Genomic DNA, 128,241 nt, shown 5'->3' with positions numbered 1-128,241 from the left:
GATGCTGAGATAAGACCTGTGGGCATGATCTATGTGGCTTTATGTGTATGCTATCTGATTCCGGCCTGTGAATCAGTTACTCCTGATATTTGTCAGTCTAGTTGGATATGGCTGAATAGGGATGAGGACACAGCCCTTTGAGGAGGGCGAGTGTTAGGATGGATTTGGCAGCTGAGATACAGCTGCATGACATATATAGTACTTGATCTATAGCATATCAGGTTTTAATTAAGCTGGGGAGGAAACAGGGAAACTCAAGGGAACATGACAGGCACACTGAATTCATCACCAGGAATCTGATGATCTGTGTGGGTTAGGAGACTGTGTTCTGTTCCTGTGATAAAACAGCCCTAAAAATAATTGCAACACAACAACAGCGTGCATTGCATCATAGTTTAGTCTCCATTTGATTTCAAGATTCAGTGTCTTTTTTGTTTCTTTTCATCTTGCAGGGATTGTATCCAGAATCTCATGGTATTATTGATAACTCCATGTATGATGTAAACTTGAACAAGCATTTCTCACTGTCGGGGACAGAAATGTCCAATCCTTCATGGTGGAAGGGACAGCCAGTAGGTTTATTTCTCATCGTGGTATTCTTTTATGTCTAGAGTGGTTCATGGGCTAAATTATAAGACAAAACAAGATAATAAAATGCAAATCTGTGTCATATATTTGCAGTACAAGCTAAATATCCTGTAGGCTTTGTGTTATAGACTGCCTACAAAACAGTTCACTTACTATAAAAGTAGAAGACCTCCTAAAATGTTAATTCTGAGAATTAAAAATTTCACTTAATGTGACAGTTAGTAAAAAAGACTTAAATAATTTGCCTGGGATTGGAATAGATCTCTTGCCACTGGAAGCCACAGTAAAATTTTGATATGGTTTTATGGTCAGATTTGTTTGTTTTTCGACAACTAGCTACAAAATGAAATCTAAAAATCTACTTCCAAATTGTATCCATTTACAAATACACTTACAAAGTCCAGGTATGTAAAAACAAGAAAGAGAATGGCAAAGAGCTTAATTTCCAGCAAAATGAACACTTATGTATAAGTCATGGCACATTTCATAAAACATCCCATGGTGTACCTATGGTTATGATTAATATTATTAAGTTACTAGAAATACAAGCTGTAATAACAGTACAAAAATATAAAAAACCCCACGTAGAATTAGCATGTCTACTTAATATATATTTATATATTTATTTATATATTTATTTACAGAATAGAATAGAATAGTTGGAAGGGACCTACTATTAGGGATATTGTCCAAATGTCTTCTGAACACTGACAGGCTTCCAGTGTTCAACCACCCTCTCGGTAAAGAAAAGCCTCCTAATGTCAAACCCGAACATCCTTGATGCAGCTTTGAACCATTCTTGCATCTTCATGATCCATTCCACTGGTGTTTAACACAGGAAAAAAGGTCACTACCTGTTACCAACTACGGAAATACCTGTATGATATTTTTCTATGTGAATACCCAAGAAATGACAACATTCTGGCAACTGTGTGATGTGTGAAAGAATAAAGAGAAATGCATGCTTGCAGCCCATATTTCTAATCCAATTATGTATCTTTATTTGGGTGATCTGAGGTGCTCCAGTGGTGTAAATGCCATGAAATCATTTGTTTGTATCTTTACCCATAGGTCTGGCTGACAGCAATGTACCAAAATTTGAAAGCAGGCACCTTGTTTTGGCCAGGCTCTGATGTTCCAATTAATGGAACATACCCCACCTTGTATGAATTATACAACGGGTAAGTTTTTCTGGGGCTCGTAGTAAATTCCTGTAAATTACTCCAGAAATCCAAATTGCCGTATGAAATTTGAAGGAAATGGTTTTTAAACTACAAGATTTTTAAACAACAGTCTGAGAGATAAGCGCCATGTCACATTCTCCTGGTTTTGCCATGCAGCTACCAGTAATAGTTGAAATTTTCAAAACCATTTAGGGTATTCACAATGAGAAAGTCAAAGGGTACTGTATATTCTCCTCTTCTAGACAGTTTTGAAAGTTTCGGCCAACTGCAAACCACTGCCCTCCCACCAGGAAAGCGTCCTGTAACTGGTTAGTAGTCACTGCTACACTATACCAAAGATTACCATATTTCCACCCATAAAATCTCCACACACTATATAGCCCTTTAAAAGTACTTGTATAATAACCTTTCAGATAACTTATAACCTAACATAATGAACACAAACTTGGAAGCCTTGGGAAGAGGCTATAGAAGGCAGAAAGTAAGTGAAGAAAGGATTCTGGATAGGGAAGCTACTGAAGGAAGAGGTGCTCTAGATTAATTCCTTCTTGTCTTGCTTGTATGATAATGTGCACGGTGCTGCTGAATCACAGTTCTGTATGTTTTGTCTAGTTAATTCACACGTTATACAGGTGAAAATGTAGCAATTATCTTAATTGTGTTTTTTTCTTTTTTTCTTTTTTTCTTTTTTCTTTCTTATGGAAGCCATTGATAACAGTAAATTATTTCTAAATTTCTGTAATTTCAGTAAGTCTCCCATGATTCTTCATATTTACAAAGATAATCTAAAGCAAGTATATAACTGCAAGTCTCTATAGATAACAAAGGTTTTGCAGTGATGTGTAGGATTGGTACTCAGAAGATACCTGAGTACTGTAGGTAGCTAACATAAAGCTTGTGCATAATGTCGGGGAAAGCAAAGCTGTTAATGGGTGAATTCCTTCATAGGAGAGAAAGCATGACCTCACAAAGATTTTGCTGGGGACATTACTTGCTTTTAAAATATGAAAGTTTGAGGTTTATTTACGATGGAAAGAATAAAAGTTATTCTGACTTGTACTTCAGGTTTATGTTCTGAATGTGAAATCTCTGCTTTGCATGTATTTAATTATAAATATATGAGTAGTCCACCAACATCTTGTGTTTCTGTTTGAAAAATCAGGATCTGTCTAATTTACTGTTAAAAGTGAGTTACATTCAATCAAAAATGAGAATAATAAAACTGATAACTAGGACCTTGTTAAGACAAATTATTCTTGATATCTAAATCTGTGACTTTACTATATGATTAGAGGTTAGACACTTTCTCTGTATCTTAGAATTAGAAGGGCTTATCAGAAAAGCCTTGTTAACATCTTATGTTTTTTTTCAGCTCAATGCCCTATGAAGAGAGGATTTCAAAAGTATTGAAATGGCTTGATAATACAAAATCTGAGAGGTAACAGTAATATCTAGCTGGTTTGTGAGAATATAGCTTAGAAAGGTTTTAATGCTTAGCAGTTGAAATTTCTATTGGTGTTTGTGAAACCTGGAATCCTTCTCCCCATCTCAAATGATAATTTGTTTAACTTAAGCCTATTCTGGAAGTATAGATAATTTTCAGGGTAAGATAATAGATACAGAAGATTTAAAAGTACACACATATATAAATGGGATGTACTGTTGTATAAGTTTTCTTCTATTGCTGTGTCTTTTTCCATGGTGCATGACCTAGAGGAAACATGGAACATTCAGTTTCTAGTCTAACTGTATGGAGGAACAATTTTATGTGAAAGTTATTGCACAAGAAAAGTTAAATACTGAAAGTAACTGCAGGCAGTAATACAAAATGAAAAGTAGGTGTCAGTACTGACTGTGGTGCTCAACTTTGTGACATATAAGCAAGCAAAACCTTTTGATATGATAATTTGTTAACAAGTTTCTAATATATTTGCAGTTAGGAGATGCTCTCTAGAGCCTCACTGCTTAATCAGGAAGAGAACCTTTAGATGGTAGTTCCACTTATATCTCAAAAAGGAACAGCTCGCTCTGCTGTCTGATATCTTGAAGTTTTTCAGATGGATTTCTGGGTACCAACTAAAGGTGTTGGATACTGTTTCTGAAATTGTAACTTCAATGAGTCCATGTTGGTTAATTAAAAACCTCAGAGGAAGCTGAGTTATTTCATTTGATGTATGTACTTTTATTAAGGTTTAAATAAGTTATTTCTATTTCTGTTTTAAGGTTTATTTGGTTTTTTTTGTTTGTTTGTTTATTTGTGAGGTTTTTTGTGTGTTTTTTTTAAATGAAAATGTTATTTTGAAATGCTTTTTCCAAATTTTCGTAATATTCCATTCTTATTTATTTCTAACTCAAGACCTGATTTCTACACTTTATACATTGAAGAACCAGATTCTTCTGGACATTCATTTGGACCAGTTAGTGGTGGTGTAAGTAGTTTTTGTGTTTTTCTTAGACTAAATCACACTAGAAATGGTGCTGTACTAGGAACTTGACCAACTTACAAACTTGGAAAGGACAGTAGCTCAACAATTATTGTGACTGTTTTATGATTTTTTATTAAGAACTCTGGCATGTGGTTGAGCCCACTGTTATGATTCCAACACTGTGTGTGAATTGAAAGAGCTGTAAACCAAGAAGTCTGGCAGAAAATCATTTCAGCTCATGCTGTTAGAAGTAATTTTAATGGTTGTATTTAGACGAAACTTTAATTTTATTGCCAAGTGATATTTGGAAAAATATGGCCTGGAAAATTCTCAGAACTGTCTTTTATTTATTCTTAACACTGTAATATAATGGTTGTTAATTTGTAACCCAAAATTTTGCATGCACGCAAAAAGTTCAGTCTTTAAGGAGCTTAGGACTTAACACTTATCCTAGAATGGTCTTGTTTAATATATTTGAAAATGGTCTTCAGCAAAAGGCCATGCTGTAGTGGACAGGGACAGAAAAACTCTATGTAGGATAGTTTTAGGCTGCCTAACTAGAAACTCCATTTCTCTTTGTACATAAAGGGCTTGAGACCCCATTACTATATGTGTAATTGTGCATGTGTAATTGTATTTGTGTATGTTGCCTGTGCACACAAGACATTCAAGAGAGTGCGGCAGAGTTAGGGGAACAAGAAGGGTGCAAGTGCTCAGATGTGGAGCCGTCACAGTCAGATGTTGTCCATACTGTAGGACTTACAGGAAGACTGTAAGTTAGCAGCACCAAGTGGGGAAGAACCAACCTCTGGGAATGGCTGCAGGGTGGCTTGTGCTGTATTTCTGCCATATTACTTCAGTGGTGGTCGATGGCTTTCTGTAGGAAGCTTAAAGTGACTGTACAGATGAGAGGACACGGTGCCTTCTTGGGTGCTACGCTGGTCCTATAGATAATACATATGTGTAAATATTTTTGAAATGCTGCTTATTGTAGATACAATGACATGTTCATACTACAACAAAAATTGTATTTAATGTTATAAATCTGATATTTTAGATACATTTTAGAGTAAGAAACAAATTTGATCTGAATGTGTTATTTTTTTTCTTTCAATAAACATATTTTAAGGTTCAATTTTTCTGAGGTAGTAGAAAAAAGTGAGTCTTTTTTAAAGTCACATATTCTGCAGTACAGAAGCAGAATTCTGCACGTCTGTACTCTAGTAGTGATGGAAAAAGAAAAGAAGCTGCAATATTAAGAACCTGAAAACTGGCAGAAAAGTTAACTTTTCAGACTTCAATGATTACATTTAAGTGAGAACTTGAAATCAGAAAGAAAAATTCTAATGAAGCTGGTTTATCTCACAGGTAATCAAAGCCTTACAGCTTGCAGATCAAGCACTGGGGATGCTAATGGAAGGACTTAAACAAAGAAACCTGCACAAATGTGTAAACCTCATTGTTTTAGCTGATCATGGTAATGTATATAGTTCTTTTTCAATGTAAATTTTACTGAGTCATTATTTTCTTCCTCCAAGTAATATGTGTACTGAATAGTTTCAATCTATTTTAAAGTTCACTTTAGATTCTTTGCTATACATTGTATATAAAAAATAACTTTTTCTATATTGTTCTTTAGGGATGGACATGACCTACTGCAAACAATTAGAATATATGACTAATTACTTCAAACAGATTGATTTCTATATGTATGCTGGGCCTGCAGCTCGCATTCGAGCAAGGAATGTTCCAGATGACTATTTTACCTGTAAGTGTGGACTAATCCTGGGATTTCACAGCCAATATAGCAGGAAATAAATAAATAAATAGGAAAAATGGATAATCAGTAGTAATCAGCAGAGTAACCGGCCTTCTGTTTCACTTAACCTGGCTTAAACATCCATGGAAGTTTGTTGTGTTTTGGTTTTGTTTTTTGCAAGAGCGATGCCTTTAGATGAAATTGAAGGTTAGAAAAGCTTGTTGCAGACTCTGATTTGCATTTTCTTGGCATGTGGAAAGATCAAGTAAAGATAGTTTTATTGTTTTGAAGTGGAACTTCAGGTGTTTCGTAAGCGCATTGCTCTTCACTGAGTTCTTGTGCAACATTGGCAGAGTCAGCTTTTTTGAAGCAGTGACTATTTATTTCTAACTGTGTCTACAAAGTTATGGAATCTGAATCTTATTACAGTGGGATTTAAGCCTCAGTTGAGCCCTTTAGCTAGTATCACAAAAGAACACAAAATTGAAACCATGCAAGCTGACTCTGACTTGGAATAGATACTGTGGTACCAGAGAGAAAACCAACAAACAAGAAAATAAAAAACCTAAAGCTTTCCATATTGAGGAAACAAATCGAGAGAGGTAAAACCATGCAAGTGCTCTGTTTAGTGAGTTTATAGAATTAATAAAAGTATTCCAAAAGTCATAATTCTGCAGATCTCAAGAGCTGGGATACCATTGTATTTTTTATTTATCTTTTTTATTTGTACTTATACTTGTAGGCACAATATGGAGCAGATTTATATTTGTAGATTTACAGATTTATATTTGTAGGCACAACATAAAGCAGACTTTCCTTGGTTCAAGTAGAATACAGTCTAAGTCAGATAGGAGCAGAGTAATAAGCAGAGGAGAGGAGAATGATGTCTTGTACATGTCTTAATCTCAATATAGTTGTTGTCTCATTTCCTCTAATGGTCTTACTTTTTCTGAAGGAATTTTCCTTCTGTAAAGTGCTCAGATTTATTTTTAGAAAGCTAATGTCAAAAGGTTAATGTCACTCTTTAAAGAAAGTGAAAGTACCAAGACAGACTGGATTTTTCTCTGTGACTGCTGCTGGAAGTGGAATACAAGACATGTGCTCCAGGTCCGCTTCAATGTAAAAAAGGTTATACCTCAAACAGAGGTTAGGTGGGAGAAGAAAATTTGGTTCTGATGAGATGTCAGCTTTAGGTGTAGGCAGTCATCCCTACAGCAGTTTTCTACAGTCTGTCTTGATGTACCCAAAGTAGCTTTGGAAACATAAAATTCCTACCCATGGAAGGTTATGGTTACCATAATCTTCCCAGGCTATTGAAGGAATTCAATTTTATAGACAAAAAACATGTTGAAATTTTTCTCATGAGGCTTTGGACCTTCAACTGTTTGAATGTATGTTAATTCATATTTTCTTTTTTTAACAGTTGACTCAGAAGGAATTGTTAAAAACCTCACAGTGAGTAAATATTTTCATAGTTTTTCCTCATAGTTCCTCTTATATAAGAGTCTGATCAAAAAGCACAGCTCATGAAAGACTGAGACTACAGTGCCAGTTTAAATAGTGTGCTGACTCTGGTGTACCATGGGAGGCAGTCCTGCAAGTTGTTGAAAGATGATACATAAAGGTTTGCCATGAGTGATCTCTGTTCAGAGCAAAAGAATTTTCTGAACTTCACTTTGAATGAGAAGTGGCTGACTTCATGAGGAGAAAATAGGGTATACCTTCACTATATAATGTAATACAGCACATGTTTCCATGCAACAGATAATGGTATTGTAGAGCATATTGACACTGTGTGCTGCAGAGGCTGGAAATATAAATGGAAAGGGAGCATTTTAGACAAACTAATGGAGGATAGCTCTGTAAGGGCTATTAAACGTGATCCGCAAGCAAGCTCTAACTTAAGAAATCCCTGAGGCCTAGAGTAGACTGAGCAGGTACAAGAAAGAAGGTTCATTCAATACTTGACTTGTTTTTCCACACTTGCTCTAAGTATCTGATTCTGAACATTTTGAAGATCTGATTGGAAACAGAGTACTAGGCAAGATGGGTCTTTGACATGAGGCAGTATGACTCTTTTAGGATTTTTTATGATGTATTACTTAAGCGCTTGCAGTGCTATTAGGTATGCTGCACTACCTCTGGGCCCCATCCTGATAGTTCTGCTGGGGTGTCTGCCATACTGGGTGGATGTAGCACTTCAGGGCAGGTCCAAGCTTGTCTGTGTCTCCCACGTAGACCATTAATCCTTGTGGGTACACTCCTGACAATTGAGTTCTAAAGCGGGTGCAAACAAAGGAGTGCAGAACAGAATGCAAAGCTAGGAAGACCAAGCTTTTTTTTTTTTTTTTTCCTAGTTTGAGATATGCTTTAATACATGTCGGATTAATGTAGTGGACAAGCTAAAATGCTTGTAGGAGAGTTGTCTACTTGTATTCCTATGCATTTATAATTTACAGTGAGTTAAACATTTAAACTGCTTGCTTTTTATGTATTGTCATAATTTTCCATTCTTTCCTTCACTGCCAGTTTGTTTTGTATTCTGTGATGAGTCCTAGGCCAAGCAATAGACAGGTATTCTGATACTTTTAGAATAAATGCTCTCAGTTTAGCAATATGCTGGGCTGTCTCAGCTAGGTATATTTCTCATAAATCACCACTAGAGGTCTTCCTTTAACCTGTTGAACAACTTAGTTGCGCAATATGACACGTCGCTTTTGCCTGCCACTGAAGTCTAAAGGGCAGTGAACATTCCTGATTTTTCTTGATTCTGAATACCTAAGAACATGTCCTTGATTCCCCAGCATCCAAAGTAGGTGTGGTTAAGAGTAGCAGAAGGAGTTTTTTCAGTGCTACATCCCCTACTCCATCGTATGATGTGGAGCCTGTCATATCAAAGAACATTAGTATGAGAGGAATAGCACAATTCGCAAGTTCTCAACCCCAGCTGCAGCTGCTAATAGTTACAGACCTTACAGTAATAGCGTGGTGTCAGGACACTTCCTCTTTTCTATTAATGAATACTTAGAGCTTCTGTATTTTGTCCCTTACAAGTTCTTAGAACTAGGGGTTTGGGCAAAGAAGAGAGTTGTGTGTTGTATATTAATTGCTATTTAATATACATAGAGTCACATTATATGTTGATTTCCTGTATTTTCCCCTTCAATCAGACTACCCTTTGTAGAATGACCTCCTCTCCTTGGCTCGAAAACCCATTGAATCCTTCTTTTTCACGTTCATGGATTCCACTATGCTTCTTTCATGAATATCCAGGCACTCTCATTTCACATGGTCATGTCATCCTGTGCAGAGTATATGACTCTAGTACTTGGAGGTGAAGATGTCAGAGCAGACTCCAAGCATGCTATAGTTTGTACAACCTGTGTGGTAAAAGAGATACACTTCTCTGGCTTACCCAGCTTCTGAGCAGCTCTTCCCTCAGCAGTTTAGAAGTTATATGTTGTCCCAATGCTGGATTCCTGATCAGGAGCAACACTTCTGAAACATTGCCATGCTTGCAGCCAGCTGGAATGGCTCCTGATGGCCATAGGTAGTTAAAACTCTGCCACATGTCATGTGGTTGTCATTAGGCTCTCAATGCTAAACTCGCTCATGGCATGCCTGCTAACACAACAGTTATATTAACACATTAAATGTGGATGTAAAAGCTAAAGGCTTTATCTAACAGCTGAGCATTGAACATTTACATGGCATGAGAGTATATGTTCAGTCTTGCAACTGGAAGCCTAGACTGTGCCACGTTATTTCTACTTGGTTTTCTTAGTTATTTATTGAATGGTGAAATAATAGAAGATGGCAGAAATAAACTGCCAGGGAACCTTCTCTTGTATACTATAATCTTACATACTAGATGCCAGTTACATTAGTATGGACATATAGACTAAACATGACTGCTAAATGTCTTTGATCCTTAGGAGTACTTTTACCACAGTATTTGTGAACTTGCTATACACATTATAATAGTGTATTTTCAAACAATTCCAAAAAAAGCTGCTTTTCCTTTCATTGCTTCTTGGGCCAAAAATTACATCTGCAGGTTATCTGAGAAGCTATCTGTGAATAACGTGATTTGTGCTTACATTCCTTTCACTAAGATGTTTGTGATAATTTTGAATGATGGGTTTATTTTTGACACTGAGCAAAACTCATGACTGGGCTGTTTCCTCTTGCACAGTGCAAAAGATCTCCTCAGCACTTCAAGCCTTATCTGACGCCTGACTTGCCAAAACGATTCCACTATGCTAACAACATTCGTATTGATAAAGTTCATCTTTTGGTGGATCAACAGTGGCTGGCTGTGAGGTAATGTAATTTTTGTGTCTGTTATCTTTGTGAGTGTTATATTATGTTTTTCACCCCATTCTCATCCTTTTAATTTCCCTCACAGCTGCCTAATTTCCTGTTTTGCTTTAGACTTGTTCCATTTCTGTTTGCTACATTTAAAGTCTCACTGTGTGTAAAAAGGGAAAATGGCTTATATATAAAGCCTAGAATGTATTATTAGTATGATTCGAATCTTAACAGTCTAATAAAAGAATCATCATTACTCCAGATCAAATTTTTACAGAAAAAAAAAGGAAGAAAAATGAAAATAAAGAAGTGAATACTACTACATAGAAAAAGTTTCTAAAATAATGCAGTTAAAATTGTTATACAGAGCCTTCTTAGTATCCAGCCCCTTTCCTGGTGTTACGGTCACCTCTCCACCACCCTTCTGCCTCCTAAGGTCGATGGCTTCATTCTGGTGCATGTGTGGGTATGGCCAGTAATCAGCATCATGTGTCCTTCATCAGGAGGAATATGATGTCTATGTTTCTTCTTCCTCACTCTGTGATTCGAATGGAGTCCTTCCTATATGTATGCTAACACTACAGCTAGCTCATTCTTCACTGGCCTGCAAGTTAACATGACATCTCAGTTCACTAGATATGGTGCATTCTACATGTGTCAGATATTTGTTCTTTTTTTCTCTTTCTTACCTCTAAGTCTGGCTTTGCTCAGTTCCAGATCTGCGTTTCTTTAATTGTCCATCGGTGAGTTGTTTCTGGCCTTGGGGTCTCCATTCTACACAGAATAACTGGTGGTTGCTGCTGTTTATATAAAAACTACATCTTTGCCATGCAGAGATATGCTGATAAGATAACAAATTAGACATAACCACCTTGTCATTACAGAAAATTGCTGTAAGAGCTAAACAACAAAAATATAGCTCTGAGCAAGTCAAGAGCAGTTCAAACAAGCCTTAATCCTGAGGCTTTGAAAACTCCATACAAAAGCTGTGGTGTTAGTAGAAATACTGTGTCTACTGAGCTACAGTGTTGCAGTAGAAGCATGAGCCAACATGGAATTTCAAGACCCTTGAAACAGTAGGAAATGCCTGAGCCATATATAACTTCATTGCTTGTTTTGATGCAACCAAATAATTGTCCTGGACATATAAAAAGAAATGTGCACTGAAAAGTCTCATATTCATCCTCTTTTAAACTGTGCTCAAACGTTATTGCACCTCTGAAAACAGGATACATGTGCTTGACAGCTGTGCATTGAATCAGTATGGGATGACTGTCTCTTTATCTTTCCATGTTTCTCAGCAACGGGTAAATTAAAACAAGTGTTAGTCATTATAACTCAGACTATTCTGACAAGTTATTAATTCTGTAAACCCCCAACGCATCCACATCTCTTCTTTATCCTTTAGAATCCATGGTGAAAATGTAAGACAAAATCCCTTGCAGTCTTATTTATATTGTTCCACAGAGGCTAACAACAGTGTTCTCCCATTATAAGTTCTTTATTAAAATGCAGATACCACAGAATATAACTGATGAATTCTTCCTAAGTAAATTGGACTTGTTCTGAAACTAGTATCTAGGTGAATGCCTCAGTTCAAAAATACCTATTTTTTTCAATTAATTTTGAATCCACTATACACTCAGTAAAGACCTAGGATACTTTATTTTTGTCTATAGCAATCTCTGTTACAGGAGAAAGAGATCTTCATAGAAGTGAACACTGGATGAGCAAAAAGTACTACAATATTATGTCGGAGTCAGTTCTTAAGACATGATCCAGGGTCCAGTGATTCAGGATGACTGTTGTCAACTGGTTCTATTTGTGGCATTTTTATTTACACTATGTGATGGTTTTTCCTTAGGGATGGAACTTACACAAATTGTGATAGGGGTAACCATGGCTATAACAATGAATTTAAAAGTATGGAGGTAAGATGATCTCTGTTCAAGTCTTGCACCTTATATAGAAAACCATTATGTGCCAGGTGAACCACCAGAATGTAGAATTTATTAGGTTTTTGCAGTGTGCTTTTTCTTCCACGTTACCCAGACATGTAAACAGTGAACATATACGGGGTCCATATATTTGTATTGCCTTTCATTGATCTTTACAAGGTCTGCTTCCTTGGGATCCTGTAGCAGAACTTGTATGGGCTCACCTTAACTCCATAGAGCCAGATAGACTACAGTAAAACAAGGATTTTATGTTTATCTATGGGACACTGAATTCTTTCATTCTTGCGTTCCTTTGCTGAAGCGATGACTGAAAAATCTCCCTAGGCTCTGGGAGTTCAGTTGATGATCTGAAAGCCTGTGTGACCAAATAAACTCAATCTCATTGTCTCTGCTTATCTTACAGGACTTAATCATATCATCAGAGCAAAAAAGTAATTTGTATAACCTGTATGTTAGTATAGCTTGTATTGCAGTTTTGTCTCATTTTTATTTCCAGTTATAGTGAAAATATTTTGAGGTCTTGAGCTTTTAGTTTTTCACAAACTTTCTGTGAAGTAAACTTTTATGTAAGGTCGGCCATGCCACTACTAGTCCCATGGTTTGTACCTAAGAATCAGATTCTTCCAGATCTTTATATTAAAACCATATGTCAATATACCGATCAGAATGGTGTTGAATATTTGTATGGAAAGAAAAAGTAAATTCTGGTTAACGTGGAAACCTTAATCATAGATCACCTTATGCTGATGTCACAATGACTAACAAAATTTTTTGGCTTTAGAAAGGAGCAAAATGTCTTAATGTTGTCTTTTAAAAGCAAATTTAAAAAATCCTTTTCTACTATAGGAACATAAGAATATTATTTCAGAACAAATCATTGTCCTGTTTAGTCATGTGTCCTGTATCTTACGGCAGGCAGCTCAGGAGGCTTATGAAGTAGTATAATAGAAATGAGGGTGAGACTGTAAGGAGTATCAGTGTTCTACAACAGTCCCAGTCCCTGGCAAGGGCTGCCCAGCACTACATTGTACCATCAGTGGCACTGACGTAGGACTCTGCTGAGCTTGGAATGGGTTTCCCCAGTTTCCTGCTCCTTGGCCATGGCTATAGGTTCTGAAGTGACCCAAACACTTTTGAGAAAGAAAGAAAGAAAGAAAGACAGGAAGAGAAAGAAAAGAAAAGAAAAGAAAAGAAAAGAAAAGAAAAGAAAAGAAAAGAAAAGAAAAGAAAAGAAAAGAAAAGAAAAGAAAAGAAAAGAAAAGAAAAGAAAAGAAAAGAAAAGAAAAGAAAAGAAAAGAAAAGAAAAGAAAAGAAAAGAAAAGAGAGAAAAGAAACCCCAAGCCCCCATTGCTTGTATTTCTAGCTCAATATTAGCCTTTAGATAGGATCTGTGAGTGTCATAACTGCATTTGTTGAAATGTCATTGTTACTGACTGTCACATAAAAAGGTGTGAATTTGAAACATAGCAAATAATATTTTTTGTAAGTATGCATCAAAATATTAAAGAGCAACTCTGCCTCTCCCAATTAATGATATAGTTTAAAGTATCCTGAAAAATGAATTTTTATGTTTTGCATTTTTCTTCAAATTATACGCAATGGGCAAAATTTGCCTTCTTTACCAGAACAATCCAATATTTTAATTTTTGTGACTCTGAAAAGACTGCATTTTGTTCCAATGTCCCTGTTTCCATAAAATGCAACTGTATTGTTTTTTAATTTGGATTCCTTTAGATATCAACTTTTGTTTTATTACAATCTAGGCTATATTCTTAGCATATGGCCCAAGCTTTAAAGAGCAAACAGAAGTGGATGCTTTTGAAAACATCGAGGTTTATAACCTTATGTGTGGTGAGTAGAACCAGTCCAGTACTTTAGATGATAAAACAAGGGCGTTTTCAAATACCAGTGTTTTAAGACCTAAAAGAAGAGTAATTAAAAATTCAGTTAACTCATTCAGAAGCTAGGTTTTTCACACAAAACACTAAAGCCATGCTCTGTTGCCTTCTGCACAGAGCAGAAGCTGCCAGAAATTTTTCTGCTTTGAAGGTTGTTTCTGATTGCAGAAGGAGTCCACTGAAGACTCAGAGATAAGCTCTACTGTCACATGGGCTTGCTGTTGAAATGGTGCCTGCGGAATAATTTTGGAATAACAATCTTGTAGAGAGTTACTGAGAGATAGACCAAAGCGGTACCAGCAGTGAGCAGTTAGGAAGAATGTGCCTTAGAAAATATGGATTAAGGCATCACACAAAACTGCAATAGGCTAGTATGCTTCATGATGTGATCTGTTTGCAATCAGATTTGTAGTCTGCATTAAATTATCTAATTTTATAAATGTTATGGCGATGTATAAAACTGTATCAACAGTGCTCAAATACATAATTATCAATTCTTTATGCAGTGACAGATAGAAACGAACCTTCCCATCTAGAAAATTGCAAGTTACCATAATAGTTGAGATAACTGAATAAGCCAGTTCTTCTGTATTTAGAGTGAATGTGTAGGAAGTGCATAGAATTGGAAATATAGCTTTTGAAAATGCTATTTTAGTCTTAAAATAGCTTTAAAGTATATTTACAAATTCCAAATGTTTCAACAGATTTGCTTCATATTACACCGGCACCAAACAACGGAACACATGGAAGCTTGAATCACCTCTTAAAAACACCATTTTACAATCCTTCACATGCAAATGAAGACTCATCTCCTTCTTTATGTCCAGTTTCTTACCTGACTCCCACAGATGATCTGGGGTGCACATGTGTGAATGTAAGTAGGGGCTTCTGGGATCTTCTGGGATCTTTTAATCATTTTTGTCAAGTGTGTTCTCTTTTTTTTTATTTTTTTTTTTTTCTTAACTATGGGTTTATTCTGAATGATTGTCTTATATTTTACAGATATCGGATGTTTCAGTACTAAATGAGAGGTTAAATCTCACTACAGAAGACAGTAAGTAGCAAGAAATGAAAAGAATGGCAATATTTTTAAATTTATGCCTAGTTTAGATTTTGTATTTTTGGTTTCAGTGAGAGGTTTTGCATAATTATTTACAATTTAAAGTGAAGTAGGAAGCATAACTTTTTCTTTGCATTACTTTAAAAATGCTAATTGATGCTGTTATAGCAACAATTATGCATAGGAACAAGATCTGAATCCCATTAAAATCCTGGGAAAAAACATAAAGGTTTTAGTGATCTTTGGAGAAAGCCTGAGAAGTTCCAGGCTATTTGCCATAACTGTTGTTCCCCACCTTGTAACCATAATTTTGCCTTTCTCTGGTCAAAAAATCCCATAGATATTCTTGTGTGTTTTTTCGTGGTGTTTCTGGAAATTTTAGGAAACATTATAATGCTTCCTATCCTAGTCAAAAAAGATGTAAATTGCACTCCACTGGCAAGATAGGTTCACAAGATTTATATTGGTATGAAATTGTGAAGAAACAAGAATTTGCAAATCTGATATATTACACTGACTTCTATATGTTAAACATAACATGAAAACTATTTTCTACTCTTTGTATTCCACTCAGAAGCTAAGAGCTTAAAGAAACACATGCCCATGCTTTCTGTTGGTTTTATTTGTATTTATTAATGTTTTAATTTACATTTTTCTCTGCTCTCTTAAACCGTTGTACCATCCAAGATGTTATAGAAAAATGAATCAATAATTATTGTTTAAATTTTAGTAAATAAAGCAAACTCAAATCATTTGCCATATGGGAGACCAAGAGTTCTTCAAAAGCAAAATCTCTACTGCATCCTTTCACATCATCAGTATGTGAGTGGATACAGCTATGACATCTGGATGCCACTGTGGACTGCATACACCGTGAATAAGCCTGTAAGTTATCCAATATCTGTACTATTCTTAAATGTGTAATCTAACAGTGTGAAAATGTGGTTCATTCATCGGAAATCCTGGTTAAGGACTGGTGGATATCATGTGATTAAGACCCTTATGTCTGAAAAATTGTCTTTGATATCTTTTAAGTTTCAACTATCTTAAAATAGTGTTTAAAAAAGAGGGAGTGGCCATCTGTTAGGGACACAAAAGATACAGAAGAGTAGAACTGCTAGTAAACTGGTTCCATTAAGCCTGTTCTATAAAAGGAACAGGCTGTTGAGTCAATGCTCCAACTTGCCTGTCTTGAGGAAAAGCAGGGTGTGATTTCCCAAACCAGAAGCTTATCAGCTTTCCTGTGAATATCATTATCTTTTTCCTACTAACAAACCTTTGTACAACTCTGTAAGACAGTTGTACTAATGCATATTTCTGTATGTTCTGTTTATTTGCTCTCTGTTACGTTATTTCAGAAAATTCTAATTATAGCTGAATGAACCTCTGAGAGTTCAAGGGTACGTGGCTCTGGAATAAATTGTTTGAGTTTTCAGGGTCAGTAAACTAGTGGACATCCATGTGCTTAATCCCCCCTATAATTTGACTCTTTTTCTAAGTTGCCCTGAAGAAATAACTTTTCCAGTTATTTTTCTGTCTGAAGAGAACTGTTACTGATGTCTACATGATTTCTTATTTTATCAGCACAAATACAGGGAAATTATTTTAATAAAATATATGCTGCCAGAGTGTTACTATTTCAGAAAGTTTTACTACACGCTTTCTACTGATTTTTCACAATCCGGGTGAAGGATGACAAATCCAGCTCTAAGAAGGCTTAAAGTCTAGTGATGCAAATGTCAGTTTCAGCAAAGATTATTTTTACTTCATCCTATTTGAACAACTGCTCTTATAGCTTAGTATGAAAGTGCATTGCCCTAATGAAAACCAGTTAATTGTGGGAAGATTTTTTTCTGATTTGCTTTAAAAAGATTTAAAAGTCCCACCAGAGCAGCTGAAATTAGTGAAGCTAGCCAGTAAAATGTGGTGAAGTTACTATGAATTCATGTAGCTTTAACTTTTAGCAGCACAGACTCTTATTATGGACATCCTCAGATGCTAAGATGAGGTGATAGTGTCATCTTTATATACTAGCTCATTTCTGGGAGGATGTGACATCAAGTTTGTGTTTCCAGAAATATAAGTGATGAATGAGCCAAACTTGTCACCCATTTTTGCATAAGGTATAACCTTGTTTTGATACTACAGTTTTACATGCTGCATAAGGATTTCCCTGAATCATCTAAAAACAGAAGTAGAGGAAAAACACTAGGCAGAAGACATCACTGTCCATTACTTGCATTGACCTGATTCACTATGAAAATAGGAGAAGATTCAATGAAGTCCATTCTAGAAAGTTAAAATCATACAAAGCCACAGCTGTGGGTGTAATACTTTTTTTCCCTTCTTTTCACAGGAAAACACATCTGCTCTTCCTCCCACTGTTTCAGACTGTCTGCGGGCTGATGTTAGAATCCCTGTTGCTCGGAGCCAAAATTGTTCCAATTACCCAGAAGGGCTGAACTTCACCCGCAGTTTCCTCTATCCTCCCAGTGAGCACGGTGCTTTTTATAGCTAGAACTTAGAAAGTCTTAATCAGCTGGATGTGGGTTTATGTTTAAACATATACCCAAACACCAAAACAAACTTCTTCGGGTCAGCATGTTGGGCAGAAAAAGGTTTCCAGTGTTTGCAGACTGACCAAAAGCAGGACAACTGCTACTTGTATCTAAATATTTTCAGTTTAGAAGACTTAAATTTTTCTTCAAAAAATTGAACATCTTGAATGTGATGAAAACTGGTTGGAAAGATATAAAGGGTTGGAGTAAAGGACTGGACTGTCCCTCTTCCTCTGTATGCATATTCATTTCCTGTTCTCAAATTTGAAAATTACTTTATTGAATAGATTGTACAAACAAATTTAGAGATACTTTTGTAGTAGTATCATACACTCATGCTCAAATATCAATTTAATTTACAAACAGTTAGGAAACAGTCCTGGCACAGAGCTTTTTTCAGCATACCTCAAAGGTGACACACAACTTGATGTATTTCAGAAGGTACTTTCTGTTTGGGGGACTCCATAGGGAGAGGAAATCAAAAGAAAACACATCTCATGAAAGCTGAATAGCCTGGAAACATTAGGTGATTAACAGTGTGATGTTATGGTCTAATGGTTCCTCTATAGCCTGCTGTATCAGCAAATACAGTAAAATTCCTATCTAAAATGTTACATGTGAAAAAATGTTGTTTATCCTTCATTAGTATTTGCCATAATTATGAAGGAAGCTTTCCATCCAGCATAATATACTGCAGACATAAATGTCTTTGTATAATATGTGGCTGCATATGTTGCATTTTCTCTTCTGTAGGCTAGCAGGAAATTTAAATGTTAAATGTAAATTGATTTAACATAAAATGTAATTTAATTACGTCTACTTGCTATTAATAGTGATATATGATTCAAATTTGTCTTTGTATAGTATTTCATTAATGCATACACTGTTATTTTATATAGACTTCAGTTCACCTGCTATTGAACAGTATGATGCCTTACTCACCAGCAATATTGCTCCCATGTATAGAGCTTTCAGAGGTATGTTGCAAAGTTTTGATAAATTTTCTGTAATTATGATTCTGAATTTGATATAGCTATGATAAGGACTGAAAAACATTAATGTAATGCCTGCAGTGTATCCAGATCTTGTGCAAATATCCCTAAAACTTTTTAAAAGTAGATGTGTGAAATTGTAAAATGCACTTATGTAAGTTAAGGGTTTTTTCTGTGTACAGTCCTGTCTGACCTCTGCTTAGGTGTATCTGTTCACTTTTGAACTTTCTCTTCCTCTCCTATGTGCTCTCCTAACATGGAAAGCTAGCTATGAAAACATGCCCCTGGGAAAATGCTCAAAGCAAATGAAAATGGCACTTTTTCTTTCCTTTTGCAAGGTCTCAAGAGAAGACAGGATAAAGTTTGGAAGCAATGCCCTGATATAGTTCCTGTTTCATAAAGCAGAAACTCAAACCAGACAATATTAACCTTGGAATATTTATCTCAGGCAGATGTTTCTATTATACAAGTGCAGTAAGCTACATTAACTCTTTCCATCCAGCCCAACTCACATTCGTTTGTAATCATTGATAAGACATTTTCCAGAGCTGCACATCATCCTGTCTTACTCTTGGGCCTAGGCTCATTTTCCTGGAAAAATGATAGAAAGAGGAATTCTGGAAGGAAAAAACGCAAGGAAAAGCAACGGTGTAACTACCTTTTTAATGCATTCAGACCTCTTTCATTAATTCACTCACTCATGTCATATAAAAAACAAAGATCCAGAAAACCTAAGTGGCTTTAATCTTCCAAGTAAATCAGAGAAATTAAGAAAAATCCGATTTTCCAGGAAAAACTCTGCAAAAGATTCAAACTTACCAGAAGTTACTCTAGACCATAAGCATGAGGTAAATCAGTAGGGGATGCCCTCAACCTCCAAAACCCATCTGCTTTTTTTACCATGATATCTCTAAATATTTGAATAGTCACACTAGCTTATATCCTACAAACTGATTTTCTCAAATAACATCTGTGAAGAAAGCTAAATTGCCTAGTGATATTTGACATAAGTTCAAATTAACTCTCAGATGGCAAATATTCCTCTTACAAAGCCACTATCTCAGTTTCTAGTAACTGGCACAATTGTGGGTACTAGCAGATAGGTCAAAAATGAATGACGTCTCAGCTCTAGAACTGTAGCTTTAGCTTCAGATCGAATGCACTGTCTCCAGTAGTGCAGTGGACCCTGCAGAGCTATAATAACATTTACCTTGCAGGTAGTTGAATTAAGAACTTTTTATTATTTATCTATAGTGGAAAAGGAAATATGTTCCTTTTCTTTAGTAGAGAAATAATTTCAAATTTACGTTAAATATACTTATGTTTTCTTTTAATGACAGACATATGGGACTATTTCCATAATGTGCTTCTTCAGGAATATGCTAGAGAAAGGAATGGAGTAAATGTTGTCAGTGGACCAGTATTTGATTACAATTACGATGGCCATTTTGATACTCTTGATGAAATTAAGCAGTAAGTACATGAAAAAGCCTGAAGTCAAACTCCATATTATTTCCCAGTGTATTTCCACACAAATAAACGTCTTATCAAAAAGAACAAGAAACAAATATCATGGAGAAAGGAGTATTTCCTTTATAATTTTCCTTCATAGTACATTCACTGTTACTCATAAAACAGCAAATGCTCTTGCAAACAGATACGGTATTGTTGAAGTTCTAGTAAAGAGAAAAATGCTTTGCAGTTACATGTCTATCACATGCACAGATACAGACCAGTGAATTCCCAAGCTTATGCCTAGATTTTTGGGCCTCTGAAACAGAAATATTGGGAGAATATAGGACATCTAAATATGCAGAAGATGTGTTTAAGCATAATTTTCTCACTTTCATGTTGTTCTCACTCACCTGTTAGTTGTTTCTCCCTGTGGTCTCAAACCGAAGTGGTTTATTAAAGATCAGATTTCTGTGTTTGCCTTCACTTAATCATGCAACTGGGAACATAACATGTAACATTCCTGAGTGGTACCTTTGTGTAGCTATGGCTTAAACAGGTCACTTGAAGATGTGACAGGTCCTAAGTACATCTTAGTGAGCTTTGGTAGCATAACAAAATACATTTAAAAATGTATCTGTGTCTAGAAACAGGAATAAGACAAGACTTACATTAAAATATTTTAGAAAGAGAAATATAAAAGATGAAGACCAATTATTTCTGTTAATGAATGAGGACAGAAGGAGGGAAAAACAGAATAAGAACAAACAACTTCAGTTGTTCCAAATATAGGGGAAATGCGTGGTGACAGTAAGAATGTATGTAGCAGAAAAGTGCTGGGAAATACGCACAGCTTAATCTGTCACTGTAGATGTTTTATTCAAGGCTAGACTTAATACCACATCTGTCAAAAATGGTTTGAGAATGGGAAAATCAGCTCTGCCACAAAGTACGAGGGTGGAAGGGAGGAGAGACTAGAACTTCCTTCCAGGCAGAATGCTGTAATACCCAGTCAACCACATGAAGTCTAGAGTTTGGAATAATCATGTTTTATTCGGCACAGTCAGTCTTACGAAGCAGTATAATGATTTAAGTGACAGTGTTTTGTTGGATACGGAAGATGTACAGCAAATTTGAGAAGTATTTGCCTCCTCTTAAGTTTATACACAAAAATGACCCTCTTCACGGAATAGCCAGAAAAGTGAGGCAAAGACATTTTCATTCAGGTATCCTAAGCAGGTTTCTGTAGCACATAGCCACAAGTCATCATTCTGGCATTTTTTGCTGGCAAGGAACCAGAAGGTATTTTTCTTGTTACTCTTCTCCAATTCAGTTTCATGTGGTCGAAATTCTTAACATAACAAAGGGCAAATACAACGCTCTATCTTGCCTCTTCCAGATGTAGAGATCTCTGGCTTCGGCAAAATAGAATGTGGACCACATAAGCAATTTTGTTGATTTCAGTGAGACTGCTTGTAGGAAAAGGACTAATTAATGAATGTTTAGCCATTCATGAAACAGATAGTGAGGCTCTCTATCCCATCAGGTTATTTATTTCAATTATAAAATAAATAAAGGTCATACAGTAGTGAAAGATCTATGCTAAGTTCTATATGGCATCATGGTTTTAATGGCATCAAGGGTTTTAATAATTGATTTCTAGATAAATTCCTTAATTAATGTTTGTTTTGTAGGCATGTAAGCAATACAGAAATCCCTGTCCCAACACATTACTTCGTGGTTCTGACCAGCTGCAAGGACAAGTCCTATACACCACTGAACTGTTCAGGCTCCTTGGATGCTTCGTCTTTTATCATTCCTCATCGACCTGACAACTCCGAAAGCTGTGCTGTAAGTATACTTCCATGCTCCTGTGTGCCAGTGAGCTTTGTGAACTGATTCCCAGTCGGATCCAGTCATCTGGTGAATCTTTAGAAGTCTGAGTGTTTAATTAATTCATTCCTCATGAGCTGAGGGCTAAAGCGATGACTAGGATAGCAAGAAGCTCCAGGAGAGGTAGCGGGAAACTAATGAGCTGATAGGAAGCAAGGAAGAAGAAAGGAGGGTTTGACAGGAGGACTTGGAAATGCTGTGACCTGAGAGTAGCTGAAAACAGCAGCACAGCTACCAGGGTGATGAGATAGCTTTATGGAAGGCTGCAGGATAAACTTACTCCAGAGGTATCAGAGAGTGTTACTTCTTTCAGTGTAGCTAGAAAGATTCCTTCAATCCTTTGTTCCACCTTTATCAGCAATTAGACAGTAGCATTTAGATGGATGGTTCTGCAGTTGAAATCTGTACTTGAATTAAATAAAATCTGTGCTTACCATAACAGTGTAGAGCTCATGTTTTGTAGCAAACAGAATAAATTAGGTGAGTGTATTATGTATCGTTGAGCCAGCTGAGTGTGTGTTCCATAAATTCTGGGATGAAGAAGGCTCCCTAGCTCACTCTGTGTATTACAGAATCTCCCTGCACACAAGTATAGCTGCACAGACTTGAACTGGCCCTCAAAGCAATATAATTGTGTTTATTTGGTTTATTTATAACTTTGAACTCATAACTCAGAAAGGTGCAGTCTTGTGCTGCTTAGAAACAAGTTGGGTGTCTCCCCATTTGTGGTGTGGATAATCCACAACTGCCCAGTAATTGTTTTGGTAGTTGAGAGTTGACTAAATAGGCTAAATAAATAATATGAATGAATTCGTCTTTATACTTTAGAAATTAACATCTGTTATTTCTAAACTTTAGCAACAAATCCCAAATATCATTGCACTTTATATTAATTATATCTTGCAGTGACGTAAATTTAGTGAACCATTTGTCTCAAAAGCAGATATCGGTAACGGAAAAGCAAATTACCGTCTGTTTGTAAAAAAAACTTTGTAGTAAAAGAATTGAACAACAACATTTTTGATTGATTAGTGCTTACATTTCCATTGTTTTCCTCGTTTATCTAGCAATTACTATTGTTATTATTATTGTTATTGTTTTCCTCGTTTATCTAGCAATTATTATTGCTGTCCAACAAACAAGACTGAGCTGCTGTAAGGACTTTGTTCAGGTTGTCAGGTGCCTGTTATTTGGCTAGCCTGAGCACTGGGACTAGTTTATACTCTAACTAAAACTATCCTTACATGTGTGTTTAAAACGTGACAACTGTACTTTGTAGTTAGAAGTTACTCTTGCTATTTCAGCTTAATTTTGCTTCTCTGTCACTTTGAAGGTGGAGAGAGGGGACATCCATTTGAGTATGTTTAAATGAGATCCCTAAATGCCAGGCTGTAAAGGTGTCTAGGAAAACATGAAAGAAGGTTTACCAACTGGAAGCCTTTAGTCTGTCAAACCAGTTCAAGCACTGGTTGTTGTCTAACACCACTACCAAACAACAGAGTGCATTTTGTGTGCTTGAACATTGTTCTCATTTGTTTTGGCAGGAAAATAAGACACTTTCCGAATGGGTTGAAGAAAGAATTCAGGCTCACTCTGCACGTGTTCGGGATGTGGAGCTGCTAACTGGACTTGACTTTTACCAGGAAAGAAATGAACCCATCTCAGATATCTTACAGCTAAAAACATTTTTGCCAATATTTGAAACTGAAATTAACTGAGTATATATTAAAAAATTGTCAGTGCTTGGAAGAAAGCAAATTTAAGTGATTTAACATTTTTCCTTGCTAAGTGTGTAGGAAACATGACTACATCTCTTCTATAGGAAAACACACTTAGAGGAGCTAAATTGTTTTTTTCAGATTTGTAGTCTTTGGTCAAGAGTTTTGTACCAACTGAATAAAAATTGCTCAAGTAAATTAAATCATCATTGCTGAGCCAGGCTTTCAAAATGGAGAATATTATATTAGTAGTGGTTTAAAAAAAATCTGCAAAAGGAATGTGTTTCATAGAGAGATACCAGAATTGTAAACTGCTTAGAAAATATTCCTGTAATGGAGTGGGTAAGTGAAACAGTTTGAGAGGAGTGTGTATGTTTTTTTCCCTTGTGTTTATCAGAGAGGTTACAGTTATTTAATACTAGTATGTTCTGAAATGTTCTGAATTTCTCTTTCTCCACATATTAATTTACATGGAAACTGCTATATATTTAAAAAACATATTCAGGCTCCCCAAAAGTTAGTGTAGAGTGGAAGTGTCTTCTACAATCATTCCATGTGTTTTCAACTTGGGTTAATTCATTATGCTAGTAACAAGTGAAGTGAAGTTAGAGTAATTGAGCTATATTCTGTACCCTTCAGACATCTTGAAGTGTTCTGAGCATGACAAGGTAAAAGAAACACTCCAGCCAGAATAATTTTGTCTGGATATTTACCTGTATTTGCAATGATTTCCAAATGCCTGGCAATACCTAAATGTTAGTGTCTATTTGTAAGTAGTTAAACCTGAGATCAGAGCAGAAAATTAGTGGTGACATCTGAAAAATAGTCAGTGTTCCTTTCTGTAGTGACTTTATACACAGAGATTCTCTGACTCGCTCTGTGCCATACGCAAATTACTATTGAGGTTTGGTAAGTGGGACAAGCCAGTGGAAATTCCCCAATTCTCCTATTACAGAAATGTCATGTGTTAATTGAGTGTTAAGCTGATTTTCTCCACTGAAAACAGTGCTAAGTGCAGGTATGAATAACAGCACACAATTGACCTTTTGTCTGATTTATAGGCACAGTGGGGGAGTTTTAAAGAAACATGTCAAATAGTTTTTCAGTCTGTAACTAACTGTGGACTGAAGGAGATATATCTGTTTAAAAAAGGAAACTTTAAAAGCCTATACAAAACAAACAAACAAAACCACTACAGGACATTTTTTCCCCATGTCTTAGATGTTCAGTGTATGTACATATACTCTAAACACAGCTCAGCAATATTTATCTTACATCAAGATGTGGGACCAGCTTGACATCAAGATTTGTAGCTTTGATTAAACTATTACACCAAATACTTGAACATGGAATTGTATTTCACCCTGCAACACTGTGGGATCTAAGTCTGTCCATCTAAAATGGAGACTTCTGCTAAACTGCCTCAATTAAGACTACAACCGATTTTTAACTGAGTAGTATATCATACCCAAACTCAGTCAATGAATCTACATAACATGTAATAGCTTAGGCATATAAATTGACTAGTCTAGAATCATAGAATTAATTTCAGAGATAAGAAGAAACAAACAGTTTCTTTAGAGTATAATATTTGGTATGTCTGCATTAGCAATTTAAAGTACAACCACCTTGACTGATGTGGTGTTCTTGTGAAATGATATATTTAAATTTGAATAAACCCCTGTTTCACCAACCATGGCAGCAATACAAGCTTCAGGCCAATACTCTACTTCAATTGCAAAAGAAAATTTCTAGTGATAGGTATGCGTTTGTGAACAGTTACACACAGGTTTGAATTATGTATATCTTTGGGTTCCTGCATGATGAAATAATGTCTTTGAGATTTACCCAGACTTGATTTTATTCATACTCTCATACATGACAGGTACTAGACTTAAATAGCAGCAAAATTAATTCACAGTCCTCCTTCACAAGATTCTTTAATATTCTTCTTTATCAAAATGTCTTACTTCTCCCCCCACAAAAAAGCACCCCACCCTGCTGATAAACATTGGCACCTTCTGCATAAAGATCCCTGCCTTATCAGGCTGATAAAAACTGTATTTTTAATTCAGTATTTGTATAGTATCCAACACTAGAGGATCTTGATCACGTAGTTGGGTTTTACACAAACTTTTGTGGTAATGGAGTCTGACATTGCAGTTACTCTAAGAAAGCAAATATGAATGTGGTTTTGCTGTAGTCATGTTTATTTCCCCTCCTATTTGTTCAGCTGTCATAATATCTAGCATTCAAAAGTGTAGTGGGTCATTTACAGATAAAGGTATGGAGATCGCATAGGAGTAACTAACTGAAAATTTTCTGTGAGTGAAGGACTTAGTTTTTAGCCTTTTATTCTTCCTTCAGCAGTGATGCCTGTGTTCGTTGCAGAGTCTCCAGCTTTCCAAGTGCCAATTCTCTATGCACTATCATACACCTTCTGTCACACCCCATGACAAACTCTGCTATAAACTGCTGCTGGCAGCATTGTGTTCCCTCTTCTCCCCAGAGGCTGTAAAGTCCATTAGTTGACCTTTTGGTTTCACAGGCCTCCTTAAACCTGTTGCATTGTTTGTTACTTACAGGAACAACCACTGGAAGTTTTCTTTCCTCCAACACTAACAAGTTCAAACAGGGAGCCTAGTCATTGACTGCTTTGAAACACATCTGGATTTCTGACTGATTTGGTGGAAAACTGTGCGCTGTTTTCTTGCTTTCCCTTCCCTATTTACAGGAGCCAGGGCCTGCATTGGAGATTGGGAGAAATAGCCATGAAGTTGATGGAATGATGATAAGAGAGAGATTTGTTTCTGTGTACCACCCTTGTATCACATAACTAAAACTGCACATGGTAGGAAGTGCAGTTCTCAAACCCTGGAAATTTATGCAAAGGAAATTAATTGATGTTTGGGCTTTAGTGACCTTATCTAAAATTTTGACAGGTTCGCAGGCTTGTACAGGTATTTTTGTTTAAATTTGAAAATAAATGTACTGCTATCCTTTTATAAAAATAAAAAAATTAAAAAGTCTTGAGAGTTTGTAAGAAAATAAACAATACTGGGTACATATGGTTGCATTAACAGTAGAGATAAAGCTGAAACTTATGCAGTTCCCTAAGACATTTTCACGGATCTTTTCCTTTTTGAAATAGAGTAACTTCTGCAATTTGCATGAAGGTGGAAGAGAAGAGCTGCCTCAAACAGAATTCATGTGCCACCAAAGCTACAAACTACAGCACAGTCATTCCGAGAATCTAAAAAATTCATTTTATTCAAATAACATTGACCTGGAACATTTTAGCCACATGTGTTTCAAGACTGTTAATTGGTTGCTTTTTTTTTCATTTCAAAAGCAAAGAATACTTATTCTTCATTCAAGTTATCCAATATATAAAATTTCTGGCATGTAGAGGAGAGTAGAAGGGGAATAATTTCTATCTTGCAGTTCAAAGGCATTGAAACCCTATGTGACATTGGAAGAAGTCTACCTGGGACACTTTCCTTACCATAGGAAATCAGGACAAAGGAAGAGTTGATTAAATGTATAATATAACATTGATTGTTTTTTTTTTTTTTTTACTCAGAAATGCTGAGAAATTCAGAAGTGAAAAGAAAGAAACAGTAAAAGTAACAACAAATAGACAACACATAGTAAAACCAGCATATGGAAAATATTTAATTTAAAAACATACTCCTCCTTTGATAACCGCTCTGCTTTGTTCTGAGAACTAAGAAATAACACTGTTTCTGAAAGTTTCAAACTTCTGTTTCCTAGGGGATGTGGATATAATTCCCCAAAATGGCAAGCCCTTTGTTTCCATGTTTTTTTATCCAGTTTTGGGACCGTAAGTGTCAAGCTGGATGTGGCAGATGCACTCAACCCCCACACATACTGTACTATCAATCTGCTGACTGTAGAAGCACATGTCCCAGCTCTCATAACCACCTTATGTGTGAGAATGAAAACTAAATTCCGTAAAACACGATTTTCCACAGACCACTGTTGAAGCTGAGAAACTGAGCACTCCTGTAGTCATTGAAAATCTGAACTCAGGAAGATCTGGCTGTTTCCCTCTTCATGCTTCGTTGGGGTTTTTTTTGAGTTTTAGAGTATTAGAATTAAACCCGTAAGCAAATATGGAAATTTGGCACTACCTATAGCTATTCTTGTCTCTGTAGCAAAGCAGAGTAACAAGGAAAGAGCAGGCAAGGGAAACACAGCCTACCCACTGCTCCAGAAAACCTAACAGCCAGAGCAAGGAAAAGCTTTTTTTTAGCAGGTGCTACTGTTTCCCTAACACCATGCCTTGGCTTTGTGAGGCTGTCACCATATAAAGCAAACTCTTTTTTTTTTTTAAATCTTAATATTTATTAGTGACCGCTGGCTTTTTGTCAGTACCTCACTGAAGGCTACCTCAAAGTTGAGTGAAGACATTTAAATAGCACAGAATACAATTGACCCCTACCTTGAACATTCTTCCTTAAGGAAAATAGTATTAATGGGTATAGAAAGGGATGGTTTTTTTCAGATTAACTCCCCCACTGGTCCTGCAATGTTCGTACACAGGATGATGGGATTTTTCTTACGCAAAATGTGCAAACGTGTTTATAAGTACAGATTTTTTTTTTTCCTACGCTAACTGTGCTATTTCCGTGCAGTGTGGGGAGTTCCTGCCTTTGGGTGAAGAACTGTCAATAAGGAGGCATACAAACCTGTCATGCCTCTGGACCTGATGTCTTGGTGAAAGTCAAGGTTCAGAGGTGTCCTCTTAATCAAGCAGCACTTCCCTGACCCATCACGTTTCCCCTGAGGAAGGGGAAACAAAGACTTCCCGTAGTCTGGAAGTAACAGGAAATTTGAATTCTTCCCAGTCCCTGGAGCAGGAACCAAAGAACAGGAGTGTCCTCAGAAGGATGAAAAATTGTAGGTGGAACATGATTTGGCATCAGCCAGTGTTAGGGCTTAGAACAGCTTTGGGTTTGAGATCAACCAGACATGAAGCAGTAGGAGTCTTTTGTGAAGGACCCAAATTGCTTTCAAGTATATTAAGGAGACTTGGTGACTGATGTGGCATTATAAGCCAAACTGCCCACTGTCCAGGAAGCTCAGCCACAGCCTGGTTTGCCTGTAGTGGCTGGAAGTTGGAAGGAGAGAAAGTGCTTCCCAAGACTGGCTGCAACAAGGGGGAGATCTCCAAGTCTTACTCCATGTGAAAGAAAAGTGGCTAGGGAGGACTCTGGTTTTCCAGAGGCCCTCCAAGGAAAGGCAAACTTGTAGAATTGTGGTTGCTGTCTAGCTTGCCTCTTAGTGCTGAGTCAGATTGCTGCCTAATGGATGGAACATCTCACTAAATGCATGTGTGCTTTTGCACAAGACGAGGGACTGTAAAGAGTGGTGTTACAAGCTAAGAGGCAGGGTGGTCTCAACTGGGCTGATAGTGAACACAGTCTTTCTTTCCTACTGAAGAAGAGGCTCAAGTGATATGATATTTGGCAGTAAGGAAGCCATTTCTCTGGCGGTTTGTTCCTCAACATCTGATGTTCACAATTACAATGACAGCAGGGGATGATTTAGAAACCACCCTCTTAAGAGAGCCATGTCTGGACAACTGGATTTTGACCACATTGTGACTTCAGCAATATTAACTATTCACAAACTGATATGGCAACCATGCCAACTCCAGCTGTGTTTGCAAGGCATACAAAAAGGGCAACTGAGGGCTTTTTAATAAGTGGCGTAACTGTAGTGCCATGTAGCTGAAAGAGAAATGAGCTATTGGTTAGGCTCCACCCTTTGATGGGGGCATGATAAGCTGAAGTTAAATTCTTTCGTTTCCTTAAAACCAAAACCCTTGGCTTTTTTTTTTTTTTTTTCCCCATAATTCTTCCCTTTAGCAACCTGCATTTTTCTAAGCAGTCTTCATAGTAATTCAGGAGGATCTCCGTGTGCCTACAAGGAGCACTTATAGGAGGGGTGTCAGACTCATTTTCACTGGGGGCCACATCAGGAGTAGTTACATTTATACAGTCCTAAAATTACTTTCGGCCCTTTGAAGGCAACCGCGAGGCTGATGTGGCCCCCGGTGAAAATGAGTCTGACACCCCTGACTTAGAGTAAAATGGAAGAAAACCCTGAAAAGATATGGAACTTGCAGGTTAGTCTAGATGCATTTTTTAGATCCTTGTGTACATATTGGATCTTAATACACCAAAGAAGTTTTTTATGTTTAAGCTGAATTTCCTGTGTTTCAGTTTGTGCCCATTTGCCCATTGTCTCTTGTCCTGTCCCTGGGCACCACTGAAAAGAGCCTGGCTTCATCCTCTTTGTACCCTCCCTGCAGGTATTTATACACGTTGTTAAGATTCCCCTAAGCCTTCTCTTCATCAGGCTGAAAAGTCCCAGCTCTCTCAGCCTTTTCTTGTAAAAGAGATGCTCCAGTCCCTTGATCTCTGTAGTAGCCCTTCCCTGGATTTTCTCCAGCATGTCTGTGTCTTTCTTGTACTGAAGGGCACAGAATGGGACCGAGCACTCCAAGTGTAGCCTCAGCAGTGCTGAGCAGAGGGGAAGGATCACCTCACTCCATCTGCTGGCAATACTCCTAGTGCAGCCCAGGATAACATTGAGCTGCTTTGTCACAAGGGCACACTTGTGGCTCACGTTTAACCTGATGTCCAGCAGGACCCCTGAGTCCTTTTCTGCCAAGCTGCATTGCAGCTTCCCAGTTTGGTGTCAGCAGCAAACCTGCTGAGGGTACACTCTACCCCAACATCTAGGTGATTAATAAAGTTGTTGAACACTGTTGGCCCAGTATATATCACTACTGACTACTCAGCAATGGGAATGCCTCAAAGGTTCAAAGGCTAATTATTGGGTTTTTTTTAAATAATGGTTTTTGAAGCAAGTAGTTTTATTTATTGCTATGAAATTATCTTAGTGGCAGAATACAAGCCTGTTATTCTGTAGGCAGGATAAAAGACTTTTCTCAGAAGTCCTCCACTTCAGATATGCCAGACTTTTTTTGTATGAGCATCTTAACACTCATCGGCACAGATGGACACTGTATCAGTAAGCTGTAGATATGAAACACTCAGTTTGATCAACCAAAAAAACTTTTTCATAATGACTATGGGAACTAGCAATCTTTCTTCCTTCTCTTACTATGGTATACAGGACATGCCACAGAATTGTCTCTTGAATCTCAGGAGTAATGAACTCTCCAGGGTAAGAAAGACGACTGATAAGGAATGGCTGAGAAAAAGTATTTTGGAAAGGAATGCTCTTTTTGCTTTGCAAGCAAGCCAGTGAATGTAATTTCCATCTATTCAGTTGTTCTGGTTTGGATTATTTTTCCCCATTGCTATTTGTTTTCAAGAGAAAAGCGATAAATTTGTGTCTAAATACCAAAACAACAGCTGTGAATACCATTTCTATAATTTCTAGAACATTTGACGGATATTCCCATCAGCCAAGAATGCAAAACATGCTTCAGAAATGATAGTTGATTTTATTCACTCCTTATGAATTTCTCCTCCATTTTAGGCAAAAGGATGCCTTTTTTGTACCTGGGAGCACCTTTTACTGCAGCAAAAGATTCCAAAGAGATTAGTTTTCAGCTCTCCTTTCCATTCTTCCCTAAGGGGCATTGTCTGCATATTTTCATCTCACCAGTTTACATTCTTCTAAATTTTTTTGTTAGATTACAGATGCTGGACATCTCCCTAGCACCGTTAAGCATTTCAGATCAGTCTTCAGTTACAAGAAGGAAGAAGGGCATAAAAAACCCACTGTTTGAATGCACTCAAAAGTAGAATATTCAAGTTTTTGCTCCTTGGCATTTTTAAAAGCTTAACTGCAGACCCATGGGAAAGGTGAGTTCAAACTGTTGCTTATTCTAATTCTTTCCACAGAATGAGAAATCTTGCCTCATTTCCTTTCCTCAGTTGTGAGTTAGATCATATTTTATGTGGTATGTGACTTAATTTTGGTTTTGGAGACAGTCTAGCTGCATAGGTTTAGGAAATGCACATCATATGATCTCATATTTGTTTTAGTAAATTTTTATTTATGAACATTGCCAACAGCTTTCAGGCTCTGTTTGTCATATTGAACATGCTTCTGGTGGTTTGGCAGCAAATAATTCCCTACAATTCTGGTTCCTAAAAGGGTTGTCAGATGGAGTGGCAGCAAACAGGACACTGTCTTGTGGGAAAGTGGAGGAATGAGAAAATAGAAGGAGATAGCAGTGAGGCATGTTTCAAAAAGGACTGGTAACATTTCTCTAGAATACTGTGGGTTGTGGAGAGCACAAGGACTGTCCAGTGACCCCACTCTGTAGTTCACCCACAACACTGGGTATTAGCAGCAATCACATCAGTGCATAATTTTTGTGCCGTGTGTCACTGGCTGTATCTGCTGTCCAACATCTTCTCTTCCCGTAGTTCCTACTTATCGTTTCGCTTACTCCACTGTGGGTCTTCTTTTCTTCGTAGCATGTCATGTTTCTCCCCTGCACCATTGGCTCAATGTGATCTTTGGCTTCTCCAGCTGTTCCCACTTGCAATGAAAAGGGTCCCCATTCCTTTCTTCAACTAGGCCTTTAGCATTTGGCCCAACGGTGCATATTCCCTAAACAATTAATTGGGAATAAAACCAGTAAACTAGCTCACTGCTCTGTCTTTTGGACTGTGATCACTGCCACCTGTGCTTTCTCAGACCAGGAATCATGCTCCTTCTGCAACATAGGACCTTCAGAAATCTTAGTGTAAAAGTGATGAATTTAGTAATTAAAATCATATGGCTTCTTCCAAAGGAATAGGGTGAGCTATGAGAAGTCCAGAAATAAGCATTTTCAATAGCAAAAGACTAAGATCTTATTATAACATGTACATAGTTATAACTGTCCTCTGAGGTACCAATTTCTTTTAGTGTATTGGTGTAAGCACCCTTGGATAGAAAATTTCAGTTGGTCTGAATGACTTGCGCATGGGAAGTTACAAGCAGACATAATTGTATGAGAAATGCTGTAAAACTGTATGGATTACAGAAGTATATCTAGTCTTTCTTTCAAAATCTTCCTCACATGTAAAAAGTTTAAGAGCAAAAATCCAGTGGAAATGTTGTCAGGGGTACTAGCAAAAATTCTAGTTATTAAAAGCTACCAAATGTTCAAAAATGTGTATAAAAACAATGTGGAAGCTTTCTAGAAATAGAAATAAAAGGAGAAAAAAAGTTTTTTGTATTTCACACAAAGACAAGCAGTGTATAGTTCAAAGTAAGAGGCTGAACTTGTTGTCTGCTGTGAGTGCAGTTATGGAAAGCTCCCTCCTTTACCATTGTGAACAACCTAATATGACCATGGGCAGGTTTGTGTGATATTGCTTGACAAGTTTCCTGACTGATTGCTCTAAGAAACTGGTCCTGGTGAAACACAGTTGATGAATGATATGAAGTCAAAAGGGAAGTTGCCTGACTGATTTCTGGAACTTTATGAAACCTGCTGTAACAGACTATATTTCTCATAAGGATTGTTTTTCTATTTTCTACGGTATGTTTCTATACTGTGATTAATGCAGAATAACTGCAGAGAAAAATGGCACTCACGAACTTTGTATGTTCTGGCCAAAGCTTCTGCTTTATGAATCACTGAATCCACAGTCTACTTGTCCAACAAAACTGCACAGCATTCTGGACAGCTATGGCATGGGATAATGACGTATGGGACATGACACGCCAGTGTGTTGTTCATGCTCAGGGATTTTTCCATGTGACATGTGGGTTTTTTACAGAGGTTTGAGGTTAAACTGAAGAAAACAATTATTTCCTCCTGGTCTCTGATAATCCATCTGTTTTTTTAAGTACTTGGTGTCATTTGTGAACTGCTGTCAACTTCTACATATCACTTCGAACAAAAAGGAGGTGTTCCACATGTATTGGTGTTTATATAGCCATGTAGGTTTGGTTGGACTGAGCGACAACTGCAATGATGCCCTCATAGCCAAGTAAAGAAGAAGAAACAAAGAATTGTGTAGTTTCTTACTTAGATACAAATTCTGAGTGGTTTCACATATAGCTGCTTACAGGTTTGGCCAGCTCAGACTAGATGATACAAGGATTAACTTGTATACCCGAAGTGACCATCACTGGCAGTAAACTTCCAGAAAAGTGGTCTTAGTCATCCTGAATCCTGCAGAGAGTACACCCAGAGCTGCAGCAGCCTCTTGCCTAACCAAAAGCTTTTTTCAAAGTGAAAAACTGTATGACTGTCACTGGAGGCACCTCCCCACCTTGGATTGCTGGTTGTCAGTAGCTAAGCAGCTTGTTAAATCCATGGTCTCCAATAGTGGTAGTTGTAGGTAGAGACAGAGTAGAGCTGAGGTAAGGCTGGCTAATGCACATTGATACATTTTTGTTGCTGTTTAGTACATGAAGAGGACTTTGAACTCTAAGGGAACATTGTAATTCCAGTTACTGAAGAGGTGATTTCAGCTGGGAGCAGGAGAAAAGGAAGGCTCCTGCTATGATACGGAAAATGAAGTGCCTATATTCTTACCTACTTTAGACTGACTCTTCTCAAACAATAAGAGATTTTGAAAGTTTGTCTTGTTTACTGAAGCAAATCCAGAACCTGAGAGGAGATAAACCACTCTTTCTAGCTGTATTGCTAGGAGTGATAGTAATGATTAACAGCAGAGAAATTTTAAAAGGGCTATCTGTGGTATAGAACAATGTTGGCACCAAATAATTGTAAGTGTATATAAATTTGCTAGCAGTATATTCCAGCTGGGAATCAGGAGACGAATTGTCACCAGTAAGCTTCTGGAACAGCTACTCAAGGGAAATTGCAGGGGATAAACAAAAATACTTTTAAGAAAGACCTTGGTCAACCGACGAATCAGCCTGAATTACACAGTTAGCCATGATAACAGGGAACTGCCTCAGTGACTCAACTGGATCTGTATTCTTTGCCTCAATGAATAATGATTAAATGGGGAAAAAAAAAAAAAATCATTTTTACCATAGAAAGGTAATGCAAGATCTGTTTGATTAAGACAGTGCTCAAGGATACTTAATGGAGATTAACACCAAAAGTCCTCATGGCCAGAAACTTGGACAACTTACCTGGGTTTATTGCAATTTAAACACAAAGTATGTGTGTTGCCAGGATTTGTATGAGCACTGCTCATACTGCCTTTTCAGCAGTCTTAGCTCCCGCTCTGCTTTCACTGCCAGTGAATCATCTGCCTGAAGACAGGAAAACTCTTTCCTACTTGCTTTACTTCCAGCTGTGTTTGTGAGGCTGGGACGTACGCGTGTGGATGACTGAAGGAAAAGGTGGTGCAGAGATGGAGGAGTCCTTTATTCTGAGGGTGGAGTTGTAATGCAACTCATCAATACCTCCTTCCTGTATTGTCTTAATTGACTGTTTTGCACAGCATCTGCAAGAATGTGCAAGAGAAAGCCTCTCTGAAATGTAACAACAGGAGGTGTCATGCTGAGCCAGAAAATTTCTGTACAAAGTGCCTTTGACTAGGTAGGGAAAATAGGGCATGGACAGAGTTGGTCAGAAAAAGCTTAATAAAACTTAGTTGGGGTTTGGGTATTTTTTTGGTATGAATTAGTCAGCTCACTGAAATGAAATAGTTTTGCAGAATCTGAATTTGCTTTCAGTGGTGTCCCAACACAACTTTGTCAGCCAAACAATTTTTAGAACAAGGTTAGATGCCAAGATATCATGTCCATGATTTTTTTTCAGGTTTCTCCTGAGCTGACAAACAACCTGAACTCATTAAGTCCTGGCTGACAGCCATGTTGCTCCATTGACAGCTAAGTTGACAAAATCCACAGTTGGAGCAGCTTGCAGGCATGAGCCTGATGTTGGATTTTGTACAACCTGAGTGTCTTAACAACCAACCTGCTACTTGTTTTGTTGCCTTTCTGTCTGAATGCTCTCCCCATCTGAAGGGTGGCTATGACCTGGTGCAGAATGTGAGAGTTTCTGAAGTCCCCAAAATTCCCCAAGGACAGGAGATATTTTCCAGCACAGCATTTCTGCCATGACTCTCCTCTCCAGCACATCCCAAACTCATGCTGTTCTTCCTTTCTTTGCCAAAATCCTATTCCAACTCCTCATAAGAAAAAGATATGTGAATTTTAGTTGGAACATATACAGAGACTGGGGCAAGGCAGCCTGGCTAAAAAGAGCCCAGACACATGACCAAGAATGTGGTAGTTACTGGATCTGCTCAGAAGCTTTCATTGCAGAGAAGCTGCCTTGCAGGTCATTCCCATTTATATCCACTGAAAGCAGTCAGGCAGAAGATGGAGAAGAAATGCAGGAGGCCAAAGGCAATAAAATATATTAAATCCTCTAGATGTGAGAGTTGATTTAGTGAGTGACTATTGTTTTGGATACGGGATGCAGCTATTGATCACTATTCATCAGTATCATTTTTTTGGTTAGTGACAGAAGACTACTCAGCTGTTCTCCTAGGAGGCTGGACAGTGGACAGTTTTATAGTTTGCAGGCTTCCAGAGTAGTTGAAAAAAAATTATTCTACCTTTCTGCTCACCTTTCAGTTATCTAGAGGACACACAATGTATAAGATAAACACCAATGGCTGAGAAATAACTTCAGAAAGAAGATCAGAGGGAAATCTGTTTATATGCTTGAGCTGATGCGTGAGCTAAAACTGATAGGCTGGGGCTCTGGATTTTTATACCATAAAGGGCAAGAATGAGCAGATTTACTGCCTTGTAGCTTTTATAAAAAGTTTATTCCAAATACTTCTCATGTAAGCTTTGTAAGAATTCAGTATTTATGTAGTTTATAGGGTACAATTAATGCTTACTTATCTCCGCTCTTCACATAAAACTTCTAAAAGGATAGATGTCTGGCATGTACTTTGAGACTTTAAGCTCACACACAGAAAGGAGTACAGTTACATTTTCCTTGCATGCTTAAAACCCATTCCATTAATCTTCCAATATTCGGTGGAGAAACTAAATGATAATATTTGCTAACATGTTGGGTTTTGTTTATAAACAAAGTACAGACTGAATGCAGTACAAGGGCAGTGGCACTGTTGAGACTTGCCATCAGTGTTTGGGATTCATCCCACCTTATTACTTGGTGCCAATTGACTAGTTCATTTTTGGGACTGGTGGTTCTGGTGAGAGACCAGGCTACGACAGGAGCCTCACATGTCGATCCTGTGCAAGTAGGCCTTCTTATCAGGTCAGTCTTCCTTATCAATCTCAGAGTTGTTGATTTGGATTTCCTCATGTTAGCGAGATGCACGTCATGGAAAGAGACAGGCTTGGGGCTCCTGTACTATAAATTGTGCTAGTAAAGAGCACTGTGACAAAAGCCAGAGGAAATGTCTCTGTGAGGCATCAGGAGAAGAAACTATGGTTTGTCTACATGGGTAAATAGTCTGTGTTGTTTCTGTAGAAAACCTAATCTGCATTTATAGAATCCTCTTAGACACTCCCATTGCTCTCTAAGAATGCCAAGAAGAACATGGAGCCATGCCCAAAGTTTTCCTTGTTTCATAATTTCTTGTACGTGCTCTGAAGGCCCATGGGGCATTGTGGATTGCTAAACCAGAAAAATACGGGCAATGACTTCTGATTGTCAGTTAAATCACATAATTATTTCATCTTCAGGAATTTCTTGCCCTACCCCTCTCCTCCATGGAGAGTAATTAAAAGTAAACTCTTGACCTTTTTCTAAAAGGCTATATTAAAAACATGATTTTAGTTTCAAAATATAAGATCTTATGTAGCTGTTTGATTAACAGTTCTAACCATGTGTCACAGGGCATTGCTATGAGTCAACTTGCTGTCAATAAATATTAGTACGATTATTAACACTTAACAAGTCTAAAGGTGCAACTATCAAAGAAGTGCCTTAGCACAAATGCTTTACCATCGTCAAAATGTCAGCTATCACTATTGTTCAGATGTTTTCTCTGCAAATTATGCTGCAATTAAGAAGATAAGAGTTACTAAGTACAACAACCCCTGGAGAGTTAACACCGTGAAAGTGTTATAAGAAGATACCTTCCAAAGATAAGCAGTTCTTCAGAAGCTTAAATGGCCAGTCTGAGACAAAGTGATCTACCAATAACTTGTAAACTATGTGGCTAAGATATCTGGTACATAGAGCTCTTGGAACTTTCCATGAAAAAGGAACCCAAGGCAAAAATAAACAGTCACTAAAAATACACCATATTTCTTTCTGGGGTGAGGGTAAGATGTCTTTTAGACACCACTAACACCCTGGTTGAGTCAATTCAACCTCCCTCAAAGTACATAATTGGCTTTCCTTGAACATTTAGTTTTTAAATGGTGACAGTCTAAAGAAATATCCCTACAAGAGCTGATGAGAAAAATGAGGTTTTTTCTTCATATCTTCTTACAAAAAGACAAATGAATAGAAAAATTAATAGAAGAAAAGAACTTTTAAGCTTTACTCTGAAGAAACACCTTGTCAGGCAAATTTCATACACCTGTCTTTTGAGCTATTTTCCTTTTTTCCAGTTTCTTAATCCTAGCAGGAAGAGCTCATACGAAAAGGCAACACTTACACAGAGGTTGCACATTACATATCCTACAGTCAGTGATGTTTAGCCAAGATTTGCTGGGTAATACAGACTTTCTCATAAGTGATGAACTGCTGAGAAACTGGTGACAAACAAGTTTAGGCAAAAGAAGCCAATACGGAATGAGCAAATCTGTCTCTGACATCTGAAGATAATCTGGTTGTGGCCTGTCCATATGAAGGTATTGCTGATTTATTTTAATGTAGACATCAGCAACAAAAAAAAAAACAGTTTGTCAACAGACTTGACATAAACTGAGAGTTTTATAAAAGATGCTTAACTCTGCTCCTCAGAAGATTCATTTGCAAATTAAGCTGGAACAAAGAGTGGATTGAGTAATGAACAGGCTTAGAGCCTGCTGCCTGAAATACCTCATGCAGGCTTGGAGTCAGCAGAGAAGTGGATGCTCTGTTTCTAAAGGACCTGCTTTTTGATATTCTATTTCCTGAATGGATTCAAGAGTATTGCCTTCCAGTTCTTTTACCAGACACAGGAAGTTGTGAAAGGAGAACAGCAGAGACTGGAAGACTTAAGTTTTTAGTATTCCTTTTATACTGATTGTGGAGCCAGTATTGACTAACTTACTGTGTGTCCCTTTAGGACTGGTTTAGTACGTGTTCCCTAGATGGGGTCTGTCAGCCTCGCCTTCAGACTTCCGTCATCTCTTTGCCCACCAACAACATAATGACTCATAACAACATACTCAAATTCTGCTCTAAAAGTAGGGGAGTGGGTTGAGCTTGAATGGCAAGATATTCTGTGTGATCTTCTGGACTCCAGAAGATCATTCCTAGGGCACCTTGAATCAAACTTGGAAGAATGCACTTCCTGGTAGTCAGACTGCAGTCTGAATTAGCTATTGTTCTGGATGCCTAGCTCTGGTGAATCTCTGAACAGTCTTTTAAAGATGCCTGGATCTAGATCTGGTCATAAAGTGGCAGGGATTCAGTAGTAGTCACCCTGCTAGAGACTTCATGTTGGTTCTCAGAAAAATGGGTAGGTGCAACACCTACTGTATTCTTGAGAGGTCATCCTGAAAGATTTTTGTTTTTTTTTTTTTTTACAATTATTTGAACATATATTGTTTCCATTTCCTAGTGGACTTCTTGCCTGGGTCATGTCCCGGAAAACGGTTTCATTTCATCACTCTGAAGCAGTTTTAACAGAAGCAATATTGTGCGTCCTCTTGTACTTTTATAAATATTTCTAAAGATCTGTTTTCATAAAAGCAGAGCATGGAGCTCAAAAATAATAATACTAAAATGTTCTCCTGGAAATTCTCCAAGTAGTTTTTTGTTGTGGGACTCTAAGAGGAAGTGTTCTGGGTTAGCTGGGTGTCAGGGCAGAGCTGAAGACTCTGGAGTTGAAGGAGGATTGGGGTGAGCTCAGATGGTCACATCCATTCAAACTGTTTGGAGATGAGAGTGTGGGCATTTCCTACCAGAAGACGGGACTTCCCTGCTTGGTGAATTTTTCTGTATGTGTGTGCTCACATCAAGCCAGAAGAAGCATAGGAGCAGAATGAGTGAGCAGGAGATGTGCCCAGCGAGGAACTCGGGCATCAGCTGACGTGGCAGTGCAAGGACAGGCATTTATTCCTGACAACAGTAACATGCAAAACTCTAATGTGAGATAGTTGTTTCCATTGGAAAAAAGTTAAAGTCCTCCTGAGAAAACATTATTCTAGTCAGCTTACTCAGAGATTATTAGAGAACTCTCAAATTCATGGTTGATTAAAATTCATATACAGATACTGTTCTTTAATAGTGTTTAAGCTTTCAAAAGTGTTTGCACACAGACCTCTCAGGATTGCAAAACCAGATGTCCAGTGAAGACTGTGATGGTCAAGACTCCAGAAACATGGGAGTATTTGTTGTTGTTGTTACTCTCAAACACAGAAGTGCTACAGCTATTCAAATTACCTAGAGGCTTTATGGACATCCTTTTATGGAGAGGAAATTTGATCCATAGAGCAAAGCATTTTTAATATGTGTTTTGCTCTATGGAATCTTGATTCTCTCCTAAACTTAAAATGCTTGCATACACAGCACTGAAATTCAGATGAATGAGAAACAGCATCTGCAGCATTAAACCCCAAAGATACAATTTCCCCGTTCTTTCCCCACAGGTGCTCCTCTCCCTCCCTTCTGGAGATCTTTGAGTTTTAGCTGTTGAGTCTTCCAGTTGATCTTAATGTTATATTTGTAAAGTATAATGTTAATGTTAGTGATGTTAAATGTTTAAATTCCTGTTTTATACCTTCATTTGCTTTTTTCCTAAAGGAACAGCAAAGGGCACTTCTCTCATTATTTGTGCACATAGTATTTTATTTTTTGTGGATTTTATTTGGTAATATCATATTTTACAATACCAGATGTTTCCTTAAATGTGCAACAAGTTCCTGGATCATTTGTGGTCTGTTAAAACACTGGAAGAAACAAAACAACTTGCATTGTGAAAACCGCAACAATTTTTTTTTTCCAAGATAATTCAGTGCAAACAGACTTAAAGCATCATTCTGGGTACTTTTCAAAAGTAAAGATATTTTCCAGGATCTTGTTTTGATGACATTTGAGTATGTTCGTATGAAATAGGCGTTGTTGCAGCAGTGAAATACAAACTTGGCATTCCATGCAGGTAGTGAATGTCAATGCCTGTAGCTGCTAAAAAGGAGACATGCAGCATCTGAATGGTAATGCCACTATACAGGGCATTTTCTCAAATTACATTGACCTACATATTTTACATTATGACAATAAATACTAAAATCCAAAGAGGTATTTCTTCAGGCACCAAGATTTAAACCACAAAACTTCCTACTGTATGCTGGGGTAGATGCTAAAAGTGTCTATGTGTTCAAAAAGTGATTAAACACGATGAAAAATTATTTCAAACAGTATTTAGCAAAACACCTCCCCTCCGGCTCAAAAATCTTCTCAGCTGCAGATCTCTGACTGCTGTTTAACATGATCTAATACACCAGATGTTGTACTCTTAGGCATGAAATAAAGGTAGATTTCAAAACTATTTACACAATTTACTTAATTTAGGAATACAAAACTGTCTGGAGATGCAGGATGTGTATTCCTAAATTCTTTAGGCATTTTTCAAATATCTGCCCCCAGTTGACCATTTATTTTGAAAGACTTCCCCCTCCTCCATCACTGTTTGCATTGAAACTTGATCACTCTGAGTTGTTAAAAACCAGTGAGTTGTAAGGGGATTTCTCATTGTGATCTAGGGAGGTGAGGCTGGGCCCTAGGAATATATCTAACAGATTCAGAGGAGAGTTAGTTGATATAATTTCACAGAGGTCTTTCTATATAGGTCACCTTCTGGATCACCAGCTTTTTAGATACGTCTTAGAAGAAATTTGTTTTAAGGCAGGAAGTGACAGAGGAGTTGGTTGTAGCATGTCTATATTGTGCAGAGACCAACATGGATGAGAACACAAGTATGCCTTCTGTTTATTTATCTAGGTTAAATTGTAACACAGTATTTAACCTGTGAAAGAATGTTTTATCTTCTTTAAATCACCAGCTAGCTGCAGTGGATGTTACATTGCCTACATTATTGCTTTATTCTGGACTCCTTTCAAATTGGTAAGCGCTGCTTTTAATCTCACTAGAAGCAGCACTGAATGAACTCTTCAGGTCTTCAAGAAACCACTGGATTAGTGTTGTGGTTTAACTCTAGCTGGCAACTAAGCCCCACGCAGCCGCTCACTTACTTTCCCTTGGTGGGATGGGGGGAGGAGTCAGAAGAATAAAATGAGAAAACTTGTGGATTGAGATAAAGTCCATTTGATAGGCAAAGCAAAAGCTGTGCACAGAAGCAAAGAAAAAGAAAGAATTAATTCACTACTGCCCATGGGCAGGCAGGTGTTCAGGCATCTCCAGGACAGCCAGGCTCCACCAACTGTAATGGTTACTGGGGAAGACAAATACTGTAACTCTAAATGTCCTCCGCTTCCTTCTTCTTCCCCAGCTTTTATACTGAGCGTGACACTAATGGTAGGGAATACACCTTTGGCCAGCCTGGATGTCAATCTAGGTGCTGTCCTGTTATGCTCCCTCCCATATTCTATGTGCACTGGCAGCTGAAAGTTGAAAAATGTCTTGGTCTCCTTGGCAACAGCAAAAATATCAGTGAGTTATCAACATTATTCTCATTCCAAATCCAAAACACAGCACCACACCAGTTACTAGGAAGAAAATTAGCTCTATTACAGCTGAAACCAGAACAACTGGAGCAAAATTAACAGATTATAGAATGAGCTGTTATAAAGCCACTCTAAGTTTTTTCCTGACAAAGAGACATCTTGATGGAAAGTTCAGAATCCAAGCCTTGCAATGTGTGTCTTGAAACTTTACCTTGCTCTTGTGTCTTGGATCTTTGCTCAGCTATGTACTATCCCTTGATGCTGGTTTTACAGATATAAATCTAAAAAACACAGTTCACTCTACATGGTTTATGTGCCCATAAATGCCATGGGATTTTTGACTTCATTTTAGGCATTCCTGTCAGACACAATAAAACAGTTTCAGACATACCTCCAGTTTCACTTGTCCGTTTTACTAAGGACTTCTTCCATTTTTGTAAAGTTTTAGACATACTTTGCTAAACAAAACTCCTTATATGGATATCTAAAAAACTAAGGTAATTGCTAATTTTCCATTGATTTTTAGAAGAGTTTACAATGCAGCTCTCATGCAACAATTCCAGAGAAGTCCTCACAGGAGGAGCCAAGAGACAGAGCTTCATTAGCTCCCTTGAGGTGAAGAGTCCAGTGTTACACTAAGCAGCAATGTTCCTTAACAAGCAGCTTCAGGCTTTTAGTCTGGAGCTTCTGGCCTTTTTTTATGGCTACAGAAATTTTGCTGAGCATTAGAGACAATGCAACATGAAATAGTTGCCACAACCACCAACCACTGAGAGAAGATTTATGCTGCAATTGAAGGGTCAAGACCCAGCCAGCCTGGAGTGGATTATCACAGGCAGCCTCGCAGGATGGTGCTCCTCTGCCTGTAAACTCAGCCTGTCTCCCTGCTGCAAGAGCAGCAAGGGGCTCCACACTGGCTGGAGTGAGTGGACAGTCCACTCATGCAACAAGGTGCAGCTGACACCCTCTGTCGCTAGCCCATAGCTCCTATTGGTGCCATAGCCACCTGACAAACTGGGGTCAGATGAGGGTTATGCATGTACTTGGTGTTTGCTCTGGTCTTTCTAAGAAACAGACATTTGGTGGAGATTTTATTGAGATAAAAAAATGTAAGTCACAAGTGCCACAAGCTCTGAGATGCAGCAGTGTGGAAAACTCCATATGTTTAGCTTTCTCTCCTACTATATAATTTATGTTCATTTGTCTTCCCTGAATCCACGATCAGCTGAACGAGAAATTAAAATTTATAACCTCTGATGACTCTCTTTACAGATAAGGTCTGGAAACACAGCTGGTGTTCATGCTGTTGTCCCTTGACAGTTGGTGAGACAGCTTGTTTCAGTCACAGCTGGAGCTGGCAGCAGCCCTGGCTTCCTCAGAGGCTTCCTGGTCTCTGTTGAAATAGCCACAGCCAACCCTTTGGAATTTGGATTTGCAAACTCAGTAACCCATGCACTTAACTCATTGCAAAATGATTGCTTTTGTCACGGATTTGTTAAAATGGTATCGACTGCTATTTAACAATTTCCTCCCAAAGAGATCAAGCAGCTGTAGATTTCTGAAGGTTTAACATTGGAAATGTTTAATCTCTTCTTGCAGTATTCGACAGAAAAGACTTTTAATCTGATTTCTTCAGCATAAAATCTTAGTCCTTTCTCGTTTTCCATTCTCCTCTTGTCTAGAGTAGCTTGACACCCTGTCAGTCAGCTGAAATGAGTGTACTTCTCACTGGTAGCCTTATTATTTTCCACACTGGTTAATTATTATCCACACTTAGCCTGAAGCACCTTAACTGTTTGTATTGACACAGAAAGAAATGATAAAATTGAAGGTGTTTCATGACTACTTGCACATAGGAAAGTAACTGTTAGTGAATAGTTACTGAACAAACAACTCAGAAGTTAGTTCCAGCTGCAGAATATCCTTTCTTTCTATGGAAAAAGAGATACATTTTTGTCTGCAATGTAGTTATTAATAATTTCCATTGAATCATCAGTACATAGCATGTACTATTCAAACTTTTGACTGGATGACTTACACAAGGAAGGTAATTAATTTTAAGAATAAGTCAAGTAGAAATCAGAAAACATATTTCTACATATGAAAACATGAACATGAAAAATTAAGTTTTCATTATTTGTAAAACCAAACCAAACCAAATCAAACACCTGAAAGCTTTTAATTTTCTCTGATCTTTTTCTTTTGGGGGGCAGAAGGCATTTTCTTTTCTGCCAGTGTGACTGAAAACAGAAAGACAGGTAATATTTTAACTTAAAACCACGTGATTGCACTGCCTTTTCATTTTTGGGGAAAAAAAAAGTGAGGTTGTTACTGCCCCTTGTTGTGTTGGTTATTAAAACCACATTAACTAAAACCAACCAAACAAAGCAAAAAACCCCAAAACCAAAACATCATCAAAACCAATTTGGCTATGTCAGTTTTTATGAGCGTTCTAAAATTATCAGGCAATCAGTGTTCAATTTACAGTTTTGTAATAGTTCAAAGGTCAAAATCCTTGAACATATAATAAGTTGGCTGCTCAGCTGGACAGTTGTTTGAAATGCCGCATTAATGGAATAAACGAGGCTCTTACTGTAGGCTTAAGAGCTTAGTTCTCACAGTCTCTTGCCTTTTTATTTTCTTTGCACTCAAGTGAAATATTAGTGTAGAACTTCTCAAGACTGCATCTATGGAACTTCATCAGATGACAGCAGGGATATGCAGGCAGCTCTGCAGTAACCTTCAACATGCTGTGAGCTGCAGCAGCACTACAGACCAGCAGTTATAGAAATGCTGTATGTTTACAATTATTTTTAAAGGAAAATTGCAGTGGCAGCTTGACTGTGCAAGTCAGCTGAAATAGAAAACAGAGCAACCACATTTTGACAGGGATCAAAATCACTTCCAAAGGAAATTTTCATTTCACTGTAGCTATATTACAGAAAATACAGATTTTGCCAGAAACTATGGAAGTGCCACTCTTTTCTGAGTACATTGACAGCTAAAATAAATCTGCCATAGACTCCTCAAACCCGAGGAAATAAAAATCATTGTCACCTTAGAACTAAAAGTCTAATGTCAATATACATCTTATAACAATTTAAGAGATAATGGAAAATTAGATTATTTTAGGAAGTTTAAGCATACTTCGTAAGTCTCAATGCTACTGAACACTCTTACATCTCTCAGAGAAACGGTGAGTAACACATTCCCTGGAGCTAGCAGGTGTAAGGTACACTCAGGCCCCACAGTAACATCTGTACCACACACACTGACCCAAGTGGCTTTCCCCACGAGCAGACAGAGTCGGTAAAAATGCCAACAGCGCTCCTCATCCTTGCCAAAGAGTGGGGCTGCATTTAGTGAGAATAAGCACGAGGCGATAAAGTGGAGCAACATGGTGTCTAAATACAAGACCCAGAAGGGTACCCAACTACGAATTTCATCCTTGTGCCACTACACCCCCTGAGCACGGTCTGGAGGCAGGGAGCCCAAAGTCACCCCAAACGACGAGAAATGTCCCCTAGAAGTGCACTGAAGCCTCCGGCTGAGCTCCTGCTCCGGTTGTGCGGGTACCGGGCTGGCCCGATGCCCCGTGTGCGGGTTTCCGTGGGCGTGAGGGGTGAAGCCTGGCAGGCGCGGAGAGAAGCACCTTCAGCCTGCGGAGGAGCCCGGCAGCCGGCAAGCCCAGCTGCGGTGAGCAGAGCTGGGGTTGCAGACACGCACCAGGGGCTGGCAGCGTGCGGCCGGCGGCACCGGCACCTCCCTCCTCCGCGAACACCTGTGCCGCCGCCGGGGCCGCCGGGCGCCTTCGGGGAAGGCCGCGCCACCGCCTCCGCCCGCTTCCCGCGGCGGGGGTCGGGCAGCGGAAAGTTTCTCCGCGCTCCCTGGTAAACACGGCCCGGCGCCCTCCCCCGGCCGCTATTTTGGAGCGGCGTGATGTCACGGCGAGCTGCCGCCGCACCTCCGCTGGCCCCGGGCCCCGCGTCTCTGGCCCGCAGGCAGGGGTGGCCGCGGCCCGCCCTCACCTGCAGGAAGGGGGCGGGAGGTGGGAGGCAGACGAACGGGCAGGCAGGGAAGGAGGGAGGGAGTGTGTGGGAGAACAGCGCGCTCCCTCTGCTTGGCCGCGGCCAGCGGGGGTGCCAGCGGGGGGAGCGGGGGCCGCCGGCGGCCGCACTCCCGGGAGGGGCGGGGTCGGGCTGCCACGCTATTAATAGCCGCGGCGGCGGGCGGAGAGCAGAGCTGTGGGGACCATGCAGGGCAACGGGCAGCAAGCGGCGGGGAAGGGCCATGAGGACTGTGTCGATGGGATAGGGGCGGCCGACGGCGGGCAGCAGGCTGCGGCCGTGCCCATGCTGCCGGCCATGGAGGTGGCTGAGGAGCCGGAGAAAGCTCCGGGAAGCAAGAGCAAGGACCCCAACACCTACAAAGTACTCTCCCTGGTAAGGGCTGGCAGCTTTCCCCGGGGCTCCCCTCGCCGGCGAGTGTGGGAGGGAGCGGTGCGGCTGTGGGCAGGTGTTTCGCCCCGCAGGGCTGAGGACAAGTGTCTCCTCGGCCTCTTAGGGACAAGAGAGTAGCCCATGGCGGGGCCTCCAGACCCTCCTGGGGAGTCTGTCCCGCCGGTCTGGAGCGGCATCGGGAGGGAGAAGCCGCCCTCGGCACCAGCGGCTCCTCGGGAAGCCAGGGGCAGTGGTGCTGGGGACGCCTCCTGTCCATCCTGCCACGAGAGTTGGCTTTGGACAGAAGTGTGGTGCTTTCGCTTACATTATTGCTCATAGACAGCGACCTGCCTCAAGACGGGGGTTGTAATTTTTCCGTTTGTTTTACTCTTTTGGCAGCACTCAGGATTGAATCGTCTCAATTATTTTGTAGTGTTAATGATTGTCCCATTTTCTATCATGTGGTTTTAACTGTTTGGCATGGGGGCACATTGGGGAAGACAAAACCGGGTTAAAACAGGAAGCTATGTCTGGAAAAGCTAAAAAGAGCTCAAGAGCTGAAAGGATGTCAGCAGTGTAAAAACATGCATGTCACTGAATTTGAAGCACTGTGGATTCAAAGTTTGTCTCCAAGTGCTACTTGGAGCCCCTTTCGGTCCTGGTGTGAAGGCCTTGGTGGCCAAAGCCATTGTTAGCAGGTAGGTCACTTTCCAGTTTTAGCCATTCTGCTGTATTGTAATTATCCTTCCTGTAGAGATGTGAAAATAAGAACTTCTAGACTGCCTAGAGTGATCATTGTGAGGCTAAAATCATTATTAAGGTAAAAGAACGGCAGCATTCTTGGAAGGAAGCTTCAGTGGAGCTGCAGCAGACTTTATATATATATAATCAAGATGCCTTTCCAAATTTACCTATAGCTTTGCCATCTGGTTACTGTTTCAAACAAGCCATCTACTGTATCATAGTGACTACATGTTGGATGTACTTTCTGGCATGATGTGTGTTAAGTTGTATGTCAAAGTTTGTCAGAACATTATAAGAAAAATACCAAAATTCATGAGGGTCTATGGTAGTTGTCATGTAGGAGACTATTTGCAACTATTTTGATGAAAAATCCTCTTAAATAAAGATAGTGGTTTGTAGCTTGTGTCATTACTTTATCTTCTGGGGAGCTGAGGTTGTGCCATAAAAACCATCACAGTTGGATGGTGAAAACAGCTCAGCTTTTTTTTCAGGCTTAGAAATAGGTAGTAATAGTGGAAAATAATTACATGCTATTCAAAACCTATTGTTGCTTGGAGCTTTTTAGGCTCTAATGCCACATAATTATTAGAGATGCATAGCCACTTAAAGACTGGAGTTCAGCATGAGTTAAGAGGTTTGCAGTTACTTATTCCTCTGAATTAAGTCCTTATTTTCCAAACCATTGCTCTTCCTTGAGAATTGGCAAAACCTTCATCCTGTGCTGACTGACGTGTCAGAGTGAAATATACGTCAACTATACAGAAATAATTTTAAACTTCTAAATATAAACAACCATGCAATACTGTTTTTGGCTGTTGCAGACACTGAGATAATTTATAACATTCAGTGAGAACTTGAAAAACTTTGTAAATACTGCAGGTGATATTGGATTGAGTAGAACAAGAATATGTTAGAAAGTGGAAAACCAGAGACAAAAATGTAAGTTTGTTGTTTCTCATAAGCCAGTGCATTTATAATGCATTGATGATATTGTCCCTGTGCTTAGTGTTTTGGGTTGGGCAATGTGAAACCATAAGTGACTAGCCATAAGTAAACTCTCTTTGCCTGCATTTACCTTAGTTGTATGCACTGTTGCTTTCTTTATTTGGGTAGATAAATTTACCCCAAACCAGTTTTTCTTCTATGTTGAATTTTTTGTAAAAACTGACGAGTGCATTTCTGGTGATCAGAGAATACTTGAATTACTTTTTTCATTTTCCTGGAAAGCACAGACTGGTTTGCATTCCCCTCTTCCCTATCCGTGTGGTCGCCACTCATAGATGTTTGCACAATTCATGAACACAACCTAGATGTTCCCAGCTTCCGTCCATGAGCTGACTGTACTCAATTAGAGACAAGCTGTAGAATTCCCATGCACAAAAGGTTGTATTCTGTAGAGTCTACCCATGGGTTCTGTTGGTTGCTCCAGAAGCCTCTGTGTTATGTGGCAGTACTTGGTTGTTAGCTGAATGTGTGTTGATTGAGGGAGGATGTAGGCAGGTAAGAAGTGCTATAGAGTTACCTCCACTTCTAACAGCGTGTGTTGTGGCAGGCATAACTTTAAGTTCTGCCGTAGGTTTTCATACCATACGGGTTGCTCTTCTGTCTCTGCTGCGCAGGGAGGATTTTGGAAATGGTGGGATAGACCAACAGGGCTTCATTAACCCATGGTGCTTCCCTGAGGCAACAGAATTAAAACATCCATCTTTGAGCAATCATGGGACATGGTGATCCTTTCATCCATTTATCTAATGTCTGTGCACACCTTTTCATTTAGTGTCTTGCCAGTTTTCCAAGCTCATGCCATTATCCCTTGAAGCCCAAGGAGCTGTCTGCCTGTTTGTGGTCTCTCCAGGCTCACCCGTTGCTGTTTTGTGACTGAGCAGCATCCTGCTGCTTAAGAGCAGTGTAACTCTTGCTTAGGTCTGAGGTTTTCTATTCCGACCTGACAATGACTGTCAGGCTTTGCATTTGGTCTGATTCACTCGTTCCATTAAAACAACATTTTCCATGCATTTATAACAGCCAAAACATTGAGGAAGAAGTAACAAAAATAGGCAGTGTTTCTTTCTGACAGCTTCAGGCTTTCTTTGTCAGAACTGGAAAACTCATTTAAACTGACGCGTTTGTTAGAAAAATTTATAAGGAGTTTTTGCAACTGGAGAATTCCTGATGAGAAAAAGAATTATAAAAAAAATCCAGGTAAGGTCCAGGCTGAGACATTGAAAGTGTGTTAGTGTCCTCTAAAGAGAATAACTCAAGCATTTCAGAGAGCATAAAGATGATAATTGTGAATTTTTAAAAAATGTGGTGGTAAAACACTTGGAAATATTCTGTAAGGCTGGGATTATTTTTTCCTTGTACTTTTTTCATTAAGGCAGTCCAGTCCTTTTTTTAAGACTAGTGTTTTATGCATGTGCCAAACACTAAGAAGTCTTCTGAAACTTTATTTTATTCAGTTGCCTTCTGCAATTCACTGAGAGGTTAGCTAGTACTTGTATGATACCTGTGAATTGAAATAGTTTTACTCAACAAATTAAGACAGTGTAACTCTTGGTTCATACTCCCAGAAAGCTGCTCTGTTTTGTGGATGCAGTGAGAAGTCATCCAGGATATGCGGTTGCCCTCCTGTAGGTTTGATTGCTTTTTCTTTTAGATGGTTAGTGAACTCTGTATGGGCCTGAGGATCAGACTGAGGCAGTAGGTGGGACAAGGCCTTGTAATCATCTGTGAACTGAAGCCGCTGAAGGTTACCACTATTGTGATATCCTCGGAGCCTCTCCACTGATCTTGGTTGTCTTTTTATCTAGCAGTGAAAGTTAAGTGTGCTGGGCTGCACCCTGGGACTAGTGAAACAAGAGAGGTCTTTTCTTTCCTTATACTTAGCACTTGTTAGGTCCCACCTGGAATCCTGTGTCCAGGCTGGGGACCTCCAGTACAGGAAATATCAGTGCAACAAGAATGAGTTCAGCAGAATGCCATCAGGGTGGCCCGGGGCTGGAGTTCTTCTCCTGTGATGAGTGGTTGAGGGGCCTGGGCTTGTTCAGCTTGGGGAACAGGTGGCTTGGGTGAGGAACACCTAACAGCAGCCTTCCCACACCTCAGATGTCATCAAGAAGATGGAACCAGGCTCTGTACTGGTGTGCACAGTGGGGAAAATGAGACAATGGCAATAAATTGAAACAACTGAGGTTCTTACTGGATATAGGGGGTGAAATCACTATGAGGATAATGAAGTGTTGGAAAAGGTTGCACAGAGAGGTTGTGTTGTCTCCACCCTTGAAGTTTTCAAGACTTAACAGCACAAAGCCATGAGTAGCCAGGTCTGAATTTGGTTTTGACCCAACTTTGGGCAGGAGATTGGACTAAACCCTGTTGAGATCCCTTCTAGCCTTATTCTATAAATCTGTTTCTAGTTGTCAGTTAGTCTCTATATTAATTTTAGTGTGTGAGGTCTGAATCATAAACTACCATAAATCACAAATAAGTGAGACAGCCTCGGTCCAAGGGAGAGTATCTCTTCTCAATTAATATCTGCTATTACTGCAGTCAGGAGAGAGTCTAACTATAGAAGAGATATCTGTTGGCTGTCAAGGTATTTTATGTGAGTGCTGAAAATTTTTCATCATTTCTTTCTGAAATAACCCATAGCTGCTCTCTGCTCATACAGGGAAAGAGGGGTGTGCCATGTCAGGATTTTGGAGACAGCTGTAGGTTTGTTTGTGTTTTTTTTGTTTTGTTTTGTGTGTTGGCCCAGACCCTTCAAAAGCTTGTTCTGCTCTCGGGTTTGGGCTCTTGAGAGTAGTGTGATCACTGGATGAACTCATCTGTCTTCTGCAGTTGCTGCAGTGCAGTCTTGACTACCTGGGGAAGTGCTGCCCAGAAAGCTGTTTCCAAACTTGTGGATTTTTCCCTTTATGCTCGTCAGACAGGCTTGGGAATAAACGTAACTCATGTGAGTAAAGACAATGGCAGGAAAGTGTTTGTGCCCAAACCTTGTATAAAAATCTTCAAGGGAGATTAGGGACCGCCTTTGTTTATAACTTTACTTGGAATTCATTTTAAATTTTATTGACAAGCTAGGTTGACCTTGGGTGTGGCTGTGTCATGGTCAAAGGTGTGATTGTGACTTTGCTAAGCATACTTCAGCTTGCTTTAATCTGGGCAGTTTACGTATTCATCATAGACAAAACAGTGTGGAGTTCCAGACAGGCTGCAGGATGCTCTCTCTTATGTAGCTGAGCTGGAGGATTTAAGCCACCCGGAAGGTTTTGGTCATCCCTCAGTGCAGTGTGTGGGTGCTCCTGGCTTCCTGGACTCCAGCTGGAGTGCAAAGCTTGTTACAGGCTGAAGTACATCAGGCTGTGTGACTTGTGTGCCTCTGTCAACACTGCTGGCTCATTACCTGTCTGAAGACATCCACGTTGAGCCCAGGAATTTGAGTATAGACCATCTGCTGATGGATTGGGCTGTAGTATGCTAGGATCAGCCATTTGGTCCATCTGGGTAAGACAAATGAGTGACTGGGGCCATGATTAGTGTCATGTGTGCTCAGACTTCCTGTTCAAGCATTTAGAGCTCTGACTCAATCCATGCCTTAGAGCTTTCATCACATTTCTTCAGTTTTGCAGTAACAGTCTACATGTCAGGCACCAGATGATGGCAGGTAGTGCTGAAAGAGAAAGTAAAACTGTGTCCAGGAGGGACAAGGCAGACACAGGCAGTGGCCTCATTGAAAAGTGACAGTCTCACCGTACCTAAGCAAGGTGAGCAAAGCAGGTTTGGGGATGCTAACCAGGTTCAACCAATAGTCTAGATTGCCAGATGAGTATATAGTGATGAGACAGGTCCAAGGTCAAGGAAGTAAAGTCTGTGAGTTAGGGTCAGGGTTGAGTACTTGGCCAGGATGGACTTGACTGCAGCGTGGCTCTGTCACAGCTCAGGCAGGGACAGAGGCAAGACCTGGCTAAAAGAAGGTGAGGGGTGACTGCTGAAGCTTCTGCTAGCTTGTTCTTGAAGAGCTGTCTTCAAGGCTGGTTGAGGTTTCTCAAATAGTGCTGTCAACAGCTGAAACAGTGTTGTAGAGCTGGCCCCAAGCACAGGCAGCCAAACTCCTGGGAGGGGGTCTGTGTGCTCTTGGTCAGAACACCACCACCATGTATGGCTTTCTGATTCTAAAATAATAAGGAACATATTAATAGTTTAAATGTATAGTCTTTCTGTAGAGATAATTATTTAACTTGAATTCAGAACAACTTAGTTACTGTGCTAAAACTGTTAGGTATCAGGCAAGGCCAACGGTATAAAAATTATGCAAGGCTTCCTTCCAACCCCTGCTCTTAAAATTTTTCCTTTGACATTCTTTCACTAATATCACTAGTCTTACACAAGGAGTGAATTGTTCTGATTTGAGCTACCATGGGAGCTACGCTTCTGTTGCTTTCAACTGAAAGGAGGAGAGAAGCAAATTAAAGGCTTTGAAAACATGAAAGCTGTGAAAAGCTTCTTACATTGGAGCCAATGTTGGAAATGAATATATTAATTAAATTAATGTATTGGCAAACATCATGGTGACTGTATGCTATGCATGGTGGATATATACTTGTTTTAAGGAATGTTTTGTCTGACAGAATTTGGCAATGTGTTGCATTTCAGTAGTGTCCCATTTGAATGAAATAGTAGAATGTATGACTTTCAGAGAAGATATTTTATAATGATCAATATTGGAATGGTAATTTGAAAACAGGCCAGGAAAGATATCAAAACAATGTAAGAAAATTACATATTTTCTGCACTGAGAAGCTAAAAATATTTTCATGCACAAGTGCTGTAAAGATCAGCTGTATAAAGTTTCCTTTAAGGATCCTTATAAGGCAGCAGTAGATTTTGTTGTGAATGGGATGTGGTGGAGGGCAAAGGAAAGTAGTGTAAGTAAGGACTTTTGGCAAATAGGCTATTGTTTAACTGTTGAATAGTGAATAATTTAGCTAAGGAGAAAAGGGAAGTAATAGGAAAAGATGAAATATTTGCATTTCTGAAGAAACTCAAGTGAGTGTGAACCTTGTCCCAGTTCTGCAAATTGACCTATATAGTGATTTCTAATATGTGGTAGTATTGGGGTACAAGTTTGTGTTAAAGGTTATTTGTTGTTCATAGTATAACAGAGAATATAATGCTGTTATAGCTGCTTGTACAAAAGTCAATAATCAAGCCCAGCCAGTTATCTTTCATTGTGCTTTTTATCCCTGGTGTGGTCCAGTGAGCCAGTTTTTGAGTCCTTTTCTGGCTGAAATTTGTTTCCATGTTGTGAAGTGTCAGAATTTGGTAGTTTGCCTTTTGTTTTTTCAGGGACTGTATTCAAAGGGTGCAGAGGTGAATAATGGTTTCTGTCAGCTTTGGCTTTTGTTTTGGGAAAATGGGCAAATGGTTTAGGGCTACAGATATGCCTATGATTGATACCAGTGTGCTTAGTAAAGACCCATAGTGAATGGCTTTGAAACTTGATTTGTTTAATCTTCTTCCCATACTGCTTTGTAGTTCTGTGATTTTTTTGGACATTTTGACATTCTTAGCGTTTTACAGGATTTCTTCACTTGCTTTTTCACTTCGTTGTGTCTGCCTGCTCAGCCTAATGTTGCTGTCATGGTGGCAGTAGCAACAGCATCTGTCATCAAAAAATGGAGGTGAATATAGGTTTACTTGGTATATTTGGTGATATTATCAGCATACAGTAGAGGCAGTCCCCATTTACGCTGTTATTACTACAACTCTCATGACAGTGCTAGTTGGAACAGCTTTAGCTTTATTCTTGAAAACTGATTTTTGGAATAGGAAGAGCATCAAAGTGGCTCAAGGCCATATTTTCTTCTCCAGTTTTGATTTTTATTCATGGGTCAAGTGCAGCTTGTTTGGACAACAGTTTTGAGTTGGCATAATACTGACAGTTTCTCTCTATGTAACTGCATTCCCATGTGCATGCCACTAAAGCAGGTGGCATGCGGTTGTCTTTGTTCTGTGTTCATAGTCTGCTGTGCTGAATAAAGAATTGTGTTTGAAAGTACATTATATACTTATAAATCAGCATCAGTTTTCCATCCTGTCAATCCCTAGGTTTTGACAAGAAACCTACCTGCTGATTAAATAGCAGAATCAACTGCTATCTGCTTTCTGGGAATTTAAGCAGTTTTATTTCATCTTCTCTGTGGCTAGCATATAGTTGCACTTCAGTTTATCTCTAAATTCTCCTATGACATAAAATACACTGAAAAACAAACCAGATGGGGTAAAATGTGTGTGCTTTGACAACATCTCATGTGTTGTTGCCTTCCAGGAGAATATGTACCTATACAGTTGGACAAGCAACAAATAAGAAAAATATTTTAGATCCTAGTTGCCAGATGCTACCTCTGTATCTTTTTGTCTCTTTCTTGTTAAAAAACAGATGTTGAATAGTTTTGGAAAGTATTCAGAGAGCTATAGTACAAGGTCTTCTCATAATTTTCTGCTGAATGAACAGTTATCACTCTTTGGTAAGCTCCGTGAAGGCTTTTTATAATACCCTTCAGCAGCTTGAGCTACCTTTAGAACATTCTTGTCCTTTGAATCATGTTAGGTTGCAATAGTATGTAATAACAGTCTTGAACATTAAATAGAAGCAGAGAGAGTAGACATTCTGCGTGCTGTTTTAAGAAGAAAACCAATAATCCATATATGTTTTTAGAGTGAGTCTTTTCAGCTCTGAAAATGTTTTGGGTTTAAGTTCCAGCTTTTCCATCCACTAACTTGAGCATAATTCAGTCACCTTCAGTATCTTAGAGCCCAGGAGGAGGAGGAGAACTGCTGAGGCTCTCAGGTCCTCGTTGTCCTAAGTGTGGAATGTGGATCAACAGAAGTAAGGCTTTGAAGAGCATAAAAATATTTACAAATGTGGAAGGAAGAAATGAGTGGTACAAGAAGGAAGTGGTGTACTTGTTTTAGTGCTGATAAGTGTTTTTTTGTTGCTGTTTGTGTGGTAGTGGTGGTGTTGTTTTTGATATTATTTATTTAGCTATGTAGCTGTGCTGGTGTGAGTGAAGTATTCACCTCCTTTCAGTTTTGTAGTCTTTAAGTATCGCATGCTTTTGAGTAAAACTGAGCCGTTGGGGGGTGGGGGAGCAGGGTTATCCTTGTTTAAAAGTAACTTTTACAAGCATTATGCTGCCTCTGGCAAGTGTGGATAAGGCTTCTTCTCTGTACAGTGTGCTTTCTGCTTTTTTAACAATACCTTTTTAAAGACAGAAAGTGACTCTGTTCTTACTTGAAATTAATTATTTATTACTATGTTCTTTACACTTATGCAGATGAGATTCTTTCTCAAAGGTATTTCAGTGTTAAGGTCCAGGTCATTAGTCATCTATTCTACATGCACGAAACAGTGAAAACGTAGTGTGGTCTTCACAGATTCCAGTGGTTTTGGAAAATTCCATGGGTTTTTGTAATACTGGCATTACAGACCCAGTTGAGACATTCTCCCTTCATGGATAGACATGACACAACTGTGAGAGTCAATCATGGAGATTAGAATGGAAAACCGTTGCTTTGTGTTGCTGCTTTGTTAATTGTGTTGTTGTTAATGGATGTGCCTGAAACCTTGGAGTGCCAAGTTTTGTTGGCCATGGAGCACTAGGGATGAAGAAAGGCAGATGGAAAACAACTGAGTACATGGTAGGTAAAGAGTGAGGAAGACCAATGCAGAAAGAAACTTGATTCAGAATGATTATTGCTTAGAGGAAATATCAACGCATTCTTTGGCAAAGAAAATGCAGAATAGAAGAGAGGGAGTAGGAGAGGCAGACAGAGCTAGGGAAGAGTGAAAAGGAAGGGGTGGTAGCACTGGCTGTGTAAAGGAAGAGTAAAATATGATACCTAAGGCTGGTAAGACATTTCTTTTTATGTCTCTAAGACCTGTACAGTTGACCACTCTTCTTAGGATCTGGTGTCTGCAGCCTATGTGCCTGCAGGCTCTGTGGCCCCTCCACCAGCTCCCCAGAACCACTGCAGAGAAATTATCTTCAGCTGCAGTTCTAGAGATGGGTGATGGAAATGATCTGCTCTCTAACCATGTTATCATATTTCCATCTGCCCAGCTCAAAAGGCTTTTGAAATATTTTCAGAATTGCAGTTTTCCAGACACTGAACCACCTATTCCCAGCCACTATAATGTTTACAAAACAAAGCTTTTATTGCTTCCTCCCACATAAAGGAAGCAGTGATGGGACAGAGATTCATCCCTAGATGACAATGTTTCTTGATTCCAAAACAAACTTTCTAAAAAATATTTTTAAAATGAAAAGGGACACTTTCTTCCCTGCAGTTGTTACCGTGTTGGTTTAAAAACATTTCTCAGATATTATATTAAAACCAAATCTGACATTTTGTCCTAGCAATCTCTCAAGTTACAGACCACAGAAAGTTCATGTGCTGCTTTTGTGTACAACAAGGCCAGGTTCTTCAATTTTATTTGCCTTCCTACTAAATGTTGGATTCCTATATTCTTTTGTAATTGCACCTTTTTCTGAGCTATTGCTTTCTCTTTTGAGGAGAAGAATATAGGAGACGGAAAACAGGTAAGAGTTTCTCCTTTTGCTTAAGAAGGCAGATTAAACCTTGAAGGCAGGAGTTAGGTTGACAGTGCGGTAGTAGCTAGAGATTAGAGTTTGGTGCTTGCAGTAGAATGCTGCAGGGTTCTAATGAGTTTCCTAATAGTAAATCTTAAACTACATATACAGCTACTTGTCTTCAGATAGATTAAAAAAATATATATTTTTTACACAGCAGACTGAAGCATCGCAAATCTGAGCTACATGCATGTAAGATGATTCAGGTAATATTAGTAGCCTGCCTGCCGCAGTTTGCAAGAAGCAAAGTGAATTAGTCCACATTTGGGCTGCAGCAGTGAGATGGCTTTCTGTACCTGGGTGACATTTAAAGCTAGCTTGAACATTCCTTGTCATCTGCAGAGCTGATAGTCTTAGAGTTTTTGCACTGACAATAGGTCACCTACTAGTGTAACACCTCTTGCTGTGTCTAGTCAGGACTGCTGCTGCTTTTGGCCGGTAATAGTTGCTCCATGTTGTTCCAGCTGAACATTTGTGTGGATAATATCCACGTGACTGAAGTAATTCAGACTTGAGATAAAGCTTTGATTCCAAGCCTTAAACTCTAAGCTGCAATTACATGGTATAGCCCACTATCTTAAGTTGACTGCCCCAGAACATTGTCAAATGCTTTACCTCATTTTTGTGAAGCTTCTCTTTTGAGCATTGAAGAGAGAAGAAGGTAAAAAAAAAAGTGTGTGTTTGGGAAGCTTTAGTATTTTGCAGTAAAATATTTTCAAGACTAAAATTTAAGCTAGTGAGACTAATGTTAAGAAAGCAAAGGCTTGAATGTAATGAGTCAATAGAAGTTCCCACATCTTCATTTATTGTAGATGGACATGGTAAGAACCTGGACAGTATTTTCCCATGTGTATATGTAAGAAATTTGAGAGAAGAACTGATTTGTAGTGGAGACATGAAGAAGATTTGTAGTATGCCGTGGTTTGTGACTCTATGAGGTTTCCGGAGTATTGCTTGCAGGAAACACAAGTTCCACTGTTGCATCAAGTAGCATTACCATTTTGTAGTATTTCCTACCCAAAAGAACATTCATATGCCCCAGTGAACATAATCCTTTCATGTTTTTGCTTGTTGGAATTAATTATGTTAATGGAAGTGTAAAACTGAAAATCTGGAATACAATACAAAACCGTGATTTATTTATTTATTTAGATTTTTTCTTTTTTTTGGTAACATTTGGTGCCAAAATCTCAGGAATTATTTGTGAGAACTCTAGTGAGGATTTATCAGTTCTAGTTGGGAAGTATTTTAATGCTACCACTTTGAAATAGGTTTTATTTAGATGTTGTTTTTATATTAATTTGGTGTCACAATTGGATTCCTGGTTTAAACATGCGTTACCTACATTGAAGCCCCATAAGGGAGTATTAATAGTCCATTTACTGGCACTGTAATGTCCTTTCATTACAAGGATGTCTTAGGTGGCATAAGTCCTATAGATGATGTAGCTGTTTGCTGATATTGGAATAAAGCTCTTAGAGTACGTGTGGGGGTTGTTTGTTTGAAAGCGTGTTTGTGGTTACATGTCAGGGGACGTTCTAATCTTTGATCTTAGAAGCAGGACCTGGTGGGAGTAGACAAGCAATATATCATTGCCGTGAAATAGTAAAGTGTTCTCAAGTTGGCTTTTTAAAAACAAGCGAACCAATTTGTAATTTCCAAATAATATGTAAGTTAAAAAGACTATAACAGGTTTTGTGCTCTCCACTGATTTTGCTGGGCTTTGATATCCTGCTTCTGATGTGCTACCTACCTAGCTGTGCATGTGCTCTTATCTAGGTGATATTTCATATGGAAGATTTCAAAGGTCAGAATAATTTACATGGAAGATAATACTTTTGATACTGACTTAGCAGAAAATGTCTTTGATATGGCACATGTTATTATGATTTAAAAAAAAAAAAAAAGGCAAGTTCAAGACTCTGCTGTTGTGGTTATTCCTGACAGCTGGGTTAATGGAGACTTGCACTTTACTATCCATTGTAGTGTTTCTGAGTGCACTGGTAATGCCTGACTTCTCGTTTTCCTAATTCTTTTTATTATTTTCTCTCTTTCCTTGTCAATTCAGAGATAGATTTGAACTCAAAAAGTACTTATTTCTCTGCCAGACTTTGCATTGAATAATCTGATTCCAGACTTGCCTGATATTGAATTATAAGCCAAAGCTTCATCAGGGCCAGTCTGTCAATGGATCATAGAATGGTTGGGGTTGGAAGAGACCTCTGGAGATCATCTAGTCCAACCCACCTGCTAAGGCAGGTACGCCTAGAGCAGATTGCACAAGAATGTGTCCAGGCAGGTCTTGAATGTCTCCAGAGAATGAGACTCCAGTCTCTCTGGGCAGCCTGTTCCAGTGCTTTGGCACCCTCAAAGAAGTTTCTCCTCATGTTTAGATGGAACCTCCTGTGCTTCAGTCTGTGCCTATTGCCCCTCATCCTATCGTTGGGCACCACTCAAGGAGTCTGGTCCCATCCTCTTGACATACACCCTTGAGATATTATTCCTTTTTTTTCATTAATGCTACATAGGTAATATTTTTGGTCTTGATTAACATGTTTTATGATAATTTGCACTTCACAAATCCAGAATAAGATCTGAATTTCAATTCTACACATTCCAGAAATTGCTTTCTTACTGTCTAGTAACTGCTTAGTGAAGAAAATTGTATTGTGAACTGTGTAACCGTATATTTGTTAAAACCAGCACAAATAGTTTTTATTTTGTTTGGTTTTTTTTCTTTACTTAAATGTACAGACTTTAAATAAATAACCTTGAAATAATTAGTTGTATTTTTAAATGGGATGAGTTTTTTGGCACATCACAACATGATTCAGGCATCATACTAAAAAAACTGACTTGGCAGCTTTTGCTGTTAGGAGGAAAAAAGGGAGAGACTTTGTATAGACATGTACATGAAGTTATTGAAGTGTTGCTTGAAAGCAATCTTTCCTCAGAAAACAATGACTGGAAAGATTACATGTAATGTTTCCTCCTACCCATACTTCCCCAAATACTCCTGAATAAGAGATTCTGCATTGAAGTGCCTTCTCTTTCAGGACTTTTGGCAAACTACCTTATTACATTCTACTGTTGAACAGAATAGCCATCATGAGTACCTTGTTGGCTTTCTTGGACTCTTGAATTACTGTATTTGCAATTACAATATATATACTTCTCCATCTAATACTTAATGATGTTAAAAAGAATCTTTCCCTGTATTTGAGTAGGCATTAGATCTTGCCGTAAAACGCTGGGCAAAGACAATATGGTGCTTGTTTGATAACTTGTATGCATTCAAAATCCAAAATAAACAGGGCCATAGTTTCTGGTCACTGTAAGACACTGGTCAGTCTTACGTGACATCCCACAGTTGCTTACCATGGTGTGGACCAACATCTAGTATGAACTAGATCCTAGGAAGTGGGAAAAGGTTTTCCTGCCTAAGAAAATTATAGGTATCACTTAAGGCCCATGCCTTCTGTTTGTAGTCTGTGGTCAATGGCAAAACTTCACTTTCTTAGAACAACCTAGGAGGAAGGAAGAAGTGGAACAAAGAAAGCTTTCTATAAAATTTATATATGAGTAACTGGAAATACCTTGATTTTTTTTTTTTTTTTTAATTTGTGAGAAAGAAATATATCATCAGGTATACATGAAATAATTTGATAAGACATGAAATACATAGGCCCAATCTTTAGAATATTCATATTCATGCAACAGTAATTAATTGCAAATAACATAACTACTTGTGTGAGTGAAAACTGCTTATGAAAGCAGTGAAATCAGCCTCCTAGTCTGCATGTTGTTTTCAGTGCAATCATATAGCATTATAGAGAAAATGAGGACTTACAAAACCATTCAGTGGTCATTGAATATTATTTTTTTTTCCTTCCTGTCCCACAGGTACTCTGTGTCTGCATGTTAACAACAATCCTAGGATGTATATTTGGCCTGAAGCCTAGCTGTTCAAAAGATGGTAACAAATATGCCTTTTAGTAATATTTCTGAGCTTTTTTTAAAATTTTTGTAAATTAATTTTGATATTATCAGAATGCCACCCTTTCTTACTGCAGCAAGAGAATTGGATGCATTGCTTGAATCAGTTTCAGTTACAGGGGAATGAAAATACCAGGAAATAAACCTCAGGTGTTCTCAGTACTTGTGTGTGCTGACATGGGAGGTAAACTGATCCTGGCACTCATTGTCTGGTCTGGCAACTTCCTTGTATCTCAACTGTGACTGTGGTGATGTCACATGGCTGTTTTTTTTCTCAGTTCACTATAAAAAAAACCCCAACAATTTCTATTTCATGTTGTCCTGGAACATTGGGTTTTCATCTTTTCCAGTCAATTATGGGGGGGGAGAAAAAGTTATTTTTTACTGGTTAAAATTGTAGTCTGGAAATGTGGTGGAATTCCTCTGGCTGTTTTCTGTCCTGAAAAATGTTTTTTTCAATGGTGAAGTTTATTCAGGTAGAAGATTATGGATGATATTTTAAGAAATCAAACTTTGCTTTGGTAGCAACTGTCTAGAATGATTTCAAAGTTGATTTGTTTAACAAACTGTCCCACAATGATTTTTAACCAAAATGCAGGTTATGAATTTTCCACAAGAATTCCCATTTTATTATGGCTTTGCCATACTGGCTCATTATTATCTCATTTTCCTAATACTGCATACCTTGAGATTTTTGAGAAGAGGCACCAAATGAATGAAGGATTTGTCTCATTCCTTTCTGGTGATTGCACAGGATGAAACAGCCTGACCAGCTACTTAAGCATTAATGCTTCACATCACCATTGAGCCAGTGAGCAGTACAATCAAGTTCATGTCTCTTGTGTCTGGTTTGAAACAGCCCTTCTGTGTTTTGAGATAGTACCTTAACCATGGTACTGCAGGATGTGGAACTTTTGTTCCTCTGATTTGTATGAAGACATTCAACCAGAGCATGAGTATGGGAGAGTTGCAAGCATAGCCAATGCAGTCTAGATTCTAATTAATGTTTACTTGTAGAAAGTGGAAATTGTCAGGCCCAAAAGTGGAGATCAGTGTTCTCTGCAAGAGCATTTCACTGTTAAGGGCACCCTTATTGAAAACCTAGGTTCAGATTTCCTTTGACAGAGGTCTTCCATGTTCTGAATGACCATCTTTGTATCTTCTGGTGACGCAGAAAGGCAGAGACAGTGACAACTGGAGTTGTGGTCTTCTGTTTCACTTGTTTCTGCCAATAATGAAATGCTGTGTTCCTGCTAAAAAGGAACAGAACCCTGTGTTCAGTATGATGAAAAAAAATTTTGTTCAATAAGAGAAAGTAAACACTGAGTTGGATGAAGGGTTTTCTTTTCTTTTGGCTGTCACTGTTCCTGCAGACGTCCCATAAGTTGTGGAATGACTAGCCGTGTTGTTCCACATGTTGACCTTATTAATTTCTTTTGCATGTTGACTGACTTGGGCTCAGCCACTGACATCTAACATTATTCCAATATTACAGTGAAAACCTGCAAAGGTCGTTGCTTTGAAAGGACCTTTGGAAGCTGCCGTTGTGATAAAGATTGTGTGAAGCTTGGAAACTGCTGCTTAGATTACCAGGAAACATGTATACAACCAGGTAAGGATGGAAAAAAGCTATGGGGGTGAACTGTCCTGTTCTGTGACATGGGACAGCTTTGTGTGTGTGAGCACTGTTGTGGTCAGGTGCCCATCACCCCTGATTTCTGCCAGATGGGCTGTGAGTGCAAGTGGTGGGCTGCTGAGCAGCAGGGTGCTTCTCATGCCAGTGGTGTCCCCCTGTTTGTGCTCTTTCCCTTGCAACCACGGGTGGAGTTGCAGTGATGATGGCAATACTGGGGACTCCTGGGGAAACATCAGGGCTCTGGTGCAGCTGTGAGACACAAAGCAAGCTTGTGTTTCACCCAGCCCCAGACTATGTAGGAGCTGACACAGCCAGTAGGCTGGCTTTCCTATAGCTCCTGTGCAGAGAGAGGCTGTGAGGGACTCCCTCCCCCTTGCTAAGAGGGGGCACAAATGGAACTCGACGTCTGAGCCAGCCTTTTGTTCTCTGTCCGGGGGTGAGAGAACAGTGACCCGCATTGTCCCTAGTGTCAGGGACAGCTCCCACACTCTCAGGCAAGCCAGGAATAGAAGTACATTCTGTATATTGCATCTTCCTGTCATTGCCTGTGTGGAGAGAAAAAAAAAAAAAAAAAAAAGGAAAGGGCAGAGCAGCTCTGTGAAAGCTGCTCTCGTTCCTTACCCACCTATTTGGGCCCTCTGCCCTGTTACTCTGCAGCTTGAGTGTGAAGCCATGGTCATGTGCTGGCCTCTGGGATAAGGCAGGATGACAAAACAGTTTGCACTAACAGAGAGTGACCGCGAAGTGAGAAGTGGTTCTCCTCATTTGCCAGAACACAAAGGTCAGATAGGCAAAGGTGTGAAAAATACCATGGGGAAATTTTACAGGGAAAGATTTTAGTGTTGGGTAGTAATACTAAGGACAGAACTTGACTTGTTTTCTCTAATTTAGTTTTGCCTTAGTATTCCACATGCAGCATTCTTTTCAGTTAACTATCTTTCTTCATACTCCTCTTTATGTGTATTTGTAAAACTGATCAATGTAGTCTGACCCTGAAGTTAAAAATTTCAGTATTGACTTTTGAAACCAAACTATTAAACTGAGATCAGATCCCTGCTTCAACTGACTATTATTGAAAGGTCCTCTAAACTGTGTAAAGGTGTTTTGCTTACAGAATAGTTGTATGGGATTTACTCTCCACTTTGTTTCATTATACCACTCTACCTCAGTTTAAAGCATTCCTTAAAAACAAACTGGAGAGTTTGTCTTAGCACTAAGAATGGCAATTCATTGCTTGGTGGTTTTTTTCCTGTGTGTGTTGTGTGGTTTTTTGTTGTTGTTTTTGTCGTTGTTTGGGTTTTTTTTTTTTTAATATCTATTAGCTTTAGCATCAGTGAAAAATCAAATTCTGATTTCCAGATAATATCATGTAACTAGAGCTAGAGCCACAATCGAAGAAGGCGTGCGTGAAGATCATGTATTGACTGTCCTATACCCAAACATTTACATTTGGCTTTCTTGTCTATGTGAAGACCTTCACTTAAGTATTCACTCAGTTGTTAAATTCATGTTAATCCTCACTAACTGCATAGGATCTACTTGTGTTTACAACTGATAACAATATGATTTCTTCATATGATACAATGTATTGGATGATTCTGTTCAGAAATATCAATCTGCTTCAGGAAAACAAACAAACAAACCCCAAACGTCTACTGAAAACAGCAGTGCAACTGAAGTCAGTAGGTTTTCCTGTGAGCTTATGTGCATAGTCTCAAATAGTGGCAGAGTTATGCCTATGCCTAAGAGGTGTGAAAGAAGCTGGAGTGCTTGATGACAACAGGTAAAATCCTTTGACTTCAATGCAAGTCAGAACAGGTTACTGCTGCTCAGTGTTTTCTAGGCATTTCAAATTCAGACTCAAGTTTGGGGTTATTCTGTGCGAGTTGTTTGGGGTGCCTCTTTATAGTATACATCTACCAGATTAAACCCACATAATTTACCATAATTAAAGAGGTCTGTAAAAAGGATTATTTCTGTTGACCTCTTTGATCTGTGATATTTATAGCTGTACACTGCATAATTGTAGTCAGATGGCTGTGCACTTGGATTATTTAGCCATGGTTTTCCAAAGTGCCAAAGCTTGTAATATTATGCATGCATGAGATACCTCAGAACTGTTTGTCAATGAGTATACATTTGAGATAGAACTTAACACTCAGTTCAATAATTCTGCACTTACACTGATATTAGTCATTGTTCTATCCTTCCCTCTTGTCTGTTTTTTAGCCCATATATGGAGCTGCAACAAATTCAGGTGTGGAGAGAAGAGACGACCAGAATATCATTGTTCCTGTTCAGATGACTGTGTAGAAAATCAAGATTGCTGTGTCAATTATAATACTGTTTGTAAAGGTAAATTTCCTCAACAAATTCCTACAGTCTTTCTTATATGTACCCTTATTTGTATGAAAAGCGCAAGGGCATAATATAATTTTAAAAGCATCCAATAAAATGAAAAACTTGCATTTATCAATAAGAATGTACTGTCTTAAAAATGCACTCATTTGTTTTAAGGAGAGGCAAGCTGGGTTGAAGAAGAGTGTGAGGACATTACTGAACCTCAGTGTCCAAAAGGGTGAGGATATTGTATATTTGCATAGCTCTGCTCTTTGCTTACACTTTGTTTTTGGGATTATTTTCCCTACTGTGCTTTCATGGGACCCGCTTGCCTTTCTTATGCCTAGTAAGAGCAGCTGCCAGACAGAAAAGGGCACTTGTTCAGCAAGCATTTGGTAGAGCTTACTAACAGATCAGGTTGCTCTATCCCAGCAGCACTCCTGTATCCCAGCACTTGCTTGACTTGCAAGATATGCTTGTTCCTGAACCCTGCTGTCTCACAGATGCGTGTGCTCTGGGCAGCTTTGCCTTGTGTCAGCCTTATTGTTGTCCTATGGGCACTCCAGTACCCCTTGTCCCAAATATTTTGTGGCCCACCCAGCAATCTCAGACTCCTAAGACTGCTTCTCTCCAGTAACTTCTGAAGACCTTTCCACTTCCTTGCTTGTTCCAGCCCCAGAGCTGCAAAATGTGGGCAGTTCACTGTCCTGATTTCACCAGCAGTGGGACAGCATTATTTGCAAGCTGTCTGAACTGCTTTATTTAAAAGGTGTAAAATGCATTGGGATCCTTGTATTTTCTGGCTCAACTTCACATTGGGCCTGCCACTCCTGCAAGTTATGTATAAACTGTGTGAGAAATGACTCATCTATTTGATGGCATCAGCACTTAGGCTCAAATAGTACAGCAAAGTTCCAGCCAGGAAAAAAACTGTGGGATCTACAAATTAAAGTTGACTGCAAACTATGATTGCATGTATAATTTATTAATAGAGGTGACTTAAACATTCTTGATTGAAAAGTGTCCCACTGGAAAATAGTTTGTAAATATGTTTTGGGGATGAGTTGAGTTCCTGTCTGAAGTGCCAAAAGTCAAAACTATTTTCATTTTGATTTTGAAACTATGGTGTGTTGGGGATATTTCTAGTAAAGTAAAACCATTTCATTTTATTCTTATGTCATTTTTTTTGGTCTTATGTGAAGATATTTAAGTTGTGCTGTATTTATTCATTTGAGTTATAATGCTGCCAAACAAACAAAAACATTTCTTTTTGGAATATTTTTACACCAGACAGTACTTTTCATTCTGATTCTGAGCAATAACAAATGCTCACACTTCAGAACCCTCATCAAGACAGAAACTGGAGCTTCTGTCCAGTTTGGAGTCCAAGTCCCTGATGAGCCCCCATGTAGGAGGGTGGTAGCCAAGTGGTTCTGGAAGCTTTTGTCATTAACTCCTGTTCTGAGGTCAGGGGCTATTCAGGACTGTGCTGGGAACTGACTCCAGGATGCTGATTTGCCTGACACAAATGAGGAAGTGTTACCCCCAAGGGATGGATAAACAAGAACAAACTATGTGCAGATCCACAGTCAAAATTAATGGCATAAATGCCATATGGCAACTCCTGTTGGTTAACTTGTTTTTAGGGTTTGATGGTGGTTATTTTTGTTCAACGCATGAAATGGATGTGTAGTTATTCTACTAAAATGGTTTTAATCCTGGCAAAAGCAGAAATGTTGCAATAAAACCCAGCCCAGGAAAGGGTAATGTGTGGTCAAAGTTGAATCAAAGAGTGCTGGCTGAAGGCTCATCTCAGGCTATTGGCACACAAGCCTCTCCCAAAACTAACAACTCTGTAAACAGTCCTCTTCTTCCTATCGTGGTGTAGGCAGGGATGCAGGTGACTTCAGCCCAGTGCTCATTTTGAGGCCTCGGGATATCAATTCTAATTCTGTGCATATTAATACGACATATTTTTATGGGTTCAAATTGCTGGTTTTATACTCTTTTGGTTTTAGGCGAGTTTGTTTATGTGGTGCAGGATAGACAAAAGACAGTGCAGTGTTCAGTGAGGTGCTTAATCTGGGAAATCCCACAGATTTCAATGACACTGATCAAAAGCTTAAAATTAAGTACACACTTAAGTCTTTCCAAGACTAGGTTTTATGTTATAGCCTGTTAACCTTATAATACTATTTAATAAGATTTCAAGAGTGATCTAGTGCTTCCTGTTATTCAAGGAGTGGAAATAATACTCTGAGAATCTAAACCTACCTAAGTAGTTTCTTACTGCTTAGCTAGATAGTTTTCCTGATGTCTTAGTAGCTTTTGCTCTACTTTAAGCCTGTTACAATTTGTTATGTCTTCACTGAACTGGAAGAGCAGCTGATTCCTTTTCTTTGCAGATCTCTCCTGTGTACTTGAAGATTACTATTATGCCTCTTGTTGAGGCTTTATCTGTATTTAGCAGAAAAGGAGGTTTTACCTCCTATGCTTTATGGCAGGATATGGGCAATAGCATGTGTGTGTGGGATAGGAAGTTTTCTATGTAGGATGTTTAGCTTCTCAAGGGCCTTTCTCTTATTTTATTTTCTTCTCTGTGTGTGTGGTGTGATATTTATTTATTTATTTAGGTTTTTTTTTTTTTCCTTCCTTTAATTGTGGTCTAACTTGCTTGTGGTGAGGCAGGTCAGCTTGGCAGTGTGGTCTGTGGTTCTGGGCTCTTGATCACCCAGACTGGTGAACCTGCAAGACCACAGCAAGCTTGTGTTGCCTGCATTATGTTTCCATAGAAACCAGTTTATAGGAGGGGATAATTACCACTCCATTTCCTTCAGTTTGGAGTCAGGATGTGACTGTGGCATACATATTTATCCAAGAACTGTGAAACACCCTTGTCATACTGTTTGGATACAGCCAGCATGAATCATTGGCAGGGACAAAATTTCAGCCTCCCAAGGCTTGCTTGCTTGCTCATGATAGTGCATTTTTGACGTAGCAAGTGTAACCTGACAGAAAAAGGTATTACTGATATCTTTCAGAAATGAGCTCAAGTCAGTTTGGGGGTTTAATTGCAGCTGTTCCAAAGAGAGTGCAGTTTAACATGGTCTGTCACGCTTTGCTTCCCTCAGCACAGGGCAGATCATTAACTATACAAGTTTCAGCATGTGTAGACTATATGGGTAGTGAAATGGCCAGTCTCCCCATTTGTGACAGTGTTCTACTTTGCCCATTTTTAATTTTATGGGGGCATCAGTACCTGGATTTCCAGACAACCAAAACATATACTTAACAGTTGGTTTACTTCTAAATGACAAATCAGAAACAGTTACATGAAGTCCCTTTCTAAGGTGTGGTGTTGTGTGCTGTTTTGTTTTTTTTTTTCCCCCTTTTTTCTTTAAAAAACACTCCCCTGCAAAAAAAAAAAAACAACAATAAACAAACAAAAAAACAACCAACCAAACAAAAAAACACCAAAACCCAACAACAACAAAAAACAAACTAAAAAAAGACCCACAACCAAAAACCACCACAAAACCAAATTTAAATTAGACTTGTCAGTAAGTAATATTGAACAGTCTTTGTCTCAAAGATCATATGTTATTGCAGGAAACTTCACAGTGAAGATTTTTAGATCTCTTCATTGAAGGGAATCGATTTGTGGAGTGTGGGATGTAGAAGGTATTTGCAAATGTTGTACAGATCAGAATCTGCAGTGCAAAAAAATACTTTAATATGGCCAAAGGTCATACATTTAAGTTTTCCTGCTCTCTTCTGCCAAAGGGCTTTAGTCTTGATCTGACTATAATTCATTTCTTATTCCTAACTGCCCCTACTAGGATTTTTCAAAAGATGGTATTAAATATACCATATAAGTAAAAACCAGGCCTCAAACACACATCGTACAAATACATCTTAATGTTTTATTCTCTCTTGGATGTACAGTAGGCTTTGTAATGGTTCTTACTAATGAAGTCCTTTTGGCTGAACTGTTGTTCCAATTGTTAATTAATTTTCTTATGATAGACATTTTTTTGTTCTCTGGCTAATCTTCGTTTTAGTATAGTCATGTTTGTTTGGCTGAAATAAGATTAATAAATGTTTAACTTGTAAATGAGTGTTTGCATTTTTTTGTGGGGTACCTCACTAGAGAAATTGTCAACACTTTATAAATAATATTTGTCTTCTGTCCTTACTGTTTTATTTTGTGAAATTAAAATGCAACAAAGCTTTTTTTTTTTAAATATCATTTTACTACTTGTAAACATAAAAAGGAAAACTCACCTTGCAGTTGGCATGTAAAATATACTCAATTCTTTCATGTGAATCTGTATTTTCAGTGGTTGTTGCTGCACTGTGGTGATTTTTGTTTTGCAGTTTCACATGTCCTTAGTTCTGATAGGTCAAACATAGGGTATTTTTTCTTCAAGAACAAAATTACTGATGACTATTCCATCTGTGATGCAATGTTTTAAGTACTTATAGTTGGAGAGAAATTGTTTGAACAAGGCTGAAGCTGGGAACAAGTCAAGGCTGGAAAACAGGTCCTGTGGAGACTGAAAGGGGAGAACTTATTTTTGCTAGTTTTAGTGAAATCAGTTTCTGAAGGTATTTGTCAAGTTCCAGGCAGAAATACTATTGTGGTGTTCCTATCATGGAGTCACATTTTTCAGTTTGGCAATTAGTAGTACTTCTGGTACAGTAACCAAGTTCTCCTTGGTTAAATGATTTTTATAAGATGAAAAATGTGTGTTACAGTTGCCTGTTTAACTAATCCAGTACATTAGGCTTCCTTACAGTTTTTTGCACTGTTTATATAAAAAGAAAAAAATATTTTTTTCAGTTAAATTACAAGTTGTTCAGCAGCAAAGTGAATGAAGGAAAGCCATGGCTTCACAGTGCCTTTTTGCTCTCCCTGCCCTTATCTCAGGGTCGGGGGTGCAGGGGGCTGAGTGTTGCTCCAGTGGGTCCAATTTTGAGATTAGTACCACCAAACCCACCAGACTGAGGGCATGAGCATCTTGGCTTGTCCTTTATTTTATGGGCATTTGTGAAATCAGGCCTTGTGCTGATTTCCCTGTGTGTGCCCCACTGCAATCCTCAGCCTCTTGGGGCAGGGCTGCTGCACCAGCCTGTGAGCAGAGGAACCAGGTGGCTGCTCTGCTCACCTCTACACCAGCCTGGGGACCTCCTGCTCTGGAGGACTTACTTCCTTGGTCCGGTTTGTATTCCTATAACAAACATCCCCACAATTTGGGGGAGACTTTATTGAAATAAGTTGTAGGAAATTATTTCTCAGAGTCTGTCTTTTTAATACGGTCTTTTTAATTTCTGTTTGTTCAGATTTACCAAGTCTCCAGTGTTACTATTTTCATTGGACGGCTTCAGAGCAGAATATTTGCAGACTTGGGGTGGACTCCTACCTGTTATTAGCAAATTACGTGAGTAGTTTCTTTGTCTAAGCAATATCATGATGTCTTACCTGAAAAATCCATAAATGCAGCTATGCTTACACTTTAAAATCCTCACTCTTCCATGGAAATAGAAGTTATTGCCCTAAATGACAACTGTGCACAGAGAGATTGAGGTGTTGGAGGGTGGAAGGGCAAAGAGAGAGTGGGCATGAGGAAAGAGTCCCTCAGATTTTCAGTGAAAAAATTGAGTAGCCTTTGCTATATTTAGGAGGCTGATGCTTTTTGCTGTGAGCTTACTTTATTTCTTCAAAACAGAAATAGATGCACTTTTTACTCTATTCCATATTGTCTCGTATTTCAGTGGAATGGCTTTAGAAAATGGAAAGCAAGGTAGAAAGCATTTAATTTAATTTGAAAAAGAAGATAGAGGAGGAAGAGATTAGGAACAGATACTGCTGAAGGGCTGGTAGAATGTTGTGCTGAGTCTGAGAAAACCGTAATTTAACAAGCATTTTCAGAAAAAATGAAGGCCTCATAGGTACATATGTTTTTTTTCCAGAGGCTTTTTAGTGTCTGTCTTAACTTTGTAAATCTAAATAACTTTAGTTACTTTTCCTGTCTCTGTTTTGGCTGTGGTCTGTAAAGAACCGATGGTATTTTGTGTCTGAAAAGTATGACAATCTTCTTGTCATTCATAAATTACTACCTGGGATGGCTGGTTTCATTTTGACTAAAAATAAAAGTAAAAATGCTTGCTTTTTTGTACAGTGGTTGTTACTACTTGATCTGTTCCAGAGGGCACCAAATCACAGATGTATTTGAGGTTTTAGCTTTTTTTGTGTGTGTGTGTGTGTGTTGTTCAATGTTGGAATAAAATAAGATGTTTGAAACAATTTCATTAGATGCAGTTATAAAAAACTTCAACTGAAGAAGACTTCTTGGGCATTGAGAGGAGAGACTGACTATTACAAATGGTTATATTATAGCTCTGGCTGAGATACAAGACAACAGTGCCTCAAATCATCTGTAGGTCTTCCCCACTGTGACATCCACTTCCACATGTAAAGTTTCATTCTTTGGCTTGGATAGGCTACGGTGCAGCTTCTTTCCTTGACTTCTGTAATAAACTTATATTTGTTTCCACTGAACCCATCATAAATTCCGACCACCAAGAAATACAAATATCTTATCCTCATCAAAGTCACTTCACTTCTTCAGAACCACAGAGTTTTTGATGGTCAGAACTTACATTTTTAAAAGAAGTTTTCTAAAACCAGAATGCCTAATAATACATTTTTTAGACACAATAAAATAAGGAATAGTCTGGGGAAAAAATATTGTTTCTGCATTGTGTATAACTCTGGAACATTTTTTTTTTTTTTGTAATCCAATGGACTTTTGTGATAGACTACAGGCTCTTCAGCTTTCTCTTGCTACAAACACTTGCTTTCTAGTTGACCCCCTTCCCCACCCCCCCCAGAAAAATGGTAAAAATAGTTTCATGAATGAAAATTGGTGTCACTGGGGTGCACATCACATGACACTCTGAGGGCCTGTAGCTTCAAATCTTCATCTGCTTCATGTCCCATGTGGCTGTAGGCACTGAAAATGGTGGATGAAATTATATTACAAAGAAACAGGTTTGAGTGTGAAAATACCCTTCCCTGCACAGTAAAATACTGTCACAGTAATGAAGTCTAGTCCTCTGTGACAGATAAGCAACAACAAAGAATAAATTGCTTGTCTATCACTGAAAAAATGTACTGAATCCTTTTGAAGGTCATAGTGATCTATTTATAGGACTAGTAAAAGTTAAAGACAAAACTTATGATTGATAGCATTTACAAAGCAGTGAACAGTTATTCACAATAAATAAATTACCTGGCACCCTACTTCTTTATTAAATTAGAACAATGCCAAATCCATGGATTTTCGTCTAAAACACTTGATGACATCCTGTTAAATAACAGGAATATTTTTAATTCAGCCATGTCTACAATGCATTTCTGATGTCTCCAAGGAGACAAGTTTGTTAGAGGAGATGCATGCAAGACAGAATTTCACTTTTGGCGAGTGTTGTTATACGTACATATATCCATACACACATGCATGCACTCTGCTACATGCTGAAAGGTGGACCATTCAGCCTGGAGCTGAATGAGTTCTCAATGAACCCAGGCATAGTCATAATGTGTACGTATGGGGTTCAGAGAAGACATTTTCAAGTACTTCTATGCTGTGATATCCTAATTCTAAAATAAGTCCTTCTTTCATCTTCAGTTGTCTTTAACTAAGGCAACAAGACAAAAAGAAGAAAGATAACTGTTATGGAAAGTCCCAGAAACCCCCCCTAGGATTTTGGATAAAACAAGGTTTAAATGTATTTTTCTCTTACTTGAAAAACAAACCAAAAAACCCCAGTGTCCCTCCCTACCTCCCACTAAAAACTAGCATTTGCAAAAACAGCCTCAACAACAGATTTGGAAATGGTTGAAATCTGTCAAGTGTGTTGCAGGAGCAAAAAGGACACAAGAGGTGATTTATTACTATGGAATGTAAATGATTGGAGAGGATGTCTAAGTAACTTGAAAGGATTTGTCTTTCTGGCTTGGCTTCTTTTTATCTCAGTTAGATCTCAGTTGAAATGATCAGTTTGAGCTAATCTGAAGCCCCAGTCCAATGAGTTCAAAATGCCTTGACACAACACTTCTAATGTTATCATACCTTTCATTTCTATTTTATTTATTATATAATAATGACCCAGAGGGTCAGCAAAGACTGCCTAAAGGTGGTCTTTCTATAAGATCATTACTTTGGGCTCTGTAAGTGCCTTTTTAAATTTTTCTTCTGAAAATCAGGGCCCGTATGTTTGTCTGGAAATTTAGGCACCTAGCCTAAGTAAGATTTGCTTAAGTGCTTTGGCCTAGTTGACCCTTTGTACTAGCAAATATTGCTTGCTAATCTCCTTAAAAACCTATGATTGTTTTTATCAAGGTGAAGACAATTTTAAGATTCATCCTAGAATAAAAGCTTACTTTTATTAAAAAAAAAGCATAATAAACAATGGTTTGGCAGATGATCAAGAGAGCCAGGGCACCACGGTGCCAGTGTCCGCTTCACCTCTTGAAGCGCCCAGGGTGAAGTAGCTAGCTGGCCTCAAGCTGCAGACTTCACTTACCTTGCACCAAGGCAACTTCGGAGGGTAGTGATTCCTTTGATTATTCATTCTTATCTATGCATGCTTTTCACAAGGACTGTAGGTTTTGTTCATGTGACTGTTGAATTCAGTCATTAGAAATATGTAAAATTTGTGTTAGTAGCCTTTTAGCTTGTAAATGAATGTGAGAGGAAATATGAAGTATTAGCTCCAGAATTTTGAAGAATGAAATCTTTCCGGAATTTTATTTTTTCTCTTTAAAATAGGTACATGGCTTTATAACTTAAACTTGCAAGGTTTTTTATTACCGTAATTTTGCTGATTTCATTTCTTCCTCCCTCTAGAGAAATGCGGAACATACACTTCCAGTATGAGACCAGTGTATCCTTCAAAGACCTTTCCCAATCATTACTCCATTGTCACAGTAAGAATTCCTCTATATTATATGTTTCCAATAAAGAGACTGTTCATTATTAAGTTATCTTCAAGGGGATAATATATTTTTGATGGATTATTAAAAGAATAGGATTCTCCTTCAGAATATGAAAATTTATATATTATACTCTTTACCTAATTTAGATTAACAGTCTTTATAAAACACTACAGCTAAGTGGTCAGATCTAATCTAAGGAATGTAGTGCTTCCAAGACTAGCTGCAAGAATTCCCACATAGGTGGAAGGTCACATCACTGTACAACTCCTTATTTGTATAATTATTTCCACTGAATTGCAGTACTTTCTCAGAGTGAGAGCAGCCTGACTCCTTTAAACTGCCAGCCCTGTTCCAATTCTTTAAGGTAGCTTGGCATGATGCAAAGAGGAGTATGAAATGAAAGATTTGAACATTGCATTGATGTTGACTCTGTGAGGGACTGTACCCAAACCTGGACAGGAATGTCACCAAGCTGATCTTGTGAATTTATCACCTCCTGCATATAGAAGGAAAAAGAAAAATGGAGATTTTCAACACTGAATGCAGGGTTGGAATCCAGCAGATCCTTCTTAGCTTCATCATGTCACAACTAAAATTCAATCAGATACCTGAGGATCTGCACCTTCTTTCTTATCTTCACAGTTTGTTAGGACTTTTGCTAAGTGAGGAGCACAGGTTCAGGAATGAGATGTTTAACCAGGTAATCCTCACAAATATCCATGAATGAACATGCAACTGAGAGACGATAATCATGACCTGCATCCATGTGAGAGTACCCCTTAATACTGTGTATTACTGTGAAAAGCGGCAAGCATGGTGTTTATTGGGGTCATATTGGTGGTGGTGTTATATCCTTTAATGTAAAAAGGAACTAGTCTGCTTGAATGCAGAGCACACAGCCTCTTAAAACTACCTAACGGCTGGTGCCTCTGAGCACTTCTTATCCTCAGCTTGAGCTTTCACCCCTGATGTGAAATTCTCCTTTGAAATCCCCCATTTTTGGTCATGGAATGGAGGTCCAGCATAGGTAATTGCTTTGTCATTGGTAATAAAGGTACAACAAATGCATGAACTGATAGGATGTCTTTCAGTTTGATCCTAGAGCAAGCTGCTTGCCTGTGTTTTGGGTTTATTTTTTTGATTTTTTTTTTTTTTTTTTTTTTAAGTTCACTGAGAAACAATTAAGAATAGGAAGGTAGAGCTTGTTAGCAATGGTATGTGATGTTGTTAAGTTTGGGTCTTGAGATGTTAGTGGAGTAGAAGCCACATATAGATTATTCACTGGGCATATTTATCTAATAGACATCTGTTAGTGTAGTCACAAGGTTCTTTTTCTTTATAGCACGTATACTCTCAATTACAGGGGCTGTATCCTGAATCTCACGGTATAATTGATAACAAGATGTATGACCCCAAAAGAAATGCATCTTTCACCCTTAGAAGTAAAGAGAAGTTTAATCCACAGTGGTACCAAGGACAGCCTGTAAGTATTAATATACATGAATGTACATCAGCCTGTTGTTGTGTTACTTAATATCACTTGGGTGCATACTGATGTTGAAAGAGTACAGAGGGTACTTCTAAATTAGCCACGAAGCATTACTCATCACGATTAGGAATTGTAATACTAGAGCTGCAAAGTGACAAATGAAATAAAATGTAACAGACTTCATTAAACTTAAATGGAATTTTCACTGAAGATAAAATTAGCTTAAAATAACTATTAGGGATTCTAGATTTTGTTCTCTTTTTAATATGAAGTGGGTTTGCAGTTAACTTCTCTGAGGAAATGAACAAACCAGTTAGTTTTAATGATAATCAGTGGTAAATTATTGCACTCTGCCCAAATTACTGCTAGGTCTAAGGATGTGGTTTTAAAAGAGAATGTCTTAGTTCAGTCATACAGCTATGGCAAATCTGCTGAGACTGCCATCAAAATGAAGAGATGCGAGAAAGTTTGAGTGAGGACTAGCCTGAAGAACAGCGGAGGAACAGATGCAACTGTTTGGTAATGTGGGAGGACTGGTGGTGTTTGTGTATTTTTGTGTGTGTGATGTGTGTGTGATGTGTGTGTGAGGAAAGAAAACACAAGTGTAGACTTCACAGGTCACGGAGAAGAAAGTGGTGTATGAGTCAGGCAGGAGAACACACAGAAGGCAGACAGAAATCCTCAAATTGCAAGATCAGCAGTAAGATTGGAAGAATTACTCAAAGTCTTGGTCCTGCATGTCAGAGTGTGTGGGGCATAGGTCCTCAGAACATTCCCATATCTTCTTGCTTCACTGTTTTTGAGACATTTCAGCCCTGATTCTACCACCGCGTTACTGCTTCATCCATGGGAACTATTGGTTCCTGGTCCTGGCTCCCCCTGGTGTAGCAGCAGAAGGGATGCGAGTATTTGCCATGGGGAACAGGGCTGCAAGGTATATTTGGACTGCAGAGAGCAATGACTGCAAGATTGACTGTCCAGAGTGCTCCTCTGAATGTTTTTAGTTTTTGATCTTGCTGAAGGGTGTGGAGCTGGTGGAGACAGTGGTGGATCTGGCAGTTACTCAGCAAATTTGGTGACCTGCCCTAATTACAGCAATTGTATATTCCTTCTGCAGATTTGGCTAACAGCTATGTACCAAGGTCTAAAAGCGGGTACGTTCTTTTGGCCTGGGTCAGATGTAGCAGTCAATGGAAGCTTCCCAAATCTGTATGAAAATTACAGTAGGTATGTATACTCTTGTGTCTTGGGTGAATATTTTACTTGAACTGTTGTAATGCAACAGATGCCAGAGAAAGCATAATTTTTGTTCCTGCTTTTCTAAACAGTTGTACACAGTATGAAAAAAAGTTAGGATCCAATTGACTGTGTTTCAGTATAATATAGATTCTTGGTCTAATCATGTTGTGATTCCTCAGGAAGCATTTTACAGGAAAGATGTGTAAAAAGCAAATTTAAGAGCACCTAGATTTGAAGCTTTTGTGCTTTTCTATTTATAAAAATGTTTTGTGGGTGTTTTTAGAGTTACTCAATCCAAACCTCTCATGCAGTGAATGCATTGTGTCTTGATGTGATATTGTCCATAAAAACTAAAGTGTTTTGTTGTTGACTGTGGTAAATTGTTCCAGTGTAAAATTATTTTCATTGCAAATGAAGTGTGGATGCCTCATCCCTGGGAGTGTTCAAGGCCAGGCTGGATGGGGCTCTGAGCAACCTGGTCAGGTTGGGAGGTGTCCCTGCCCATGGCAGGGTGGTAGAGCTAGATGATCTTTAAGGTCCCTTCCAACCCAAACCATTCTAAGATTCTATGAAGTTTTGAACTATTTCACATTAAGGTAGTCATAGTTTAGTCAGTGATTGCTCTTTGCTGCAGTTAAACATTTTCTGCTTAATGAAAATTCTACATATATTTGAGATGGTGATAAACAGATTTAACCCAAGAAATCAGGCTTTTCATTTGTATCTTCCTAGGATCATTTTTTTCTTCCTATATCCTTCATATAGCATTAACATCCTGACTTTACCGACTGTGGAAAAAAGGGCTGGCTACTTATGAAGAATTTATGGAAATAGCTAGATCATGCAGAAAAAAAATCAGGGAAACAAAAGTGCAATTTGAAGTTAATTTGGCCAATTCTGTCAGGGATAATAAAAAGTCCTTCTTCAAATATGTTAACAACAAAAGGAGGGGCAAGGAAAATCTCCATTCTCTGTTGGACTCTGAGGGAAATATAGTTAACAAAGATGAGGAGAAAGCTGAGGTACTTAATACCTACTTTGCCTCAGTTTTTACCAGTAAGACAGGTGGCCCTCAGGACAACTCATGTCTGGAGGTGGTTGACAGAGATAGGAACCCAAATAGGGCCCTTGTATTCCAGGAGGAAATAGTTGGTGATTTACTGAGCCATCTGGATCCTCACAAGTCAATGGGACCAGATGGGATCCATCCTAGGGTGATGAGGGAGCTAGCAGAAGAACTTGCCAAGCCTCTCTCCATCATCTTCCAACAGTCCTGGCTCACTGGGGAGGTCCCATATGATTGGAAATTGGCCAATGTTACCCCAGTCCACAAAAAGGGCTGCAAAGCTGACCCTGGCAACTACAGGCCTGTCAGCCTGACCTCAGTGCCTGGCAGGGTTATGGAGCAGATCATCCTGAATGGAATCACACAGCACCTTCAGGATGGACAAGGGATCAGACCCAGCCAGCATGGGTTTAGGAGAGGCAGGTCCTGTCTGACCAACCTGATCTCCTTTTATGATCAGGTAACTCACCTGGTGGATGAGGGGAAAGCTGTGGATGTGGTCTATCTGGACTTCAGCAAGGCCTTTGACACTGTCTCCCATAATATACTCCTGCAAAAGCTGGTAGCCCATGGCTTGGTCAAGTGTACTCTACGCTGGGTTAAGAACTGGCTGGAGGGCCGGGCCCAGAGAGTGCTGGTGAATGGGGCTGCATCTAGCTGGCGGCCAGTCACTAGTGGTGTTCCCCAGGGGTCGGTGTTGGGTCCAGTCCTATTTAACATCTTTATTGACGATTTAGATGAAGGGATTGAGACCATCATCAGCAAATTTGCTGATGACACCAAGTTGGGAGGGAGTGTCGACCTGCTGGAAGGCAGGAGCGCTCTGCAGAGGGATCTGGACAGACTGGAAAAATGGGCTGATTCCAATGGGATGAAGTTCAATAAGGCCAAGTGCCGGGTGCTGCACTTTGGTCACAACAACCCCCTGCAGCGCTACAGGCTGGGCGCAGAGTGGCTGGAGAGCAGTCAGACAGAAAGGGACCTGGGGGTACTAATTGACAGGAAGCTCAACATGAGCCATCAGTGTGCCCAGGTGGCCAAGAAGGCCAATGATATCCTGTCCTGTATCAAAAATAGCGTGGTCAGCAGGACAAGGGAAGTGATCCTTCCCCTGTACTCTGCATTGGTGAGGCCACACCTGGAGTGTTGTGTTCAGTTCTGGGCCCCTCAGTTCAGGAAAGACATTGAAGTGCTGGAGCGAGTCCAGAGAAGAGCAACAAGACTGGTGAAGGGACTTGAGCACAAGACCTATGGGGAGAGGCTGAGGGAGCTGGGGTTGTTTAGTCTGGAGAAGAGGAGGCTTAGAGGTGACCTCATCACTCTCTAGAACTACCTGAAGGGAAGTTATAGCCAGGTGGGGATTGGTCTCTTCTCCCAGGCAGTTAGCAATAGGACAAGGGGGCATGGGCTTAAACTCTGCCAGGGGAAATTTAGGCTGGATATTAGAAAGAAATTCTTTACAGAGAGAGTGGTCAGGCATTGGAATGGCCTGCCCAGGGAGGTGGTGGACTCGCCGTCCCTGGAGGTTTTTAAACTGAGATTGGACATGGCACTTAGTGCCATGATCTAATAAACGGACTAGAGTTGGACCAAGGGTTGGACTCAATGATCTCTGAGGTCTTTTCCAACCCAGTCGATTCTGTGATTCTGTGATTCTGTGATTCTTGAATTACTACCTATTTTTTTTTTCCTAAGAACTAGTATATTGTTACTTGAACTTATGTTGAGTAGATGGATTAGTAACTTTGCACAAACCTCATGTTGTTACAGGTCAACATGCTTGTTGGTGGTCTACTTCAGTAATTGATACAGAGCATCTACTTTGTGACATGAGAACTTGTATTCAAACTGTTTAAACAAATATTTAAAAAATTAATAATAACCAAAACCCCAAACTGTTACTTTAGAATTTCTAAACATAATACAGGAATGAAAACCTGCACGTGATTTTGCACCCTGAAGCCAATTATTCTCTTTGTATAATAAACACAAGCAGTACTGGGAGCTTTATTCTAATTACATTGCAATCAATGGGGACAATATTTGAGGGAACTTTAGATCAGGCCATTAACTCCTGTGGAGTCAGAGGCAATTAGCATGGATAAACTTGCATCCTGCTAAACAGCCATTAATGGCATCCAGTTGAATTCTGTTTTCTCTGCTAAAGTGCATTGATTTTTGTAATGGGTGACTGAAATTTTTTAGCTCTTGAACATACATGGCTGGTTGATATTGTGTTGTTCCGATACAGCTCAATCCCCTTTGAAGAAAGGGTGATGACTGTTCTTCGCTGGCTGCAGTTACCTGAAGATAAAAGGTAGGTATATAGTTGCAAGTATAAGTTCCTGTTTGAGTGGTATTACAATTAATTGCTTTGTAGATATGATTTCTGTTTTAAACAATATCTCATGCATTATTCTAGCAATATTAAAATATTATTTAATGGAAGCCTGTTTCCGTGACTGAAACCCTTTTTGTTGTTACGTTTCTCTATTTCTCTTTAATGTGGCCTTCCTCTGAATGTCAGAGTTGTTTCTAATATATGATGTCCATTGTTGAAATATAATATCTTCAAACTGTCTTAACGTGTATGTAAAATATTACATTTTTGGTACTGTTTGATATAGACCACACTTTTACACTCTGTATTTAGAAGAACCAGATTCCTCAGGCCATAGATTTGGACCAGTAAGCAGCGGAGTAAGTAGTTTTATAGTTTATTGTTTTTTTTGTTTAATATGAAGCTTTGCTCTGACTCTATAATAAATTTCCATAATTCGTGTTAGATTAACCAAGACCATGTTCAGTGTGCTTATTAGAAAAAAAAAAGAGTAGACAGCCCATCCATAATTAACATTGCTACAAAGCATGTAACAAACAGACTATTTATTAAGCACAATTTTTATTTTATTTATTTCAATAACTTTTAAATTGCCGAAGCATGTTTGGGTATGTCTTGTATGTATTTTTATCTGCTCCTGCTAATTCCTTATGTTGATTTGGGGTGAAGGAGGTCAGAAAGTTTGCGTGATTTCAATTTAGCAAGAACAAAGTTTTTGTAGTGGTGGTTAAGTATTCATGTTATAATTGTCATGCATTTTCCGCCAGTCTCTGTGCAAATTTGAGATGACTATTGGTCTTATGTCCCTGCAATTAGATTTTATGCCTTCTTGGAAAGAGTCGTGAAAGGTGTGTTCACCCTATCACAGTCTGTGAGGTATCAAATATATAAATAAAACTCTTTAGGACTGCTTCTGTTTTCAAAAGTGCTAAATAGCTTTACATTTTAACAAACCCAAGTGAAAAATGCAAAGGAAAAAGCCCTTGGAAATTCAGGAACCCTGTAAAATTCTCCCGTTTTAAATGATCAGGAAGTCTGGGCATCATAACTATGTGTTTAACCTCAGTGGTGCAGCAGTAAAAAGCTTTTACCAGTTTCTCTTGAGCTGTGAGCTGTTCCTAGTCCTGTAAGGAACTCTATAAGATGAATGTAAGTGCTCAGGGAAGTAGCAGACAACTAATTGGAACTGCAGTATAGGAAGTGTTTGTAAATTGATTATCCTTTTCTGTGGATAAGTGGATCTGTGTGTCAGGAATGTTCTGGAGAGAAAGACCATGAGGGTTGTACAGAGCCTCTCCAGGACCATTCATCTTATGTATAAGGTAGCTTATACAAGTAGTTCAATGAGGTAACAGAATGAATTTTAAATTACTTTTGTTGTTGTTGTTGTTTGTTTGTTTATTTAGTAACTATTCAAAAGTAGCCCCCAGTGGCTGTACCTGCACAAGTGAGCTTGAACGCCAGACCCCTGACCACAAACAGTGCTAGACTGGTAGCTTGTTCTTTGGCTTTTTCAGTCCCTTTCAACTAGTTTGTTCTGAGACTAATATCCAGTCACAATGTCAAGGGCAGTTTGCTCCAGGGACTCTCCCAACAGATATTTTGAGAGAGAGTTCTACAGGCTTTGTTTTCTCTGCTTTCCTCAGACCTCTGGTACTATCCCATCAGCATCTGCACCCTTAGGCATTCGCTGTTGTCCTTGGTTGTGCCTCTGGTAATGCAGCAGACATCCTTAATTTAATACTTTAAAAGCAGCCTCACTGATTATAATCTGGTGGTGTGTTGGGTCTGTGTGAGTGTGTCTTTTTGTCTTTTTTTTTTTTTTTTTTAAGGTCTTCAACTGAAATAACATAAAAATGTGTAGCTGTGTCTTGGGACAGTGTGGGGCCCAGAAAAAAGTGGCACCTGGAGTTGTATAGTGTAGATATAGCTAGTCTTCTGCAGAGGGAGTTAGCTCAGCAGCGCAGGTGCTGGGCAGTCTGTAGGCTCCTGATTTTATTTAGCCGTATAGGTGTACCTGTTGAGTCCATCCTCAGTAGATATAAATTCCATGCATCTTAAGGGTGTACAACAGAAGTAGGAAAAGGCAAAAAGCAGGTGTAATGGGGTATTGAGAATGCTTTAAGTCTCCTGTCCTCACAATTCCTCCTGTTAGTGTGTGCTATATGTGCTTCCTGTCATGAGTTTGAGGGTTACCACACAATTTTAGGTCTCTTGTGTCCTTCCATTTATGTTTGGACTGTGTCTAGAATTGAGTGGTCTATAAGGAAAGCGCCTTATTCTTTAATAGCATATGCTGTTACAGTTTAAATTTATTCACTTTCCCTAGAAATAAATTCTGTTTTTAATTAAAGTGATTAGCACTTACGTTACATTCCTATTCTTGTCCTGCAGGTCATTGTGGCATTACAGAGAGTGGACAACATAGTAGGGATGCTGATGGATGGTCTCAAGCAAATGAACTTGCATAAATGCCTGAACATTATTTTTATATCAGATCATGGTAAATTCAATTATTATAAAATATATTGGGATTTTGAATAGCTGTTTTTATAAAGTAATATTCTGAGTTTATACTTGCATGTTTCTGGCAAGGTTAATGAAGCAGCTAGTGGCTAGAAATTGTTTTATATTATCAAGATGATGTAAGAGATAATCAGTGTAGGTGAGAATCAGACTATTTTATGGGAGGGAAGAAGTGGAGAACATAGGGAGGGATTAAATATTTTTCATATTTTATTCTTAACTCCTCTTGTGGTCATTACCAGCTGATAAAAAGAAATAGAATAAAAAATGTGAATTGTAAATAAATAGGTTTAATTTTATTATGTCTTTTAACTATGCTACACAGCAATATTTAGCAAATTGCTGAAGAAGTGAAAATACAGACCAAATCTTCCTTTCAGTGATCAGTTCCCTGTCTACTATTAGAAGGCTGTGAATATGAATCCTTAATTTATTTCTGTAATAGCTTTTCTATGTTTCTGGAATTACTTCTGTAAAAAGCTCTGTATTTTACCACTATTTTTTTTCCTGCTTCTTTTCCTGATGAACAAAAGATAAGAACACTTCTGTGCAGCACAAAATTGAGCTGCAGAACTCATTGCCACCAGAAGTGATCCAAGCCTAATATCTACACAGGTTTAAAAAATAATTATAAAATTAATGAAGGGTAAACCTGTCAAGAATTATTAAAAGAAAGAGTTCAAATGCAATATGCTACTCAAATCCCTTTGACTTCTGGAAACTGATAAGGAACTCTGGGAGGAAGATCAGTTCATAGTTGCTGTGCTTGTTTGGTGTTTCTCTAGGCATGTTGCTGAACATTATTAGTTAGGATATTGGGCTAAATGAATATTTGGTCTGACCATTACACTGTTCTTAGGCTCATGAGATTTCATTCCCTTCAGAGAAGAAAACTTGTCTGTTTATGGAATTGGAGTGTCTAGGCTGAGGAAATGGCTGTGTGTTTCTGTATAATCTTTTGTTTTCTTCCATACATGAGTGTTGTGATCTTCTTGGATCAGATGTCTTGGGGTTACTGATAAAAAGACCCAAGAAATTACACTTCTGACTTCTACAACTTAAGTTACACGTCTCCTCAGCAAGGCTACTCAACATTAATACTCCCATTTTTAAATACATATATATTTTTTTTCCTTTTGCAGGGATGGAAGCAGGGAGCTGCAGAAAAACAGCATATCTGAGCAGTTATCTGGACGATGTTCAAGGGTTCATGCTAGTACCTGGTCCTGCAGCTCGCCTAAGACCTAATAATGTTCCAGATGAGTATTTCTCTTGTATGTAATTGCCAAACTAATTTTTGTTACTCAGTTATATGCTTTTGTACTTATGAATACAAACTTAGGATCCAAATATTCCATTGGTAAACTTGAGTGAGGGTCAACTAGGGACAACCTGGATAATAATGAAGAGGAAATACTGAGTAGTGCACCTGTGTTTTTAGATATTTGATTTCGCAGGTCTGAAAGTGTATTTTAATCCTACAGATTGCTTTTGTGGGCTGCCTCAGAGTGACCAACTGCAAATGTTCTTGCCTTGTGAATGGCATTCCTTTGAATCAGATCTTTGGTGCTCAAGCCCTCAAATCCCTCGCTCATTTCTCACCTAATTTCTGGATTTACCTCTCTTGAAGGAATGTTAGATTATTACTATCTTTTACATACTATTTATGACTATTGTATTTCCTAGTTGTTAAAGAATGGCCCAATGGCCTGACAGCAGTTGAGTAAACTGCAAACAAAGTAGTAAAAACCAAACAAATAAGGTAATAAACCTGAGTAAAAAAAATCAATGAATGCTTACAAAGTTTAAACTTTGATTTATTATCTAGTCTCATTTTAGGTGGACATTTAATGCCTGCAGTTTCTGGTACTTTTTGATGTTGAATGCAGGTGTTTCCTTCATGTTTCATAGTAGTTGTTGTTTGTGGTGTGTGGTTTTTTTTTCTTTTTTTTTTTTTTTTCCCCCTATATAGATTATTGTTCTCCATGCCCTTTAAAACTTGCAGGCCTCAACCTCAGTGACTTTAAGTCCTGTTTACTTCATTGTTTGATGCTATTCTAAACTGTGTTAAATGTTTCCTTGGGGAACATGAGAGTCAAATGCAGGTCCAGGTTCTCCCTGGAGAAACAAGTTCAGGAAGAAGAAACGCAGAGTATCTCCTACTTTTGACACGTACACAGTTTTCATGAAGTAGCACGCCTTTCTTTGTAGCACTGCATGTACAGGTGCAGGAATTATTAATGGATCCCCTGCCAGTGTAATCCTTTACGTACTTTAGTCAAACTTTGGATATTGGACTCAGGACAGAGTAACTGTGTGAAATGTAATGGGCCTGTGTTATACAAAATGTCAAACTAAATGATGTAATGGTCCCTTTTGGCTTGAGTCTAAGCATCTGAAATCTTAGCCAGCTTGCACTTGGCAGTCTTTCTAGGGATGCTTGCCAGATAAAACGGCTGTCCTGATAGTTGTATTTGTTTCTTTTTCCTTCTAAGTTTATTAGCAAGCAGGAAAAAATCCAGCTTGATAAGTATAGCGTTTAGTTGCCTCTTTTGTAAAAACTTATTTCTCAGATTATTTTTCTAACTGTGGTAATATAGTTTAAAATTTTAAAGCTGTAAATAAGTAAACAAGGGGAGGAGAGACTGTGAACTAAAATTTCATAAAAGCAATAGCATTACAGTTTAATGATTGCTTTGCTCCTTATAATTTTCATTCTGGAAAAACAATTTCTTCTGTCCAGAATTTTTTTTTTAAACTAAGCTAATTATATTACATGATGGGAATGCTTTCGTTTTACATCTGTTTCCTTTTTTAACTTAGGTGACTAATTCTTACATATGATTCTTCCAGTTAATTATGAAGGCGTTGTCAGAAACCTCACAGTAAGTGCTGTCTTATATCTTGTTCTAGTTTAATTTCTGCTGACATTTATAGGTATTTTATAGCATCAGATGTTTGCTGGGCTACTTACATAGCATCTGGACTTTGAATCACTGACCTTCTGTATGCTATACAGTCAACAACAACAACAAAAGCAGTTCCACACAGGGGAAGGTGAAAGCTGAGAAAGGTGTCATATGGATATCTGTGGTTGTGCATTAACTAAGGTTTTGTGTTCATTTCTTTTCACTGACTCTTACCTAGTACTGGATCATGTTACTCTTCAAACTAGAGAGCTTGTCTATCTGGACCATGCTGGCTAAGGGCCAAGTCAGTGTAAAGCTCAGCTCTGTTTTCTGGACAAGCATAAGATTTTCTTGTTCACACCTTTTTGATGAACAGCTTTGAGAAAGGTTATTTTTTTTGGTCACTTCTAGCTTAAGGAATGCACTTCTGTGCTCTATACCTGGGTTTTGTTCTCATCCCTGTACCACAGTCTGTTTGCCTCTCAGTTGTGCAGACATCGCTGTCAGTCAGAGCTATGCTGTTTGTATAGATGACTTCACTATTCAAATATTCCAGTATTACAGTAGAGGGTTTTTTTGTTGTTGGTTTGGTTTGGTTTTGTTTGTTTGTTTTCTTTAAATCATTAATGGATCTTAGTTGGTGGGAAAAATCTATTTGTTCCCCAAGTGACCACTCTTAAAACTCTTTGAATGTCTGTTACTTTCTTTGTTACAGACCTGTAGAATTATTGCATTCCTACCATGTATCACCATGTTCATATCTCAGTGTAATTCTTTATTAATTTTAAGCAGTGCTGTTTGGGTCTGTACAATTGTAGGCTGTAAGGGGGGGAAAAAAAGGAGTAAGTTATGTCCATAATCTAATATAAATATTCTTTGAATAACTACTGAATGCAAACCCAGTCAGTATTTGTTATTTAAATAGTTATGAATATTTATGTCCCAGACCAGATGACTCCAAGCCTGATGGAGTCCCATTGTTCTTAGTGGAAGCTATTGCTGACCCTTTGCAATTGAAGTACTTTTTAAGAACTGTGCATGACATATGCAAAATCTTGGTGAAATGTACATTTTATCTTGTAATTTAAACATTTCAGTGCATAGAACCGAATCAGCCTTTCAAAGCTTACATGAAACATCTGCTACCCAAGCGTTTCCATTATTCCTATAACGACCGGATTGAACCGTTGCACTTTTATTTAGAGTCCCAGTGGCAGCTTGCTAGGTAAGTTTCAGTTTTCAGTACTTGCTAAACACCAAATAACTTCTTTTCTCATAGCTTTTCTCTCACAGTTGCTTAGAGTTCAGTGGCAGCTACTTGAGCACATCTTGCGATGCTTTAGGAATTTCCAGTGAGACACGAAAGCTAAGCATGCGCATAACTACTCAGTTGACTCAGTCTTGTGAACAATCCACTGGTGTATATTGAACTTACTGGGCCCACTATTGTTAATTACCTTACATGTTCTGACCAGTGAATTTAAAACTCCCAGAATAATGGCATCTGTTCTCATAATACGATTTTGAACAGGTCTGTGATACTCCAGGGCTTTCATCATCAAAGAGTTTTTCAGTCCATGTATTCAGTAAGTCCTGTTGTATAACACCATAAACATATGCAAGTCATGTAAATAGGGTTTGGGTTACTAGAACTGTACACATTTAAATAATACGTATGGACCTGGCATATGTTGGATATTTGTTTTTATTAGACTGTAAGATGCCCAGCTGAATGCTCTAAATTAATTTGTGTTCTTATTAAAAAAAAAAGCCAAACAACACATCTCAAGAACCTACTTACACAGAGTACTGTAAAGTTCTATTACTCAAATGACAGTGCAGTGAGAATCTGTTGACCTGAGAACATACATTTTGTTCATACATCATCTGATATTTGACTTTAACTCTGTACACCTGAGAATTGCAAAAGGACAACATTTGCAGAGAAAACTATTATTCTGATTTAAAGGCATTCTCTTCCAGAGGTTAAGACTTTCTATTACCTATGGACAAGCCTCTAAGAATGTCTGAATGTATTTTATGCTGATATGATTTGTAAAGTGTGAGTTATATAAACTGTGAATTTCTAATAGGAAACCACTTGAGATTAAAACCTGCATAGGTGGATTCCATGGCTCAGACAATCGCTTCCCCAGTATGCAGGTGAGACTTCTGTTAGCTCTTATTTTTAGCTCCTTCTGTTTCTGAATATTGTATTTGCTAGGTGTTGAGATTTGTTTAAGATCTGTGACACTATTCCATCTGCAATTAGAGAAATCAAGCATTCGTAGGATTGCTATTGTAACGTGCTGGGTAACCCACACAGGGTGGGATTCCATTGTCGTAAGAGTTGGGCAAAAACCCAACAGGACTTACCCCAGAGATTTCACTGTGCTGGTAAGGGTATAAAGTTGTGCCAAGTTTTGTTGCTGTAACATTAAAAGCAGGAAAACAGAAAACTTATCAAATCCTCAAATACAGGAATTGTGGATCTTAAGAGAATTCAGCTTGTAAGGGACCTTGAGATTTCTCTAGTGCCACTTCCAATTTGAAACAGAGTCAGCTGTGAGATCAGACCAGGTTGTTCAGGGTTTTATGCAGTGTGTCTTCAAAACTGCCAAGGGCAGAGGCTCCACAACTTCTAACCAACCCATTCCACTGCCTGACTGTCCTCATGGTGTATATGCCTTTATTTATAGCCAGCCAGAACCTTTCTTGTTTCAGTTTATGCCTGTTGTCTCTCTGCCTCCTGCTGTGTAACACTCAAGAGCACAGCTCTTTCTCCTTGGTGACCTCATTGCAGGTCCTGGGGGACTGCTGTTAGGTCTACCTGAAGCAGTCTCTTCTTCATGCTGAACAAGCCCTGTTCTTCCTCGCAGGGCAAGAACTTCAGGCCCCAACCTCTATGGGGTCCTTTGCTGAATTAATGATTATTCCTTGGTGCCGTTCTTGTGTTGGAGGAGCAGTATCCCAATGTGGCCTAAAGAAAAGCTGAGTAGAGAGGGACAATCCCTTCTCTCGGCCTGCTGGCTGAGCTGCTCTTTATGCACATGGGATGCGGTTGGCCACCTTTGCTGCCAGGGTGTGCTGCTGGCTCATGTTCAGCTTTCTGTCCACTGTGTCACCCGGGTCCTTGCAAGCAACGTTGTTCCCTAGCCAGCCAGCCCATGGTCTGTAAGGCTAGTTCATTCTTGGCTTTCTGGGTTGCCTACAAACAGAAGTAACAGGCTTAAACTGCAATAAAGAAGAATTTATTTGGCTATTAGAAAACTTTTTTTTTACCTTTAATGAATACAAAAGTTTGCCCTAGAAGTCTGTGGAGCTTCCACCACAGGAAATACCTAATGACTGTGGTCAGACAAGTATCTCTTAGAAGCAACATAATTATTTTTGATTGTATTTTGCAAAAGTTGACTAAATGATTTCCCACCTCTGTAATGTTCTGAGCTAGCCTGTTCAGGAGAGAGCGTGTCAGTCACATTTATAATGAGGAGAATCCTGAAATTCTTCCCTTTAATGAGAAATGTGAAAGAATCATAGGGAAACATGAAGTCAGATCCTTAGCTCCATCTAATTTGGGAAAGTTACTTAACCCATTGTCTGCTTTAGTTTCTGCTATCAATAAAATGAAAGGCAATACTCTTCATTTCAAAAAGGTTTTTTTCAGGATAAAATACACTAACAGTTTGTGAGGTATTTGGCACTATTACAGTGAGTATGTGTAAACACACCTATAGAGAACCATGAATTAAAAAATTTATTGAGAACGTATTTTATGAAAAGACCAACATAGTCCATGTAAAGCACAGATTTCTCTTAAAAACCTTGTTTTTAATGTCTTGTAGAATTATGTATTGTTGGCATCAAACTTTCTTAAAACATGTTAGCCAAAAACTGTGATAATGTTGTATTGGTTTACCTTTCCAGGCGTACTCTTTTTCTCCAATTTGACAATGGAAAACCTGTTGATAGGGTACCTAGAAAGGTGTTACAACCAGCAAGGCTATGCAATGCCAAATGTCCACTTAGGATATTCTCTTTCTGCTACAGTTTGACTTTATAAATTTTTTTTCAGTAGGTTGACTCTGTTCAAACTTTTTGCCAGATTTGGAATTGTCGGTAGCATCCCTAATTGGTTTTGTAACAGGTATAATTTATCCTTTTGTGGCTAACTTTATAGCAGCATGAATTTAATGCTCTGTAATTACCTTGTTCAGCAGAAAAGAAAGGTAGCATGTTCCTGCCTCATGTGTTTCAAATTAGGCTTGTTGAGTACATAATTAGTTTACAGATTTTAGTATCAACAGTTGCAGAATGACAGCCTGTGTTATGCTTTAATCTCAAAAAAAAAGAAATTAAAGTTGACTTTTTAGCCTCTATTTTTTGCCACACAGCTATGAAATCTGAGATAATTGTGTTGTTTGCAAAGAGCTTTGAGATCTTACCCAGGAAGATGTTACAGAGTGCGAAGCATCCATTACTCATTCAGTATTGTGATACTATGGATGGGTGCAGTCTGTTTCCCTTCATTAAAAATAAGCTGAATATCTCAGCATGATTTTTTCTGGCAGCAGTTAAGTTTAAGCATTTGCTGCCCTTGACTCCTTGTTCTTATTCCTGCAGCAACCCCCATTCTAGGTTAGTGTAAGCTTTGCATCGCTGCAGTGTTAAGTAGGTCGGAGAACTGAACCAGAAGGAAAAGAGCAAGCAGGAAAAAAGGTGGTGCTTGGCTTGTTGTGTGTGTGTTGGGTTTTGTTTTGTTTGTTGGTTTGTTTTTTGTTGTTTTTGTTTGTTTGTGGTTTTTTTGTGTGTGTGTATGTGTGTGTGTTTTTGTTTGTTTGGGGTTTTTTTGGGGTTGTTTTTTGTTTTTTTGAGCTTGCTGCATTGCATTTCACAGTATGGCTACACAATGGCTTGTGCAGGTAGAGCTCAGGAAGTGGTACAAGGAGAACAGCTGCAAACCAGGCACAAGAGACTATGATCGTGCCATTGCTTCAGCCATTTAAAACATTGCTACCAATGGCTGTTTTTATAGCCTTAAATCAAAAGCTTCCAAATTGTTTTCAGGGCATGAAATGTGATGGTTATTTTGGCTCAACATTACCATTAAATCTCTTAAGAAAATGAATTTAACTCCTTAAAAAGCAGAGAAGAGCAAGGGACTTCATAAATGGCTAAAGACAAATTTTTAAAGGCAATAATAAGACAGGATTTGGTTTCTTAAGACTCTTATACTACTTTTAAAATTATTCTTGTACATATACTTTTTTTTTTTCTTTTTTTTTAAGAAAAAACATGCTTTTGACTTGATCCATACTATGTTGGTAAAGATTAAATTCTTGGAAGAAAATGCCCTCTGAGTATAAAGATATTTTCCATTTCAACTTGTCTTAAATAGAGGTCCACTTTACTTTTCTCTGTAAATCCTAGGCTATCTTTATTGGCTTTGGACCAGGATTCAAGTTTCGTACTCGAGTTGATCCATTTGAAAACATTGAAGTATATAATTTAATGTGTGGTAAGTACAACTGATGGGGGTCATTTTTGTGCAGCAAAATATAATATTTTCAGGTGTTGTAAATATTCTAATAACAGTTTAAGTGTCCTTAGAAATTTGTCCCTAAGACTTGCTGCTGATTTTCACAAATTAAAACGGTGGTGTTTTTTGTTTTGTTTTGGTTTGTTTTGGTTTGTTTGTTTTGGTTTGTTTGTTTTGGTTTGTTTGTTTTGGTTTGTTTGTTTTGGTTTGTTTGTTTTGGTTTGTTTGTTTTGGTTTGTTTGTTTTGGTTTGTTTGTTTTGGTTTGTTTTTCCCCTGAGAAAAGTCTGACTTCTAAACTAACAGCTGTTTAGGATCTGCTGGTCAGTCCACATTGTATTTCTCCTTTCCACTGGTCACTCTGTGTGTTCCTCTGGCTGCTCCAGAGCTGCTGCTTTGACTCACCACAACTAAAACTGACTACTTCACAACCTCTCTACTGTCAAGAAGAAGGGATATTTCTCTCTTGTGTCTGACTAGTGGCTTTATCAGATTAATCGCTCAGTTGACCTTATTCAGGCAGAACAATAAAGAAAAGCATAGTAATGGATATAGGTGCGGCTGCCAGGCAGCTCATTTCCAGCAAGTCTTGAGTCAGTTACCACCTCTGCTTTTCATGCACTTGAACAGTCCCTTGTATTTTGTCATGTGTTTTCTTAGTTGTCGTTTTCATTTACCATATTTTTAATCTTAGTTACTTGACATAAATATGTTTGTAATTCAGATAAAATTTAGATTTGTTTATTTACTTGATTCTTATAATAAACCTCCTCCCAAATTCATCATTGTACGTGTCACTTTTTCAATTTATGTATTGTCTCTTAATACTAGATTTGGCTGTTTCCCTGTCCATTCTCAACAGATGTCTGAAATACCAAAAAAAGAGTTTTTGGTCTTTTAACGGACTGTAACTGTCTTGTTAGTCTGTAATCCCATTGCTTTGGAGTCTCACTCTAGAGTTGTCTTTGCAATAGTCAGGTTTCCTGTTTCTCACCCCTCTGTGGTGTGACTCTAGAATTCAGTTATTTTCAGTTCCATATGGTCTGCTTCTGTATCTGAGGGTCACAGCCTGCTCCATACACAGATATTCTTCACTTTATTTTCTGACACTGTACAGTACACTCCATTAGAGCAATCCTTGTGGCCCTTTTTCTCTCTTTCAAACACAATGTTACTGTGACTCCTTGTTCCTTTATCCCTTCTTCATTCAGTATTTAATGGTTTCTCCAGAAATCTATTGCTAGTTCTACCTCTTTCTGGTTATTTGTTGCTGTTTTCCATTATTTCCTGCCTGCTTCTCTCCCTTGCCAGGACCTATACTTGCTCTAACATCTGCATCTGTGAGAGGCAAAGTGTTACCAAAGAGTTTGATCCAGAAAAGTCTTAACAGGAGCACTGCACATGTTTGAGATCAGTGGCGATGTTCAGGTATACCACATTTAAACCATGTGTTTAAATTCTTTGCTGGCATGGAGAACAGGCCATTGTCAGGAAGCATGTCTCTTGCAGGCTTGTATGCTTTGTTGTCTTATGTCATGGCTGATCTTGAATCACCCTGTTGTTCCCCTGATCTGTTCTGTGTATGCTGCATGAGAAGGGTAGAGTCCTTACTGGTATCTCAGTGAAGCAAGTTCAGTGACCGATCAGACGTTTTAAGCGCAGTCATTGAGGTCTAGGTTTCCTCTGTCCTGCATGGAAAGATATAGAAGAAAAGGATTGTGCAAAAGCCAACACATTAACTTTCAGATAGAAAATGAAGTGAGGTGAATTACTCAACCTTTTCCTTGCCCAGGGCTTGGGTGCCTTCTGGGCTGCAGAAAGGCATCTTCTTTCACTTGTCTTGGGCTCCAGCATTTGTCATGGAGGTGTCCGACTGCACCTTCTTGCAAAGTGCAGCTGAAGAAGAGATACTGTCTCCCATTTGTCCAACATCTCAGTACTTAAAGTATGGGCACCAAGTACAACTAACTCTCCTGTCTGAATTTGGGGATTTCATCTCCTGTTTTCCAAGGCATTGAAATTGCCAGGCTTGGGGATTTCTGGAGTGTTGTGAATTCCTGGATATTCCACTGAAAATAATAGGAACATAACATGCAATTTAGCTGTTGAAGTGGGGACCTGAGTTCCAGAACTGGTTCTGATTTGTTTTTTCACTGCTTTTGTGATATATTTATTGGAGCAGGAATTGCTAGGTTTAGAAAGGTTGTTTTATTCTTCTTTCCAAAGCAAAACAGCTTTATCTTCCATGTAGGAAAGGAAGTTCAGCTCTAACTATTATCTTCTAGGTGAGTGATCTGGACACCAAGCTTTTGGATACAAGTGTGTCTCATCACCTGCTGTGTTTTGAAAACATCTTATTTCATAGATTCAGTATGAGTTAAGTGGAACAATGACAAACCAATGAATGGTAGCCAGGATTAAGCATGAAATGGGGCTTGATCTATTCAGTGTTTTGAAGGTGACTGAAGTGTCCCTGAGCATTGATGATAGGCAGCTTTTAGTTGTTTGAGTTACTTTAGTGGCAGATATTTAGGTGTTTGTGGAGTAGGGATGTTTTTGTGGTTAGACTGCTTTTGGAATTTTGAAGCTTAACATTTTAGACTTTATGTGACAAGCAGAAACCTATGTTCCGTCTAGATTCTTTTATGGCTTTACCCTTTAGTGATGTTTAGCTTATGTATCTGATTTCCAGATGATTTAAAAAAAAAAAAAAAAGCCCCCAAACTTATTCCCCAGAGCTTCAATGTTGCATAGTCACTAGCGTCTGTGTTCAAGATTCCCATTCTGTCCCCCACTGCAATTTTAGATGCTGCAAGTTCATGTCCCCTCAAATGTAAGCCTCTGTCATGTTTTTGTGCTTGTTCTGTCTCTCTTTACAAGCAGACTAATACCATCCTGAGCCCTAGCTAAGAACATCTGTGCTTCCTTTTAAAGGGGCTACATTGCTTTCCCTTTTGGGTGTTATGAGCACCAAGCAGTGCAGCTTTATTGACTCCCCCATACTTGTAATTGCAATACAAGCAGCAATGTATTACTGTCTTTCTCATCCTATTAATATCACTTAAATTCTTTCATAGATTTACTTAATTTGAAACCAGCCCCAAACAACGGAACTCATGGACGCCTAAACCATCTTTTAAGGAACCCGGTTTACACCCCCCACCATCCCAAAGAAGTGAGCCATCCTTCTGAATGCTCTGTGGTGGGACAAAGAGCCTTTTCAGTGAGCCCTGGCTGCTCCTGCAGGACAGGAGTAAGTACTACAGACACCTGTGTTGTATTCAGAGTGACACTCTGGATTCTCCAGTGTTTATCTTTAGCTCCTAGTTTTGCATTCCCCTATGACTGGTTTCAAAATCAAACCTTGCCTGCAGTTAGTGGATACTAGTCTGTATATGTATATTCATTTCTGAAGTTTGCTTATATAAAGTCATATTGAGCTATGAAGAGCCTGGAAAACACCACAGAAGCAAGCTTTGATGCAGAAAACATTCATTTCTTGCTTGCTTTACTTAATCATATTGCAGCTTCCCTTCTGTGAATGTTGTGTGCTTGGTCAGTGGTTTTCAAGGCTGTAGATTTGCTTGTGGCAAAAACAATTTGTTTCTATAAATTCTCTATAGCCTGTTTCCAGTAGATGTCAGTGACTTCTGTACAGGGATAATTTGTAAGGCAGATATTATGTTCAGTACTTTAAGTGTGGTAGTGGCTCATAACATGTTTTGTAGAACACTTAATAGAATCTCACTGGTTTTGCTTTGTGGTTACAGGGCTTGCCAATAAGGGATTTTCATCAGCGTTTAAATCTCACTGAAACAGAAGGTAAGAACTTCAAATAGTAATATAAAATTATAAAAAAAATGTAAGAATTACTAAATATAAGATATTTGTCTAAACTTCTGAGAAATCTCAAGTACATCAGGTAAAACTTCTTTTAAATACTCACTGGCATGATAGTTCTGAGGCTTTCAAATACAGTCCTGCTGAACCATTTGTTCTCAAATAAATGTGTATCCTTGTACATGTGTCTTTATGGCACATGTATTACGTGATATTTTTGAATTTTCTAGCACTGAAGTAAAGAGCATTCTGGAGTGGGAAGAAAAAGCAGAGTATGGGAAAGTATCTGATAAGAAATCCCTGCAAATATGGCTATCACGATGGCAGCATACTTTTAATGAAACAAAAGGGGTATTTTACATGGTCAAGTTGTTACATGCTCTTAAGCTGTTGCTTGTTTTACTTATACTCTCTTTCCATTCTTTGGACATGCATAAGCAATGTTTGAGATGCAGTTTGCAAGGCTGTAGATGTGCTCATGACTTGTGAAACAAAATAAACTATTTTGAGCATGAAGCAGTTAAGACAATATGTAAATCATGAAAACTAAGTAAAAATTGAATGCAGTCCTTGGTGCTGATACCTTAAAAGAACAAATCACAATGCTTAGGCTGTCAGAAGAATAAACAGGCTGACAGAAACCTTGTCTCTTGTGTTTACATGAAACTTTTTCTAATACAAGTAAATTCTGTATTTGATGACACCTCCCTGTAGCTCACTGCTAAGAACTGGATTTAAATGCCCGTTACAGGCAGGATCGAGTACTTGCTGCTAATTTAAGGCATATTTTGGTTTGCATATTTTGTTCTGGCACAAAGAGCAGAGAGAGCTTTCTTGAATATTTTCCACTAGCGATGGGGCATCTTTTTAACATGTGTCCCAGAACCCTTTTCAAATAATTATTTCAGTATTGTAACACCCGTGAGAACAACAAAATGAAATTCAGTTAGTACAACGTGGTGTGCTTTCCCCTGAGCGTGTAAGTGGTTTCACTGAAACACTCTGCTGATGTGTAGGTGAACACCCGAGTGCCTTGCTGAACCTGGCTTTGGGGAAATATGGCAAGGCCAGGTGCGTAACCTATTTCAGTTCTGTTTTGTAGAGATAGGAATTGAAGGCTTTCATCCTGCATTTTTTTTAAACAGTAGGATTTTGGTTTGGATTATCAGAGCAACCTGCTTTAGCACTGGTCTTAATAGCAGTAGTTTCCTTATAAATTGTATGAATTAAGCACACATTAATTAGATGTAAAAAGCATGATCACAGATGAAAAGAATTCTCGTAACCAGCCTAGATGCTCCTTAAGGCTATTTAGAGTTTATTACTTACCGATGTTTGCATATTCTCTCGTTGATTGTCATAACTTGACAGCCTGTAGGAACAACAGAATATAAACTGCATTTTTAGTTTTATGAAAAAAATGTTAATTGTTTGCCTTTTCCCATATGGGTGAAGAAATAAATGTCATAATTTTGACATTTTTTTGTGTTGTGGAGTTACTGTGGAAAAAAACTACAGCCTTCGTTGCTCAATTTCTTTGCCCATTTAATATAGTTACCTTGAAATTGTAGATCTGCATAATTGTGGATGGTAGTGACCTATTTAATTCAAAATACACTTTGATGCCTTCTTTATAATTCCAGTAACGTAATGATTGAAAATATTTGCATTTTCACTAGCAAAGTGAAATATTTAAAATATTTCCATGATGTGCTAGTTTTCCTCAGTTTTGATTTTACATCAGAGAATTTGAAATTTGAAATGTTATTTTTGTTTGTTTCCAGTTGGCAAAAACTTATGTATTCGATGTTTTGATGAGATTGAAGTCTACCTTAGGGGTTAAAAACTGAAACTTTCTGCTGACATCTCACTGCAGCAGATGTTTGCAAGAGCATGTGTTTCTTATTACTTTGTTAGTTTGTTTGTTGGTTTTCTTTAAATGGTTTTGTCTCTAATTCTGTTGCTAATTCTGCTTTATTTTTCAAGTTCTGCCTAATAACTCTAATAACTTATCTGCTGCTGATCTCACGTAGCTTCTTTCTGATAAAGTTTTAAAGGAAAGTCTTCACTCTTCTGCTGGATGTGGTAGTTGGCTGGTAAAAAGGCAATGCCTTCAGGAAGGGTCTGCCAAAGCCCCTGTGCAGTATCATACATAAAAAACTTGCAGATATCTTTCTCGGTACACAAACTTTCCAAAGAGGTGTGGTCTGCGAGAGAGATGGAGAAGGAAGGGTTTGTGACTGTCACATTTGTTTATTTAGACTATATTTCTGAGTCCTTTAAATGTCACTTTTACATATGACTTTAAGTTTGCTTCTAAGTCCCCTCAGCAGATTTCAAATCACCACAATTGGCTCCCGTCCCATCTAAATGTTACATGGAAGCAGATCCCACATTACACGTTTAAATTGAAACATAATGTCAACAAAGACTTTAACTTTGCAACTCAGATCTATCTCCTGTTTTAAATGGCAAACTGTTTTGTTTTAAATAGGAACTTGATTTGTACAGTATAAGTTTAAATAATTGCTTTATACTGGCCTTGTAATTTAATTTATTGCCTTAGTGTAGAAACTATACATTTGATATAAGAATGAACATTTTTTTGGTTCCATTACTGTGACTTCTCTGGCAATTGGAAATTGGGGCAGCCTTAGGTGTATAGAAGAGGAAGATGCTTAACAACCAGTACTGACTGAAATGTAACAAGCATTCTTTCTGTTGCAGTTAAGAAGATAGAGCAGCTTACTTTGCCCTATGGACGGCCCAGGGTTCTGCAGAAGAGACATAATTACTGCCTTCTTTACCATGACCGCTATGTGAGTGGATACAGCAAGGACTACAGGATGTCTCTGTGGAGTGCGTACACTGTTAACAAAAATGTAAGTGTACAAAGGAAGGTTAGAAGCAACCTTGAAAGATAAAAAGCTGGAATGTCGGTTATTCCTGAACGCTTCTTAAATCTGCTTGTATTATCTCGCAGGGAAATGTGTAGAACCACATGAGACAAAAAAGAGGAATTTTGTATGAGCTTTTCTTCACTTTCCTATATTAATAAGGATTGGCTTTGGATCTTTCCTGTTTCTTGGTGTGAGCTGAAGTTTTGCTCATAGAGCAAGCAGATCCACCAGCAAGTGAGGAGCCCATTGCCATTGATATAGAAGCCCCATGGGTCTGCACTGGCTTGGTGCTGGGCAGTGCAGGACCGCTATAGTGCTCTGTCAGTGCTGTCCTTAAAATTTGGTCTCCACATATGTTCTGTGCTCTGAAGCAGTGTTTGCAATGTGGCAGGATCCTTTCGAAAAATAGTCTGGACTATCTTGAACCGTTCATGCCCTGATCCAATCCTTCTCCCAAAATATCATGCTGACTGGGAGGCAAAAGAGGTCAGTGGTGGTAAATCTTGTCTTTGCTGTTCTGAACCACATGCTAGGATGTACATGTTCATGCAGAGCACTGATTTTGTGAATGAATGTTTCACATTCAGAGAAAATTTATAAGCCACGTCATGCTTAAAAGGAATTAGGACAATAGAGGATGCTTTTTAGTTTAATGATCTGGGAATCATAGCTTTTAAATAATTACTGTTATAATTAAATTTAGCTCTGGTAAAGTTTGTTTGATCCTAAATATTTTGTGGTTAGTGGCATGAAGCAATCAGTTACTGTAACAAATGGCTCAGTGGAGAGAGATGGCAAACAACACATCTGACTGCGTCTAATTCCTAGCCTAAATAAACAAGTACCTTTACAGTAGATCAGGCTGTCTTTAATGGGCACCTTCAGGTTCTCTTTTGGAAGATGTTATTTTCAACTCAACTAAAATGCTGCAGTTCTGTTCACTTTCTTTTCAAAATATATGAAATGGATGGGAGGGCTTGTTTTTCACTGATAAAAGAAGAATGATTCTTGCATCTTGAAGTCCCTTCACACCATTAAAGGTAGTTGCAGCTATACATTTAGAATTCTGCAGTACCCTGCACTGAGAGAATGATTGGAAGTTGGCTATCCATTTTACCAGTAATACTTTTTTCTCCTTCAATAGGACAAATGGGTTTCTGCTACAGAAGACACCTCCAGCTGTTTACACAAGGACGTTCGTATTCCTTTTAATCATAACCAGACATGTTTGTTTTACAACAGTCATCCTCACCTAACTTACGGATTCCTTTCTCCTTCAAGTAAGTACATTGCCTAGAGCATATCTGATTTAAATAATTTGTAATGTAGTAGGTGTAGTCTTTTATAGATGTTCTTGATAACTAATCAGAGTATGAAACAGTAGTTGCTGAATTGTTGCAGTTCACTTCAACATATGAATAAGAAAAACATTTTAGGTACGTCAGAAGTCAGGTTGTCCAAGGTCATTTACTGCTTCCTAGAAGCTTAGGAGCTTGGCAGGTTTCTGAAGTGGCATCTCATAAAAGAAACTGGAAGGAACATGTAAACCTTGATACAAGTCTGGCAAGCTAGTAAGTTGCAAATTCACTTTGTATGACAGGTGTTAGTTGGAACTATCCAAAGTAAAATTTGGGGAAGTTTCATTAATAACGCAGTTTTTAAAGTTTATTTTCTACTTGAAATATACTGTGGTGTGCCATGTGTAGTCTTCAGTAAAGCAATTCAACATTGGTCAGAAAAATGTAGCTCTGATTCTCAAATGTATTACAAAACACTTAGCTGTTTACAAGTGGTTAAATTGTTTGTAAACTGTTGCTGACCTGATTTGGAAGGATTTTATGCTCACTGTACAGGATGAAGGGCTGAGTAGTAGGTTATTTAAACATCCACATCAAGTGCAATTTGCAAAGTTCCAGTAGAGCTTCTATTTTTATATCTAGATTCTATTTATATCTACTTGGGCTGACTCTCATTAAAGGAGTTTTATTCCATTCCCCACAATTCAAAAGTATGTTCTGATATTTTTTTTAATCTAGTGAAAATTTGTTCATTGTATGTATGATAAGTGCAATTGCTGCTGCTGCTTGTAAGATTTATTTTGGATGAGACCCATCATGTACTGAAGTTGGTACTTAGACTCACATCAGCTTTGGAACGTGAAGTTACGTCAGCTCCACCTAATGCTATTACACCAATCTTTGAAAGTGTGAAAACGCAAGTTTAAAGTAACAAACCCAAGTAATGAATTGCTTTTATGTTTTAGATTTTATGACAGATGGAAGGAAGCCTCACTATGATGCCTTGCTTACCAGCAACATTGTGCCAATGTATCCTGCATTTAAAGGTATTTTATTTGTATGCGTATTTTATGTGCACAGCTGAATGTAAGAAAGACTGCTGATTTTTCACTTGCTTTGAAACCATGCAAATGATCCCTGATTCACCTGCCTCTGTAAAATAAGACCTCTCCCAACTGCGGGCTTCTTGCTCCAATGAAAAGTTCCTTGAAGTAGGATTATCACTCTTGTGAAAAAGGCCCACCATTGAGCTTGTGTTTCCTAATCAACTGGCTCATTACATGGGAGCATATTGTGTCTCCCATGTAATGTCCAACATTTTTGTTTTCGTTTCCCTACCTACCTAAACAGGGTTTTATACTGAACACGTTCTGGAGAACCCAGATAACATATATAATTATATGAGTTAAATTCATTTCCAGTTTAGGAATGTTTTCTAGACACAGATGCGTTTCCAGGCAGGAATCTAGAGTCACAGTCACTAAGGAAATGGGAAGATAATCATGTTAGGCTGAGGGAGCTGGGTCTCTTTAGCTCTGAGAAGAGGAGACTGAGGGGTGACCTTATTAATGTTTATAAATATATAAAGAGTGAGTGCCACGAGGATGGAGCCAGGCTCTTCCCGGTGGCAAACAATGATAGGACAAGGGGTAATGGGATCAAGCTGGAACACAAGAGGTTCCTCTTAAATTTGAGAAAAAACTTCTCAGTGAGGGTGACAGAGCACTGGAACAGGCTGCCCAGGGGGGTTGTGGATTCTCCTTCGCTGGAGAAATTCAAAACCCGCCTGGACATGTTCCTGTGCGACCTCACCTAGGTGTTCCTGCTCCAGCAGGGGGATTGGACTAGATCATCTTTTGAGATCCCTTCCAATCCCAAACATACTGTGATACTGTTTGTAGTAGAAAATATATGAAGACCTGGGCTTTCCTGGGTGAGAAAGAATGTGAGGTGGTTGGCTGAGGGAGACTGAACATATTCCTGATAAAATGAAGGATAATTATGGCACTTTGTCTGGACAAAAGAGATGTCCCATTTTGTAATGGAATAGTGGTCAACTCTTAACTGTGACTGAAAATATCGTATTGGTAAGATACTTCCCAGCTCATAGGTGTGTGTGTACAAGCTTGCCAGGCTGACCTGATAGTGGGGCAAGACACAGGCAGGCACAGTCTTCTCGCACCTTCCCAAGGGCACAAGGGAGCAGTGTCACTTTGCCTCAGTCAGGATTGTGGTTAGGGTCACTGTGAAACCTCAGTGCCAAAAGATACCTCAATGCCAAGAGACACTGCAGTGCATGCTGCTGCTCAGTTAGGTGCAACCTTTATAAATACCTGTATAACTAATTATTTTCCTAGCTTATCACATCTGTTAATATTCCACTGAAAACACTGCAGATTATTATTAACAGATTCTACCTTGGAGATTGTTTCCCTCTTCCATTTCTGTGTTTCAGTGTTATGGAACTACTTCCATCAATATCTGCTACCTGAATATGCTGCAGCCAGGAACGGTGTCAATATAGTCAGCGGACCTGTGTTTGATTATGACTCTGATGGGCTCTATGATACCCCAGAAAAGGTGAAAAGGTGGGAACCTTTCACATTCTCATCCTATGATTCTTTTCTTGGCTGGTCAGATGACGCTAAGCAGATACACAAGTGTAAAGCTAAGAAATAAGCAACAGGCACAAATAGAAAATGTACCCTCAAAATGTGTCACCCTAAAACCTGAAGGTGAAGTGTAAGAGAAGCTGGTGCTTGTGGAAGAAGGGCTGGTGCTAGCCCGAAATCTTATGACAATGTCTCTGGGAGTGGATGGGGCAGGGCCTTATCCCTGGTGTCGTGGTTGACACTTCTTGGGCTGGCAGAGTTCCACTACCAAATTGTGAGTACAAATAGGCTGTTTAGCAAAACTGGTTCAAACCAGCAGGCACACGGTTTTATGGGCTCAGGTTGAATTCTCCATCTACTCTGGATTCTTACACATTTATGATAAATCAGTTTGTTGTTGTATGTCATCAAACTTGTTACTTAGATCACCCTACAAGCCAAACCTGGTTAGCAAAATAGTAATCTGGAATTTCTTTCCAGGCCTAAGTTTTCTTTGGTCTAAACAGGTGGATTGCTAAAATTGTTATGCCAGAATATAGCTGATTGCTGTCATTTGTTCTTTATGCAAGTATGATTTGGTGAATTTACAGAAAGATCTTTTGTGTTTCAGGCATCCCAGTAATTCAGAAGTTGCAGTTCCAACTCATTTCTTTATTGTGCTGACTAGTTGTAAAAATACTTCTGAAACTCCTCTGGAGTGTGAAGGGTCTCTAGATGCCTTGTCTTTTGTTGTACCTCACAGAGAAGACAACAGTGAAAGCTGTGCAGTAAGTAGTCTGTTTGGTCCCCACAAACATCTGAAGTCAGGCTTGAGCTTGATTTGCTTGTTTATCAGTGATTAAACAGTTAAAGACTGTAAAAACAGTACAGTCTATCATGATCATCCTGGGGTGGAAGACAGTGTTGTTGTGAACAGAATTATGTTAAAGTCTGTATGCTCAAATGTGAAAATGGAAGTTATCTGTTCAAAGAGCAAAACTTATAGCTCGCAGGGTACATTGAGTCAGAGTACACTGAGACCATCAGTGTGATATATACATAGACTTCTGTAGTGCAAATATCCAGTCAACAGCTGAGAAGGATGAAGAACTTCTAGATGATGAGTCATCCACAAAAAAAAAAGTCAAGGCCAGGCCAAATGCATACCCAAAAGGAGAAGACCCAGGTGTTCCTGAAGAGCATTGGTTGCTTCTAGTTTGGGTACCCTGACATCATGATGGAAATGCACATATCTACACTCCATAGAAACCAGAACAAAGTGTGCAAAGTGTGCAGACCTGTCCTGCAATGAGGAATTAGACAAGTCACTGCCCAAGTCAGGCACAGGTCTCAGAAACAGTTTTACCATAGAGGTGAGGGATAGATGCTGGACCTCACCCGCCATTTCCCGTTATCAAGAACTTCCACTGATGCAGCTACAAGTTCTGTATACTTGAGGAAGTAACAGCAAGTACTAAACTCAGGCCACCTTATAGCTATTTGTAATCCAGTGCTCTTTTTTTCTTTATTTTTTTGAAGATGTTTGCCAACTGTTACTGCTTTCTGTCTTTGTGAAACAACAAAATGTCCTTTGGTAATTGATGTCAGAAAGGAAAAGATGTTTTACAAACCTCTTTTTTTTTTTTTTTTTTTCTCATTTGCCCCAATAGGATGGCAAGTCTGAGTCCATGTGGGTTGAAGAGAGAATGAAGTTTCATACAGCTCGGATCAGAGATATAGAATTACTTACTGGACTCAGCTTCTATCAAGACAGAAAACAGCCAGTATCTGAGATTTTACAGTTAAAAACATATTTACCAACTTTTGAAACAGTCTGATTTTTTCCTATGGAATGCTGTTGTCCATTTCACAACCCGTTTGTAAATAGACTGTTTTTAATTAATGAAAACTTTTTTTTTTTTTTTAAATAAGCTGGAAACAATTATTAAGTACTCTTGACCAAAATGCCAGTAGGGAGGAGAGGGGGTGCCATATTTGTATCTCAGGGACTCCTGATGGACTATGTATGTAATACAGGATGGCAGCTCCTGTCATTCCCACTTGAATGTGGTAGAGCCATGTCCATTATTTAATGTTAGCAGCATTTGATCATCATATTCTGAGACATGAACAAAGATGTTATCTTTTATATGCACTGGAGAGGAAGAAGTTTAAAAAGCATGGGTTATGATCAATATTCTACTTTAAAAATACAGATAATTAGCAAATACAATTTTGGGAAATAATTACATTCTTGTTGACCATTGAAATAAAAATATCAGCACCTCTCACTCCAGTTTTCCTTGAAATATGAATTACATTCTGAGATTTAGGTCTCATAAAATAATGCAGCATTACAGTGCAAGAAGGTATACTGAGGTTAGCAAGAAATGTAACTGAAACTTCCCCAAAACAGAAAAGATGCCTCGAGATGTTGCTGCCCTCTGGTGTCTCCAACATTGAAGGAAGATTTGATGCATAATTTGATGCATGTTGTATATGTATCCTCAGAATGAGCAGGAATAGGATGCATCAAGTGACCTGCAGATCAGAAGGAATTAATTCGGGAACATCACTGAGCTCCAAGGAATAATTATCTTTCTTAAAATTAAACTTAAATTTGATGAAAAGATTGCTCTTTCTTAAAGCAAAGATGTCTTTTGAAATTTGGTGCATGATTTTTGTCAGGTATGGTTATGTAATCCCACTTCTATCAAGAAAAGGTGATTTTAGACTAAGATTGTTACCTTAGTTAGAAAGATAAGATGATCTTCCCTAATGGCACATCACATCACTACAGTAAATGCCCACAGGCCCTTCAGTTGTCTCTTGGCAGCAAATGACCAGATCCTTGCTGCATTAGTAGCTCTTAGTGCTACATCATCTGAATTCCAGGTCACCTGAGTTACCCATCCTGGATGCAGACACTGCCAGATGCAAATTCTGAAGAAGCAAGTAATGAGCTTTCTTGGAAACTTTCAGGCAACACAAACAGCTGCTACAGGCACTCAGGAGTGTAGGAACTCCCTCCTTTTCCAGTACACATGCTATCACCTTTGTAATTCACCCACTCTCTCTGAAGCTGATGAGCCAGAATTGGCTCTGTTACATATGAAGTTTGGCATAGTCAGTTACACATTTATGTTCTTCTCATTTAAAAGAAAATACATCACGCACAAGAATGTTAGAAGAATGAAGAGCCTGTGACTAAGCAAAAGCATTTTACCTTACAGCTTGGTCAGGGAATGTTGGAAGCTGGATTCAAAGCCTGCCGAGGTCAGTGGAAGCTTTCCCATTAACTTCAGTTTGAGTGGGCTAAAATCCTGGGACCATCTTTTCTTTTAACCAAATGTATTTTCTTGATCTTCTGTTACAAGCATGATTTTTTTTTTTCCTTAAGTAGTTTCACTGTGTGAAATTTAATTGTGTTGTAGCAACCTCACATTATGATACAACTGTGACAGCATTATTCAGTGTAACTGCTTTGTAACATTGCTTGTGACCAATAAAACCATCAGAAGTAGTATGCTGTTCTGACCCTTTCTTTACCAAATGCTACAGGCTGGTTAAACACGGGTGCAGATACAGAGCAGTATTTCCCCTTTTTTTTTTTTTGGGAGGGGGAAGGGGTGGAGTGGGAACTGCTTCAATCCCTGCTCTTTGAGTTGCAGACAACTTCTCTGACTGGAATGTTGAAGTTACATTCATTATTGGAAGAGGAAGGTGGGAAGAAAGGTGGTCAAGAGCTGGTACTTTCTCCTGAACTCAAATGACAGAGATGTTAACATCTTCAGAAAGTGAAGCAATGTCAGTTTCAGTTAAGAGGCAGGGCTAGCCCAGCTCCTGGATAAAGATGGAACAGGGTACGTTTCAGGGAGCAGATGACTCCTGGTTTGACCTAGGGAGGGTTTTGAAAGGGAAGGGAGAGTGGCTGTGAAGGCTATTGTGGCCATCAAGAGAGGGTAGTGGTTGAAAGGGGTTTGGGATGTGTCTTTGCCAGAAATTGACAACTCAACTTGACAAGGAAGAAAGCTCTTCTCATTTAATCTTGGTGTAAATAATTCTGCTTCTTTTATTTCTTCATCTTTGCTTTTTAGATACATTTATAACAGTGGCGTCAGAGCATTGTGAATAAATGCTTGTGCTAGTCATGGTGTCCGATGGCTGGCAATACCACAGGACGGCAGATACTGGGCTATGTTTTTGAAGCCCGATGTGCCCCAAGGAACATGCTACAGCCACCATTGAACTCATAATTCTGAAAAAAACCTGCAGCTTTGTCTATCTGGATGTAAAATATTCTCTGTTGCAGCTGATGAATGGTGTCAGAGCTCCACTGAGTGTTCTTAGTAGGTGAAGCTGGAAGGTGCCATAGTGATACTGTTGTGACATGACTGTCAGCGTGACTCAATGTAGCTGCTTCAATGTAGCTTCTGTTTAGTCTGGCCTTCCTGCAGGTAAAAATGAAGGGGCAGACTGAAGGTCATTAGTCTGGATGTGCTTTGCAGTGTCTTGTGTCACCAGGCATTCTCAGGGTAGGCACCAGGAGATGCTGTAGGCTGCAGCTGGTGCCCACTGATATGGGAAAAGTGCTGACAAGTCTCCATCTCCTAAGCAATAGTGTTTGCTTAGGGGAAGGAAAGGATGGCTGAGGAAGGGGAAGGCAGGAGCCTTCACAGATGTCAAAGATTGTTCACAGGTGGACAGAGCTAATCAAGTCCTTGTCGCTGTTACGTTCAGGAAGAAAGGAAAAAGGGCCTGAAGGTGCAGCAGAGGACATCTGGTTGAGGCATGGGCCATCTGTCTGTGGGATGAGTTAAGCGATGATGTGGGCTGGTTACTTAAGGAATGAAATGGGTTGTGAAATTATTTTGGTCAGGCAAAGGTTAACATACCTGAGAAGCTGATGGCTCTTTGTGGAGTAGGAATAGGCAGTGGAACAGAGGACATCTCAGGGTGGTTTTGCTGCTGAAAACGTACATGGAGTAACCATGAGGTAATTTGCTTGACTAATGTGTTACAGGTTTCTTGCTCTTAATTATCTCAGGACATACCACATTTTAAAAAGCAAATGAAGCAATATCTAGGTGCCTATATTTGAGTTGGGCCTGCTCTGGCAAATCTGTTCTTGACACATCCAGCCAGCACTAAACCACTGTGTCCAGCCTCATGCACCACAGATGTCCACTACCAGGACCTGCCCTGTCTCATCTGGCAAGTGAGTGGCCTGGGCTTCTGCCTTGTCTTAGTCTGAGCAGATCCAAAGTACAAAATTATCCCTTTAAATGCAAGGTTATAAACCAGGCTTCGCAAGCTGGAAGGAGCTACCCCTCTGCTGCATGGGGAGGGGGCACCCACTTTTCCAGGAAAATGACATTCATGAGGACCAGAAGACAAAAAGAAATATAAAAGAAAGCCTAAATCTGTGGCTCTGTGGTTAGGGCACTCAGCTGGGAGGAAAGAGCTCATTTCTGACCTCCCTCTTCCAAGATGTCCCACAAAGCTCAAGCCTGTTGCTGAGGAGGCACCTGTGCCAGGATCAGGTGCCCATTGTACCACTCAAGAGTGGATGCTCAGGGGTAACAGCACTGTGAGGGACTTGTCTTATGTCAGAGCCTCAGGGAAGCTGCTATGACACTCTGTGCCCACAGTAGCATTACTAACAAGGTTTGGAAACCATCCCAGGACTCATGGTGAGGGCCGTACTTAGCTCTCTTAGTACTGTGCTAAAATGTTTTTGCCCTTCTGAGGAGTTCAGGGACCGAGTTAGCGTGAGCCCAGCAACTTACTAAACAGAAGTTTCCAAATATTTTTGTTCAGGTACAATCATCACCAGTGGCAGCAGCAGTAGTGACTCCTGCTTACCCTAGTACACCCTGTGGCAATGTCTGTGAGGTGTTGGAGCACTACACTGAGGTGGCTTGTGTACCATGAGCAGTACATCTACCACAGTTCAGGAACCTCCATATTACAGGAAACCAGTCCAGGTTTGTCATACTGTGACTCAGACGCCTTCGGAAAGGAGTCCAAGTCCCCCACTGAACTGTAGTGAGTCACCACACCAGCCCTGGGCCTCAGAAAAGGCTGCTATGGAGACCATGGACAAACCTGCAATAATTATGGAAGCCTGGCAACAGATTTTAAAGAATGCCATTGCAAATTATCATATTCCCCCTCAACCGCAACATGTGTTAAATTTGCGTTGCCCTTTATGGCAGGTTTAGTCCTTTCTGTTTTTAGTTTCTCTGCTGAAATAAAATAGATACAGAGGGATGGAAAAATTTTGAGTCACTCCAAAGCTCCTGACTGATCTCCCCCTGATCAGAAGGCAGTGAAAGCACCCTTTGGGGTAATGTCCATAAGGTATACATGAGTGGCTGGAAGTCAGTCTAGATGGTATTCATGGCACTCTGGAAAAACTGCACTTCAGCACCAGCCTCTGTCTGGGGCCTAAAAGATAATTCGTTTCTGTCTCTTCCTATCTCTCTGTTCTGGAGACTTTACCTTTGCTGTCCTGTGACTGTATCAGAGCTTTGAATTTCTGGGTGGTAGAAAGGGCACTGCTTGGGGATGAGGAATTTGCTTTTAGATGTTATTCCTGTGGGCTGCGTAAGATGACACAGTCCACTACAAAATTTTAATTATACTCTTTGTCACAATGCTGTAGCTAAGTGAATACTGTACCTAGTCCCTTTACACTGGAGAAAAGAATGATGTACACTTGGTTCTGCTGCTCAAAATAAATTATTTAGGGAGGTGTGAAGTTTGATAATCATGTATGGATATGATTTACTTTGAACAAATAGTGAATGCAGCTGCATTTGCTGGTGATATCTGGCCCTCTTCTGGTCCGATATGAAATAACTTTAAAAAGATTGGTTTTACTCCGTCTACATTTTCTAAGGAAATATGGTCCCAGGATAGTAGAAATCCAGGCAAACAACCTGGAAAAGAATGGACTTTCCTAAGCTTTTTATGAAATACTTCACATTCTTGTAATTAGCTAACACTGCTACTACAATTTTCAGAGACAAGAGCACTTGGAAGACTGATTTACTGGGTTATAAAGAATAAAAAGTCTTTTGCAGAATAAAGTTATACTATGACTATAACTGAAGAAAGTTTTATTCGTATAAATTATTGTATATCCTGTGTATCAGGCATACCAGGGGAACTAATTACACTGCAGATGTTAACACTTTTATTTCCTTGTACAAATGACCTCAAATCACACAAAATGCTCATTGCTAACTCCCGCTGCTGCCTTCAATAGAACAGAAATGCCATGTGACTCTACATCATCTACTTCACCGCTGCAGGGAATAACTGTTCTTGGGATATCTCGCAGAAATGACTATAATCTTGGAGCTTGCATAATATAAAACAGGTTGTCCATAGCTTTCTGCAAAAAAGAAGAAAAACCAAAACCAGCAAAGCATGACCCCGGACCACTTGCCCCGCAATACTGCAAGATCAGAACTTGTTGCAGCCAAAACAGCCTGATTCAAATGGGAGAGGTGGGATGGTGTTATGACAACAAACACTCATGACTTCAGATGAAAGTTAGCTAATGGATTGAGAGGTAAAGACTGTATTTTGATTAAGTCAACATATTTTGCTGCAGATCTCAGGTTCCAGAGGACAGAACTGGGACTGATATGCTGTTCACATGGAGGATAAGAGTTTTAGCCTTACTGGACACTTCTCAGTATATACAAAGGGCAAAGCAAACAAACTTGGGAAGATCAGAAAACAACTTGAGGAAGAAGGCACCAATTGTTAGACATACCCACTATCTGGCTCCCAGTCCTTAGCAGGAGTGTCTTTTAAAATGGCTTGCAGACTACACAGCTTTGTCACCTGAGGACATAGCTGTAGCTTGGGGAATAAAGTTGGTGATGGTCATTCCAATTCAGCACCTGATGAAAACTTCATTCAACACATGTAGCTTCTTGACATCTAGCTCCTTGAGTATAGAAAACGTGGAGATTCCTGCTACATCCAGAATGAATTCTTCTCAATGACAATTTGCCAAAGCATCATCCATGCCAAAATAAAGCTTATGAAAGATGGACATTTTTGGCACCAAAGACATAATGGTGAATCCAAAGCATTACAAGAAAAAGACCCACCTACAAGAAAATGGCATGAGGAACTTTATATCAGCGTCCACAAAAATCATGGAGCTGTAGATATTTCAGCAGGGCTGCAACTGTCCCATTACCAAAACACCACCAAAAGAGGGGCAGTACCTTGAGAACTGGAGGGAAAAGATCTATTGGTTGAGAACAATCACATGACTTTTTTAAAAATAAAAAGCAATTATTCTGAAGATTGTTTTGGTCTGAAAGACTTGGATAAATATGTAAAAAGGAAGTAATTTCCACTATTAATGAAAAGATAAATTTGGGGGACTTGGTAGTTGGCAAACACCTTCCTAAAACACCATCTTTCAAAACAGAACATACATTGATTTTAGCCCACTGTTTCGAAGACGGTTTTCTCAGACATGTGATATATAGCAGATGTTGATGGTATAAGATATGGTACCTTATGTAGGTGATGGTTTTGTTGAGGTGTGTGGGTGACAAGAATTTCAAAGCCATTCTGAAAACAACTGGAACAGCAGTGCTAAGGCTGAGTCACAACACAAAATACTTACATGGTGAATTTAGTGCTTGGGAGAGAAGTTAACCTGAATATATTCTTACACCTGCTTGACTGAGCCACCTTTAACATGAAAACAAGGGGGTAAAGGTATTTCTGTGTCAAGCAAATTACACAAGGAAACTTTTGCCTAATCTGGATTCTTAGACCTACAACTTGACAGCACTACTTGTGCACAGGTAGTTATGAGATGTAACTGTTGGGAGAGATTAAAAGTTGAAGAATTTGGTCATTTATGACTGAGCTGATGGTGAGCACAAAGGTGGGCTGTCCACAAGCCTTTCCAAGGAGGTGGCTGGCATTAGGAGAGTGAAGAGTGTTTTCTGAACTCTGCCTGACCCACCGGTACTGATATCTCAAGGCCTCTGCGTCCTGCACCAGTCTCAAGGCTTACTGAGCATTTCCAGCCAGGTTAGTTAAGAAGTCAGTGGCAAAGGGCTGAAGTTCTGTGAAGACCCCTTTTTAGAAGTTGTTCACCTGGGAAAACTGATGTTGAGGAAACTTATCTCTAAAAAGCCTCTTTTCTTTGTTCATGCAGAAGATGAGGTGCACAGTGCTGCTAAGGAGCAGGTAATGAAAGCAATTCTCAGGTGAATGTCTGGATCTGAATGGCTAAGAATGGCCAGTCCATCAGTGCTACTATTGAATAAAGGTATCATTCGAATGAGTTGTAAAAATCTTCATAAGTGTTTGTTTATGAAGAAAGTATATGCACCTATAACACCCAGCATTTCTTAAAACTTTTTTGAGTCTAAATAGTGTAGATGTCCAAGTACCAGTGTTTCAGCTGGGGAGGGCAGCTGCAGTAGAGAGGATCCAGAGGCCAAGGCACAGCAGCCCTCTTGGCCATTTGTATGTCCAAACCAATTTCACAGGAATGGGTCTCAAGTAAGGAGCTAGATCAGCATATTCTTTACAGCAAATCCAGGTTGGATCCAGAGCATGAGACTCAGAGTCCTATTTAGCAGACCAAACCTACACAAAATGGATGCGACTCACTGTCTATGCATGTTGAAGAAGTCAGTAGGGAAATGAGTTTCCTTTTCAACAATTAACTTAAAAGCTTATTGAAACATAATTCATCAACTGGAAAAAGAGATGCAGTTACATAAAATAATTCCATGGATTTTTGACAGATCCCCAGAGCCTATGTATGAACATGTACCCGCCTAAGGAGAAGAAGCCAGCTCCGCTAATTTGAAAACTTAGACCTTGGAGGGTTGATGAGTTTTTAAGAAGCATGCAAGATAAAAAGCAAGATATTTAATATGTACTCTTCTTTGTTATTGGCTTTAATAAATAGACCTATTTTTCAGATTATTTCTCCAGGTACCTGCTGGTGACGACTACTGTGACATATTGCGACATATTATTGTGATCTGTTCTTCCAGCAGAGGATGCCCAGCAAGGGTCTGCAAGGGGCACCTGTTCTGCTTCCAGTTCAAAGCACGGCAACAGCCCAAAGCAAGAGAGAGACGGGGATCAGTGAGACCTCAACAGTGTCTTGCAGCTCATTCCGGAGGAGCCTTAACTGCTGGCATGTTTTACTATCTGCATCTCTAATATAGAGAACAGTGATTAGCAGAGTGTGTAAACGTATGGCTGAGTAATGCTTGGTGCTCAGACATACCTGTGTAGCTATTACTTCAATAATTTATGAGAAAATAAGATTCCCTACATTTCAAACAAGTCTATACTTAGCTCACCCTTCTTAACGAAATTACACAAGTTATTTCAAGTGACTAATGAAATACCTGCCACTGAAAAGAGCATTATGAATTTGTTTGTCTTCATTTATAGGCAGGCAAACTCCGTAAAGAAGCAGAAGGCAGCAGCTGCTGCTGAGAGCAGCCACACGGGGTCAGGCTGATGCAGAGGACGAGCCCGCTCTCTCCCTGGGCCCGGCTCTGAGCCCAGCGGGGCCGCCCCAGCAGTAGAGCCCGGTGCCGACAGGGACCCCACTGGGCCGGTTTGGCACCCGGCATAGGATGTATTTGCTGTTTCAGTGGTTGTTTGTCTGACACTCGTTCAGGGGCTGTATTAAGTGCCAGCTGGCTTAAATATTAGAAGATATTTCCATACTTCTTGCAGCATCTATTAGCAGCATCATATAACAGAAATAATATGCTCTAAATTTGCCTCATTAAGAAAGCAATTTTTTACCTAAATGCACTCATGGAATAAAATGACAGACCAACTTTCCTCTCCTCCTTGTTTTGGAGAGGCAGCCAGGCAAAATACAGGTGCCAATGCACAATTTTTTAATTTTCTGACTAAAGGACAGGCTGTTTCTGTGCAATCCTACTAGCTCACAAGTTGTCCTGGTGTGAATATACAGAACAAAAATAAAATTCAATGTCTGTTTTAATAAAGTCTGGTAAATAATCTTAGAGAGATCATAGAATCATTTTGGTTGGAAGAGACCCTCAGGATCATCAAGTCCAACCATAACCTAACCTAAGTCTAGCACTAAACCATGTCTGTAAGAACCTTGTTTAAATGCCTTTTAAACACCTATTAGACAAAACTGTTATCTATTTGTAACAAGAACCTGTTTCCTCTCACTATCAGCAGTCACTGTACAGCACAAGAAGATTTTGATCAGCCAGCATTATGGTTACTTGTTTGGCTCTGAGTTTTGATGAGAGGGTCATCATCTATGTCTGCGCGTGGTTGCTAGCAAATATACATATTGTTTCTAAATTGTTTTGTGATAAGGTCTGTGGAGAATGCCATACAGGAGCCAGAGAAAACATTACATAAATAGTCTCTAATTCTCTTTTCAACTGTATGAAATCAAAGCACTCTTAAGGATAGAAGAGTCTTGCTTGTAGATAGTCTGTTAATTCTTCATACAGAAAATGAATTTTTACCCACACACTCCTTGGATTCTGAAGGCTGGCTTTATTTCCAATCTTTGTTGTGTTCATTATATACTTTAAGAAGTCAGAAAAGCCAGAACTGAAAGTCATTTGTATACAGTTTTCCAAAGGGTAGAATGAGCATACTCACATTTGTAGAGTGGAATACTGTGTAAGATGACACATTTATATTATAACTGCATCCTCATGAAAATAACTCCATAATACAGAAAGCTACAATGGGGATGGATGTGTGTGTGTGTGTGTGTGTGTATAAGGTTAGGCCTTAAAGGATATCCTTACACTAGATGTATCCTGTGTTGACTGCCTCTAAGAGTCTGGTACTCTGGCTGTTACTCAAGGTGGGTACCATTGCCAGTTCTTCTCTAACAGCATTTTGTTGGATATCTAGTCAAATAACTGTAAAATAAAATGGCACTTTTGTAGTGCTGTTGATACTGCTATGGAACACAAGCATGAGCAGCAATGCTGAGCCTATAACACAGCAAGCAAAGCCAAATGTTGCCTTCCTTTGCAATACTGATCCCAGGTGGCTTCTCATAGGTGTTAGCAATGCTGGGATCTGCTTGGGGTCACTGGCTGGGGCATGTTCTGATCTGTCTAGTGATTTCCAAAGCGGCTACTTATCAGCTGTGAAGCTGTAGCTGGAAGGATCAATGGAAGGAAAAAACCACTTCATTTCTATGCCGTCTCATAAAAATCTTTGGAGTCACATGCAGAAGAATAACCTCAGTTGAGCAGATTTCCCCACATGGGCAACTACAGCTATGATGCTGAAGGGAAAACACACTGATAGACAATCGTGGTAGTTCCCAAGATTAGATGAGTTGGCCTTCTTCACTAACCCCTACCATGTTAGATTTCAGAAGCTTGATCAATTTATTGACCTTGGACTTTTTGACCTCAGAAAAAGCCTAGGATTAGAACAATATGTATAAATGGAAAAGGCCAAATGTGACTTTTTACATATTTCCATTGCTTTGCCTGTTTGCTCTCCTGTATGCATGGTGTTCTTGAGAATCAAGTCAAAACAAATACTCTTTTTCACTGAGATCAATGAACTCTAACGCTGATTTTCCTCAGGGAGGCATAAATAGGAAATATGTGAAAATAAGTATTTTCTCAGCAAGACCATGTACTTTTCCTCCCTGGCTTTACAGCGTGTAGTGGTCCTCGACTATTCTCATGCTTTTAATTGAATACACATTTCTCTCTTGATCTTGATTCACAGATAAGAAGGTGCAAATTTTGCATAGTATTATTTTTCTGTCTTGCTCTTGTTGGCTGTGAAGCTGAACCCCAGAGGGATGCTCATCTGTTGACCTGTTTTCTCTTGTTTTAGCAGTCCTCTCCTCCTGCTAGGCTCTCCACCTGGGGCTGGAGCTGGTGACAGCAGAGCAACCGGGCCACACCTGCTCTTGGATCAGTGAATGGCTCGGCATGTGTAGTGTAACTAAAGCCTGAGAGTTAGGGAAGAGGAAGTGTCTTCAGAGCATAGTGGTGTGACAAATCAGAAAGTCCATGCTGAGATGATCTCTCATCAGAAAACAACAAATGTCTTCTTTGGTAAAGAATAAAGACTTCTTTTTTTAATTGCATAATTCAAGAAATATGTAATTAAGAAAGCATAGTTGACACTATACTATATCACAGTGTATTAAGATTATATCTAATACCTTCCCAGATGTTACGCTGTCTAAAGCATGGACAGTATTTCAGATCTATTTTCAATTCTAGTCCATCACATTAATTTGCCAGATACACGGGCTTATCACTTTTCTAGTAGGTTGTGCTTTTAGCTGTTTACAGAATACTTTTGTGTGCAATTTGTGCTCCTCCAGGTGCTTATTGCCCAGTAAATGCCACAGGAGCCAGCCTGTGGCCTCTTGGGAGCCCTCCCAGGCACACAGCCCTGTACAATTCCCCTAAATTTGTACAGCCTCAGGACTTTGGGCCACAGGTGGTCTAAACCAGCGTGACTGCAGATATGTCAATTAGCTAGGCTGACCTAAGTCCTGAGAACTGGCTGAAAAGCTGATTCTTAGCTGATTCTTAGCATTTAGCTCAGGAGCAGGAAAACTTATTTAACAGCTGCTGAAAGCTGTTAAATACCTGCTTTTAATAGGAGTAATTTAAAACAACAAACATTTCTTTGGATTGTGCATTTCTTTCATGCAGTGGCCCAATTAATGGGGCCAAGCAATGAATGGAGTTACTGCTGGACTGTGTTTACACTGCAGTACCGTGTTAGCAACCTTTTGGTCCTGCTCGTGAAGCTGTAAAATGCTTTGTTCCTCACAGCATAAACACTATTATACTACTATTAGGGTTGGATTTACTTACCATTAGCGAATGTAAATACTCCTGCATTTGGCACTGCCCCAATGACAGAGAAGAGCTGAGGAATGCTGCCACAACACACAGTCAGAGGTTTCTGGAGGGGACTTCTCAGAATGCTCCCATACTCGCTGCTCTGGGGGTGTGGGCTTGGACTAGCACAGAGAAGAGCTGGAAAGGCCGTGGCCAGCAGCACGGACGGCAAACAGCTGTTCTCCCATGCAGGAGCAACACTGGGCCGCACAGAGGAGATGGGACCTTAGTCATGCTCCTAAACTCTGTTCAAACACTAAATGTGTTGAAGGCTTCAGTAAAGTTTGGGAACAGGTTCCTTGAAGAAATTCCTGGTATTTCCTGGTTCCAGGCAGGCTGAAAAACACTGTGAGAATGTGGTGGCTTTTGGTATGTCCATTTATGGGCATGAATCAAAGGAACTGCAGGGAGGAAAAAAAGTGGAAAATGAGAGGAAAAATAAGTTAACTGAGCTACTTCCTCTCTCGGATTCTTCTTGGGTTTTGGGCAAAGCCTTACAGTGGTATTTCATCCCAACTTATCCTTGCTAACTACTTCCATATGTAGGCATAGTATAACATCAGTTAAAGCCACATTTAAGCACTGTTTTTAAAGAACTTCGGTTTTCGCTAGTAGGGTGAAAAGTCAGAATGGTTGAATTATTAGATGTTTAGGTAAGAATATTACTGTTTCTTCTTACATCTAATGACCTTTTCAGTGTAATGGTACAAGTGCTTTCTTCAAGTGTGATGTCTGAAAAAGCTATGCTGCACGAAAGAAAATACAAATGATCTAGTTAGAGTATGCTATTTCTGGTGGTGTCCAAAAGTCCGTTTTCTCAGCTGAGTCCCTGTCTGTGTGAGACAAACAACTGGATACCGTTCAAAGACTTATTTGTTCCTGTGTGGTTATGGATCATTAAAAGTGGCTCATTCTTGAAGATTTTCTTAACTAGAGTCTTTTGGATGTTTCTTAGCTCTGAGGAATCTGACAAATTTCCATCTGGAGAGTAGAGCTTATTTCATATGAAAGGGCTATAATCCGTGTCTGTTGTTCACATCTGTATTGTGTTAGAAAGTTAAGCTGCAAATTCATGCAAAAGTGTTGTGATACAAAAATCTGAAATATGATGGCTTAGAGATATTTCACAAATTATTTGATACTCTGGTCTCCAGCCACCTTGAATTCCTGTTTAATGATTAACTGAGTATCACTTATTAAATGACTATTGACTTTACAGTGGTCTGTTACCAACTGGATTACTAGTATTGCTGGAGATCCGTTTTAAGAAGGTAGTCATTTGAATGAATATATTTTATATATGAATATGTTAAAAGTACAGCAGCAAACCTGCACAATACATTTTTCTGAAGCTTCAAACATCCGAAAGCAAACTTACAAAACAAGGTATTTTGGAAGGAATATGAACCAATGTTCTCTCCCATGTAAGTGACTTTGGACTTCTGAACTCAAGTTTTTATTCCTACATCTATGCAGCTTCGGCACAAAGAATGAAATCAGGAAACATCTTTACAGTTGAAAGGCCCACATTTTAACCTTCAAATAAGATGCCAGAAATTCCACACAAAGGCTCTTTTTTTCCAGCAAGACCTTTGAAAGTAAGTCTTACAAACAATATGATGCCTACCTACAACTCTAGAAGACCTAATGGCAAAGTATTTAAATTTATTTACCTTCAGAGATAAAACCTTCAAAGGTTTAACACCTATGAATGTATGCTTCTGTCAGAAGACTACTTGTGCTCCTGGAAAAAAAGAGTGCAAATCACTATAATGTAGTGATAGCTGAGATTTATGATCCTTGATATACCAAGGGGAGAGCAACGACTTGCATATGCAGTGTACTTCCGTATTTTAAATCACAGTGGCAACAGCAAACTGCCATTGAAATATTCTGACAGAAGTTCTCTTTTGTCCTTCCCCTTGACCTGTGAAGCAGTGTGATCATCTGTCAGATGGCAGGTGAAGCACCTGCATCATTGCATTACGAGGCAGAGGACAGGATTGTGGTCTCGTGCTGTTTTGGGGAGATACATTGTGGATGTCTAATTACAGGTGGCCCTTCCTAAACCAGAGCACTGCTGCTGCTCTCTGACCCTGTAGCCGTGTACACCTGGCACAGCTGGGAGACGGCAGCAAGGAGGCCACAGTGCTGTGCATCTGAGGTGTCTGAGATAAAGGCCACACCCCAGAGGGTCCGGAGCAGAACCTGAGTGAATGTCATGAGCCAGTCATGAGGCTCAAGAGCTCGATGTGATAAGGAATGGCCATTCACTAAGATGTCTGATATACATTGTAAAAGAACGCAGGGCAGAGTTGTTAATGAACGGGCTTGAGCAGCATCATATACACCCGATCTCTCAAGGGCATTAGTCCCAACCTGCCAGGTATATTGTACTTCCTTCTGTTCTGACTCTGAGAGCTTCTATAGTGAAGGCTATGAATGAAGTACATGTACGTCCTGTTCTTGCTGGAACTAGAAATGAGTTTTCTTGTTATTTGGGAGTGGAGCCACAGTAGTGGTTGGACAACCAGTCCTTGTGGCTGTATGAGCGTTTGAAGTGTTTCCAGGGTGAACTGAACGGCTGCATCATATTCATAACCTGAAAAAATAATAGAGGGAGAAAAAATGCCGGAGAGTCTCAGGGAGTGTAAGAGCCAGAGGCTACCCAAAACTATTTCATATGGAACATAGAAAGCCACTTCCTCATGCCAGGAGAATTCCTCATATTTTTTAGAGGAAGGGGAAATGCTTCTATGGCCTTGTGCAAAGCCTGGTGAGGCCACTGGCACAAATCCCATTGACTTCCCATTTGTTTAGAGCTCCGTTGTCCGTCATTAGTCAAAGCTGGTGTTATGCTGATTTGCTGCTAATGCTAGCTGAAATCAATGGGATTGGAAAGTGCTCAGGAAGGATGGACATTTTTGTAAGCTAACAGTCTTTCACCACCGGGAAATTCCAGATTGAACTTGTTTGCCTGAAAAGGATTCTTGTTGGACAGTACATGTTTTGTTGTGTTTTTTGTTTTTTTTTTTTTTTTCTGAAAAACAAGAACTAATGCTTCTAGTGCAAAGGTTATTTTTAAATTCAGAGAATCCCCTCATCTTAATAAAGGGACAAAAAAAAAGTCTGTTATTATTGTAGGACCTAGCACAGGACTGAAGCTTTTCTTTTAGCTTTAGGAGGATGAGGGAAGTGACTCAATACAGTCTCTATCCTGTTTTTGCTTATCTGAAAGGAACATTTGGATCATTATGAAAATGTGTAGCTCTTACAAGACTTCTCATCTGTGGGCCTGCAAGAGTTTGAGTCAATGGACAGTTTATAGACAGAACTGTCACGTAAAATGATTTGCCCCTGGTCACCAAGTAGGAAGATAACTCAGGTATTTGCATCTGAGTTCAGTACTGTCTGCCACACCATACTAAATCTTAACTGAAGTAAAACCACATCAAAATGAGTCAACCTTGGCATAAAGGTTAAATCAGAAGATCTAAGAGGCCCCTTCCAGCCTGCATTATGCTCTGATTTTTACAATACAACTCATTAGTTCTTCACTGATATTTTTACCAAATTTTGTACTTCTGGATTTGACTTTAGAGTCAGGAGCCACTTCAATGCAGATACTTTAAAAACCATTTTCCTTGCTGTAGCTGAAAACAGATCTTAACCCGTGGAACATGTCAATGAAATTAAGTATGCTGCATGGAGTATTACAGCAGGAGTTGAATACTATGGTGACCAGCTGGCTCATTTTAAAACCACCACATGTGACACAGGAGGAACCTGTTGCACTTCCTAATGCAATACCGGGCTTAGCAAAGCAAGCCTGGCCCTGTGCTCCATTCTAAATTCAGAAGAGTAACAAACTACAGTTGGTTCACTGGCAACAGAATAAGTAACCATAAATCATCAGCTTATTCATGAGTGTATGTACCTCTGGACAAAAATCTCCACCATGCATTATTGATTTTCATCTAATGCAAAGGCAAGCCCTTTTCAGGAATATGTAAACAGCGAAGACTAAAGGTAAATGAAATACCAAGCCATTTGTATAAAAAATATAAATACTTTATTTTCAACTAAAAAGGTGCAAACATGTAACTTTTGGTCACACTTCTCAACAAATAAACTGTCCAAAAAAAGTCATAGTCAAAGAAAGAAACAAATGCTCGAGTGGAAAGACTGATGAGCTACAGAAGAGCCATTTTTGTTAAAGCCACTTGTTCAATTAAGTGGAAGTAAATGTATTTTGCCAGATGAGTGCTTTGTAAGGATACAGGCACCTCAACTCAAAAGTCTCCATCTGGATCACCATCAACTCACCATTTGGCCCTATCTCAACAACTTCCACTAGAGTATTTATTTCATGCTTTGAATGCATTGTCAGACAAGCTTTAAATCCTACCTATCTTGTTCCAAAAAAGAAGGCTATCATTGAAATGTCAAAGCATTAAACAAAGGCACAAAACTTTAAATTAATTTAGATAACTGTACAAATATATATACATACAGTATTTACAATATTAATAAAAAGTAGCTTGTTACAGGTAAATTAACTGCCACAAGCTGTCCAGTCTAATAGACATGATTCTGATTCTTGTTGACCAAGTCATATGAATCAGTGTCAGAGCTGAAACATTACTGTCCTGACTAACAGAACACCTTCTATTTAGCACTTTGCTGGGCAAGGGTTTGCATTCCAGCTGTTGCTGTCACTAAGCCAGCACCAGCAAAGATGCTAACGGGGTCTCCTTCTCAATTGCACTACTAGACGAAGCACGCTGTACCACATTAAGGGAGTGTTTGCTCAACTCTGCTTTTCCTGCCTATTTCCCTTAACCCCTTCACACCACCTCACAAACAGCATGTTCTGAAGCTGTGTCTTGCTGTGGTCCCACTGTCCGTTTTACCTTCTTCAAACCACCATTAGGGATCAGTAGAAAAGTTGTCTTAAGTCACATGGAGCAGTTTGTTGAAAATGAAAAAAAACTGATTTAAATACCTTGTGCTATCGAATCACGTTTACAAAATGAGATGCAAATCAGTTCAAGTTGAGAATCTAGTTAGCGTCTCCTTCTGGCTTTATGCCATGTCTCCATACATCTTCCTGTAGTACAGAGACTCAAAGATGTCATTGTCTCCAGGGCAGTTGTAATGGCATGCGCAGGTCTTGATGAACATCATTTTCCTTTTCATGATCTCTCCATCGGGGCACTTGAACTCCACGGGGAGGGTGGCTGTTCTGTGGGGTGTGCAGCAACGCCCATCGGTGCAGACGCCACAGAACTTAGCTCTGTAGGTCTTCACGCTGGTGCAGCCAGACAGCTCAAACTTGACAGGCTTGGAGATTTTGGGTGTGCGAATGCACTTTTTGCCTTTCTGTTAGGATATAAGGGAATAAGGGAATGTTTAGAAGCTACGCTTTCACACAGCATGAAGTTTGCAAGCTAAGGGCAAGCAAACATGCTAATCCGTATTATATTTTAATTAAGCAAGAGTGTCTTACATAGTGCCATAACACAGCATGACAGAAAATTAAGGGCATTCAATTTTACACGGTTCACCACTGCAGCAAAAGTCAAATTTCAAGGTAAACCACGTGAAACTGACTCCTTATCAGAACTGCACTTTTTTGGTAAGACACAGAGTTTTGCTACTGGGTGGAAGCATCCTAAGTAGACCATACATAAAGATGAGACTATTTACCTTGATGTTCTCCTCCAGGTCTGCTTCACAAGGTCTGACCATGCACAGTCTGCTCTGTTTCTCCAGTCTGCAGAAGGCATTATCATTGGTGACCCTGGTTGAGATGCCCATGCCACAGGTCTTGGAACAAGCACTCCATTCAGTGGTCTGTACCAGGCAGTTGGCACGCATCATTGTTGGGTCTGGACCATAAGTATCTTCCAGTCTGTATGCTGCAGGGAACAGACAACCAGGATGAGACCACTGTCTAATCTCATGCCCTGCTAGTTCTCTTCCCTTTTCTTAGAAATTCAAGCAGCCAGAGCTATCTGTGGGGTGAACCCACTAACTGCTGCACTCCAGCTGTGAGTGTGTCCTGTGTCAACTCATCCCACTGCTGCCAACCTCCATACAGCGTGCCCCTTCCCCCAGGGCTGCCATCCACAGAGGGAACCCCACTCACCAGCGAGAGCAGGTCCCACGGCAGTCTGCTCTTTGGCCTCGTCGCAGACCCACTCCTCGCAACACTTTCCGGGGAGCTTCACTCGGCGTGGGTAGGGGCAGTCAGGGCTGGGCAGGCGGACGTCCATGCTGCAGAGGGGCACGCAGCCCACCGCCCCATCCAGGCAGGTGCACTGGTACTTGCAGCTGCTCTGGAAGGACTCTCCGCTCCGATACACCATGCCGCTGAAGACGCACGGGGCGCCGTCCCGAGCTGCGAGGGGCAGGAGGTGGAGGGTGAGGAGGGTGGGAGGTGCAGCGGAACGGGGCCGAAGCCTCGGCTTGCCCCTTCCCCAGACCCCAGCCCGGCAAGACCCCCCGTTCCTGTTTCCCGGCAGGAGGCAGCCCCGGCCCCCACTCACCGGTGCAGACGCCGATCCTGCGGTTGGCGGGGGAGCCGAAGTCGCAGAAGAGCCCCTTGTGGTGGTCGCAAGGGTCGCGCTCGGTGCAGAGCTCGCCCAGCTGCTTAGCGCAGACGCGGCAGCAGCCGCAGCCGTCGAGCACCAGGGAGACGCCGGCGGGGCAGGCGGGGCCGGGTCCCGCAGGGCACTGGCACTGCCCGCTGCACTCCTGGCCCTGCGCCTCCTGCGAGCGGCGGGGAGGAGAAGAGAAAGACGCGTCAGGGCCGCCACCGGGACCGCGCAGGACGGGGCAGGGGTGGCGGCGCCGCGGGCAGCGGCACTTACCGGGTTGAGGAGGGCGAGGAGAAGGGCTACGGCGAAGCTGGCAGGGGCCATCCCGCGGCGGTCGTCGGCTTGTGGGCGGTGCGGCGTCGAGCAGGCAGCGGTGTCGGGTTGTCCGGCGGAGGGCCGGCGAGGTGAGCCGAAGTGAGTGTCCCGCCAGGCGATTTTTCTCAGCGACACTGGACGGACGGGCCTGTCGCGATGTGCGCTGGGTCGGCGGGCGGGCGGGCGGGGTTGCTCTGTGCTGCTCGCCTCCGCTCTCCTCCGCTCCTTCCGAGTCCGGCAGGAGAGTGGCTGTCTGTGTCTGCCGAGTGCCGGGACGGCCGCCCCTTTATACGCGGCGGCGGCGCGGCCTCGCCAATGGGCTGAATGGGGCCGCGGACAAACAGCGACATTCCGCGCATTCCTGCGCGCCGCGCCGCGCCGCCCGCCCCGCCCCGCGCCGCCGCCACCGCCCCGGAGCGGCCCTGACCCCTGACTCGCGCATTCCTCCGTCTGTGCGCCCCCCCACCCTAACGCACGCCTCCCCTCCTCCCCCCGCAACGTCTTTTTATTTTTCATCCTGATGTTTTTTAAATGTGAGTCACCGCCGCTACCAGCGGCTCTTCGGCCGTCCCCTCACCCCCCGGCAGCGCCTTATTTCGAGGCGGGCGGCGGGTCCGGGAGGAAGGGGCGAGGGGGGCGGCGGGGCGGTTGCCAGGGGCGGCCGGGGGAATCCGCTATTTCCCGTCCTCTGTTCTCTCCCCTGGTCCCTCCCTCGGGCAGAGGGGACGGCAGGCGGGTGGTTTTGGGGGTTGCCCGAGCCCACCGAGCTTCCCCGGGCCGGCCACCGGGGCCCTGGCCTCGGGGTGCCTGGTGGCGAACGGTCCCGGGGCTTTGGTACCACCAAAAAAAGGTATAATTACACTACCGGGTATAAATTGACTCTATGTACCACTGAATCATACTGGATATTTGTAATGTGTTCCTTCCCTAATAGATGCTCTCTATGAATAGAGAGAGTGCCTATTTACTCAGAAATATTTGGCACGGCGGATGGAGTCTGAAGTGTGGAAGAAGTGGCTATTATTTTCCCACTGCCTGTGTGCAGCTGTCATTTCTAAGTGACACGTTCCTCGCACATCCCTGCTTCCCAACCTGGCTGATGGTCCGCCCTGGGGCTGCAACAAGAAGAGACTAGGATGCCACTGCACTCAGCCAAAACCTTAACATTGTGGTTTGTACTTAACCGAACATGAGACCTAAGCATTGTGGCTTGTATTAAATCATTCCAGATAACTGTTATGGTTTTCTTTCTTTTTTTCTTTTTTTTTTTTTTTTAAATCGGGAGGATGTTTTTCCCCCACCTCCCCATGTATCATTTCAATATTCAGTGATGTCATGTTGTTTGACCTCCACTTTAACGCAAGTAATGCCAGTGTATTGGCTTCTGACCTGTAGAAGTATAGTAGTGTTTAGTGAGAGAGACTGGCTTTATGCATCTCATTAGGCAAAATTAAATCTGCTGGATCTGTTAAAAGACACCATCTTTTGCATGTTGGCATTCTCCCACTGCCATACCCCCACTTCTTTCCATCCCTCAATATGTAGGCATACTTCCACACTATGATACAGCAATATGTACGCACAGGATTCTTGAAGGAAAAAGAAACATTTTCATGTAAAGCCCCAGTAGGATATATGGTACTGTAAAGCTGTTATTTATATTCTGCCAGCACTGTACTTTGGCTGGTTAAGTCATTTGGATGTTGTTTCTTTTACTTGAAATTCTCCATTAAAAGAAATCAGATTGGCTCTGAAAGAAAAAAAAGTCCCAGAGGAACAGTTATGGTAAATAATATATGTTCCCAAACCCATGAGGCCTTCTGAAATCTGTATTTACTTGAAGGACTCCAATGGCCTCAGTGTTGGGTAAATAATATGTGTACCAAACTATGTATGACATGCATACCAAAATGCAAATGTAACCAGGTAAACAGAATGCCTTTTTTAAATGCCTAAATATGGCAGGAGAACATCAGAGAGAGAGAGGCTCTAGACATGTTTTATAACTTTCCATGTAAGAGGTTTTTTCAAAGAAACAATTTTATTAAACAAAACCTAAGAATCTCACTGACAGAAAAAGTATGCTTAAAAGTAACAAACCACCAGAAAGCCAGGAAATCCAAAATTAAAGGATAAATCTGTCCTATGTCCTCACACTGCAGGCCAAGTACAGCAAGTCCCATCCACTTGCTGCCCAGAGAAAAAAATACTTAAATAGGCATTTGGACTTCAGAACTAATTCTAGTCTTGCACCTCTGTGAATCAGGCATTAGCCCACTGAATCACCAGTTGTATGAATCCATGAAGGTGGGCAGGAATCAGGGTCCATCAGGTTTGCCTTTTTGTCGTTTTGGTTTCTGTGCTGTTAGATGTGGCTCCTCAGGTACCACGTTTGCGCATGTGCAGGTATGCACAAGGGTGAAGGGAATCTGGAAGCAAAGGCAGTTCTTTCAGAGTCCAATGGGTCTTCAGCTTATCCTTTGTGATGACAATATGTCATGGGTTGGAGAAGTACATCTTGGCATTGACGCATAAAATGGTTAAAATGCACTAATTTTGACTTCCATGCAGGTGTTTATATAGCACATGCTTTCAAGATAGTATATTTTTTCTGCTGAAACTAGGAATTCACTACACCAGCCTTGCAGACTTGTTTACACAGCTATATATGGTATGTGTGTGTCTACATCAGCTTCAGTTGGTATAGGTCCTTTGGTGAAGTCTTATAAAATGTACAGGTGTGGATATGCTACATTCCTCTCTTGTGTTTTTCCTTCTTTTTTCTAACTCCTTCCCCCCAAAAAGTCACTTGATCAGGTATCAGACATCCTGAAAACCTGGCAAGACTACAGGAAAGTGGCTAGACGTGGAGTATTTGTGTACTTAAAGAAAGAATCTTGCACATTTTCAACTTTCAGTCACAGATATTTTTTTGTAAGAGCAATTGGAGGTCTGAGCCAGCCCTCAAAGCGGAAATCAAAAGCTCCCAGAGAAACACATCCAAGGAATGTGAATCTGATCCAAGAACCATACGCAATGCACATACAGTACTGTCAGTCTTATAGGAAGTCTTGCCATATATGGACATCTGGACCCTGAGCTGTTTATCATCATGGTAGGCTTGTAGCTGGCTTCAGACATTTCTGGCTTGCCTCAGATTTAGTATGCCAATTAGCTCCTTTCCCAAAACGCTCACCAGGATATTTCTTAAAAATGGTAATAAATATACCTCAAAGTCCTGAGAGGTCTAGTTAAAGTTACGTTAGGAGGCTTTTGCTTAAAGTGCAGATTCCAAGCAAGACACTCTGCTAGCTCAGAAATTGACACAGAACAAAAATAGAGATGTATTCCATTGTGAATGTGGTTGCCTGGTATTTGTCTTTCTAAGAAGTCATCTGGTAACTTTTTCTATGTATCTGTAGGCATAGAAAGTGCTCTGTAGTACACCACTTGCTGGACTTTTACTCATCCTTTCTGGAGGGACACGTGAGCGTGTGAATCAACAAAGGCAAAGCGAAATAGAAAACCTTGTTTCCCAGGAGCTGTCAAGCAAGTTCTGCATGTTGTGCCGTTTGTATTGCTTTATTAGTGAAGCACATGGTGCAAGCCTTCCGCCTTGGAGCCGTGACAGTTCACGTCAGCTCATCATACAAGGAGAGGCATTAGCTCTTCTCCAAAGTGAAGTGAACCAAAAAAGATGGGCGGTGCCATGGATGGTGTAGGGCCTATGGAAATGCTCGCTGCTGAACTGGTGGACCTAGTCCAAGTTCCTTGAGATACTGGGTCAGATTGTCTGCTAGAGTTAGTTGGGCAGATTCACTGAATGCGCTGTTGGCCATCAAAATACTTGGACTTGAGGAGTCCAGTTCCATTGAGTGGAAGTTACTCAGCAGTATGAGCAAAGCAAAACCATCAGATGTGATTCCCATTAGCAGTTCCGAGTTCTGTTGTTTTCCGTAATCGTCATCATTCTAACTGGTGTTCTAACATGTCACTGAGAATGCTGCTTTAAGCTCTTGGCTTCATTTTTAAAAAGTAACTGGCATTTTTTATGAACGTGTGTAGTCTTAAAGCAGCAAAGTAACTGCTGGAAGTAGAATAATCTGAATGAGCATTCAAAGCACACGTAAAACTATTTGTATGAAAGGCAGATTATAAGCAGCATGAAGTCAAAGGTCCTTTACCTACCAAGCCTCAGGTTCAGTATATTTGGGTTTTATTTTGAAAAAATTGCCATAGATCTTATCAACAGTGTAGGGAGCAGCATTTGCTACACCTGCGCAGAGGTTGGCTGTGTCCGGGGTTTTTGTGGGGAAGTGCAGAGCCCTTGCACAGCTTGCAAAGGCAGCAAGGAGGGAGGAGACTTTCAGTGGTTTATTTCTCAGATTTGACTGGGGTGTGCAAACTCTTGCAGAAGTAAGTCAACTACTGTAGGGCTGCAGTGAGTCACTAACCAGTCCTTTGACAATTGCCCTGTAAATGGTTAACAATTCATAAAAAATGAGTGTCACTGGCTGGCGAGGAAACATGGTCAGGGACGTGATTCAGAACATCCACCAGAAATCCTTTGAGGTCTGTTTTGTAGAGGAACCATGTGGAAAACAGCTGGAGGAACACTTTCTCCTATTTTGTCATGGCTTCTGTGCATAAGAATGAATCAGATATGCTTATTCTGAACTGCATACAATTTTATTTTCTGTTTTTCAAGGTGCTTCTCTCAGGAGCTGTCAACGTAAAGTTTGAGGTTTTGAGGTTTTCTTCCCCCAAGCTGAGAGACATTGATGTTTAATTAAGACTTGACCAGATTAGGGAGTTCACTTAACAAATGCAGTTTGTTCTGCTGTAAACTCTGGGATCTCTTAATTGATGTTGTTGCTGCTGTGGAGAGGTTGAGGACCGTGGAGAATCCTGTTGAATACATTTGTCCCTGTTATCTGATAGGTAGGATCAATTTTGTACATTCAAGGATGATGGATAGGGCATTTTCTTTGGGGAAAAAGAGAGATCGCTATCTGTGAAACATGTCTCCTTTTTGATACAACCTGATTCACTGACCTAGTTATAGTGTAGCCTGGGCTTTTCTGTTTACACAGGCCTTCCTGAGAAAGTAGAGGAGCTGGATTATTATGTAGGTCTATAATGCCTATGGAGGAATTGACAAGCACACTGCATCAGCTGACCTACAAGGGAACGTGATGTCCTCAACGTATTAATGTATGATTTCAGAGATTGCTTGACTTTCAGGAAAATGGTTCCCTGTGGTTCAGCTGCCAGCTTGACTGGCTGTTTTTT

The 128,241-nt window shown here is 39.5% G+C and overlaps 3 protein-coding genes across 4 annotated transcripts in view; 2 read left to right on the top strand and 1 right to left on the bottom strand.

Annotated features, from left to right (window-relative positions):
- ENPP3 (ectonucleotide pyrophosphatase/phosphodiesterase 3) overlaps positions 1-23,797 on the top strand; it is a gene marked incomplete at both ends in the record, with an annotated part of 38,028 nt that extends 14,231 nt beyond the window's left edge. The window contains 18 exons of the mRNA XM_082048950.1: positions 424-572; positions 1,660-1,769; positions 3,145-3,210; positions 4,129-4,201; positions 5,567-5,675; positions 5,838-5,966; positions 7,381-7,412; positions 10,153-10,280; positions 12,133-12,199; positions 13,990-14,077; positions 14,829-14,998; positions 15,127-15,178; positions 15,915-16,069; positions 17,541-17,676; positions 18,642-18,719; positions 20,075-20,207; positions 21,881-22,037; positions 23,624-23,797. Of these exons, the coding sequence (XP_081905076.1) occupies positions 424-572; positions 1,660-1,769; positions 3,145-3,210; positions 4,129-4,201; positions 5,567-5,675; positions 5,838-5,966; positions 7,381-7,412; positions 10,153-10,280; positions 12,133-12,199; positions 13,990-14,077; positions 14,829-14,998; positions 15,127-15,178; positions 15,915-16,069; positions 17,541-17,676; positions 18,642-18,719; positions 20,075-20,207; positions 21,881-22,037; positions 23,624-23,797 (2,006 nt within the window). The remainder of the gene's footprint in view (positions 1-423; positions 573-1,659; positions 1,770-3,144; positions 3,211-4,128; positions 4,202-5,566; positions 5,676-5,837; positions 5,967-7,380; positions 7,413-10,152; positions 10,281-12,132; positions 12,200-13,989; positions 14,078-14,828; positions 14,999-15,126; positions 15,179-15,914; positions 16,070-17,540; positions 17,677-18,641; positions 18,720-20,074; positions 20,208-21,880; positions 22,038-23,623) is intronic.
- A 7,811-nt stretch (positions 23,798-31,608) lies between these two features.
- Positions 31,609-105,636, top strand: LOC309437224 (ectonucleotide pyrophosphatase/phosphodiesterase family member 1-like). Of its 2 annotated transcripts, none has more exons than XM_082047363.1 (25): positions 31,609-31,665; positions 61,305-61,377; positions 62,893-63,009; positions 65,263-65,388; positions 65,551-65,611; positions 70,717-70,814; positions 74,289-74,368; positions 75,741-75,860; positions 76,984-77,093; positions 80,423-80,488; positions 80,799-80,871; positions 82,907-83,015; positions 84,181-84,312; positions 85,892-85,923; positions 87,045-87,172; positions 88,041-88,110; positions 91,378-91,465; positions 94,562-94,737; positions 95,255-95,306; positions 98,052-98,206; positions 99,369-99,504; positions 100,488-100,568; positions 101,978-102,110; positions 102,745-102,901; positions 103,784-105,636. In XM_082047363.1, the coding sequence occupies exons 1-25, from the start codon at positions 31,657-31,659 to the stop codon at positions 103,949-103,951; spliced, it is 2,550 nt and encodes an 849-aa protein (XP_081903489.1). In that variant the 5' UTR covers positions 31,609-31,656; the 3' UTR covers positions 103,952-105,636. The 2 variants fall into 2 exon arrangements, with proteins under 2 accessions (XP_081903489.1, XP_081903488.1); XM_082047362.1 differs by lacking the exon at positions 31,609-31,665 and adding an exon at positions 46,811-47,004.
- A 14,445-nt stretch (positions 105,637-120,081) lies between these two features.
- Positions 120,082-123,220, bottom strand: CCN2 (cellular communication network factor 2). Its single transcript, XM_082047366.1, has 5 exons — positions 122,908-123,220; positions 122,584-122,806; positions 122,184-122,435; positions 121,742-121,953; positions 120,082-121,414 (listed from the first exon to the last, which is right to left on the bottom strand). Exons 1-5 carry the CDS (start codon positions 122,956-122,958, stop codon positions 121,118-121,120), a joined length of 1,035 nt encoding a protein of 344 aa, XP_081903492.1. The 5' UTR covers positions 122,959-123,220; the 3' UTR covers positions 120,082-121,117.
- Between the last annotated feature and the right edge of the window lie 5,021 nt (positions 123,221-128,241).

The sequence above is a fragment of the Streptopelia decaocto genome, assembly GCF_964273445.1.
Source record: "Streptopelia decaocto genome assembly, chromosome: 3".
Taxonomy (NCBI): Eukaryota; Metazoa; Chordata; class Aves; order Columbiformes; family Columbidae; genus Streptopelia; species Streptopelia decaocto.
The sequence above is the reverse complement of the archived record's forward strand: the minus strand, read 5'-3'. Positions and strand labels throughout refer to the sequence as shown.

What these genes read in the sequence shown, in the direction of transcription:
- LOC309437224 (XM_082047362.1), top strand. Translation starts at nt 46,816, where the DNA reads ATGCAGGGCAACGGGCAGCAAGCGGCGGGGAAGGGCCATGAGGACTGT. An exon ending in TCCAGATGAGTATTTCTCTT is followed by an intron (nt 84,313 to 85,891) that starts GTATGTAATTGC and finishes TGATTCTTCCAG; the next exon opens with TTAATTATGAAGGCGTTGTC. An exon ending in AATGTATCCTGCATTTAAAG is followed by an intron (nt 100,569 to 101,977) that starts GTATTTTATTTG and finishes TCTGTGTTTCAG; the next exon opens with TGTTATGGAACTACTTCCAT.
- CCN2 (XM_082047366.1), bottom strand. Translation starts at nt 122,958, where the DNA reads ATGGCCCCTGCCAGCTTCGCCGTAGCCCTTCTCCTCGCCCTCCTCAAC. An exon ending in CAGGATCGGCGTCTGCACCG is followed by an intron (nt 122,436 to 122,583) that starts GTGAGTGGGGGC and finishes TGCCCCTCGCAG; the next exon opens with CTCGGGACGGCGCCCCGTGC. An exon ending in CGTGGGACCTGCTCTCGCTG is followed by an intron (nt 121,954 to 122,183) that starts GTGAGTGGGGTT and finishes TGTTCCCTGCAG; the next exon opens with CATACAGACTGGAAGATACT.